The sequence below is a fragment of the Lepisosteus oculatus genome, chromosome 2, assembly GCF_040954835.1.
Source record: "Lepisosteus oculatus isolate fLepOcu1 chromosome 2, fLepOcu1.hap2, whole genome shotgun sequence".
In the NCBI taxonomy this organism is placed as follows: Eukaryota; Metazoa; Chordata; class Actinopteri; order Semionotiformes; family Lepisosteidae; genus Lepisosteus; species Lepisosteus oculatus.
The window spans coordinates 19,281,631-19,425,809 of NC_090697.1; the positions used below are offsets into that span (position 1 = coordinate 19,281,631).

General features: G+C 35.6%; 3 protein-coding genes across 9 annotated transcripts; 1 reads left to right on the forward strand and 2 right to left on the reverse strand.

Moving 5' to 3' along the window:
* Positions 1–2,267: 2,267 nt before the first annotated feature.
* On the reverse strand, positions 2,268–72,601 carry vta1 (vesicle (multivesicular body) trafficking 1). Of its 3 annotated transcripts, XM_015339138.2 has the most exons (9): positions 72,390–72,453; positions 60,362–60,423; positions 39,563–39,657; positions 27,849–27,976; positions 18,608–18,683; positions 15,937–16,048; positions 8,716–8,898; positions 6,289–6,366; positions 2,268–3,334 (listed from the first exon to the last, which is right to left on the reverse strand). In XM_015339138.2, exons 2-9 carry the CDS (start codon positions 60,363–60,365, stop codon positions 3,189–3,191), a joined length of 822 nt encoding a protein of 273 aa, XP_015194624.1. In that variant the 5' UTR covers positions 60,366–60,423; positions 72,390–72,453; the 3' UTR covers positions 2,268–3,188. The 3 variants fall into 3 exon arrangements, with proteins under 3 accessions (XP_015194624.1, XP_006643024.1, XP_069054378.1); XM_006642961.3 differs by lacking the exon at positions 60,362–60,423 and having other exon boundaries at positions 72,390–72,601; XM_069198277.1 differs by lacking the exons at positions 60,362–60,423; positions 72,390–72,453 and adding an exon at positions 67,542–67,560.
* A 1,844-nt stretch (positions 72,602–74,445) lies between these two features.
* On the reverse strand, positions 74,446–79,835 carry gje1a (gap junction protein epsilon 1a). Of its 5 annotated transcripts, XM_015339123.2 has the most exons (5): positions 79,774–79,824; positions 79,404–79,487; positions 78,678–78,843; positions 77,939–78,121; positions 74,446–76,858 (listed from the first exon to the last, which is right to left on the reverse strand). In XM_015339123.2, exons 3-5 carry the CDS (start codon positions 78,714–78,716, stop codon positions 76,463–76,465), a joined length of 618 nt encoding a protein of 205 aa, XP_015194609.1. In that variant the 5' UTR covers positions 78,717–78,843; positions 79,404–79,487; positions 79,774–79,824; the 3' UTR covers positions 74,446–76,462. The 5 variants fall into 5 exon arrangements, with proteins under 5 accessions (XP_015194609.1, XP_015194610.1, XP_015194612.1 ...); XM_015339124.2 differs by lacking the exons at positions 78,678–78,843; positions 79,404–79,487 and adding an exon at positions 79,538–79,630 and having other exon boundaries at positions 79,774–79,835; XM_015339126.2 differs by lacking the exons at positions 78,678–78,843; positions 79,404–79,487 and having other exon boundaries at positions 79,542–79,814.
* A 12,251-nt stretch (positions 79,836–92,086) lies between these two features.
* nmbr (neuromedin B receptor) lies at positions 92,087–114,048 on the forward strand. The gene is made up of 3 exons (XM_006642968.3): positions 92,087–93,240; positions 103,723–104,068; positions 109,845–114,048. Exons 1-3 carry the CDS (start codon positions 92,831–92,833, stop codon positions 110,235–110,237), a joined length of 1,149 nt encoding a protein of 382 aa, XP_006643031.2. The 5' UTR covers positions 92,087–92,830; the 3' UTR covers positions 110,238–114,048.
* Positions 114,049–144,179: the final 30,131 nt, after the last annotated feature.

A 144,179-nucleotide genomic window follows, 5' to 3' on the forward strand; every position in this document is an offset into this window, starting at 1 on the left:
TTTGCAGCACAACAAAGAAGTGATGCATTGTACCCAAAGAAAGGTGGGGGAATTTTTTAGGAATGACAGGTTATTTCTAGTCCTTTGCAAGCTCCACAATGTCTTTCACAAAGTAGCAATTGGAGTCGTTTGACTAATCCCAGCTTTCTCCTGGTGGGTTTCAGACAGCTGTGCGCTGTCACTAAGGGAACCTCCATTACAGCTGGATAGTGACATGAACATGTTTGAACAGGTGACATCTGGATTATAGAGCCCAACCAAGAGAGCTCACTTACTGACTGGGGCACTCAGCCTCCAGCTCTTTAAATGCATATTTGGAGTTGACATGGACAGATCTCTGTGAAATATGCAATGGTTTTATAGTGTTCTAACTTCTAGGGTAAATAGTTTTCAAACATGAGAGGTTTTATTACGTCATTTGTTTAAATACTCTTATACTTTATATCAATATAACTGTATTTATAGGATGGATGCCTTTATATAGGTGTCACCATTTCTTAAAGGTAATTTGCTCATTTCAAAGGATCTCTAAACTACTTATTAGAACAAACCACCTAATTGAGTGGTTTGTTCTAAAACAGTGGTCAGAACTAAATTGTTGGAGGGATTAAGAAATTGATGATTTAAGGTTGACCAATAACAAAAACACAACCCAAGCTTATAAAGCAATTATAAATTTACTTTCAAAATGACAAACAAGACATTTAAAGGATAATGGTGGATTTTCTATCAAATAAAAAAGGAAGTTCACAAGTCTGATACACTTATTTAAAGTGTATCAGAACTCATAAATGATGTATAAGTTCATATCAGGAAATGCCTTCAGAGTAGATTTAATCACCTTTAGTTAGCATGAAATAAATTGATAGCATTATTAAAATTAAAACGAATATACCTATATATGTAAATATACAGTAGATGATAAACATGTATAAATTGTTCTGTTACACACATAAATGGTTTGGAGCTGAAACATAAAAGCTTGGAACTTTAAATTCCTTAAAACACCTTTAATACTATTAAGCAAACATTTAAAAGCAGATACTTTGTAAGATATTTGTAATAGTACTGATGTTTAATGATTTTGAAATGCAATTTTACCCTATTTTCAAATGTTAACACTTGTCAACAAATTCTGTTTGTATTCATTTTATGGATAATTTATATGGTACTATATTTCACATTAGACTTTAATACACACCATTTGTACTTGAGCATGCTTCACTGTTTGCTTAATTTTCTACACTGGAGGGTAACGTTCCATAATTATGTTCACGCAGTTACCAGCTCTTGCATGTTACCTTCAGAGAAGAAGAGCTTTTAATTGCAAGTGCTAGTGAATTATAGTTCTCTAAGGACCTAGAAGATACATTTATGAATAATGATACTGAAATGTCAGAGAAGGTTAATTGAGTTTAACAAGATGAATATCACAAGTTTGTAAGATAACAAAACTTCATAAGTAGAATACATATCACTAATTGCTTTGTTTATTCTAGTCACTCAAAGCAATATGTACTGTATGCATGATATTTATGCAATCATATTTCTTTTCATTTTAATCAGAAAACATTAAGAACACAGTACATAAATGATTAACAAAAATATTCAATTTTATGCTGTTCATATTTATATAACCAAGCTACCTCAACATTATTTTCACTTCTATTCCACTGAGGTATTAAGTTTGAAGTTTACTTCAAACTGTCGTTAAAATTTAGTAGCATGACAGCAGAAGGAAGTTTTAACGTGTAGAAAACTTCAGCATCTTATGGGTCATGGGGGAGAGGGGTCCAAACCAAAAGATTGACCTTCATAGATGTTTATGCATACTTAATTGATAAATATTATGAAAAATAATGTATGGAAGAAACTAATCTCCACACGTTCTCACTTATCTTAAGGGCACAGTATGACCTACTGTATGCAATGGTAAAATGAACAAGAAATACAATAACACCTTTACTTAAGCAAAATGGGTAAATGGTGTTAATGAATTTGACCAGTTTTGTTTTAATCTTTATTGTGAGTATTGCCCAAGCACTGTACTAAAATAAACTATTTGGGTTTTAGCATTGTAGTTTTTAAATGATTTTACTGACATTATGCAGTTCAATATGTACACATTTAGTACTTCTTTCTATTGCCTCAGACCCTCTATGAGTAAACATATTTATTCTTGTGAAAATCACTTTACAGAGAAGATGACATATGTGCAAGAAGCAAACGCAGTTGCACATGTAAATTATACACACAAAACTTCCCAGTTCATTTCTATGTATGTTTTACTGGGCAATTTAATTGATAGATCAACTTGTTTAGACTTCCAATAACAAACAATAATACATTTTCTTATGTTAGCAGTATGCAATGGTGTCAGCTGAAGATAAAATCAGCAAATTCAGTTCATTTACAGTATAACCTTAAGCTATGGAACATTACAACTCAGTAAGTAGAAAGAGCTGGAACTTTGGTGCTACTTTATGATAAGAAATTGTGAAAGCCTGCTATGGATTAAGCATAAACCCTTTTTCTTAAGAGTCACCACAGCTTTCTAGATGTACAGTGACAATCAAGCCAGAAATGTCACTCAATGATCAAGAAATAAAATGCTCTTCATTGACAGTTATTGAAATAACACATTTTCATCTTTTAAGTCTCAAAAATCATTTTATTAACAAACTAAAATGGCAAACCTTTCACTACAAAAAAAAAACTGCACAGTGCATGTCCTTAAGAAATGACATTCATTCTGCCTAAATATGTTGACTCTAACTGAAACATTTTAGTCTATTTTTAATGGAGTTAATTCAGATACCTTACTCTTACTTGCTTACTAATATAAAGGGCCTAGCAAATACAAGCATGCCAGCTGAGATTCATTTCTCTGCTGCTGTAAAAAGTTTGATAAATCATAACTTTGTTACCTGTGTGTTTCACTGTTTTACATGAAGTAATTAACATCAAAAGCTTAAATGATTCAGTTCAAGACAGTTCATTATTTCAGTAATAGGTTGTCAATAAAAGCTACAGCAGGAATCCAGTAGAGACACACATTTCATTGTTGTTTATAGTGAATTTGAGGGCTTCAACAGAATTGCTTTCTTCAGATACAGCTGAGGGTGGAGTAATAGCCTCTTGGTTCTTTTGGCCAGATAACTGATACACTGACACTGAAGACAAAGGTTTCATTCTTTTCCTGTAGTAAGTAACTTGAGGGCTTTTTGCAGATTCTGGACTGCTGTGCCGACGTCTTCATACTGCAGAGCACTGCCAGCATATTTGCAGTATTTCTGAGCCCTGGTGTAATCTTCTGGTGTGAGCCGAACTTCACCTGTTGGAACACAAATTAGAAAGTCTGCTTTTTTCTCAGAAAGCTATGTTTCTTACTAGTGATTTTCTCTAAATGTGTGATTTCAGCATAATGCATTTAGACTAAAGTGTTGAACACATAGGAAGTTGTCTGAAACCAAACAATGAGAAAAATGTGCAAATTATAGAATGTTCAGTAATGAAAAGGCATTCTGCAGAGAGAAATACAGGGAAAAGGAGTTAGAGGAATAAATCGCAAAACCTGGACAACAGTCAGTCAATAAATGGATCATTCTAAGCCAAAGTCAAAAACCGATGGTCAACACGGGCTTTAAAATGCTGATGATGCAGCCTTCAAGAAACAGTAACAAAAAATAAGTATAAGCTATATCTCTTTCAATCTGAATGTTTAAATCTACTTATGTCAGCAAAGACTACTGTGTAATACAAGTGAAATTCTGCTGTCAGGGCTATGCACTTGTACAGCTACAATAATGAAGATTTTGTAGGTATCTTTAAATATTCAGGGAAAACAGACAGGTAAAACATGTTCCAATTAAGCAAAATAATTGACTCCATTGTGTCACTAAGGGCTCAGTGGGAATAAAGAACAGAATACTGTGGCTTTCCAGGACCAGTGTAGGATAATTGGCAAACTAGTTCATATAAAACACTTTTTTGTAATCTTAATCTATAAAAATAAATGATATATATGGTAGTATCACAGTGAAGACTGCGTGCCACTTAAGAAAAATATAATCAATATTACAGTCTACTTGTAATAAGTTTAAGCTATTTTAAAATCTGCATTCAAGCAAATTTTAAACAGACAAGGAGCATCCATCCTAGGCGTCATGGTATCTTTTGCTGGTATAAGATACACTACTCAGTGGCTTGGAATAACTTTTTTTTCTCCTCAAAATAGAAAATAACAGAGGTCAAATCAAAACATGTCACCCTTCATTTTAATTCCACTGCAGGGAGACGTTTTAATGTGGCTTTGCTAGAAATGTAGCTTTCTGTACACGTTTCAAAATACATAGTACTTTCAATGATGTAAAAGATCGTGGGGATTGATCCCCTAACATGCAAATAAATTATTAACTCTAGTTCTCTAGTTTAAATAAACAGCTATAACTGATATACAGCACTGCATGCAGACAAGGCAAGGCATTTTCTTGAGGTTCCCCACAACAAACTCCTATTTACCACCAGTCAGCCAAATTGTAGGTTTAGCAGAAGTGGTGGTAAACTCAATACTCACTCATTTGCAAAAGTACAAGTACCACATACATTACATACCCATTGTGCCACTAGCAATATGCAATACAGTGCACAGAACAGATTGTACAGTACATTAAAGTACACTTTACAAGTCATTTACCTATGGCATGTATTTACAGTAATCAGGACTATATGAAGACGACAGACCACTTGGTTAGAGATTATAACAAATATCAGATCAGAGCAGACTGACTGCCAAGACCGCAGGACTTAAGGTCAGAGAGAGAATAGTAAGGACTGGGCTGATTTCATTAGGTCTGCCTTCACAAGATCATCATACACAACAAGCACAGTCACTAAACCTGTCTCAAGTCATTACAATCTGAGGTCAAAAAATCACGCTAGAGCTTGTTAATGTCAAGGGTCACTCACTGCTGGACAGTAAAGGTATTATACTAGGGTAAGTTAAGCAAAATATTTTTTGTAAAATTACTCAATCAATATGGTTTACAGATCGGGAAGACTTGCAATAAATGTCTTTGTATGACTGCATCCTGCCATTGCTTAAGAAAGGTTACACGCGCCTTACTGAAAATTATGTTGGCTGGTTCCTGAGGCATTCCTGCACTGCCACTTACTGTAAATCGACAATATATCATCATCACAAAAGCCTCAAACTCAGAGAACGTCCTTTACCAGGCCAAACAGATAAAAAATGTGATGGTAAAAGGTTCAGACTACAGATTAGGTAATTAACAGTTTAAAACCAAGCTCATTAATGTGCTGCATTGTAGCCATTGTTATGTGGTGGCACGTGTTGTCATGTTGCGGGATAAGCTAATTTATAGTCTGGAAAGCTCTCTGAAGAAGTTGTGATTACCGAATACAATACAAATACATGGGTGCCTGACCAGCAAGATACTCTGTGTATAAGGTTGAACAGCTTGTTGCTTGTGAAAAGGCACAAATATGCCTCATCAATCATCAATTTTATCTTTACAGCTACAGCCCAGCAAATGAGACTGAGGTCACAGATCAGGAGGAGAACATAGTAGCATATGTGCAGTGTGGAAATGTTCCAAACTTTGGTGGGAGACATTCAATCAAAATTAAATCAACTTTTTTAATTTTTAAAAAGATACAACCGTAAATGCCCATCAACATCTTCAGGACACAACAGATTTATAGCTACAGTATCTTGTTTGGCTAATACAGTGCTTGTTATAAGAAAGGGAATAGCCACTCCTACACATTTCTCTGTATTTTATATGCTTATGTTTACATAATTAATTTTAAGAGGACTTAACATTAAAGGCCTGAAACTCAGTTGCATCACAACTTACCAATATTTTCAACCCCTTTCAATAAAGTCCCATTTTGTTGTATTAAAAAGATACACATTTTTAAATATTTTTAACCAAATGAATGCTCAAACTAAGAACTGAGATTTCAGTGAAGTGAAGTTGATTTGTAAAAATATGTACACATTTTCGTTCCAATAATTCCATTTACTAGTATTGATAAGCAGGAGAAGTAAAAAAATTAGCTGCGGTGTGCCAACTCCTCCTCGAATTACAATGAAGTACAGAGTCATTTCAGTCCAATAACAGCAACTTTCTAACTTGTATTACACAGAATGTGACAAACTGAGTTTCAACTCGTATAGAGAGAAATTAAATTCTACAGAGATGTCAAGTTCTAGCTGCAGACTGAAGAAGAGCTGTTTGCCACCTTTGCAGTCCCTGACCTTACCTTGCTGGTTGGTGTTCAGCAGTGAGGGGTCAACTGCAGGAATGCTCCTAGGAACAGGCACAGGTTTAACAGCCTCTCCTGTGGACAAGGGGAACAGACCAGACACTCGTTTGCCACCAGGAAAAACACAACTTTTTAAGAATCACCAAAACACTATTCATATGAGTATTTTTAGAAAGGATGTGTTTATAGAACAAAAAAACCCTGAATTAAGACTTTATTCCAGTAATAACATCTTTAGCTATAGTACAATACAGATGTTGCCATCATTAACAATAAATCTGATATAAAGGGTATACAGTACCTGGAAGCACATGCATTTAAACATGAAGGGAACGTGATTTCTAAAAACTGAAATGTTATGATTTTTAGATTTTAAAAAAGTTCTCAGTGTTATTCTGAATTTAATTAGAAAGGGCTACTCCTGGGGTCAATTGCAGCAGATTAGTCATTTCCGAAGTGGCTGAAAGGGAGTTACGCTAATTAAGTAGCGCACACAACGGGAAGCATACTCTGCTAAAGGTATGACCTCAATCTTTTCTCAGTTCTTAAAAGGTGCAGAAATGAAAACAGGAAATCTCATAAGGAAAAATGCTGTTCTGAACAGAACCGGCCCAGAACACACTGCTCACATTATAAAAATAAGGATTAATTTTAATTTTTGTATAGAAAATGAGAATGTACATAGCAGGTACCATGGTTTGTAATACAACCCAAACTTCTAACCCAACCTAAACGTCTATGTATTTCAGTTTAATATTAGTTCAGTATTTTGATTAAACTTACTTACTTTAAGAAGATAATTAAAAAATGTGTTGACTGTGTGGACCACTTCATAAATACTAGAATAGCTATACCATTTAAAGTACAAAAATGACATTTATCATAATGCTGTGACTACACAATGTAGCTACTGCATTATTTAAAAAACTAAAATAATTAAACAAACTATTTAAAAATGACTGAAGATACAAGCAAGTAAAATTCATCTTCACAGGTGTTTAAGCAATGCTCTGGACCCACCCATCTCTTGAAATTTCTTTAAAAAAAGTGAAATAAGAATAAACCTTTTAAAGTAACACATTCTATAAAAAAATCAATAAGCCAGCAATTAAACAAATATCTTTAGAAGATAGTGTAGACAACATAGCATATGCGCACTACAAATGGGAATTTGACAGCAGTATTTTGCAAACCATACTTATATTTAGGACAAAATACTCCAAAGCAAAATAAATTTGCCTTTTGATTGCTGACCTATAACAGAATTGTGAATAATTGTGCAGTAACAGAACACCTGTATGGATACACCTGTATACATACAAATGTCTAGAAACCATTCAGTTCTGCCAGATAATGTGCCACCAGAACTCACAGTCCAAAGAAGAGGAAGGGTTCACTCTTCAACCTGAATAATACTTAAAGTTTCTGAATTCAAAGTGGATATATTCTAACAACACAATATTTAGAAATGCATTTACCTCGGCAATCACATAGGGAAATTTGCTAATACTCCAAATACAATGGAATGCGAAAGGAAAAATGATTAAGCCAGTTTCCCATGCATGTAAAATAAGCCAAAGTACACAAGTTGTAATCACAAGGTCTTTACCCTGTTGGTATTTGTCTTATTTGGTTAGTACAGGCCAATTTCAAAAAGCTGCTTTGGCCCGCTTTGTTACTTCTAAACTGAATAATCTGCTATCACACTTGCTGGACTGTGAGAAGAAAACTCAACAATATGAACACATTTAAATACACATTGAATACATTTGAAGGAAGGAGTCTGACTTGCTTTTGTACGGGTTTGCATTTTAATTTGTTCTTTGTCAGTTCTGTTTTAAAAAAAAATAGAAATGTGGTAAAAGCAAGCCTACAGCTTGAGCAGCAGCAACTTCTATAACTTAGATAAATACATATATTTAAATGATATATAACGCCCTCACACAAGAAGCATTACTTTTATTTTTGTCATGCCATATTCTTGCAATGCTATGCTTTACAAAGAGATACCAACTTCCCCATGACTAACACATAAATATATTCCAGTAAATTCAATTGTATGCCAGTATCCTCAAAGGAAAAAGAAAGGTTGCTTGGCACATTTCCTTTTTAAACATATTAAAAATGACAAAGTATTCTTTCATAACAGACCAGAGGAAAAAAGAAAAAGAGAACTACATTAACCAATATTTATTTTTATGGTTTGTTTTAAAAGCTATGCAAAATCTAATTTAATCTTTGTGGTAAATGAACAAAATCTCATATATAATAAAATATAACTGGGTTACTGTAGTGTACAGTCATCCCTCTGTTTTACAGAAGACCTTTAACACCAGGCCACAGTGAGATGGAATGATCAAGGCGGCTCTAATTATTTGAACACAGTACACACGCCAGGGGCCGGAAGGTGCTTTCATGCTGTACCTGTAGTGGGAGGCACCTCTGCAGGGGTGTTGGCCGGGGCGTGGGCCCCTGGTGGAATATGGATGTTGCTGAAGTTGGAGGGTGGCACACCACCTGTATCGGCTGTGGGGAAGCTTGGCTGGGAAGGCTGCGGAGGTTGCAGAGGCTGAAATGATGCCCCGGCGTCAGTGTCATATTCATCATCTGTGGGGAAAAACAACAGAAACTCAAAAGGGTTATCAACACAACAGATGACTTTGCTGTACAGTATGTCTAGTTATACATGTAAACATACGAACATGAGGCTCCAAATTAGAAGGGGCCATTTGGCCAAACTAGTCCATTTAGCTGCCAGTACCTAATTGATCTAAAGCTCTTATCCAGCTGTTTTGTTAAACAAAAAAGCCAGGGTATCAGCTTCAACAACATGGCTGGATAACTACCTTCTTCTTTGCAGTTTCACATGGTTTCTACTTGTGCCCTCTTGTTCTTTCTTGTCAATTCTGAAGACATCATTAGGGTTAATTTTGTGAAATCCTTTGAGGATTTTTAATAACTGAACACAGTCCCATCATAATCTTCTCTACTAAAGACTAAAAACGTTTCTACTAAAGTTCTATATAGTTTCTATCAAAGACTAAAGGCTCTATCCTTTAGCCAGATCTCAATCCAGAATAAGAAGATTAAGAAAAATAATATTTTTATTTTACCTGATAAACCAGTTGAGAACAAGTTCTCATTTACACTGATGACCTGGTTAAGAGGCTTATACCACCATTTCACAAAAAAAAAACAGTGAAAGAAATATGAGAACATTCAGTAAATTTAATTAACATGACAAGATGAAAAATAAGAGGATAACAAGTACCAAATATGAGGCAGAAAAGATTTAATCACGTCTCCAAATGCCCCAGAATACACAGGGGGATCATTTTAGTTTACACTACAAGTTTTAGTTTACACTCTGGTAGATGTTTTTGGAATATACAGTTTGATAAAAAATACTACATTTTAAATTGCAATTAAAGATCTGTAAATTAGTTTAAACCAGTGAAGCATGGTCATGTATGCAGAGAAAGCTGAACATTCAAACAATATAATTCACGATAATATGTAAAACAAGGTGCCCAAATATAAAGCATGACAAAATAGTGAAGGACAAAGCCTCCTAAGAACAACTTTAAAGACCATTCTATAAACATCACTGTAGTCTAACATTGGAAGTGTGGACATTTCAAAGTTCACACCCACTGCTCGAGTTATGTAAATGTCTTCTTCTGCTTGTCTTGTACAGTATGTAACCCAAATATTATGCAAGTCAGAAGCAACCCTTTCTTAGCCACTGCATGAACACATAGAGAGAATTACCATTCATGATATTTATAAATAAAAACATTTTACCTAAGGAGAACATTGAATATCGAATCCATTTAAAAAACATGCAGTACAGTCAATACATTCAGCACTGGAAAGGAAGTAAATTACCTTAGAATTAATGTATAAATACTGTATTGTACTTTTTTTCACCATATACTGAACTGTAGTTAACTGTAATTACACACAAAATAAAATAAACAGTAAAACTGTATGGTATGGTATGTTGTGCCAAACCAGTTATTTCATTTTGCATTGTGAATTCAAAAAGTAAATATTGGGGACATAAGAACTAGTGGGAGAACAAATACAACTTCAATTTAAAATGCTGAATCCATAGGCCTCCAGGCAGAATTGGGAATTCTTAATTCCACCTCAGCCAATCTTTTCTCTGTTCCAGCAAATTTTCTGTACCAGCTGTTGGTCTCATCCTGCCCTCCACAGAGAGGCTTTTACCAGATGAATCAATGAAGAGCCCCTGGGGTATTTAAAGATGTGGATCAGCATTTCCTGACATAGTAATGAGATACTCCTAAGAGCATTAATGCTGCTGTCAGGTGATTTGTATGCATAGAACAGATAATCAACAAATACACCTCAGTTTGTACAATCCTTTTTCTTTTCAATTTTCAAAGCTGCTTACAAGGCAACTAATACGTAATCTTGACATGATGACAGCAGAAAAGAGAAATGTGTTGTGTAAAATAATCTACACATTAACACCTAGATCTACAGTAAGTCACACGGTTGCCGGCCCACCCAAAAGAGAACAATAAACAAGAGCTTGAGTGGGGAGCTGCTTCTGTGTGTGCAGCTTGGAAAGGAAAAAGAAAATGTTAATTTCACACTGAAAAGCAGAAAGAAGAAAAAAGTTCTAGCTGTTCAGTCTTCACTCGTGAAGATGGCTCAGCAGCTGAAACATTGTGTTGCTTCTGTTTTGTTAGTGTGGAATTAACCTTGTTCATCTTCAGTAACAGCATCTGAGTTCATTGTAAATCTTGAAAATGGTCTGTAGACGAGTACAGGACTGCTTCTGTAAGCATTGGAAAACTATGGCAATATAAAAAACATATCGCAGAAGCAGACTGCCTGATACCACAGCACTATGCTTTCTTGACTTAAAAAAAAATGCAATTTGCGTGTATCCAACAAAAGTTGTCAAGTGTATTTTCCCAGGGTCTGTTTGTATTACTCAAAATTAATAAAAATACTGCATTTCAGAATAAAAATAACAATACTTTCCAAAACTGAAGATACATCTTTCTTCTTTAATTCTATTGCTTTCGTAATTCCCAGAGGAATTAAAACTTTTTTTAACATATAATTTTAAAATGGGTGCAAACTTACACAAGACTTTGACGGACAAATGGGAAATAGGCAACATAATCTAAAGGCATATGACTGCTGTTTGTTTGATTTAGATTTATTTTGCTCTCTTGGTTTCTCAAGGCTATTTTTCTCCTACAAATGTCTGTTTATTCAAAAAGGGCTATTTTCTGAATGAGCCATTTGAAGGTTAGATAATAACTGTGGTTTAAATTAAATATTTTTTCTAAGCCAAAAACAAACAAAATAAGTACGCATTTTGCTGAAGGCACCATGTAACTGCTTAAATATACCCAGATATAAACAGCCGTCTGGAAGCCTGGAAAATAAGTGAAGGTGCTAACATTCCCAAAACCTACAATCCAGGCAAAAGCACAATTTCAGTGCAGTGCAGAGTTCTGACAGTGAAAGAAGAGGAACATTTTCCTGTGAATCTTAGCTTATCTTCAGTCATGCATTGTTTTGTCCAGCCAAAGTTATATAGAATGTAGGACTACATTTAGGGGGTTAAGATCTTAATTCTGTACAGAAGAATACAAACACACAAACAAACCTGTCTTTTACATTTGTTTTAGAGGATATTACTCCATGAAAAGGAAACCAATTAAAAAAGCTAAACATTATTCCACAACATGCGTTTCCTGCAGAAAGCAGTAAAGAACATCCTTAATTGCATTATTTCATATGGTCCAACTGCACTATTGAAATGTTTTATAAGTACACTGCACTGTACCAGGAACGGAAAATAAACTGAAAAATTAACTAAGTCATACAGGCTTCCCAAATAAGAAACATAAGCAGCCCCATAATGTTCACAACTGATACTAAGGACTAGAATTAACTGGTAACAGGTATATGATGTCAGAATGTACAGAGGTGCCAGAGTTACTACTGGTTTGCTGTTCTCAATATCATGACTGAAAATTTACCTCTAAGTCACAATAAGGGAAGGGCTTTAAGGGTCAAAGAAGAGATAGTAATATCAGACCCAGTCAGAAGAGCACAGAAAAATAATACACAGAAGACTCTGTTAGATTAGATTAAATAATAAATGTCAATACGTATTATTTCCATTTCCTCAAATATTTTCAAAATTCATGGGGAATTACATTACTACTGAACAATTAAGTAGTTAGAAATTCCTAACTAAAAGAAAGGCTAAAATATTTTCTTTATTTTATCACAATTTGTTAACTGTTTTTAACCTTTTAGCTGGTAACACTATGCGGATATCAAGAAATATAAAAGTTACTTTTCAAAATGTCTATAAAAATCAATGAAGTAAGAGTGGACCTATTAGAGTTGACCTTATGAGAAAGAGTGGACCTGGAACCACCAACAGGTCAAAAATTTTAAGTTGATTTTAAATATATCCATAATAGAGTCTATATCTAAGACAAATGTTCAGTATGAATGATTAATGTGATGTCTAATTATGAACAAACCTAATTCTATAAAACTTCCCAAAGGACAAATTGCAAAATTAAAAGTTAAACTATTTAAAATTAATTTCTGCTAAGACATACTATAATTTTAGTACGGAAGAGTTGGAAAAAATCAGATTTTTAAATTACAACATGCCTGTATGACAAGTTCTTTATTTTACTTATGAAGGATTCATGCATGCTTATGAAATATGCAGGCTACCAATGGGACTTATTTTAATTGAGTGTTCTGATGTTATTCATTGAGACACCTGTTCAATTATGATCTTGGAAAACACTTAATTATTGCACAAGGGCCTTGTTTTTCCATTAAGAAGTAATGTGAAAATAATACAGTAGGTAAAACAGATTCTTTTCCCTTGGGATAGAATCTTGGGCAAGTGTGTTGCAGTCTGCATTAATTACATTTCCATCCTCATGAGAAAATAGATAAGAAAATCCTAGGAAGAAATAATGTTCTTTAATTTTATATTGAGCAAGATTCTGTTTATGACCAGGCATGAACATTTAATCCGTAAACATTAGCAAAATTGACTCTAAGGAAGGAAATACGTAGCCTAAGGGCAAGTAAAGACAGGAACTATTTTAAATATGTTAATGTGTTTTGTTTGGTCTGCAGCATGTATATAATGGCAGAATTATTATTATATTTAGATTCTTAATTATGACTCAGGACTATCATTCTAAAAGGCCACTGGTACCTCCAAAACAAGTGAATTCTTTCATGTGCAGTCCAAACGTAAATTGTCTCTTACTATTTGTAATTGACTAGACATTTTTGAAGAAAAGATGGCTAGCAAGTAAAGAACAAATTGTCCCTCTTGGTAACGCTTTATTTCAGCCTCTACCTTCAGCACCTTTGGTAATTAAAACCCTGTGCTTGATAATCTTAAAACGTTGAGATTTCTTATGTGAACAGGAAAATTATGGCTTGCATTATCATTCACAGTTTGTTATAACCATATTCCAGCAGCACAGATGATGCCTTAGGAAAATGTTAATCAAAAAGGTTGCCTGGAATTGGTTCTCTTCTGTTTAAACTGGTTTTTTTTCCCCTCCATTCCTTTCTCCTTGCTCATTATCTTCCTCCACTTGCAAATGGAAAAGTCAAGCAAATACTGTATGTATCTAAAACAATGGCGCTTTTATTGTGGGATCTAACAAAGCAGGAATTATTGCAAATCTTTCAGCAACATCCTTCAAAGCAGGTTGACTGGCACAGCATGGCACATGAAAGATATTAAGACTAAAAAAATTTCTCAGTGATTGTTTAGATATTCACCATAAGCCGAGGCTTAGTAGATAAAGGCCTGTTCAAGCTGCTTGTTCTGTTTTTTTCCCATAGTTTTAAACTCCTTATATACTAAAGGTTTAGAGAACACTCTAGTAATTGTTAATTTTCACCATTAATGCTTTATAAATGTGTGTGTAATATGATGTAAACATTACATTTAACATTATTTCACATGATTCTGGAATAAAATTAAAACGTTCTAAGTGTATGATGGAAAACAATTTTTCCTGTTGGTTTTTACTATCTAAATATTTAATATCTCAATTATATATACTCAATCTAATATATTCTGCACTCTTCCTTAAAATACTCTAACCTCCTAATACTTAGGTATTCCCCTACATCCCATTACAACAGGTAGTAACCCTGGTTTATCTGTGTAGTATAATTCAAGTAAATGTAAAAAATAATTCATTGTAGAAGTGATATAATGTAAAAGGTCAAGGTAGACTGATTTCTGTTATAATGCAGTATAATTGGACATAATGAGAATGTACCAAGATAATAGTTAATGTGTCTGTATCAAATAAAAGTATGATTTATTGCTTTTCATTAAATAAAATAAGTAGAAACAGATGTGGTTCTTCTGTACCACTACTTAACCAGACTGCGGTTTTGTTTTCTTTTCTCCCGACACTTACCCACCATTCAAAGTAAGCTCCCTTTTCTGAACATCCCCCTCTGCTGTGCATGTTTGACAGATGTAAGGAAACAATGCGAGATAAGATCCTGATGTGCAGACATAGTGGGGGAGAGACCATGATATCAGTTTTATCTTGGCTTTGTTAGACATCATTGAGAATTACTTAACATGATGTCACTCCTTGGAGTGTGAAGCCCAGATCCTTCTCAAGAGACCTCCTAAACATAACATAAAATTAATAAAAGCGCAAGACCCAAATATACAGTATTTGTACATAAAATTTGAATTGCAAATGCCAATATAATTCTGTTCAAATGATATGGACTAACAACTTGATAGAAGTTACCTTCCAAGCCAAACAGCAAAACAAATATGTCCCCCCGGCACTGTCCTGTGTTTATGTTCAGTGTGGAATCACAAACTAAAGCAATCCCACCAGACAGTGTAGAACATGACTTCATCTCTGACATGAACAGGTCAGACCAAACACAGCACACCCAGCAGATGTTGAGTGGAGAGACGTTTTATGGGTCTGGCTGACTATGAAAACCACGATCAGGTTCACATCATAGACTACTATATGCTGGAATGTTCCTCACCAGGTCTGTGTTAAAACCACTGCTTATTTTTAACTGACTTTCAAACCCCCGATGATCTATATAATGATAATTGCCAATAGTCTGAGCTGTTGCCAATCTCCATCTAATTTCTAATTAAAATCATTAAATATTTAAGTATTTAAAATAAAAAAAGTTTGTTGCCCTAATAAGAATTACTTCAGATGAAAAAATCTTTTATTATAATTGAAAAGTAACAAACCATATTTCACAGCTATATCACTTACTTACAGAGGCAAAAAATGCAGAATTAAACTCCACCCGTAATATTTAACAGATAAGAAGTCTTAAAGAATGGTAAGTTAAAAATCAGTTTAACTGCACTGAGAGCCATTAGGGTTCTTGTCTATGTTTCTGTACAAACTTTAAACTTGATAAGGCTCTTGAGAACACAATGTGGCTAACCTTTACAAACACGAGTATGCCAGTATACCCATTAAGGAAATAGTCTTCAATGCGCCTTCAGAAATGCTCAAGAAAATTTATTTTGTTAACAGGAGCCACGGTTTGTTTGTACCACTGATTGTTAATATCAGCCCTCACCATATGCTTCCCCTTCCATTCCAATAGGCCCAGCCTGGGGCGTCTCGCCATTCTTCAAACAGTTGTGGATGTAAGTTGCCTTCCACCTAGCATACTTCCTGTGCTGGATGTTCTGCAATGAAGAAAAAAGGAGAGTGTAATGAATGAATGAGTTAATTAATAAATAATAGTAAGAAGAAAAAATATAACCTTTATGACCTTTTTTGGGGGGGAAGGGAGGCATGCTGGGCTTCAGTTGTGACATTTTCAAATTTATCAGAACCATCACCTTATTTCTAATTAGATGTAAAAACAAAAGACCATTTAAAGGCTCCTATCTCACAGTTCAGCATGTTTTTCTTAGAGAATGGTCCAGAAGTAGCTGCTACAGCATGGTTGCAACAGGGGTTTGCACTGCATGAGGACCACAATGTATTCATCAGCTGGGCAGACTATTAAGCAGACTCTTGTAACATTTACAGTATTTAAGTGACACAGTTAAAAGTAAAGAAAAGAGACAATGTCCATTTGGGCAGTTGGCATAGATTATATTGGATACTTAATAGACATATACTAATATACACTGTGGGATTGGTTTTACTGTAGTCTCAGTTGATACATATCTTAAAGAAAATATGCCTATTTAATTCTTGTTCTGATTTGGCAATCTCCATACTATTGTTGCAGAAGGGGAATCCTCAAGCATTTAGGGATAAAACTTGACATGTTTTATGATGTCAAATTACTAACAGGACTCTTAAAACCCTGTGAGTTATTAACTCATAAAATGAGTTGCAACTTACAGAAGAAGAAAAGTCATATGGTTTGTTTATATTTTTGGTATAAACTTCCCTCAAACCTTTAATATGATAAGAAGGCAAACTGCCTAAATGAGATGTAAATAAGATTAGCATAGTGGTTTTGTTTTCACCTGCAGCTGTGAATTCAAAGTGACCAGTAGAGAATACACTATTCAAGGGACTGTGCAGAGATTCACTTCAAACTGCTGTGATGAACGTTGGAAAACCAAAACATTAGTTTTCCCGAAGATAAGGCACAGTGAAAAAAATCCATTCTACTTGGAACCTTAGAATCCAAAATGATTAAAACTGTGACAAAGGTCTGTTGACAGCTATGATTACAGCTTTGATATCACTTTAAATGTATGCATGCTGAAAGCTCATATTGTATCTGGCACTATACTTTAATTACAGGACAGCTAATTCCTGAATAAAAGTTAAGCTTTATTATGTCTACTGTTCAAAGTTCTCTTTCTGTACGTAACCAAATCCCTTTCTATTCATCATGGAAATCTATCAAACAGTAACATAATCTGGGAGATTCTGAAGGCTCATTGTTTGGGCTAATGTTACAGTATGAAGGAGCAGTGTTAAAAAACATCACCCAATGTGCTTTCTACGGTAGGGAAATGCCTGCCCCTAAGGGAGAGAAGAAAACTCAATGAAACATTGTACGTCTTCTGACACAGGTCACTTCTTTCTTTAAAAGGATGTCTGAGGCAACAGCACACAAATGTAGATGTTTAAATCTGAATGTTAGGGCAACAGCAATTAAAGACAGCTGAAATGCCTCTATTTACAGACTGTTTCCACTCAGCAAACCATAAAATTATTTAACATGTTCTCTGAATTGGTATGCAAAATAAAAATAAGCAAGTAGGCAAATATCTTCACAATTACTACTTAAATAGTAGCTTAGTCAAGTATCTTTACTTTCATTTACTGTATATTTTACTTTTTAACCTTATCATATCCTCTGTGCCACTGCTATTTCTGCTTGGACTGTTTATAACAATTCCAGATAAAACTGCCTCTGAATAGACTTTCCAGAGCTGATGGGAAAGGAAAAAAATGTGATAAAGAATGAAAAGAGTATAAATGAAATTAGGCCATTTGGCTCATCCAGCTTGTTTGCTTTTTTAGCTGGATCCCATCCAACTGTTTCTCAAAAGGGTATTAGCTTTAACAAAATGGCTGGGTTGTTTGTTCCATACTCCCACAACCCTTTGTGTACGAGGTGCTTCCTGTTGTCCTCTAAATGCACTTCCCTGTAGTTTTCACTTGTCTTAGCTGGTTCATGCTTCATTGACAATTCTGGAGATGTCTAATGGGTTGAATCTGTCAATACCTAAAGAATTTTTAATCATGCACCCTCACAGTCATCAATATTCAAAACTAAAAGTTTGTTAGCCTGTCAGTAAAGGACATTCCAGGATGTGAGTTTCCACTGGAAATCCCAAAGTAGCAATATTTGCAGTACCGTCACCAAAACTGTACAACTGAGGTACAGTTGTACAATTTGAGGTCTTCTGAGGTACAAATTGAGGTCTTACTAATGCATGGTACATTTGTACCATAACATTCCTTAATGTAAGCATATATTTCAGCATTTCTTAAAATTGTATTGCAAATATAACACACTGTCTAGAAGATGATATGTTAACATAAACAGGTATTTTTCAATGTTTTTTAAGACTGGAATATAAGAATTCATTTTATATAAGGAGCTTTATCAAAGGTCTTATGAAAATCCTAATATACCATATCATATTGACTGTTTGTATCCATTACCACTGTGCTTGCTCTAAAACATCTAACTGGTTGAAAGATAAATGCTTAAACTAAGTGTACCACCTGCATTAAATGCACAAGATTTTAGCCGCTTGGCTTACCTCTTCTGAAAGCTCACCAAACACTGAAAGAACATCAAACAAGAGACTTGCAGTGTAGAATGACTTTATCATATTCCTGTTAAAAAGTAAAAACAACAGCATAAATCCATGAAAGTATACACTACCTCTTGTGCTTGCCATTTAAGAAGACAATGATCCTATAGGCATGAAATCATTCATAACAGTTTAAGTGGTATGTATTTTGTCTATATTGCAGACCGGACTGAAAACATGATGTTAGATTGTACGACATAAATGTTGAAATAAAATGTAAATCAACCATTACAAATCGCAGATTCATTTAGAGTGAAACAACATAAAACAAAAGAAGGACAAAACACAAACCAAATGTACAGAAGTTGGATTCTTGTACAGACAGCAATGCCATAACTCCTAATTTTTGTACTTGTGTGTGGGATACGACAGATTGACAGGGAGCACGAAAAGAAGCCATGAAAAGAGTTCATAAATGTTAACTATACATCCCCAAAATGATATAATAGTGAATTTAACACTTGATCATAAAGTTCTGTGCTTCTGAAAATCAGTGCTTTTGCAAGAAGCAATGAAAACATTTCCTGTAGACTAAAGTCTGTATAACAAGGACTAAAACATTAATTATGTCCACATATAAATAAAATATTTCTATATTTGCTTTCATTCCCCAAAGTGCTTTATCACACAATGGAAAAATATCCAGTTCTAGATTTGTTTTTATCAGGCAGGAGGCGGGTGGTCAAAGTACATCAGAAGATCGCACAGCCACTTTTTTTAAACTTAGGTGCCCCCCAAGGCTGCTGTCTGTCACCACTTCTATAATCCTTGTATACAAATAACTATGTATCTACTACATGATCTGTGAAATTAATCAAGTTTGCTGACGATACTGGCAGGGCTAATAACAACAGACAAATCTCTGTGCAGGCAGGTGGTCACTGCTTTGGTGAGCTGTTGCAGTCAAAACAATCTCCTGCTCAAATAACTAAACCCAAAGAGGTAACATTTGACTTCAGATGTGACAGAATGACAACCTCCTGGGATTGATTATCAGACAGTGAAGAGGGCAGATACCTTTAAGTTTCATGGCACAATCTTCTCTACCTTGAAATGGGAGGTCAATAAAAAAGCCCATCTTTCAGTCTTCAGCCTCAGTGTTTTCCCTTTTTGTGTTGCTAGATCATGTCATTGGTGCCTGTATGCCTGTACTGACCTGCAATGGTGCTAGAGTTTGTCAACCATTCCAAAAAATGGAAGTTCTGAATAAATTTTACCTATAATGTGATCAGATCTTCATGAGTCATAAAAATAAAGAAACCCAATAAAATAAACAATACACAAAAGGATACACTTTTTCATTCATTTATTGATCAAAAAGACATTGATCTCTAGGATTATCAGTTCAGTGTTACGGGAATAATTAGAATAAGGAGTTTCAATCAATGGGATGACAATCAGGTGTGGGTTTAGGTGGCCCTGCCCTATTTAAAAAACATAAACCCGAGTCTTCACTACCAAAGTCTGGTCTTCACCACACAGGCTTGTGAACGCATGCCATGCCTTGATCAAAGATTTCCGAGGACCTCAGAAAAAGAGTTGTCGATGCTCATCAGGCTGAAAAAAGGTTACAAAACAATTTCTGAAGTCTTTGGGCTTCACCAATCCACTGTCAGGCAGATGGTGTACAAATGGAGAAAATTCAACACCATTGTTACTCTCCCCAGGAGTGGTCATCCAACAAAAATCACTCCAAGAGCAAAGCGTATAATATTCTGGGAGATCACAAAGAACCCCAGTGTAACATCTAAGGATCTGCAGGCCTCTTTTGCACTGGCAAACACTGAACAAGAAAAGTGTGCATGGGAGGATAGCAAGGTAGAAGCCACTACTCTCCAAGAAGCCAGTTTAAAGTTTGCTAAAGACCACCTGGAAGAGCCAGAAGACTACTGGAAGAATGTTCTGTAGACGGAGTCGGAGTTCTGTAGAATGAGTCGAAAATAGAACTTTATAGCTTAAATGAGAAACTTTATGTTTGGCAAAAACCAAACACCGCATTCCAACATAAGAACCTCATCCCAACATGGTCAAACACGGTGGTGGCAGTATCATGGTTTCCTGCCATGGGACCAGGACGGCTTGCCATCACTGAGGGAACTATGAATTCTGGATTGTACCAGCAAATTCTACAGGAGAATGTCATGGTATCCGTCTGTGAACTGAGGCTCAAGAGAAGGTGGGTCTTGCTTGCAGCAAAACAGTGACCCTAAACACACAAGTCAGTCTACCAAAGAATGGTTGAAGCAGAAAAAAGTTTGTGTTTTGGAATGGGCGAGTCAAAGTCCAGACCGTAATCCAATAGAAATGTTGTGGCAGGACCTAAAGCGGGGAGTTCATGTTAGAAAGCCCACCAACACTTTTTCTGACAAAGACATTTAATGTTGGATCATTTTGATCAATAAATGAATGAAAATGTATATCATTTTGTGAGTTATTTGTTTAATTGGGTTCTCTTTATCTATTTTTATGACTTAGATGAAGAACATTAGGTCAAATTTATGCAGAAATTAAGAAAATTCTAAAGGGTTCACAAATTTCTAGCACCACTGTACTGTAAATATCTTCTACCAGGTAGAACTGGTAATTTGTAATCTGGTAATTGTACCAGAAAATACACCATTCATATAAATTAGGAAGCCAAGGTCCATTTTTACAGGGCAACTGTTGAGAGCGTGTTAACTTTTTCTGTTATGTTCTGGTTTGGGAACTTTCCCTCTTAAGAGAGAAAACAGCTGCATTGATTGGTCCAACAACTTCTTGATTTAAATGGCGGAAACTCTAAAGATGATCAGTGACCATTCTCACCCAGCTTTTTCCTTGTATGAATTTATTCCCTTGGGAAGAAGGTTAAGATGTATCAAATCTAAAACAGAGCAGTTCCGGAAGAGCACTAATCCCGAGGCTCTTCAGTCTTTTTAATCAACACTGTTATAAAAGTATTGTTAATTTTGCACAAGGGAGAATTCTGTACTTGGCTAAATGGATGTCTATCTTCAATGTACTCTAGCACTGTATTGTTTTTTGTCTATGATATATGCCATTTATACCTTTTCTTCTCTTTTTTTGTATTTCTGTCATTTTTAGCGCACCACAACAAATTATTAACAACCTGAAAGGTTGGCTTACCAATAAAATTTTACTTTGACTTTAATACTTCAAACCTTTAAAGTTGTTGTTACTTGTGACATAGTGCCATATTTCCTTTGTATTTGTACATTTTAATTTTAAAAAGCTAAAAACGTCTTAAACAATTCTGTGTATCTGTCATGGGTGGCATAATGTTGCAGCAGTTAGAATTGCTGCCTTGCAGCGCTGGGGCCCCGAGTTCAAATCCACACCTGGGGTACAATCTCCATGGACTTTTATATATTCTTTATCCGTGTTCACGTGGGTTTCCTCTGGGTGCTCCAAATTCCTCCCAGGGGCCAAAGAAATACTGGTAGGTTCATTGGTTTCTGGGGAAATTGGCCCTGGTGTGAGTGTTTGTGTCTGTGTGTGCCCTGAGGTGGACTGGCGCTATGCCCAGGGCGTCCTCTGCCATGCTCCCACTGCTTACTGTGACAGGCTTGCAGGATTGACTCTCCCAAGACCCTGTACTGAATAAAGTGGTTGGAAAATGGACGGAAGGATAGTCATCGGTCCTTTCCATGTAAGTCTATGTACAGTATGTATGCACATATTCTGGAAACACCTGTGCATTTTGGCTTCGCCATTGTTGAGGTCTATATTCAGAAACAGTACGAGACTATATACAATCCATAACCAAACACGTGCCATAAAGCTGTCTGACAGCCCATTCACATATACAAGACTATACTGGGTATAGTCACACTAAACAAAGTTTGGAATCTTAATTTTCTTTATAAAACTGGTTTCTGCATATTTTAACTGAATACATTCACAGATGTACTATAAAGGGCTAGATTTATTTGGCACTACAAAACAGACTTCATAATTATTACCCTAGGAGTTATTTGAATATTTCCCTCTCCCATATGTTTGAGCTATACTGAAAGTCTTCCTCTCAATTTAGCAAAAAAAAAACCCTGCAGCACGTGTGAATGTACTCTGAAGCTGTGTTACCACTTGGCACAATTTGGTCTATAAAAGTTATTTTGTTGGTGTGTCCTATGAGGATCAATAAGGCCTTTGTGCAGTTGTTATGGGGAATGGAATCAGTTATCCTGTGCCAGCAGTTCCATTACTTCTTACCAGAACACACCCATGTTTGAAAATAAACCTAAAATTCAGTATCACAAATTTTGAATGAAATTTTGATGTCACTGCCTATTTGCATTTAAAGTGAAATTAACATTAATAAATCACACTGGTACACTTATCATCTGTCTGCCAACACCCCCCAAAATGTTTTGATGCCAAGACCAGGGATATTTAAAATGCACTAAAATGCATGAAAACTAAACATGCAGACATATTTGTCATTTTTTAATAGTCTTAAAATAGTTATTGGTAGTTCTGTAGAACCATGTTTGACAATGCAGCATTTCAAATCAAGAGTCATTGAGAAGTTAACTTGCCTTTGAGTTAGTGGTTAAGTTGTAGAAATGTCACACAGAACACTGGAGAAGCTTATAAAATAATGTAACATGGGTCCAATAATGCAGATTATTCTCTAATGAGAATTTAAAGTCTCTATACCTATATCAGGCAGGGTGAAAATCTAACTCGTTTTCATTGGTTTTTATGTGGGGCAGTTAATTTGGTGCTGTAATGTCTTGTCACTGTACCCTTTGTGTTTTCTCCCCATTCATCAATTTAGACCCAAGATACTCCGGGGTCAGCATCTTTAAAAAGTTCACAGTTAGCCTATGGCTATTTACATACATTATGGTCATGACTCTGAGAAATGACCCTCATTAGACCTAAGCCAGTACTCTTATTCTGACACACTCCCTCTTACAATGCGTCTCTTGTTTTCCAGTGATTAACAAGTTCTTAATCCAGCTCCCCATTCACAGGTCAATTAGGGACCTTTATCTTACTATGTCAAGCAGAATATCTAAGAAGCATCCTACTGCAGTTTTAGGGGAGGATTCATTTGGGAATTGCCTTTGAATCTTAAAAGGATTTGGGCTTTCATCAGCTAGATCATCTTCTGTTGCTATCACAACTTACACAATGAAAAGTTCTGAACAGCCACAACCTATTATCTTACATTCCTTTCTCTTACAATTATTACCATACCCTGTATTTCTATATTGCTTTTCATCCCGAAGCATCCCAAAATATTTTCAACTGGACCAACTGTCTTCTCCAAGTCAGCTGACAAAAGGCAGTATGTCACTCTATTACTTTCTAGGTAATGTACTCTCTCTTACAAAGGGAACTCACTTCATCCACCACTGTAACGCAGCACCTACTTGAACAACCTTCAGTTGCATGCCAATACGATGGAGCTCTCAATGGTTGGCTTTTAAACATAAAACTTTTTTGAAGATTGGCTTTTCATTTTGGAAACTGTTATAGGCTGCCATTTGCCAGTGTCAGAAACCTAGAAATTCACTTGGCCATAATTATGAAATGCCTGCTTAAAATTGTGGAATCCTTTTTCTGTCACCTAGGAAAAAGTTAGAAACCTAAAATGGAAAATTAGTAGACTTTCTCAATGGTAGGCAATGTGTTGCTGTTATAAATACCCTTTTCGTAAAAAAAAAAACTCTTTTGGAAAGGTTTGAAAAATGTAGCCATCAGCCTCAGTCTTCAGCTTCAGTGTTTTCCCTTTTTTGATGCTAGTTCATGTCATTGCTGCCTGTATGCCTGTACTTACTGTACCTACATTAAATATCTTCTACCAGGTATATGCCTATTCTTGAATATTTACAATATTTTTAGGTTTCCTTTCACTGCTTCTATGGTGTTCGCCAATATACCTATTTTGGTATAATTTGCTAACTTGCCATTTTTACCAACTGTACCAGAAAATACAACATCATTCATTTAATTTCAGTCATTTTATAAATCACCTTTTCCCTGGTATTTACATTTCATATTTTTCTTAACTGATTTGTTAAACCATTTGTGATTTGTTTTTTTTGCACCTTTAAGATAAATTGGTTCTGTGATTCAAGAAGAATTTGTTTAAACTGTTGTTGCACATTCCAGTGATTTCATATCTATCCTACAGTATCTATGACCACAGTTCTGTAATGTGTCTCTTACCTATGCCTCACTCTGTCTTGATTGCTTGAACAGATCACATCTATACAAGCATTTCCTCTTGTAGATGCTCTGTCAGACTGGGTAAGGAAACTATCATTAACCATATTTAAAATTTCATTTTTTTTTCTACCAATATTCTTATAGATCTTTCCCCATCTGTATTGGAAAAGTTGAAGTCTCCCATAACTACCTCTTTATTTATATACACTGTACATCACTATTATACATACTATATTACTTTATTATAATATCTGAATTGGGTCACCTGTAGCATACTGCTAATACCACATCATTTGAATGTTGTTTTGTAAATCAGAGCAACATGTTGATTTCTTGTGCCTGAATATTCTCTTTGCTGTATATTTCTCTAATTCCACCTCTTCCAATTTATCTATCACTTTCAATTATATTGTAAGTGTCTGCTAAACAGTAGTATCTATATTTTGTATGTTTTACCCCATAGTCTTGGCATTCAGGTAAAACTAATTATTTTGTTTTTTGTTTTTTTCCTGGGGTTCTCTTTTAGGAACTGTTCTCTGTGGATCTCCCTTGAAGATGTTCTTTCTTCCTCTTCCATTTTAGCTAAAATGTTTTTTAGCCCTCGTCAATGGGTCCCAATTTTATTTAGATATATTTAATCACACCTCCTCAGTAGGCCTTTGCCATAGAAAGGTTTGCAGTGATCATGGTGTGCTGAAGAAGATGTCAGCTTTCAAGTGCTCAGCTGTGTTTACAAATTAAACATTTCCAAGTGTTCATCTTTGAACGGTGAACAATTCCTGAAAAAACACTGATGTAGTCCTGTTCTTTAGTTTATCGCCAAGGCTTCTGAGTTTGTTATATATTACTGTTTATGTCAATGTCACTGCTTCCAGCATGAAGAACAACTGAGCTTGAGAGGAGTCTGTCTACTTTTTCGGGGAATATTAGCAATCTTAGATCAAATGAGACAGCATACTATAGTCGATTTGGGGTCCCTGACACACCTTTCACTTTCACAAATACTGAAAAACCAATCTTGTGGAATACATGCCACTTCTTCTTCAAGCTTCTCAAGGTATTCACTGGGAGTTCCTAATATTTTTTCTACGGTGAATGTATAAAATATACTCCTTGCCGGGCTTATATACACTGTCTGCCAATGCATCAATCCATTTATTAACCACATTATCCAATTCTGGGTCAAGGGAGAGCTGGAGTCTCATCTGGCAAGCAACTGGCGCAAGACAGGAGTCCATTGCAGACCACACACAGACACAAATGCACATAATCATACTAAGGCCAAATTTTCACAGAAGAAAATTAGCCTACCGGTACATCTTTGGACTGTGGAAAAAATCGGAGCAACTGGAGGAAGCCCACACAAACACGGGAAGAACATACAAATTCTATGCAGAGAGCACCCCAGGAATTTAACCTGTGGCCCAAGTTGTACGATGCAGCATTGCTAACCTCTGTGCCACCTTGCCACAACTGTCTGCCAATCATGGTCTCATTTACCTTCAAAATTTATCTAAACTATCAAGTCTCTCAAAAATACATATCCTAATCCCTTCTCTGAAATGCTGGCCACACTGCAGCTCCTCTGACACTCTCCTGCTTACAACTGCTTAACCTAAATAATGCCACAGGTTCACGTATGATCTCCGATTAATAAGAAATGCTTCTAATGGTCTTTGTAAGAATCAATATGATTGTTGTATTTAATCTAATTTGACTATTCCTTAAGTGTTCCTGAAAATATTTTATATACAGTGTGCTACAAACATATTCAGCTCCTTGCACAGGTTTCACATATTGTTGCATTAAAGCTAGCATTCATGACGCTTTGAAATACCAATTAAATGTGCTTCGTTCTGAATCGTAGAATATGGTACAGTGCAAACCTGGAGATTTTGTCTATCTTGTGATGCAAATTGTAGGTTCACACGTTTCTTTCGTAATCCAAAATAGTGTTGCAGTTCCATTTTAATATTGGTTATATACACAACCTGTTCCACGTGCAAAGAAAAATGCAAAAAGAAGCAAACAGATTATGAACATGATAGAAAAATACAAGAGTCATAATTGTATAAATATACACAGGTGTACAAAATTACATTCAGGGGCCACAGACTTGTTTAGTGGCCTCCATGTGCAATAACATCTCATGATTTCAGAATAAATCCTGTCTTTGCGAGATTCATTGGCTGGGTACTGAATGTCAAGCAAAGACTCAATCTAAAGACGGAGGATCTTTCATAGCAAGTCAAGAATAAAGTCACTTGAAAAAGTGCAAATCAGGAAAAGGGTACAAAAAGTATAGAAGTCATTGTATATTCCTGTGAGCACAGTCAGCACAACCTTAAAAACAGTGATAGTACCAAACTGGGTCAAATCTGGTACTTACTAGAAAAAAAACACTTGTTTTAATTGTTGCTAAAGATGTTTCCACTAAATACTGAGTTCAGGGATCTGAATTTTTAAGCAATCAACATTATGTATGAATCATTTTGTAATTTATTCAAAATAAAATATCGTAGGAAGGGTATAAAATACTTTTGCACGGCACTGAATTACAAGTGAACAGTTTTTTTTTAAAAGGACTAAAGCAACCAGCATTAAAATACAACTCACTTACACACATAAGTCATTCAATAATATTGTGATATAGTATATATCACTTTATACTTTACATTATACTCATCATCATCGGCAGACTCCATAGCGAAGCGGAGCGGTTTCTACAATGCATTGCCAGCCGTCCCTATCAGTCTTCATTATACTTATACTTTATACTAGTATGAACTTTAAAAAAAAAGTATTTAATCCGTAGTTTTATAGATAGTATAACAGTTTTGAAATGGGACAGTATGCCCACTTAAGTTCAAGCAAAGCAGCACCTTGGTCATCCAGTAAAGTCTACAGTGATAGACCTGACATTACTTTTCAGGTGAGGTTAAATCTTCAAAGTAAAACATTCAACATATTTTCCAAAATCTTATTAAAAGAAAATGCATAGCCTTACTTGTGAAACCGCCCTGATCGATCTTCATTGTCTGCATAGAGGAACATTTTTATAGCATAGTTTTCAATGTGGGCGTTTCCAACAATCTCCTGAGAAATGGACTCACTGTCACTTAACTCCTTTTTCATCTGAAACAACAAAGAAACACAGAATTTAGAGGTCCTACAAAAAGTACATAATACAAGAAGTGGATAAGAATGGAAACACCGATGTATAGGAACGTTGGGCCACTATGTGTGGCCAGTACGGTTATTATGAGCCATGTCATAAAATCAACCAGTGTCTGGAATTCTGTAAGAGGGATCAAACATACACGAGAAAGTTGATTAACTCATAAGCAGTTAATAGAGGTGTTATCCCAGAATATCTAAAACAAGCTGGTTTAGGCAAGAAGGGATAAGATGACCATTCAGTAGACACGAAGTATACTACTTAGGAAATTATGAGAGAAATTATGTGCCCAAAACATTACAGAACTACCGGAACCCTTCGCTGTTGGTTTGGTGGAAAGATTTCCTTAGAATGGCACCTGTGCACATGTCCGTTTCTTAAGACAACAGTAAAGGAGCATTCATCTGATCATTTCACAATTCTTAACTGCTCTTTGTACCACCGGACAAGCAAATGTGCATTACAAGTGTGATGAACTGTTTGTGCGTTCAAACCTGTCTGTGGCAACCAGCTTCAAGGCTGTGGACGGTTTCTGATGAAACTGTCTACTTTTGCATTCAAAATTTGTGAATTCAAATATTCTGTATTTCTGTGTTGTCAAAAATGTGTTTGGCTTAAGACTTGTTCCTTCTTAAAGGGTCTTTGGCCATGATTAAAAAAGGTTTTTTAAAATACTAGTAGAGAAATGCGATATTTCAATAGTGCAGTGCCATGCTACAGAAGTCCACTGGTTTATTATTATGTACTTAATACAGGTATTACAGAATTCCCGAATTCACATAATCATTGTTGAAGCTGCTTTTGCTAAGGAACAATATAAATATGGGAAAAAAACACAGAATAATCAGAAAAAACAGTGATTAAATATCTTAATACTTTACTGGAATAAGACGCTTTGATTTATACTGTAGCTGTATCAGCAGGGTGTGGTGTATTAGCAGGGGGGTAGATCTACAGCCAATTCAGACCAGACGGATGAACTCAACTGTGTGACCCTCACGAGAGAAGTGTAGAGAGAGACAGAACATGAGAAGAGCTGAAAAGCTGTATTGAAAAGGGGCTACCACACAACCTCAGAAACTTAAAGCTAACCTGGATTGGGTTCCCTGTTTGTTGGTTTTATTTAACATTATTTTTAGCTTCTTTCGCTGTTTGTTATGAAGCTATAGAACAGCAAAGAAGACTTTCCTATTTTCCCCTATTATTATATACCAAAAATCCTGGTTTCTCTCTCTCCAATAACAGTAAATAAAACACTCTGTGGGCCATGTTCATTGTCTTCCCCGCCTCCATGTTGGTGTGTCATCGGTGGACATAGTGACTGACACTGTCACAATAGGTGATGTCATTTTTTATGACTTCAAAGCAAAACTCCTATTTTTTAACCACCCTTTGTCTGAACAGCTTTCCTAGCAACAAATAAATTATTAATTATTTTTTCCCTCATGTTGTGAGTTCCTGTCCAAATACAGTCGGCCAACAAATCTGTTATTTTAAATCCATTTATTTTAAAATAACAAATATGCAGCATTGCTTCGCTCCAAAATAATTACAAAATAAAATACGGTAAGATGTAACCAGCAGCCATATCATCCTGTAACTCACAACTGGCAACCCACTGAAGCTCAGCAGGTGTGAGACTGGTCAGTACCTGGACTGGAGACCAACTGGGAAAAACTAAGGTTGTTGCTGGAAGACTCTCTGTGGTCATTAAAAATTCCAGGGTGTTTCTCTAAACATATAGTGGTGTCACCCTGGCATCCTGCCCAAATTTCCCATTGGCCTTTACCCATCAAGGCCTCTTAATAATCTATGAATTATCTTCATCACTCTGCTCTCCTCCCCACTGACAGCTGATGTGTGGTGAGCGTACTGTGCGTACTATGGCACAGCACTATTACACATAACTGTAAAGTTTTTTTTATTATTAATAGGTAAATCTGGAAGTTCTCTGATGATAACTGGAACATGAATATGAGGCTTTTTTGTACTTCACAATGCACAATCCACAGTTGATCCGGTTAAATTAAAGATCACATCACAGTGTTATGTCACTTTATAGCTGGTTTCTAGGAGCTATATGTTTCTAGGTGAGGGACAATAATAAATTACTGACTAGAACAATCTGATTATTGCACTTCATAACCTTGAAAATAAATTATTATATTTACAGAGAATATATTACTTCTATTACTCATTTACAGTATCAATACACTATTAAATATAATCATCAGATGATTTAACCACTTTTCAAAACGTTGTATTCTGGGGAATTCTTGGAGTTATTAAAACAATTCAGAAATGTAAGCATCTGCATGTCATCTCAGAGTTTCAGTAGTAATTATGATTAATAATTCTTTACATTTAAATGTTGCATTGTATCCAAAAGCAGTGTACATATACAGTCTGATCCACTTCATCTACCACTAAAATACCCACACATCTGGGTGATGCACAGTAGCCCCAGTATACAACGGATCCAGTGGAAACCTTGGTTTAAGATCTCTGGTCCATCAACACCACCTATAACAGCAGCCTAGTTTTCCTTGGAGTTCCCCCATCCCTGTACTGACTAGGACTGAACTTACTTCCTTCCCCTCAAAGTATTAAACCACATCATAGAACAGACATAACCAATCTTGTTATACTGTTTTCGACAATTATTTTATTTTACATTTGCTCAACTACTAAACAGATGATCACATTCTATGATGCCATTTAGTCCCCAGGAGAACAGCAAGGGAGTTTCATCTCCCAAACTACAAGTGATGTTTAGAAATCGTGTAAACTTTCTGTTTGAATACAACATTTTGAAAAGCAGTTAAATCATATTAAACCATTTGGATATTTTGAGAAGCAAATGTGTTTAATATTACATTGATATCTGTATATGAATCCTGTGGAATCATTTAGAGTGAATATTTTGTATCTGTTATCATCATACAAAGACTATCAAGGAAATACTCAATAACTGATGCTTTGGAGTTTCTATTTAATATCAATCTGCATAAAAGAAAAACCTTAAATCATTACCATTACAACACATCATCTATGTAACAATTACGACAAGGAAATGTTTATTCCTACCCAAAACAATCAAGTTTAAATCCATATAAAAAGCACCTTTTCGTGTCAAAAACGTATAATTTTAAAACATTTACACACAGATTTTATTTTCTACCATGAATATCTTAGGTGCAGAGATTAAACGAAAATAAGAGACGTTTAACAGTAGATACTTGAAATTATGTTAAGCTTTCAAAACAATCACAGGTCAAAATATTAAGGCACAGTGGATGGTTAACTTATTCATGCATTCTTATGCAAATGCAATATTCCACAATTTCACTTTAAATGGAAGAATCCTTAACAAGAAAATAAAAAGATCAAAACAGATCTGTGTCATAAAAAGCATGATTGTGCCTTTAAAAACATTTGCAGTATATTCTCTCAAAGACATGCATGCAAGAGCTTTGGATTCTCAATTCAGTGAATCAGAAGGTGCTGAGAGAAAGCTTATTGTACCATATCTAAAGAAGACTATTGAGAAAGAAACCCTTTTATGGGAGACTGTGTGGTCTGAAACCCCTAGACACGTTTTCTTCTGCTTAAGTGACCACCACCTCCTTTCATACGCTAAATTAGCGGGACTCCCATATTGTGTGTATCAATGGTTTGAAGTGGCTGGAACCCAAAAAAGTGCTTCAGTAAGCCAACTCACTGTGACAGAGTAAGACTTTCTAAGATGTTAAGAGTCTACCAGAAAGCTTCAGGTTTCCCTGTAAAATCAGTAAAGCAAATAATACTGCTTACATTTCAACAGGTGGACTCAAGACTTGTGAATAGAGTTACTGTTCACTTTTTAATGAAATTTCAGGCTCCTTAAAAAAAAAAAACATAATACATTACACAGTACATCATTTGTATTTAGCAATGGGAAAGAATGTGAAAACTTAAGAGGAAGTGTGCTGACTTCCTACAGTACAAGGGACATATCAAACATGGTAACCAGGCTCAATTACATGAATTAAAACAATCCAAAAACTTGGGACATTTATTTAAATGTGACATAAGTCACATTTATGTGAAGGAAATGGCCCTTTAAATATGAAGATTTACATATTAAAATTGTGTTTTCATAATACATTTAGTCAGTACTTCTCATTTATCATTCATATTGATAACATAGTGAACAATTGTCTGTGTAGACAGTAAAAGGTACAGTAACTACTTATGATAAACTTATTCAATAAAGATAGATAAGATAAATCTTATTCAAAGGAAGAACTCCAAATTTTAAATGAAACATTACTTACATTTTAATTGGTTCTCATGCAACATATTTAAAAGAAGGAAAGTAAACTGTTAGAATGATTTAATGGCTATAAGGTTGTTTCATACATTTTACAGATAAAAAGTGGTCTTTAGAAAAAAATACTTTAGGCCCCAGTACAATATGCAATACTAGGAAACTGTCACATGTAGTATCTTCAAAGGTTCATTGTCACTGTAACACGTTCCAAATTTAAAATGCAGTTACAGAAGACATCACCTCTTCTAGAAAACTGAATGAGCACCTTCATATGTGTGGAACATTGTTCAATAAGACCCTTAATCCAAATCACAAGAATCAACTGAGAGATGGAAAAACATGATAGACACCACCAGAAAAAACATATACAGAAATAGCAAATAAAGGGATAGAGGACAATGTGAAGAATGTGATTATTTCTTGCCTATAAGGTACTGAAACAGAAAAGAAAGAAATTGGATTATGTGTTCTGCTTTGCACTCTGGCAACTGAAAAGGCTAATTATTCCATCAAAATAAAATTATAGTTTAAGATGGAAACATCATGGCTTTTATTGTATCTTTTTACACTGAGGTACAACATATATCATCTTTGTACTGAGATGAAGCTGACATTCTAATTGTCAACAGCAATTTTTAGGTGATTACCAAGTGGGTACTAAAGAACAAGCTTAGGTTAGACCTTAGCCTGAAGCTAGCATTCTGAATACAATTGAGGCCTTTATCCACAAAATGGAAACGCCAATGATACCGATTTTGTTATTCTAACCAAACTATTTTATATTCTTGTAGTTCATTTTAGTTTCTGCCACAGTAACTACACTGCGGATAAATAAGTTGATTTTTAAATTATGCCCTTCAGCCTTATAAAAAGGTACTTCTCCGAGAAAAGTAATCCAAACAACAATAGTATCAAAGAAGATATCTATCAAGAAAGCAACCCTGTAGTGGGCACATAGGAAAATAATGTTTTAAAATGAATAAATGTAATCACAAATGGACAGAAAGCAGCTGCATCAGATTACAGAACAGTAAAACTCTGGCAGGAGGACAGGTGTTTATTTTTAAACACAATAGGGAGGGCAGTGCCAGATTGCCACAAACAGAAAGAACACTGGTTCTTTGATCAGTGGAAGGTCACACAGGTTTTCATTTTTCTTTCCAATTAATTTGCAGTGTTTATACATTGCACACTGCGAGGTTACATATACTTGACACAAAGGGTTCTCTTTCTGAAAACACTCTCCTAATGGGTTTCCTTTATGAATAACAGGTAAGCACTAACTTGCTTTTATCAGGGAGTACATGTTTTCACACCCTTTTGCTAGAAAAGCATTTACAAGAGTAACACAAGGCAGAAACACCAAACATACAATTGGGAGACTTCTCTGAAAATAAATGTTATCATGGGCAGTGATATCAGGAGACATTTTTCTAGGAGTTAATTTTAAACTTTTAAAACCATTTTTTTTCCTTTGGAAATAATAAAAAAAAACAAATACACAAATGAAAATGGAAGCCAGTCTTTTACAGACCCAGAATCACTGCGTTATTATTTCAATATCACTCAGCTTCCACCTAAAGCTTAAAAAAAATTATAACAAACTTATCTGAAGACGTTTCCACATAATATAACTACTGCGGAACCACTCTATTGGCAGCAGGGATGTTCTGTTGATATGATATATCAACCACTCATCATGGCAACCAAAACAAATTCTCAAGTCTTAATTGAATCCAAAGTATTCTTAAAATTCCCAGTATATAAATGGAAAAAAAGTATTTATTTTTCCCCTTCAATGTATGCATCATTCATGACCCCCATCTTTCCACACACTTAAACACGGAAAAAATGTGGGGCTCTGGTTAGCAAATGTGTCTGTAGGTACTTATTAATGTAAAAATGGGACCATTTGCAAACCACAGCAACCACATATTAAATGTGATTTAGAAGTCATGTTTCATTCTTCAAAGGTGAAAAATGATTTAATATTCTTTTTTAAGAGCACCTGGGTATCTGTGACAGTAAAAAGATTATGAGCAGTGGATGTACAAAATTTGAGATGTTTAATTTTTCCATATCAGAACTTCATACTGTTTTAAAATTTATTTTTTCAGGAAATAAAGGAAAAAAGGTACCCAACCTATGTTCCTCATCTATTTTCCTACGTTCTAATGGGTTGAAATAAATAGATAATAAATAGAGTGGATTATGTACAAATGCTGTACTAAATCAAAATGACTTAGACGACCAAATTTTTGCAATGAAAATGATTAACTGAAACAGAATAAAAAATCTTCTATGTAATCCAAGGTGTAAACAAATTCATAGGCAATTTAACATAACTGAATGGAACTGCCCAAAATAAATTGTATATTGTATTTAACACCCATATTAATTTAATGATAACTACTATAAATTTCTTAACTGAACAGCAAAAAATTAAGTTTTGACTTTGATGTTCCAAGACAATTGCACGACACTGTAACTCCAGTTCATTAACTAATCATACTACAATGTACAACTGCTTAAATAGCCTTTTATGATAAAAGAAATGAAGAATAAAAAGTATTGTCCAGATAATTAAAGCACTAAACACTAAAAGATGAAAAATCTCTAAACTGCTGCAATTAAATGCACATTCCTTTTAATAATGTACTGGAGATATAAAAGTCTGTAGCACACTTAGTAACAATTGTGCTTTTTTCTGGCAATCATCAGCAATAACATTCTACATTAGTTCACTCTTTCAACACGTGACAGTGTCTTGTTCAGATGAAGGCAGATATTGAGTATGGGCAAATATGAGAGACTATGTAATTATAAACACGTTTCTGCCCTTGCATAATTGAGAATTCATATTTGTATATCACATTATACATGGATGCAGTATTACCTTATAAATGGCTACACCTTGCATCCTTTTTTTTTTAAGACAAACTAAGACAAAAAGTTTTTTTAAGACAAGACTACAACAAAATATCCAGAGCAAACACTGCATACCTATGTGTAGGTGTCATGTTATGTTTATGTGCAAAAAAAGGAACAAATGTTGTCCTGTCTCAGTCACAGTGCAACACCGTCACAGCTCTTCATCAGGAAAAGAGAGAGTGAACACACTTAGGATTACAGCAGGAGTGTCACAATACAACATGGCACACAGGGCCAACAACCTTGAGTGCTGAATCACAGAAAAGCTCTAATGATGGTATATTGGCATTACTTTAAAATGTATACAACGATTTCCACCAGTTTTACAAATACCGTAAGATCTGTGGGCTTTATTGTGTGCACATGCAATTACCATGCACAGTACTGCCCATTATTCAGATATAAAAAAAGGAAAAAATTTAGCGGATACTTTGCTAACAGAAAAATAATATTTTTAAAAAATAAACTTCTTCTGACTTAAGTAAATATTTGCACTGCGGTTTGGTTTTTGCATAGCCGGCATTCTTAGTCTGCTTTTTTAACACCTGACATAAGGCGCATTTAATGTCACAATTTGAAAATCCAGAACATCGTACTTATCAATGTCGCTTAATTCTGAAGTGTGCCTGAAAATAACGCATGATATAATTAAAGTGCATGCACTAATCAAAACATTTATGATCAATAAAAACATTTTTAAATAAAATTTGCACCTAGGTAAATTTTCAAAAAATACATTTCGGATTAACTTTTACAACTATGCTGGTGAGTTACTGTATAATTCCTAATAATTATGAATGTTTTCTAATAATTAAACAAAAGTAATGAAAGGTGCAGCGATATTTTATTGGATACGGTGGACCCATTTAAAACTAAGTGCAGTGGTCCTTTTTTCTCTCTTCAATGCAGTAAACCTTAAATTATTCAGAAACCCGGATTTGTGTTTGCAGTATTGTAGATTTTTCCCTGACTGGATGAAAAGAAAACAACATCACTAAGGTGTTTCCAGGACATAGAATGAACTTCTTGTAAAGCAGTACCATACCCTACTATTAAGAAGAAACAGTATCTCCTAGGATTTCTGTACCATACCACCTTTTAAAATAATCAAATGTCAGGACATTTAAAGTGCACGTACCTGGCAGTGTAGACAGAAAGACATTTATTGCCAGAATATCAAAAGCATAGCATTCATACAAAGATTACCAATGGTTTATTTTCTGAGCTTTGGCACCAGAGTTCTAGTGTTTGAAGCGACTCTTGATTTCTAAAGAAATATACACACAGCTTTCAAAATATAATTATCACTCTGGATTTAAAGTATAAAGTATGTTTCAATGATGCATTCCATCAATCATTCGAAATGGGATTATCGTCTTCCATAAAATGGCCCTACATATACTGTATAACATTATAGGATGAATCTGTTAAAACTGCATATTTCTAGGCCATGTAGAGACAAAACACTACAAGTAACATAAAGCTATTAAAAATGAATGTGGAAAGTTTTAAATCATTACTGGAAAGTCAGTCAGTTGCATTTTGGGTTTAGTCTCAGAATACTTAACCTTTTTTTCTGTTATGTGAAAAAGGAACATTCAAAAGGAAATTCTGCCAAGAGGTACAAATGGTGGAAATTGCTTATTATGTCTAATTATGGTAATAAAAATGTCTCTCACTAAAGGTACTCCCTTTAAATGTTGAAATCATAATCACAGCAAATGAGCATAACAATTGATATGCTTCACCTGCTATTTAAACCATAACCATTTAATCTCAAGATTTTTCCCCGATTATTTGAAATGACAAAATATTTGCAAGTACAGATAAAAGATCCAACAGTACAGTAACTCCTTTATTTGGGAATATTTTCTATTTTAATTGTCAAAACTGTTATTTTTAAACTATAGGTGAATTTAAAAAAGTATACATCTTTTGATGCGTAACAAACAGCTCATGAATGAAAAATTAAAAAGTATAATAAAGAAATCACTTTGAGGTCAAACTTTATTTCACACTTTGACATTAGAACTTGCCAAAATACTGAATTGCATCTAATTTAGGCTTAACAAACACTGATTTCCTATATAAAGCAATAGCAGATAATAGGTATCAAATATATATATTTGATCTACAAAAAGAATGCAGATCTACCATGTATCGTGCGTCAGAAATAAAATAGAAATTAAATTCTAATTTATAATGGAGGAACTCTTTCAATGCATACAGGCATAGGGTTGCTTTCTAAAGATGTGTGCAGTACATCTCTTAAATGTTTACTTGTTCAGGTGGGTAGCTGCATCAGCATGCGTAGGCTGCAAAGGAATAAGTAATAGGTTTATTCCATGCTGAAAAAAAAAGAAGAAAGAAAACACAACGTTTCGGCCGTGGAGCCTTCTTCAGGCTTTACACCTGAAGAAGGCTCCACGGCCGAAACGTTGTGTTTTCTTTCTTCTTTTTTTTTCAGCATGGAATAAACCTATTACTTGTTCCTTAAATGATTACTTTCGTGCAAAGGAAATGTAACTGGAAATAAAAATCAGTTTCTTCTTTTCATTTTTATTCTGCTGGTTCGAACTAGGGTTATGCCACTATCGGAGTATTGTATCTGTATTGGGGCAGCAGCTCATCTTCATTTATACTATAATGGATTCTGGTTCTCTGGGCTTGTGCCCTCTCCACTCCCCACCCCAGTTCAGAACCTGCAAAGTTAACTAGTCAAGTAGTTTGATGACACCAAAACAGGAGAAGCAACCATTAGAAATGGTAAATTACTGGTAGTTCCCGACTTACATAAATATGACTTCAGGCAAAAAGTTACGTGCAGCCTCAGTGTCGTTTCCCATTGCGTTTTATGTGTGCATTTGCACTGTGTATTTGCAGTTTTACCCTTTTAGCGTGAAATGCATTCTAGTGATATGAAAGGCACTAATGCTGTGAAAAGCACTATACAAGTACTTTTCAAGAACACAGTTTTAATATTAAACTACTGCATAGTACATTTTCATAATGTTGCCATTGTGTATTACAGTACTGTAAAGTTATTATTTTTGTAATAATAACAGCTGTAAGTATGAATGTACTGTATAAGAGTTTGTTCTTATGTAAATTATGGCTTATGTACAGTAACATTATACAAAACGTAACCCTTATGAAAACTGAGGTATATCTGTAACCTTTTTATTTAGATGTAATTAAAGTAAATGTTAAATACTTGTGAAATATGTGGCAGATGAGTGTTACAGTGTAACTTGCAGGTTGCAAAATCAATGGTAAATAAGAAATGGGAAACAGCTTGGAAAAGCTAACTAAAAAAGAGATTTTTATTTTGAAACTTTCATATCATAGACAATGAAGGTGAAATGATAAAATAGCAAACAACCTTAGTACATACAGTTAAAAGTGTACAATGTACAAATAAGATCCTATTTAGAATACAGTACTATGTTTGTTAGTGAAGAATATGTCTGTAGGAGTTAACATATCAAATCACTTAGTTATCACAAATCTGTTGTTACTACAAGTAGAAATAACACTGGAAGCACAGGGATTAATTCAAGGACTTCAGAGAAGGAAGGTACAGCAGGAAAATATCATTAAATACAAACAAAAGGTCAAATGTACCTGAAAACATAACTTACAAACTAAATATAAATAGAAGCACAATTTTATTTTCAAACTGTTGAAAATCTTTAAGTTCTTTCTACACTATCATCACCTGAAAAAGTGGCATGTAGCATTCTGACTACCCAAACACTTAACACTCTTTACGACTGATAAGAACATCACATTGGTTAGGGCCCAAAAACCACACAAGCTAGATGGGCTACATGAACTGCTCTTGTTTTCATGCTTTATTTATTTTGGTAAAATCTTTCTCCTTACAGTAAAACATTGTTTTCTGTACCCTGCCCTGACAAAAATCTATAAATGTGGTGTACAGACCTGTTTTGTATAGAAAGAACAAAGCAGACATTATTTAAAGCAGGTCCATGAATTACTCAAAATCGAGAAAAGCCTTTGTCCAGCTCAACTAAAACAATTTCTATTTAATCAAAACCATGCTGGGACACAAAAGGAAAGGATGCTTTTGTAGGTTGCAAGACTGAGATTAGGAAACGTTTCTTGACACAGAGTTGTGTGCTGTGAATGTGGATCATGTGGGATCCTTCAAGAGCTGCTTGATGAAACTTTGGGGTCAAAAAGACCAAGTAGATACAAAAAAGTCCATTCCATCTTTTTATAAGTCAGAATAACCAAAAGAATAGGATGTTTTTTTTTTCCCCACAAACAGCCTTACCGTCTCCAATTGATCCATTAGCTTCACTAGAAATTTACGACATTCAGGCGTTTTACTGTCAAGTTTCATTCCTGTCTGCATGGCATAGAGACGGCCTGAAAGAGAAAAATAAAAGGTTGTTGGACATTCTTTCATACACAAAATGCATAACATGCATTTATGTGATAAATTACCATCCCATCTTGCCAGAACACAAACACTCTAAGGTGATGTCTTTGTACCATATCATGTACTGTAGGCTCCCATTATCTACTTTTCAAAGTGTACATTAGGTACACAGCAAGGGTGTTTCTTCCATGTTCGAAACATTGCTCACTTAATATACTTGCTCTGCTGTCTGATGCTAAACTATTGAAAAATGATTGTATTTAATCAAGATTAGACCTCTCAGTTACCTTCTAATGTACTAAATATGCTTTAGTTTGTGAAGTATTTTGTGGCTTGTGCACCTAACTAAAAGAACTCAGCATCAGCATGTTACTCCCAGCTTTTCAAAGTGGTACCCAATGAAATTTAGAGTAGACTTTCAAATTCGCCTATTTAATTCTAAACTAGAGTGCTCTAACTCCAGAGTAAATGAAGAACTTATTTCATGATTACAGTCCAGCTTTGATATCTGAAAATTTTAAGTCTTCTTACCGTGCCAAAAAAACAGGCTCTCACATAATGGGCAACCGAGTCTAGCTATGTGTGCCACAATTTCTGTGGAAATCAATGCTCAAATCCTTTAGTGAATCTATGAATGCTGATATTTTTAAAACATACTCAGATCGTTTCAATAAAGCATTTAATTTATAACTTAATTTTAGTCTTTGGTTTACAGAGTCAGTTTGTGGTGTTTTTATATCTTTTTACTTATGTGTATTAGGATTATTTGTCAAATAACTCTCATTAGTAAAATTATATTACAACATGATTTGTCTTGTTTGTATCCATTAGTGCAGCTCCTTCTTCATTGATGTAAATTTCGACACAAGAACTACCGTGCCTAAATTCTATGTTGACTATCCCCTATATTTATAAAGCCAGACAAGTTTTATTCTGAAAAGAGAAGAAAGGAAACACAACGTTTCGGCTCACACCCGAAGAAGGCTCCACAGCCGAAATGTGTTTTCTTTCTTCTCTTTTCAGTATGGAATAAACCTTTAGCTTGTTTCTTTGCAGCCTACGCATGCTGACACAGAATAGAACAAGTTTTATTCTAACTATTATGTACAAAATAGTATTAGCTATAGACTCCATATAACCGAATACTTGGAGTAAGCAGCATTGTGAAGATGAGCCTACTCATTCCCACCTTGAGGCTTACTAGCGGTCTGTTAATTATACCTTAGTAAGAAAGCAGAAATCCGTAATAAAGGCTTTATTGATAAAATGTTATTTAGGAATAAAATCTAAGAGCATATTTCTCAAATTTCTAAACAGGGGTATTAGGAGGTTAATTAGTGGGCATTTGCAATCGTCGGTTCAGCATTGGAGATAGAATCAGATGTTTATGATCATTTTAGCAGGTTATCTGAAATTAAGCATAACAGTTACAAAGCCTTACTGTTTAGAAGTAATAAATTAGGAGCATATTACTTAGAATAAAATATATTTTAAAACAATAATAATAATAAATAACTTAACAATTAAACTAATTCTTCTTTTCACTGTAGTGTAATGGACACTTCCTGAGTGAGCATTTGAAACTGGTTTAACATTTAACTTTTTTGAATTATACAATATGAGCAGCAGAGTCTAATGAATAATTTTCACTTTAAAATAGGCCTGCTGTATAAACCTAAAAGCTGTATACTAATAATGGATTTTTTTTACTACTTTCATCGAATTCTTTCATTTAATAAAAATAAATAAAGTGAATTTAAGTACTTTTAAAATTAATTTTGAATTTGCATGTTTGAGGTTAGAATCCTACAGAGCTTGGCACTATTACCAAGACTTGGATGAAGAGGAAAAAATAAGACTTTTCCAAAGACAGAAAAAAAACAGAAAAAGTTCCATTGTACATTACATAAGTCATCATATTTAAAAAAATCGGAAAAGAAAAAAAAGAAGAGATTGAAAAACTAATTGAAAACGTCTTAGCTAAAAACACATTTTAGAAAGAATTAGTTAAAATATTTTTGTAATCCAATTTAAAACTTCTTATTCAATGATGTGAATCACCTTGTACGACATACAAATAAAATATGCAGTGAGTGTTGTGCATTTTTATGCAGGTGAATCACAATAAAAGTGCTATTTTCAAAATTTTGACCTGCACCCTGACAATTTATAAAACTATCACAACAATGAAAGATGAATATTTTCCCAAAGGACATTACGCATCATAGTTAATGACATTCAACATATTCAAACGACTATACAAACTTGTTTTTTCTTTAATCTGGATTTACCATTGTTTTTTTTCATACCTTCACCCCCATTAATCACCAAATGTTAATCATTGTGATGTTACAACCACCAACCAGTGCTGCACCACAGGAAGAACGAGGACTGTAAACACTGTCTTCCAAAATGAACACACTGACAGAGCCATCTACCATATTTTACACAGTGTTAAACGGATTATCACTAATAACAGTGATATGTTCCTTGCTTACAACAGTGCAAGCACACAGTTTACACAAGGAATGGTGGAAGTCAATAGCAAGCTGTCTATCCTTGCTGTTATATCCTTCATTCAAGAAATGGCAGGATAAAGTCCTCAAATCATATAGTTTCTAGTAACCAAAAAAGCAATTAGGGCCAAATGGACTCCTCTTATTACAATGTTCTTCTTGAGTAGAACGTAGAGCTCAACTTCCACTCTGCAAGGGTGTCGTTTTGCATTATCCCTTCTGAATCCCCCTAGAACTCCTAAAAGCTAAAAGCAATACTGACCAACGAAGCACTTTCTTGTAAGTAAAATATAAAGACAAAGACATGTTTTACTGAACTGTATTAAGCTTTAATGTCGGTATAGAATACTAAAGAAAAAATAAGCATTTTGGTGAGGTAAATAAGGTGCAATTAAGTAATGAATTGCAATTCAGAAAAATAAAATAGTCAAATTATTTAAAAATTGTTTCTGTAAAATGGGTTTCTTTTTTAAAATTGGGAAGTTGAACCATATTTTCCACTTAATTTTAACATATTTAGTTCACGTTTTACAGGGTACTATTGCATGCCAGTACCAGTTTGGGCATTTTGTTAAATAAACAGGACTTCTATTTACAGTCAAACGTGTAAATGTTTTAAGGGCTCCAGTAGTAACACTTTATGAGCTTTACTGTAGTTTAGAACATGTTTCTGTTAAAAGAGTAATGGACAATTTTTTTCCTTGCGTTCTAAATTATGGGAAATTTTGTATATACTGTACTCTACAACACATGTGAAAAGTGTTTTAAAAGCTATGATGTGTTGATGGGGTATGTTTTTCCCTAAGGTTCTGAATTCAGTCAGAACATTTGTACCACTAAATGGTATCTGATGATCTGCGTGAACACAAACTAATGGATGATAAACAACTTCTGATAAAAATAAAACTTTTAAGTAAATATAAAGTAAGAGAATAAGGAACATTTAAGTCAGGTTGATAAAGTAATTCAAGAGATCCTCCTTAGGAAAGGCTATGTAATCCCCTTACTTCTGTTATATGTAGAGCCTTGAGTGCAGTCTGGTACCATGCAGATTCTGAACTTAAAACTCACTTTCAGTTTAAGACCACTGAAATCCCAGCCCAGCAGTATTAGGCTACACTGTCTTGAAAGAATTAAAACAAAAAAACGTATACCCAGATGGGAATGTTTAAGGTATTACAAACAAAAGAGGAGCATAAAAGTTAATAAACTGTCCTATATGTCAATACATTTAAAAAAGTTTTTCTAGCAATTCCAAGTGAAACTATAACACTTGAACTCGCCACAGAATACTTTGCACTGAAAACTGATTTCAACAAGTGCTTCCTTGTGATATCAAATAAACTACATGGCTTTCCATCATTCCTGTCTTCTAAATTTTGGAATTGAAAATGGCACAGTAGGATACAATATATTTAAAAAAGGAAAGACCAAAGATTTAATCAAATTCAATGCTAATAAAATGTCAGCAGCTATCTTTTATAAGGTTAACTTTTAAGATAATACACATACTTCTATATAAAAATGAGAACTTAAGTACTGCACAAAGACAAAACCTTTTATTTGGAATGTCAATAATTTCATTGGTGGCTTCTTTGTCCAGTTTGCTACGTTTAATTCTAAACTCCACACAATCAGACTCAGTTCAATGTAAAGAATCTATTAGCTACAAACCAAACACATAATTGCATGGCATATTATGGGTGCTGTTTCTGTTATTACACTGCAATGTAATACAGTACAGGGTACAATTAATTAAAACAGATCCCAGATTTGTATGACAAGTATACAGTGTCATCATACTGAAACTGAACACAAAATGGGATGGCTTGTGCTATGTTTTTTTTTTTATATGGAAAAGTCTAACAAGCTGGAAGCAATCCACTGAAGAGTGATATTAAATACTAACTAAAACCCTGAGGCAGTGCCTTACACAGTAGCTGTTCCTTTTTGTAATCAGTATATTAAGCTCTAAAATCTAAAATTGGAAACCACAACATTACAAATGTTTCTAAACTAATCATCAAACAAATTTTCAAAACCTTAAGCAAACCTAATCCAGCTGAAACCATATTTCTTCCAGAGCTCAAATCACAACATATAGACCAACAACCATGAGATTTTTTCCTGACATTTGACGTTGCCCCTATTACAACAGATTAGACTATGCATTGTACAATGTCGTCCTTTGTCGTGCCACGACGCCCATACTGCTAAAGCTCAGATTTTCCTCATTTGAAACAATGCAACAGTGTGGTCATTCAGAATGCAAGACCATGAAAATTAAAGTCACAGTCCTCTCCTACAATTCAGCAAATCCTTTTAGCTTAAAGGCATTGCTTTTTTTTTGGACAGGGCTGGGGGTCACTATGGCATCATTCTTCTTACTATGAGAAAGTAATATGTTGTCTTGGTAACAGTCTCACAGGAATATCCTACCAATACTTTGGTAACACACTAACTTCCAGCTGCTGTTCAGCAATGTTTACTGTCTGCATCTGGTTACTTTCTGTAATCTGTTTTCTTCGCCATCTTAAAGGGGAACAGCAATGCTAATTTAATATTTTGGGGTTAGAAAAAATCGGCATTGAGGAATGCATTTTAAACTACAATGAAAGTAAAATGTACACAGTAATGTGCAAAACCTCCAAATTACGTCCCACAAAATTGACTACGTTTCCAGTTTTGCACAGAGCCATATTCAGTGATTTAGAATGAAGCAACCCAACTTCCTGTGACGTGAAGTGGCCCTATTACATTACAAACAAGCAAGCTTGTGAATACGTCACTTTAAATCCAATAGAATCAAACCTATATTACTCTCGACTTCAAGGCAGTTTTGCTTGTTAACACTGCACGCAGATCATGTTTCTGCAGTGAAATGTCTGCTACACAACCTTTACTTATTCGCTCGTACATTAAATTACATTAGTCATTACAGTAACAAGTGAGCAGGAAGGACCGCTTCAGATTGCAATTCACGCAAACTCTTGCCCTAGGTGATACCAGGGGTTTGTGACAAGATGGCGACTCTACAGTTCTTTCACAAACTACATGACTTTGTGCTTAAATCACAATTTGTAAAATTTTGAGATTGTGTCAATTAATTTATTTTGTTGTACTATTTAAGGCAATGACATCATTTACATTTGCTTTAAGTGAAGATGTTTCACATGCTGTAAAAAAAGGCACTTTCTACCCAGTTTCAGCTAAATATTTTTTTCAATTTCCCACCATACTATATGTCTCAAAGTTGGACAAAATGAGAATAATTAGGAAAATACACCATCTAAATGTCCTTTTGACTTTTTTTGCATAATCTATCCCATGAGAGCAACCTTAAGACTGCAACAGTGTGCTTAACACTAACCCACTAGGAAAAAAAAACACAGGCCATGTGTTGAGCAAATAATAACAACACATGACTTTGACAGATGCAGAGATTGCTGGTCCAATGATCCGTCTATTAACTTAATGTTATTGCAACCTTCAACAGCAGACTGTCTCCGATGTTTGACTACTATTAGGTTAATCTCACCAATAAAAAGCAATCTGTAGACTCTCATGCTGTACAGTGGATGCTTGCTATACCTAAAAAAAGAATACCAAAAATAAATGTGCATCCAGAATTGTATATGCTTTCATCATAGGAGAGTTTTGTCCTTGCAAAATGTATTATTTGCCCACAAGATAGAAGGATGAGTATATCTAACCCTTTATCAAATCCCTGGCAAATGTCTAATTTCAAGAGGAATAAAAGTGCAAATTCCCAGTCTCGGGACATGACCGAGTGTTTTCACCAACATCTGCAGTAGGAACAGAATTGTATATTCAGGAATGTCAGCCCGCGCATTGTGCCTTCCTCACTACAAGGATGTTATTATGTAGCAGCAGTTTAATTTGAAGACTGGATTTAATCCAGGAATCAAGAGGGAAAACAATGTCAAAGAGTTGCTTTTCCATACATTTACAACATTGTAGTGAGCGGCACAAGAGTTGTTTATTATAAGCACATTTTAAGTGGAGTTTAAATATTATATAATGATATCTTCAGAGAAAAATAAATTGTATCGTGCAATGTATCAGTTCTAAATTGTATCATACCTTCATTACCTACTAAATGAATGTGGATGGACAGTGCCTTGTAAAAGTATTAATTTACAGTTTTCACATTTTATTGTTTTAAAGCTTCCAGTTATGACACTTAACATGGCAACCTACTCCACATAAAGCAAGAAACAAAACAGAGAAAGTTAATATAATATTTGATAGTAAATATAACATTTAATATTATTTGTTGTGGCAAAGCTAAAGTAATTGTAGGCAGCTACATTAATTTAACAAGCCTCACAAAACACAAGTTTATTGGACACTGTGCAGGTTCGCATGATTTCAGCATAAATCTACCCTAAGGCCTTCAGTCATGCATAGAATTGCAAGCAAGGATTCAACCCTGAAGACCAACAAGATTTTAAAATAACTCAAACACTCAAGGAAATGTGTATAAAGGTAAAGATCGGGGAATGAGAAAATTTCAAAGAACCTTAATATTTCTTTGTGCAAAATGAAACTGATCATTAAGAAGCGAAAGGCACTCAGACACTGCCTACATTAACCTCTCCCTCCACACTGAACATCAGGGCAAGAGGGAAATCGTTCCAGGGTGTCCCCAAGAAATTAACTGCGACATAGAAAGAGTTAAAGAAAATGTGACTCCCCCCCCCCCCATTCGCTGACATGAGAAAAAGTGTCCCTTGGTCAACATCACCCCAGTCACTACACAAAGGGGGCTTGTATGAAACTGGAAACAAAACGCTCAATTCCCACATGGAACAAAAATCCACCTTTTAGCAGGACAATGATCCAAATCAGAAGGCCAGAAAATACACTGGAGTGGCTGGCTTGAGAATAAAAATGTGAGCGTCCTTGAGCAGCACAAAGTCCTGACTTGAAACGTATTGAGGACCTGTGTAAAGACTTGAAAACCGCTGTCCATACATGATCCCCTTAAGCAACTCTGCCACAGAGCATGGACAAGAACTGCGCCGAGCCAGTGTGCAAAGTTGCCATACACTTACACAAAATTAACTGTGGCTGTACTCTGGTTCAAATTGCTTCCACCAAAAACAGCTCATGAGTCAGTCGACTTAACTTATTTCATTGTTTTTCTCTTCAGTTTCTGCTGGCGTGTACTGTAATGTCTTAATCTTATTAGTCTTCAGTTTGTATATTCAGGATTAAATAAAATATTAAGTTAAAAATTAGTGCATGTGTCATTTTGTAATTTTGCAAAAGAGGACATCACATGAAGGGTCTGAATACATTTGCTAACTGTATATATATGCTCATACAATGAATGTGGACCTGAAGAAAATGATTCTTCAGGCACAACATTTTGATGAACAATGTCTACACACATATTTTTTGCAGCAGTTAAAGAGCTTGCCTTTCATTTGGATACATATCTGTCCAAACGTCGATGCATTTTCTATCAAAGCTTGTGAAAATCCTTTACCCAGTTCATGTCTAAAGTGAAGAGCTTTGAAGTCTACAAGAGAAATTACATTTCTGAGTAGACATTTTACAGTTATCAAAGGGGATTGGACTTGTTATCTATATTCCTGAGACTATGTAGTCTTACAGTAAGAAAGGATTCAAAATAATAGTAATGCTGCCCCCATGTGGTGAATTTAAACACTTTCACTTGGCAAAAAGGCATTTCGGGTAGTCACGTTTTCCCTGTTGCTTTAAGGGTATGAAAGAAATCTGAAATATCTTAACCACCAATTTTTAAAAACAGGTGTACCACAAGATACAATGACACACTGTATGTTTAATGTTCGAAAAGCATATAATGATTTTTTGCCTTTCTCCAATAAGCAGCACAAAGTGTAATATGAAAACGATTAGCATGAGCAAGTACTCTCGAGCTTTTGAAGGTGACGCATGACCCAGAGAAAACATGAGGAAATGACACGGAAGTACAATACTGAATATAGATGGCATTTCTTTAACTGAAGGGTTGGGAAACTAGAGAACATGCCCACTCATGTTGTTGAAGCCAACACCCTGGCTTATTCCAAGAAATGGCTGGATGGCATACTTGAATCAATCAGCTACTAACAAATGATAACTACCAAATGCACTCAATGAGCAGAATGGCCCACACGTTTTTAAAATAATTAAGCAAACATGTTAGAAACACTATATACAGTGCCTTGCGAAAGTATTCGGCCCCCTTGAACTTTTCAACCTTTTGCCACATTTCAGGCTTCAAACATAAAGATATACATTTTTTATTTTATGTGAAGAATCACCAACAAGTGGGACACAATTGTGAAGTGGAACGAAATCTATTGGATTTTTGAAACTTTTTTAACTAATAAAAAAAATGAAAAGTGGGGCGTGCAAAATTATTCGGCCCCTTTACTTTCAGTGCAGCAAACTCACTCCAGAAGTTCAGCGAGGATCTCTGAATGATCCAATGTTGTCCTAAATGACTGATGGTGATAAATAGAATCCACCTGTGTGTAATCAAGTCTCTGTATAAATGCACCTGCTCTGTGATAGTCTCAAGGTTCTGTTGAAAGCGCAGAGAGCATCATGAAGACCAAGGAACACACCAGGCAGGTCCGTAATACTGTTGTGGAGAAGTTTAAAGCCGGATTTGGATACAAAAAGATTTCCCAAGCTTCAAACATCCCAAGGAGCACTGTGCAAGCGATCATCTTGAAATGGAAGGAGTATCAGACCACTGCAAATCTACCAAGACCTGGCCGTCCCTCTAAACTTTCAGCTCAGACAAGGAGAAGACTGATCAGAGATGCAGCCAAGAGGCCCATGATCACTCTGGATGAACTGCAGAGAACTACAGCTGAGGTGGGAGAGTCTGTCCATAGGACAACAATCAGTCTTACATTGCACAAATCTGGCTTTTATGGAAGAGTGGCAAGAAGAAAGCCATTTCTCAAAGATATTCATAAAAAGTCTCGTCTAAAGTTTGCCACAAGCCACCTGGGAGACACCCCAAACATGTGGAAGAAGGTGCTCTGGTCAGATGAAACCAAAATCGAACTTTTTGGCCACAATGCAAAACGATATGTTTGGCGTAAAAGCAACACAGCTCATCACCCTCAACACACCATCCCCACTGTCAAACATGGTGGTGGCAGCATCATGGTTTGGGCCTGCTTTTCTTCAGCAGGGACAGGGAAGATGGTTAAAATTGAGGGGAAGATGGATGCAGCCAAATACAGGACCATTCTGGATGAAAACCTGTTGGAGTCTGCAAAAGACCTGAAACTGGGACGGAGATTTATCTTCCAACAAGACAATGATCCCAAACATACAGCAAAATCTACAAAGGAATGGTTCACAAATAAACGTATCCAGGTGTTTGAATGGCCAAGTCAAAGTCCAGACCTGAATCCAATCGAGAATCTGTGGAAAGAGCTGAAAACTGCTGTTCACAAACGCTCTCCATCCAACCTCACTGAGCTCGAGCTGTTTTGCAAGGAAGAATGGGCAAGAATTTCAGTCTCTCGATGTGCAAAACTGATAGAGACATACTCCAAGCGACTTGCAGCTGTAATCGCAGCAAAAGGTGGCTCTACAAAGTATTAACGCAAGGGGGCCGAATAATTTTGCACGCCCCACTTTTCATTTTTTTATTAGTTAAAAAAGTTTCAAAAATCCAATAGATTTCGTTCCACTTCACAATTGTGTCCCACTTGTTGGTGATTCTTCACATAAAATAAAAAATTTATATCTTTATGTTTGAAACCTGAAATGTGGCAAAAGGTTGAAAAGTTCAAGGGGGCCGAATACTTTCGCAAGGCACTGTAATCTTTCAGTGAAAATAAGGTACAGAGTCATACAGAAAGAAACAGGTGATTATTGCAAACTGAGTATAGACCAGCTTTGTCAGAAAAGCAAAACAATACTTTTTCATGCAAGTTCTTAATTTTTCAACTGTGAGTGTTAAGTAGGTATCCAACTAGATCAGTAGGTATAGTATCGGAACCTTAATTATCATTCATTGGCTTTATGTCAAAATGTTAATGAACATCTTGACTGAATTCATAGTTCACAAAACATATATGATTACCAGAAGTCTATCTTTCGCTGTATATAACAGATGGCAAAATACCTTTGTGCGTGTTTTTAACTGTATTGTTGACAACATAAGAACATTTACAAATAAGAGGGGCCCTTGTAGCCTGTTTACTGGAAAGTAACTAAACAATCCAGGAAATATCAGCTTCAACCACCTGACTGGGTAGCCTGCTCCAGACACCCACAGTGCACTGTATTGACAATTCATCCAGTTCATAGTTCTAAATGCACTGCCAAGTAAGTATTTCACCGTGGTTACTGATTACTACAGTAAATATGAAATGGACACTATAAATTGCTGAATGAATAAGTAAACATAACTTTTCATTCCTGAAGCAATCTCATCTTTTGGGGAGCACCCAGTTATGCAATGTGCTTAGAGAAGACCACTCAGTCATGAAGAACAATACTAAAGGAGTGTCATTTGCTCACTGACTTCAAACATCTTTTCAGATCACAGTACAGAGACTATTTTAATAGAAGCTAACAACAGAAATAATAATAGAAAAAAAACTTGGTTTGCGATAAATTTGAGAGGGTTAGGTACTGGCAAATGTTAACTTTAATCCTAAAACAACGTTACAGGTAGGGATGTTGAGATTTAAAGGTTTCACTATTAATCACGATTAAAACCGTCACGGTTTCCAATCTGTGAGAATTTTAGAAGCTAAGGTAAAATTCTATTTTAGGAGCCTCGCGTTCCTCGTTGTCTTGAAAAATTCCTCTCGTGGCTGAGTGTGCCAGGCTCACCTCAGCTGGCTAGTCCAACAACACCTTAGTTTGGGTGGGTAGCTGTGTCAGCATGCGTAGTCTGCAAAGGAACAAGTAAAAGGTTTATTCCATGCTGAAAAGAGAAGAGAAACAACGTTTCAGCTGTGAAGCCTTTTTCAGGTGAAGAAGGCTTCACAGCCTAAATGTGTTTTCTCTCTTGTCTTTTCAGCATGGAACTAACACCTTAGCCTACAGAGAGCAGACATGCTGTGAAAATGGCAGAGGGATACGACATCACAGCTTTATATCCACCAAAAAAGTTCCTTAAACCGGCAGTCTGGGAGCATTTTGGATATCTAAAAAGTAATCAGTAGTAAAAGACGACAGATATCCAATTTGCAAACCGTGCCGGAAAAAAAGTGTCTGCCAAATGTTCAAACACGTCTAATCTGCTTCAGAATCTCTGGATCACCATCCATCCCTCTATACCCTCTAGTAAAGGTTAACAAATTAAGTTAGGGCTTGCCCTGGCTGGAGCAGTTCACAGCAGAGCAGTCCCCTTGTGCATGTTTAACGTTCCTTTCGTTTTCATTCGAGTTGATTTTGCGGGGAAACCTCTATCACATTTTTCCTGTAATTTGTGCCCGCCACCAATCCATCCACTGGCCCTGACGTTCAAGTAAATACACTTTTTATTGACAACGAGTGACAAAGTTCCAAGCAAGGTGAGGGACGGGCTGAGACTGACCTCTTTGAATACTTCCATTAGCCCTCTATAAATTATTCTAAATATTTAATTTTTTTTTATTTATTCAAAAGGTAGATATTGTATTATTTTGGTTTCTAAAGGCAGCCACAGTGAATTCTTTAATGTGCCTACTTTCCCCCCCATCATATTTGTTTTTAATATAAAGTAGGCTTACATGTTTTATTTGCATGACCAAAAGAATGTTCTGAAAAAAAAAAACTATAAAATGTTTAATTATGCCATGCTTTTTGTCTTTTTTCCCCTCCATAGTGTCTCATAATAAATTACCTGAAAATAAATTCTGAGACCGTGAAATTTCCTGAGACTACAATCGTACCATCAAAATCTCACACCATGACATCCCTAGCTACAGGTGCCCCTTTTCCTAATGAAATCAAACTAAAGAGGAAAAAAGCACTGACCCAACATCACAGCTGTTACAATATGTCGTGGTTGTCTGTATAATATAGCAGCTTTGCCATTTACTCCAAGTAAAATAATACTTCTTCCCTTCTGAGTGGATAAGGTTACCATTTCAGCCTCTCAGAAAATCATTACAACACAACACAGAGTATAACAACCCTCATCATATACTCATCACTTCCCTACAAAGCTCTCTACATAGAAACATGGCATGATCAAGATATAAACTATTTCAATGAACTGTTGGCAATGACAATTTTTAAACTAAAGGTTAAGAAATCTGCCAGTCTAAAATGTTTTTTACGGCTCTATAAACTACAAATAATCTGTGCACGTCCTGCTGCACTCAAATCACCAAAGAACTAATCTACTGTATTTTATTTCTTGATTTTATACAACAATCTGTGGCTCCTTGTCTTTCAGTTACCCACTAAAAAAATCAATACCTACACCTTGAAAAGTCTAGTTCTTACACACATATTACTTATCTATGCACATGGAAGTCAAACTGGAAATTTGCTCTCTCCAGCACATTTTGCAAAGAATCTTCATAGCCGGTACAGTATATCCCAATCACTTCAAGTGAGTGTCTTTTGTCATTCATCTGTTACTCTGACAGCTCTCACTAGGTAAAAGATATTAGAGTGACTTTTATTATCCATGCTTTCTAAGAGCCTCAAAGTATCAATGTGCAGCTGTATGATTCACACTGTGTACCTTCACTACTCATTTGCCTGGCAATGGAAATGTACTTAGTGTTCTTCTGAAACAACTGGGATTCATTGAAGTAGGAAACATGTGATGCAAGGAAAAGTGTCTGCTAGATCTGAACAAGAGGTGATTGAATGATAGTGCCTTTGCAAAAGCCATTCATGTAAAACCTTTGCAAGGCTGCTACAACAGCGAGCTATTACAAGAGCTTTTTTGATCTCAGCATTCTAAGGTGAGCCGGGTGTTGAAAGCATTTAAAAAGGCATCTAAATTCAATTCATAAAGTCTTAGTCTAAATGTGAAAAGGGTACACGTGACTACTTTTCTCAGAGCATTATTTGTTCTGATCTTTTTTATTTATTTATTTTCAGAAAGTAGCAACAGAAAATAGCAACATAACAGATAAATAATCCAATTCCTCCCTTCCCCAATGCCTCACCCGAAGATCAAATCATACTTGACACTGTGTAAAGGAAATACCAAATTAAACTAAATATTATAATCTCTGAGGAAAGATTACGTTTTCGTCCAGCTCTTACCATGAAATGGGGACATCAGCATCACTCCAACCTGTGACCATGACAATTGAAGTGACCAAAATCATAAAGTTTGAATGTTGTAACAAGATAATCCACCAGAGGATTTTCCATGATGGAATTTATGGGATTTAACACGTGGCTGCTCCCCTGCCACAAAAATGTATAGATCACTGCGTGCAATTTACTTTAATAAATTGGGTTAAGTGTGTTGAGGCACTGAATGGAAAACATTCATTTAATTGCTTCTCTTCTACTATTTTTATTGAAAATGAATGAATTTGACCTGCATGGGAGAACAATCATATTTATTATATAAATATGGTCCTGGAATCAATGGAAATACTGCAGCCAGGCATTTATATGTCTTCCATAAGTTTTAATTATGGTGTTAAATTCAGTTAACAGTTGTGCGTAAGGAAGGGCAGTTGTTAGAACCAAGCTCTTGAAAGTGCTTTGGCATGAATACAGGTAAAATCATGTTTGTGTGTAAAGTAGCAAAAAGCAGCAGGGCAAACGTAAACAAGCTGATTCTACATCTTCAAAAACTATATTAAAATTGTCAAAAAAGAAAAGGGTGATATCAGGCACTATTACCAGGGTAATTTGAAATGCTAGGCTGCGGATGTTTAATGCTGAAAGGGAAGACTGAAAAGGGTCTAATTAAATGGCCAGCTACAGCAGAAAGAGCACACCCCTGACAGATGGACCTAGTGACTGTGAACTATCTGCAAGATTTTCAAAAAGCATTCCAAATGTTCAAATAAGGCATGTCACGAAACACACAAAGCTTTAATTCACAAGTGGCCTGTTGTAGGACGTCTCCCTTGCTTGCTTTCACTGGTGTCTTCTTAACATTGCTGAAGCCATAAACACTCCTCTCAAATGTAGAGAACTCCAGGTGCCTAAGATGAATTTCATAAATGGATTTGCATATATATCATATTTTAATTAACTCATTTCTTTATCCAGTTCTAACACCAACCAGAGATCGCGCCACTCTCACGCACTCCACTTTCCACTTGTACACAGAGCTACAGTATCAACGGCAGAAAGAATGACATGAATGAAACAGAGAACATTATCTGTTCTCAACTGGGTTCTAATATATCTCTGCTTAAACAATTCAGGAATACAAGTTTCAAGTCTGATCAACACATTTGTGTTCTCCCGAATTGACTTCTGTAATGCTCCACTCGCTGGGGTATCTAAAGCCACATTGAACTAACTCCAGTATATCCAAAATTAATCAGCCAGAATCCCAACCAGGTCTAGAGCAAGTGATCACATTACTCCTATCTTGGAGTCCTTACACTGGCTTCCCGTCAAGTTTTGCGTCAACTTCAAAATCTTCATCCTCACCTATAAGATTCTGCATGGCCTGGCACCTCAGTACCTGTCTGAGCTATTATCGGCCTACGCCCTACCTCACAACCTTCGCTCCTCTAATTCTGGTCTCCTAACTGTCCCCCAAGCCTGTCTACACTCTATAGTTGACAGGGCCTTCTCCTGTTATGCCCGTAAGCTCTGGAACTCTCTGCCCATGGATATCAGAGAGTCACCTTCTCTAAACTCCTTCAAATCCAGACTTAAAACCCTCTTCTTTAGAAGAGCCTTTACTTAACTGGTTCCGTTCTTTACCCCTCTGCTCTTACTGTATTTAGAACCACCATCTACACATTCTCATTGTGTTTATCCCGTCTATTTTTTTATTGTTGTTGCTGTTGTCTTTCTGTAAAGTGCTTTAATAAGCCACCTTTAAAGGTGCTATATGAAATAAAGTTTATTATTTTTTATTATTACTTCTACAGCAGACTCAACCAAGTTTTCCACCTCTATATAAGACCCTCAGCTCTGCTGGAATTATTTGAGAATAACCCACTGAGTTTGAGGCAATGACCATCAACTTGTATTGGCTTGAATTTCCGTACGCCTCGGTAAGATGGGCTTGTCTGTCTGCTCAGTAGATCAACATAGACATCCGCACGTGGATCTGCCAGATCCAGTTGGAGAATTGCCACAAATGTGGTGAAGCTGCCAATCTCAAATTTGAGATAACACAGGAGATCCAGCAAATATCCTTTACCATTACCTACTGAAGATATCCTCTTCCAGCCCCTTGTGCAGGTCAATCAGTCAGATGTTGCAACAACATCACCTGTCCTCAAGGTCATTCAAAGTGCCCTAAAAATAATGTATTTTAGCCTAGCGCAGTTCTGCATTCCGTATGTCGACACGGGCTATTACCGACTTGAGTGGGGAATTCCTGTTCGTGAAAGCAAAGGACTGTGCTTTCCTGATACAAGACTTCATTGATCAAGAACAGCATTAGCAATACCATGCCAGAGATTGTCGTTCTAGGCAGCTAGAGCTCAAACACCAGTGTAAGCTGCTCATAAATAGATGCCTGTTTGAACCACTTACATTCTGGTGAGGAATGAGGGGAAGCTGTCTCTTTCTTCTTGTACGTCACTTAGAGCTGGAGGTTAACAAAGGAACATAAAATTATACAGGATGGTGGGTTGAAAATAAGTTATGATGGGTGAAAGAGGAGCCTAGGGCTAGGCAATCATCTTCTAGTGTGCATCACATGATCCGACCTCTCAAAGCATTATTAAAGAACAAATTGAAAAATTGAAAGAGCTGTCCCCGAAGCTCACAGGTTGTTGGATTTTTATTGCAGGTACTGTGGTGTATATGCAGAATCAATCCATTAATGGAAATTCATATTTTAAAATACTGGCATCACAAGATTATTAGTAGATATAAGGCACTCTATTAAAGGCATAAATAAAAATGTAAATCAACATTCCCCCTATACAGGCTTTTAATAGGTCTGTAAATCTTACTGCTTTACATAATACAGGCGGTGCAAAAAATTATAAGTGTAATACCGCATATTGGAAATTCATTAAATTAAAGAAAAACTTTTTTTAATTTCCCAGGTAAAAACAGATGCACTGAAAAAAAACCTTCTATCTTCAAAACCACGCTTGCAGCATATCTGTAATGTAGTTCCCAAAATAAAGGCATTAGTCAATCTAAATTCATGAACTCACATTTGCATAATGTACTTGCAACATTGGTGAAAAAATCCCCACTACTTAAATAATTTTAATCTTGCTCTTTTTAATTAAATCACATCATTGATGCATTTTAGAACAAATCGTTGTAATGCATGTTTTCATAATTGTAAGTATCTTTTAACTATTGAATGTTACAAATTTGCTACAAAGTCTTTGAAGGCTTTACAGTGAACGTACTATACAATAAACTTCTGCACAGAAACTGTGCCCAAAACATCACATAAGCAAACTAATCAGAATTTCATACCGTGGCTCTAGGGTAAAAATGCACCTGAATTGCCAAAATATTAACACCTATTCCCAATTAATACATTAATTAGATACAAAATGGGTATCATTTTTTTCCAATGGGGATATTATTCTTCATACAGTAACTGCAGTGGCACATATTATAGTAAAGTGTAATGTATTTTTTCTGCTTGTTTTGGAATTACCATTGCAATATCTGTCAATTTCTAGCAACAACATTATATAGCACCTGCAAAACTAGCATCTCAATGCACTTTACAGTAGATGTAAAAGTAAAAAAAAAAGAAAAACTAATAAGAACAGCAAATTACAGAATGGGCCTATAAGAATATAAAAAACACAAGTGGTAAGCCACAGAAGATATTAGAAAGAGGAGCAGATACAGACACTAATCAAATAAAAGCCTTTCTGAAAAGAAATGTTTTGACACTAGATTTAAATGCACTCAGGGTAGGTCTCTTTCATTTATCTTTGGGGATAGAAATCCAGTTTTGGAGCACAGCATGAGAAGACCTTCTACATGTAATGTAGAAGACCAGAATCGGATGAACAAAAGTTGAGAGGTGGAGAGCAGACAGAAAATAAGTCAGATAGGTACTGAGCTCCCCAGACAAGTAGAGGCTTATAGGTGAGCATGAGGATTTTGAAGTTGACTTGAAACTTGATAGGATTCCAGTGCGAGGACTCCAAGACAGGTGTAATGTGATCATTTACATGCAACCTGGTCAGGATTCTGGCTGCCTAATTTTTTACATATTGGAGCTTGTTCAGTATGGATTTAGATACCTCAGAGAGTAGGGCGTTGCAGTAATCAATTCTAGAGAAGACAAATATGTAGACCAGCTTTCCCGCTACAGTCAAAAATGGCATTGGATGCAGTCTGGTGATATTTCTGAGAAGGAAGAATCATGTTTTTATGATATTCTGCATATGAGGGTCGAATGTCAAGACAGAAACATACTGTATATCACCCTTAGATTCTTCAGTTTAGATTGAAATTAAGGCACAGTGCCTTCCAAAAAGAGGATTACTGCATTGGTTTTACATAGGTGGTGGAAGGTACCAAATAGCATGACCTTAGAAAGTGTTGTAGTAAGTAGGGGTGGCATTGGTGTAACCTATCTGAAGATATGTTTAAAAAAAGGCTTAGTACAGGTATTTTATGTTCTAGAACTACTGCAGAAAGGCACAGATAAGTAGAGACTCACCTTTCTACACAAGACAGTCCAATTCTGATAATTTAGCCCTTTTAATACGTCTGAACTGTCTACAAGCTTATTGTGCGTCAAAAGCATATAACTTTCTAATCTAATTAAATCTTAAATCTTTCTATGTCAAATCAAAACTTAACTTTCATTTTTTTATTTTAAATTTCCCAGATAGGTTTGGCATTTTGGGATATGCTTACAGGGTAAATATAAGTCATGGGTGGTGACCTGTTCAAGACTTAAAGCTTATCAAAGTTAAAGCCATTCTGGATCACACTTACCTCTACAAGGTTATAAAATCCTCTATACCAGCAGTTTTATAACTATAGTTTGCGTACCCCAAGGGGCGTGCATGCTGAGCTCTAGGGGTGTTTGAAAAAAATCTGTAACAGCTGTAAAATTAAATAAATATTTCTTCTCCACACAGAATATCAGAGTCGGCTTCTGGAGCATAGGCATATTTCTCAGAGGTGGTTTACTGTTGAAGTACTCTTGTTTTGTCACAATGGATGTTCCACATAAGGAAAAACACAGCTGCCTGAAGCCCTTTAATTTATGTCACCACCTAGAGACTAAATCCACCAACTAAAAAGACAAACCAGTTGCACAGTTGCATTTTTCATAGGTCAACTGGAAGAGTTTTGAAAAAACAACTGATGCAGTTCAACACAGGTATTGGATCTTGCAAAAGACAGGTTAAGATGTATGATTGGTGAAAAGATTGCCAAAAAGTTGGATATGATCCCTCTTTCAGACAATACTGCGTCACAGTGAATCAGCAACATGAAAACACCCTTTTCCAATAAGCCAGTCGCACAAAAAAAGTTCATTGTACTCACTGCAAATTCTTGAGCCTTACAGATACTGCAAATATGGTATTTCTTTAGGTATATGTTCATTACTTATCTGGTATGTGAGGATTTTTTGTTTTGTAAGCCCCTCCCTCCGGTACTATGGGGAAGATATTTTAAATTAAATCGACTTTCACAAAAACCAGCATAATTGACTGGGTGCTGTGTGGGAATTTGTACTGATGGGGCTCTGTCAATGGCAGGAAAACAGGCAGTTGTAGCTCAAATCAAGAAGGTTGCTCCATTAGCTTCCTGGGTACACTGCAGTCTTTATAGAGAGGCTGTAAATATGCCAAGAGAACTGCTGTCTGTACTGAATGATTCCCTCAAACTTAATTAAAGCTTGCCCACTGAATTCAAGGATTTGTACAGCACTGTGCATGTGATACTTCTGACATGGAAGTGCACTGGATGCCAGACATGCCAAAGGTGCCTCTACCTGACTCAAGGGAGGTAAATCCTTATACAATCAATTATTTTCTGTTTTAAATTTAAATTAATTTAGAAGGATCTATAGAATATTGTTTTTATTGTGACTTTATAGAGTATTTTGTTTCAATCAATAGGAAAAAAAAAATCAAATTCAATACATTTCAATTCCATGCTGTAACACAATAAAAGGTGAAAAACTATGTGGGTGAACCCTTTTGATAGCCACCATATTTATTGTTTAGCTAAATATACCTATCCTGTAGAACAATAAGGGTTTAATTCCATTTACCAAATTGTAGACCTAATGACATGTCTTTGGTGGAACTGCCTCATAACCCGCTGCAAAACACACATTCCTTTAAACCATGACAAAAGAAAAATACAAAACCTGCACATATCATTTTTACTGACATAAAATATTCATTATGGCCACAGACTGGTATTAAATTTTGTATCACAGTAATTTCAAACACTTAATTTTATGTTAAGCTTAGAAACCTTTTACAGTTTTGTATATTAGCCTTTAAAGGCCTTTCAAAGAACTACATTTTCAATACATTATGTAGGACAGCTTTTACGTTTTCTCAAACAAACTCATAGTTGTTGGAGAGTTTATAATACAGATGTCCAGTTTATTATTATTAAAAGTGCATAATGCAGTGAGAGACATTCCTTAATTCTTGACATATAGACCATTCACAATTTGTTTAACTGAGTTGGTACATTATGTTCAGCTTTTTCACAATACTATAATTGTGTTCACATTTAATGTTTGATATTTTCCTAGCTCAGGATTTAACAGGAGATGCTGCCAGGTCATCTGTTAGGGACAGACTATTGAATTTCCCAAACTGTTGCACGGACTATTCTGGCACAGTTTTTGTCAGTATGCAGATCTGATTAAGAGCTCCTGGTGTTCAGGAGCCAAAAATCATATATCCACAACTCTGGTTTTCAAGAGCTTTGGATAAGAAAATTTTATCTGGCAAGGGAACAACCTATATAAAAATGACAGTCTGCTCTTATGAATTAAAAAGTAGGAAACTTACAAAATCTAAACTCTTACATTACAATTTTAGAAAATCATAAAATAAATTATACATACACATTTCCAAATCTAGCTGAACACCACTGAAAGGACCAACTTCTCTCTCATCTCATAGAGAACTGTAAAAGACATGCAGGTATATCATGTAGGTTTAACATTTTTACATACTTATTTTGACCCAGCACTTTTTTAACAAGCAAGATTTCTTGCTCTCCCCTTTAGGCAATAAGAGGTGATGTGCCTGTTGAAAAGGATGTGTACAATTACTCTTTTAACAAAGTAGCCTATTTATAATATATATATGTACATATATAATATCATAAATCATATATTACATATAAGTGCAATATAATAAAATATATGATATTACATTAGCCTTTACAAAGTTACTACCATGTGGACTATCTGGGTGGAATGATTTTAACTCCCTTCTCCCAGGCTTGGTTCATACTAGATCCAATATTCATTATCTCTCAGTAATAAGTGCTAGACCTATTGCATTTGCAACTGTCAAAGAAAGTCTTCAATGCTCTGTTTCAACACCTAATTTACTTCAACTTGATACCATTGCAGTGGTTATGCATCAGGCCACATATAGTCAAAGCACTGACGTGGGATGCATTAAGATTAGCGATAAAACATTTTTAAAACACAAAATAAGTGAGGTTTGAACATTGAAAAAATATAGCAAATCATGACAAGTGTCAAGATCCAACCCCTTAAATGTAATTAATGCACAAATTCTACAGAAACAAAAGACTCAAAGAATGATTTTAGGTACAGTACATCCATTCATTTTCTAACTGCTTCTTCCAAGTCAGGGTTGCAGGAAAGGCAAAGCCCATCCCAGCAAACAAGTGGTGCAAGGCAGGATACACCCTGGACAGGACGCCAGTCCACTGCAGGGCAGATTATAGCCACATGAACATTAAAAATTATTTAAATCTTTCTGTACTGCTTTATAAAGTGCAATTCCTTTACAGGTTTTAAAATTAACTGAAGCATGTTAACACTGATTACTCCTAGATTTAGGTTTTACGTCTCCAATTTGATCTGATGTCTTAAAATCTCTCACTCAAGCTGTCTCCTGCTATTTCCTTTTTGTCACACAAGGTGCAAGTCCTCCCTGTTACAGTTATCGACTGTAAAGATGTCAATACAATGCAAAACCGGAGACAAATACCTGCTTACAGAGAGGTATTGCATGTGACACTGAAGCCTCATCAAAGTGTCCGTTTTGAATAACAGATGATGCTTCAAAATAGTGTGCCAGCATTCTAAAACCCCTTAAAACCCCAAAAGCAAAACCCCTACTTTGCTTGATTTTTGCAGAGCTCAACACCTATCCGAATATTTATGTGGGTGCTTTTTTAATACACCTCCCCTCCACAAAAGTTATTGAGCTTTAAGCACGGTAAAATAAAGACAAAATATTATTTCAAGAGGATTTATGACAGATTTAGGTTATGAACTCAAATGTGTTTATCACAAATTTGTAAGGCTTATCCTTAAAGTCATTACATAAATACATTTTATTATTCATATTCTCTAGTCTACAGGGTAGGGATGACTTGAGCTGAAAAAGTTGTCATTAACCTATTATATGGCAACTTGCCAAAAGTGAGTTAGGCATTCTTAGTATTTTTGTCTTAAAACCCCAATTTGTTATAAATCGTACTAGGGGCTACACATGATTTAGTTTGACCTTGAAAGATCAAAACAAAGATAATCTTATTAATAAACAAATATTAATTTTTCAATTTTGATTAGGGGAAATTCCAGAATCTGTAATTCATCTGTATTTTAATTACTTGGGTTAATGGGCCACTTTAATTAATTAAAATGAATATGTTACAGTTGTATTTCAATGCTTTTACTAAGAGAGCACACTCAATTACAAAGAAAAGTTGGTGAATTTGTGACAAGTTCATTCACAACATTCATCTGTAACTCTACATTCAAATCAGTATGATTAATGAAAATGACTTTCCATTGTTACATTTTTTTGTAATGAGCAAATTTTAAGCGTTAACTCAGAAATCACCAAATACAAAGCTAAAGAGATGTCAAGTGACAAAACATATTTTGATCCATTTCTGCTGGATGGGGTAGATAAAGATAAATACATGCAAACGCTACCAAATAATTGTTTAGTTCAAAACAAAAGCACTAGGGTTCGCAAAAGTGACAGCCTACTATCTGCTCCAGGTGAAAGCCTCACAATTCAGACAACATCACAATGTACATGAAGTCATTGGTGAATTGCAGAAAGTTTATATGCTTTTGATGTTAATTAAAGCTTTCCAGACAATAAAATACCATGTAGTATAGCTTTTACTGTACTGTACTATAGCTAGGTTAAAATGCCCTTTGTAAGTTTCACACTGAAGGGACTGATGAACTGATGCATGGTACTTGTATACAGGCCAACTGGCAAAAACCCAGCATCACCTGGCTAAACAAATGTATTAACACAAACACAATGTATAAACAAAATCCAACTGAAATACTTTTTCACAGTGAAGATGATTTGAGAGCCAGCTATGGCATGTAATCGCATAGCTCTCAATTCTAATGTACTGGTACTAAATGTCACAGTCGCACTCCTTGGTTTGAAAATATCACATTCGTATCAAGTCTAGGTTGATTAAAAAATGAAGTAAAATATTGAAATTGTTGTAGACTCGAGATTCTATTAATTAACCAGTTTTTGTTTGTCCATGAATAAAAGAAACCATCAATATAAACAATATGCCATCTCGCTTGCCAATTAATATTCAAAGTGAAAAAATCTTGCCTCAATAAGTGCAAAATAATAAATAGCACCTTAATAGCAAAAAGAACACAATGATGGCTTAAAGCATACAGAAAATAGCAAATAGCAGTGTATTTCCAGTAAGAAGCTCTTCCTCAGGCAGTATAATGGGTAGCCTACATATTTGATTAATCCTATACAACCAGACTACTTGTTGTGGACAAATAATGTCTTGTTCCTGCAGGAAACCCAGTGATGGATCTCGGATCAGTCAAAAACCAATGAAAAACATATGGCAGTTCCCACTAAAAGGATAACATACTGGAACATAATTTACTTTTTTCATATTATTTAATATTGTAAGAAATGTGATATGTAAACTGTTTACATACCACCTTTGTATTAGCCAAAATTAAACTAAATGACACTGAATTCAGTATATTTCTAAAAACTGACACAAATATGATATGTTTATTTTCAAGCTGAGTATTTTATATACTATTGTATATAAAACACCTTCAGTACATTGGATATTTATATTCGATAGATTAAGAATTAAAATGCGCTAGTTTTATTAAGGTTGCAAATTTGTTTCTCTGTATTTTTCCCCCAAGGTTGGCCATAGCCTGGAACATTTATATTATACAACTGTTTATTGTGATTATGGCATCACACGAAACTGTTTAATCTCCCAAACCAACTTCTACTGTTGTGTTAAGCAGAATTTAATAATCATACAACTAAGAGTTTTATTCTGTTGAATTATATGAATAGATTTGGTATGCTAATGGATATAGTACTGACACATTCCAGGTTTGTGATATCTGTGCAATAATTGGCACAAGCAAAACAGATTGTGAGCAACCACAGAAAACACTGACTCATTACAACCTTTGGTGTGAGCAGGCAGTTTAGGTAAAAATGGTCCATTCAAAACTACAGAGCAGGACACCATAGCAAGCTGTAAAGCATAAACTACTCATCACTCCTGGCAATGCACAGTGCAAGTTCAGCGGTGCAAAGGCCTATGAGGAGTGGAGAAATGTGGTACGGAGAGAAGAATTATCCTTCACCATGTTCTTGCCAAACGGGTGTATGGTGTTACCATCCTTCAGAACTCTACAGCTCTGAATGCTTGGGTCCAATAATGAAGGGTTCTGGTAGCTCCGTAATATGCTAAGAGGTGCATCTTCCTGCCATGGTATGGGTGGCTCTCATGCACTTTGAAGGCAAAGTCAATGCTACTATGCACTCAATGGTACTAAGTGATCAGTATTCTTATGGAGTACATATGGTAACCCAATGTTTGGACGACCAGGACACTGACGTTATCCATACACCATACATCTTGACCTTCTCAGTCACCAGATTTGAACCCAATCGAACATTTCTGGGATATTCTAAAATGAAAACTGAGAGTGATTTACACGTGCATTAACCCTAACCCAGCCTTGAACTGATTTACTTTCTCGTGGAAGAATGATGCCACATCTCTCTTGAAGAATTCTGGATGTTGTCAGACTCAATGTCAACGTTTAGACAATACATGCAGGCTGTACTGGCAGCAGGTGACAGCCCAGTGGCCTATTAAGTGACTTTACACTAGTGTTTTTTTAGCCTCTGCCTGTATATCTAATTTGGTTACTTCTTTGAACTGACTACTTGTGAATTTCAGAATAAACATAAAAATACTACTGGGGGCCTTTAAGCAGATGAAAGTGATTTATATCAATTAACTGTTTACTCCCTATAACTTGGTCTTATTTTATTTCCTACAATGGCACTTTGAACTCTGGGAGTCCATGATTCTGCTGCTGATTTTTTGTTGCTCCAAAGGTTTAGATCTTGCAAGTCAGTCAGCACTTCAACATCCCCTTGCATTTAGCCATTACTACTTTTTAATGGCCCAATCTAAGGTATTAAATTGTGCATACACTGTTTTGTCACTCCCACGATGACATATCAAGAAAGGCATTATACAAAATATTGTGTTACACAAACAATACAGTTAAGTACTGAGTATGAAACTATAAACTGTGAAAAACACATCAATGACTATAATGAAACAGCAAAGAAAACAGGATGAGTGAAATGAACAGGGAACAACTGATATGGTTTTGTAATCTTATATGCACTTTTTGAAGAAACAATGAAGTAGAACTAGATTTGTGTTAGTCAAACTGCCACAGTTATTTCCCCTATGCAATAAATGTCACATAATTAACTGCAATAATGCCCCCCCCAATTACAGATTGCATGTAGGTTATGCACTAATTATACACTAATGCATTGAGAAAGTTTGGTTCATTGATTTACAAATCCAATCCAATTTTAGGTTGTATTTGAGGTAGGATAGCCTTTTGTAGGTGTAAAAGTGTAACAAATAGACAAGTATGTTTGTAGTTTTCCATCTAAACTGAAATACAAACTGAACTGTCGAGGGAAGAGTCCTAGCACTCTCCATCTGTTCAGACAATTGCCACCAACTAAACCTTCAGCAGCGACAGTTTGTTTTCCTTTGATCAATGTTCAAGTACATTTTCTTGCTGCAATTATTTCATTGCAAATACATATTTTTGCTTAATTTTCAAAGTTCCATATGTGACTGTTAAAAAGTAATTTTAACTGAAAAATACAGTAAACATTACTATGGGAATCCGAATTAGCTGCAAATTTGTTCTGCATACACTATTGTCATTGGAATATAATATAAAAATATCTTCCAGTTATTTAAACTGCACTGTTTAAATCTGCTTTAAAATATCTAATATAACGTCTGCCAAAAATTAGGCTTTTAATATGCAGATTGATTTAACTGCACAACATAATTAAATATTTATGCAGCCAAAAAAGAAGTGATTGTGAGCTATTAAATTTTAACATCATAAGTATGTCTAAAAGTTTTAAAAAATCCAGTTTCTGAGACCTTATTACCATTAATCTAACACAAATGTTGTATGACAAACTCAATATTAGTCACAATCCATATTTAAAAAACAGTACACTGTATGGTGCTGTATACAAATGTTACTTCATGTTACTGCAAAGGAATGTTACATGGTTTTCTTATATTTTTCTGTAGTCACTGCAGTAATTACAGATATACTAAACTATGAACACAGAACTAATGCATTTTCTATTTGTCTGGACCAAGGTATGTAATAAAAACAATATTTACAAGACCGACATTACCATGCCAATAAATGAGCATCATCTGTAACTTCAGCAGAAAAGGGGTTAATCAGTCAGTATGCACAAGCACGTTCACATAGTAGCATTGGAGTCTTCTACTGTGGCTGCCTTTGTAACCTAGAGAATGCACCGTCTTTCTACACAATCTTAGAGGCTTTGAAATCTGTTCAGGCATATATATAATCTCATTTCTGAAGCTTGGCTGCATTTATGAAACTTTTCTGGTTAAATAACTTTGTTTGCAGTTTGATATTTCTTGTCTTTAAAATGTTCCAATCACGGCAGCCTAAAGAGATTTATGGAAAATCCCTTTAAGCGAGACAGATAAGGAAAATAAATTATTATTTATACATTTTCAAACCTCAGAGCCTAGCAATACTGTATATATGGATACAAATGATTCCTCCTTTTTAATAACATGAACTACATATACGGCTGAAGAATTCTGTTATACAACTCTAAACTATAAAACTACTTTTTATATGCAATTTAGCTCAAGATTGTGCGAGAGGGAAAAAACTATATACTCAATGACATCAAAATGCTACAGTTAGAAAGAATCACAGAATTACAGGTTCTACACTCAATGAGTTTTATTCTCTGCTGTTCTTACATTTCTGTTTAAGTGCTTCTTGATATAAATATATTCATGAATATGAACAAAATCATTATCTTAAAGTTTAATTAAGATATACTAAAAGATACTTAAAATATACAGCGGGTGATTGGCACATTACTTATGAAACAGGATGTTTTAACAGGACTTTTTCAACTTAGGTAACCTTAGACAATCTCTTAACAAAGCTCATACTCAAAAAACTAGCATTATACTATTCTGATTTAAAATTTGATCTACCATTTACTTCTCGGTACTCAGAAGATTGAAGACAAAAGACTGATGACTGTTTACTCAAATTGTTTATCAATGCTAACAAACATTTTAAAAGGTAAATGAACCTTTGGTTATAGTCTAAAAACCGTTATCAACTTACTATAATATAGAAGTGAACTGAAGAACTATATCTTATTAATATGAACATGTTTGCTTTGTGTGTTAGGGTCAAAGGGTCCATGTACATCTGTTGATATATTATATTAAATACCTTTAAATGTCATATTCATAAATGGTTTAAACACATTTAGTTTATAAAAATGTGCATTCTTGATCATAATTTTTCACAATTTCTTAATGTAAGTAAGAAATAGTCAACATGAGTCGGTCTTCTGAAACATGGTCTTCCTGAAAAGGAGCACATTCAATGATCAAGCAAAAAGAAAAAAAGCAAATACCTCCTTTTTAGAGTCCATGTAGTAATGTGTAGTGACCGGTTACATCTGCAATCTATTGTCATCCATCTTCATAACTGAACATGTACTGTATATTGTTCTAAACAGCTCTATTATTAGGTTGATTGCATCTACTATTGAGGTCACAATGTCACATGCTATGACATGTTTTGGTCTTTCAGGAAGAGCAAGTTGCTCACCTCCATGTTAACAGGTGTGTGCTTACATTTATAATTCATGTAAAACTGCCCTTCAGAATGTACAGTGGATATCAAAAGTCTACACACCCTTATTGACGTTTCAGCTTTTGTTGATGTAAAGCCTGAAATCAAGACAAATCATGGCAGACTTATTTTCACCTTTAATAAGACTATAATAAGATTATCACTTTATTTAACCAACAATATTTAAGTGAAAAACAAATGGATCTTTTAAGAAAAAATAATTAAAAGAAAAAAACTTTCAATTCCTTGGTTGCATAAGTGTCCACCGAAAACAATCTAATCACAATAAACCATCTGGAGATCATGAAAACTAAGAAAAGATATTAAAGATTCCTTAGGTATTTAGCCTACAATGCTCCCTCACAGTTCCCTGGGCTTTTAATTGTTTTAATTAAACAGGGAAATAGCAAAAAGTGTATAGTTTACCAGTCCAAGACATTTCAGGTTTTACATACTGTAGGGTTTTATCTCAGATGGTATCTTAGTATCTGGGATAAGATATTCTGTATCTGAGTATCTGCCTTATATTTTTCAGTCTTGTAGCTTTAATTTTGACTACATTTAATACACATACAACTATCTAGTGCAGTGTACTGCTCTAGTACAGTGTACACAACAGTCAGACATGAACAGTAATATTATGCAGTGAAAAATAGTACAGTCTAACATTTTACTTTACAATTTAAAATAGTTCACAAAACATGTGACTCCCATATGTTAACAAGCCTTAAAGACAGCACCGATAAAATTGCACGAGAGAGTAATCTAATGGAAAAAAGGCAAGCTATTATTCACTATTAATACATTCCTATGATTATCTGCTCAGTTGATTTTTCAACTGAGATCAGTGCATAATTTTTCCCTTGCTGAGCAAACTTAAATCATTACTGTAGATCTGAGAATCATAACTGCACAGTGGTGCCAACATTTTTTAAAAATAACTATCCATAAATAGAAAGTGTAAATAGGACATATGCATTATTTGGTCCTTTCTAATCAGTGGTGTGAATATATATATATATTACATATATCTATTCATGTATAATACTTACGTTCTGGTAGTAAGTCATTTTTAAATTAAATATTTACTTTTCTTAAATGTAAAACATGAAGAGAAGACTGTTAATAGTAGTGGGTAATGAACAGTGTGTAAAATGTACTAATCACACCCATAGATACATCTGGCCAACACAACTATCTTTGGTAATTTTATATTTATTGAGCCTATTTAAATGGTATTGAATTTAAATGTCTCTAAAGTTGCATTGCAACATTTTTGCTTATTTAGAGCTTTAGCTGATTAGTAATTGGTGGCTAGTGGTCATATTTAATGAGGTTGCTCACACCTGAAGGCTTCACAGCTGAAATGTTGTGTTTTCTCTCTTCTCTTTTCAGCATGGAATAAACCTATTACTTGTTCCTTTGCAGACTACACATGTTGACACAGCTACCCACCTGAACGTATTTAATGACAGTTAAGTATAGATGCTAATTTTTTTAAGTTACTGGACATGCTCATCTCATTCTCATTAACAAAGCATTTTTCTACCCATATTGCACCTTAGCACAAAAATAAAACATTTCTTTCTATCAATGAAACCTTGTTAACAGTAGGATTAGGGTCCTTTACATTTTGCTACGGGCATTACAATTATTTGTGCCATCTTCAAAGAACAGTGATACAGAATCTCCACGAATACAGCGTACCAAAACCGTTTTCATTTTTCTTAGCATTTCTTAGATAAGTCTGTAACTTATCATTACACACCTTGTATTCCTTTGTGGCAAGTCATAATGTTCATACTTTAAGACCATTTTCTGGCACAATGAAATCTGTCTAATTTTTTGCAAATTATTTTAAAGTAACTGTTTCATCTACAAATTATTTGCAGCACATTTTGGTTAGTTGGATTTCTTTCCACACAGTATCAATTTTAAGGGATTGATTTAATTTTAAATTTAGAGTATACTGTCAACTATGTCAAGCTGCCTGCTGCTTAAGCAATCCCAGCTCTCAAAGATAATATTTCTCTAGTTTTATTTAACCAGTTATTGCTCAACCCTTAAATGTGGGCTGAGGAGTAAAATGCATTAATTACAGGCTCTATCCTACACAACTACTACACTGTAGTGCAAGGTAGATGATACCATATAGCCTGAAGTTAAAAAAGTGAATATTTCTGCAGTCAGTTTTCATTGTGGTAAATGCCACACAAAGGTGATAGTTTTAGCACAGTTTAACAAGTTTTAAACCAGGCTGGGACAATAACTGCCTCCCCAAATGTCTGCAGAAGCAGTCTGAAATTCAGCCTTTATTAAGAAAAGAGAATTGCTATTTCAGAACAAAGGAGAGAAAATATATATATAGAATTAATGCTCAGACCTAGTACTGTGGAGAAGCACAGTATATAAAGCTTTTCTAAAACATCACAGAGGGTCATTTCAGTGAATGTGTTTCTTTTTCTAACGTAATTATTTTTTTTGTGATTTGGATTAGTCGTGTTTCTTCATATTCTAGCTGAAAGGCAAAATGTACATGGCTGAATCCGTCTATTCTTAACAGATTTGAATATGGATTTGCAATTGTGTGCAGATTTCAGGTTGATTTAATTGGTCAGCTGACTGGCAGACCTGAATTCGCATGCCATCTTGAATGATGCATTATATTTCTTTTACAAGATTTACAAGAAATGGCTGAAACTCCTATACTTTATAGGATGATCGTGTAACTACATTTATTCTCTGAGCCAGTAACTTAAAACACTAAGGCATTAACTGTAAAACTACCAAACTAAACAAGGTGTTTTTTTTTCACTTTTTAAATAGAAATGTCAGATAAAGAGGTAGCCATACACTTTTTTAATGCCATACCATTAAATTAAATGTTGCATATTTACCATCACATCTGCTGTAATCACAACTCACATATATGTTCAATTGAGTTTACAATACAGTTTGGAGTAGCAACAAATTTAAGATAATTACTTGACTCTGATTTAAAAGCCACTTTAAAGGTGGAGTGAAAGCAGGCAATATAATTATGTTATAAAAGGTGTGACTTAAGCTTTTGTCACTAACAGACAGGCTACAGTAAAGTGAAAAAATGTAGTTTACAGTCTTTATAAAAGTGCTTTCATGATAACTCATCATACGTATGAACAAAAAAAACAAAAACAGTGCTAAATACACAAAAAAATCATTGAAAAACAAGAAAAACAAGGCAGTTTTAACTGTCCAATAAGGACAGTTTCCCGATTCTTTGAGAAGGGCAATTCACAACCACAGAGTTTAGTCAAATAACATTATATCACTCGTAGCATAGCTTGCTGAAACATAGTCTTGTATTAGTGGACCAATACTCATAGCTAGACATAGCTAGTATAAGACATGTGGACAGTAACATAAGAGGATTCAAGTCATTACAGGTCTTGAAAGTCAAAGGTAAGATTTTAACATTGATTCAAAACTACACTGGAAGCCAAAGCAAAGATTCTAATCATTAAAAAAATAACATGAGACTTGAAACTAGTCAGGCTGCTGAGGCTGTTGAGATCTGAACATGATGCAGTTTGTCCACAATTTTCTTGGAAACCTCAGCAGAAAAGGCATAAATCAAGCAAGAATCATTATATAAAAAATAAAGACATGAGCCAGCTTCCAGGCATTGGCAGAGCAGGACAGAGCTGGACCATGTCTCCAAGGTTAAAGAAGGAGATCCTGGTGATATTCCACCTCGGGGTTCAAATCTCAAGTGAGGATTTTCAGTTCAGCACAAAACACAGAACTCCCCCTGACTAATAGATGTACTCAATCTGTTACACATTTAGTGCACCAGAGAACCTAGAAATATATTCTTACTCACAGTTATAAATAGTATTAAATCCAAAGTTTAATGTGAGTTATGCAACTGGCAGGCACTAAAACAGCTATGGCAGTTTAGTTTGCAATGGGATGTGAGTGTCTTGCACAAAGATAAAAAATCATGTTACACCATCCCATGTATCCTCTATACATTATGATAATTAAACTTTGCTGTCGGAGTTAAAAATTGATGTCTTATAATACTTACGTCTAACTGGCCTTACAGTCTTACAGTCTCTTTTGTGTAACACTTCATTTCAAGACACACAAATATTGCAAAACAAGAACACTTTGGTGCTTATATTATATATTTTAACATAAGAAAGTAACATTTTACGTTAAACAATATTATACATTAAACATTTTAACAAGGAATTATGAAGCAAACACATCTTCTAACTATTCTAGCCAGTCCAAAATGATAAATGTTGACTGTTACGCGAAAAGTGCAGTTAGTTTTCTAGTGACAGAACAAAAGCTAGAAAATCGAAACGCTCCAAAACTATTTTAATACCTTTAGATTAAGCAAGACATTTCTCAAAGGCGGCGAACAATAAAAATCATAAAGTTACCTATGATTTGCCAAGTCATACAATACGAATACCTACTGGTCTCAATTTTATTTTTCAAACGTAATACTACCAACTATAGGCATTATTTGTTCGTTTAGGTAAAATGACGTCTAAGAAACAAAATAATATGTAATGTCATACGTCTATTGTGTAGCTGTTGCAACATGATTAGGTAGTTGAAAATACAGACTTACAGTAATACGCCACAACTGGGTCCCTTTTCTCGTGCTCCTGGGCAGTTCGTAAGTGATGTTGAATGGACTTTAACTGGGGTGGCAGAGCCATCTTTAAAAAATAAACTAATTAATTACTGTTTTAATGAATAAACTATGATTTCTTTCCCACAGTCCGACAAGCAACTCCAAAATGTAAACTCAATATTCAAAGACTCTTCCGCTTCCTGCATCGTGTGTTTCCACGTTGAAGTAAGATTGTCGACATCTGCTGGTGAGGAGGTCTCATGGTAAAATGAAACTAATCTCTCTTCGGCACAGACTTCTATAACCCTCTATGTAAAAAGAGCTTCCTGTTCTCAGTTCAATTCCCCTTTAACTTATGTCGTCTGGTTGTATCGTCTTCACTTGTCATTTTGTTTTTGACGGACTTTCGACTTTGTCTTATTAACTATATGAAATAATTAAAAGATTAGTGACTTACCAGTTTTACAATGCACTCTTTAATTTAGCCTTATTTAGCTTTATGCAAGACTTCTCTGGCAGCACTTAAGTGGATCCAGGAACAACAGCAGAAAGCAGTTCTTTGCACAAAATGTAGTTGATCTGGATTAAGCTGACTGCATCAGATCATTCAAAATATAGATGGACGAGATCCTCAGATCAGTTACTAGAAATCTGTTGTACTGTACTTTGTTATGTTCTTAAGGTTACTACAGCCATATATGGAATTCCAATATCTGTCAGTGACGGAAATATTACTTATCTTTAATAGATCATCTTTCAATAACAGCAGTTGAATATCTGGCAGACTGACAGCTCTACAAAGATTTGAGTAGGGAGCTGTGTCAGCATGCATTGGCTGCAAAGGAACAAGTTAATGTTAATTCAATGCTGAAAAGTAAATGAAAAGAAATTGCTGTAGTTATTTGTCAATGCAGGTAGCAGTACCTCATTTCAGGACTCACATTCCTGAAAACATTAGAAGCCAAGATTATCCTTTAACTTTGATCACACCTTCCCTCTTCAATCAATGAAAGACTCATTTCTTATTAAAGCTTCACCATCCAATTTTCAGGTTTTCACATCTCTCCTCCAGAATTCCCTTCTTTTTGGACATTCTGCATCACCCGTGCGCCTATTTTCACCTGCTTTGTTCTCCTGTGCTTTGTATCTCTGTTACACTCTTCTCTCAACCTCACACTTGGAGAAGGCTCAACATCTGAAATGTTGTGTATCTTTGTGTATCTACTTTTCAGTGTGGAATTTATCTTTATCTGTAATTCTACACAATGTGGTTTTTCTGTATAATACAATCCATGACTTTCCTTGGCGCTTACCCTGATTAATTTAATGAGTCCTTATTATGTCTTCCTCTCTTATAACTGTCAAAAAGGTGTTGGCAAAGTAAAACAGAGAAAGCCTCATTTCAATTTAACCATATTGCACATGTATGAATTCAGGGTGACTTCCAGTGGATTCTGTTCTGAAACTGACACTAATTTCTCATTCCAAGTGATCTCCACGTATCTTTACAAAAGACCTTGTATTGTATTTTATATTGGACAAGATATAAAAGAAGATATGTTGTTTCTATTTCTCATTGAAGGTACACTGTAGTCCATGTTGTAATCAAATACAGTTAGGGATACCTCTGTTATAAACAATATTCAAAAGAACAGTATAATGCATATATTAAAGTGCCTTCATTCAATAGTTTCATAATCTGTAAAGTCTTAAGTGGATATCAACCAGATTTGTGGTTAGTCCACAATTCAACATGTATTACGCAAGCATCACTTAAAAATAAAATATTTCACAAATTTTAATGACAATTCCTCAATCATTCACATCTTAGCAAGGAGTAAACCAATGATTTTCGATCATTCATGTAGTGTAGCTCTCTTTTATTAAGTTTCCTAATGAATCCTAATGATATTCCACTTCAGAGATAAATTATTAGAATGGATATTATTAACACCAGTTTCCAGTCAGTAATTATTCTCCATCCAGATTCTCACAGAAACCCTGGAAACTTTGATACAGCAGTTAGAACATTAAAAGACCTGCACAAAACATTAGCATAGCATTGTAAGAAATAGTTTTATTTTTGTAATATTCAGACATCTAAAGACATTTGAAAAATTAATGTTACTGAAGAGCAGGATGAAGAAACTATTCGCTGGTAGGGTTTAGCTTTTAATAACTACATTACACAAATCAGCTGAACCAACAAGGTGATCATGGGGTTTGCCACTTTTTATTTTTGACCGCATGAGCAACCAAATTACACAAAACAATATAATTTAGGGGATTATTATTACTATGACATGGATAACTGAATGACATCCATTTTAATGACCAGTATTCTACGTCCAAGGACTCACCTGACAATGTATTTCAGCTAAAAAACTCAGACTAACAGTAGCACTAGTACAACAAAAATCCAAACACATTATTAATTAATAATTTACAATAAATTATTTTAGAAGAAATTACCCTAATCATGTAACATATCTGCTAATGTCAACAGGTTACTCCATGACTTGCTGCAATACTTAATTTTGAAATTATAAAGGGATAGACATTAACATGCTGGCATTGATATCCAGTACATGGAATCCTATATTGTACCTGAGATGATACATTTACCTGCAAACAAAACAAAAGTTGGATGGATGTTTGATAATAGCTTACAGATGCCAAGAAACAAAATAAAAGAGGTAAGCATTGTTGTATAAAATGTGACTCAGGGATTGAATCAAAACACACTTTGGTTACTATAGACTCTGGGAAGGATAAGGAAAAAGGTTCATAGAACAGTCAAAACTCCAAGTCACACTTTGAGCAGCCCTTCTTAGATAGGTCTTAACCCAAGACACTAGGGGTATATTACAAGGTAAAACACAATTTAAAATATGTTGCTTTCCCTCTGTAATCTATCTCTGATAGCATGGCTATCTTCTGTATTTAACTGCTTTGGAAAAGTAAAAAAGATGTTCCACAGGATTTTGAAAACTATCTAGGCTTTTATTCTCAAAGACAGAGCTTGAAATGACCAATCACGAAGCATACTGATAGCTACACAGTATAATTTGCGAGCTATGCAGATACTGACTGTCTATAAGATCTTTTTAATAATTTACATTTTGTTTTTGGCTGTCTAACAAATAACCATCTTTTTTTCCTCGCTCAACATCAACCAAAAATACTGCAAATCAGTAGGCTATGAAAACGTTATACCACCAAAGACCACCAAAGACATAGCTTTTTGTATTTTTTAAAATACAGAATATATTAAAGTCATAAAAATCGATCAGGATATCCTCAGTTCTTTAGGCTTTTTAAGCCTTTCCTTTTATTTCCAAAATAGTGTATTTTCTTCACTTGTAAATCTACTTGTACTACTTGTAAGCCTTCAAGGTATTCCCAACGCATGAATTGTGAAAATTATGTTAAAGTATATATTTTTAATGGACCTGCTCTTAAATGCAAATGCTTTATTTCGCATTTTCTGATCTTGAAATACATAACCTTATTGAAGTAATGACATTGTTATTTATATGAAGCACACGAAATAGTGATGGGATCTGTTATTATACTGTACATGGTCTTGCTTTTAAAACAAAGACCTGGGAAACAATCAGTGCTATTCCGTTCTATAAAACCCATTTTACTTATGGAAAAGACACAGGTGTAGGATTGACAGTTCTCTCTAATAAAATTTATAATTTCATGTAAAATCATGTCCACCTCTGACCTTTTAAGCTTGCAATTTTTCTTAATTTAAAAAATAAAATAAAAACATAATGTTTGAAAAACTAAAACCTACCAACACTTTACAATAAAAAACTTATGTTTTCAGAAAAAAAGAAAACTACACTGGGTTCTTTTGAAAATCGCGATTGCAGCAATGAACACATGAAATGCCTTTCTATGTCAACTCCCAACTGAAAAAAAGCAGAGGTACTGTACAGTATGTAGCTCGAGGCCTTTGTTTCCATGTAAAAGCCTGGATTAGACTTGATAAAAAGCACAAAAAGAGTATTTATACTGTACTCCGACCTGTAGCTCCGTAGCAAATAAAATTCAGGTCACTGACTGGCAAAATAACCCAGTCTTCTACAGAGGATCTCAAAAATCTCTGCAACACAGAGCACCACCGTGATGACAGTAAAGGTGTACATGGCACTGAGGAAGATGGTCTTTTCAAAGTGTTCAGGCACCATACACTTGGTAACGTTAAACTTTTTCTCCAGAGCACTGGCATCACACATGTAAAGAGGGTGCACCTCAAAGCCAAAAAGGTGGCTCTGAAGCCAAAATGCTATGACCTCCAGAATAATTCTTAGCAGGACAGAAATGATGTAAAAAACAGTGTAGATGGGTTGTTGAAGAATTTCTTCCTGGTCGATATTTTTACAGGCAGCATAAAGATGGAAAATAGCTCCAGGAACCAAAACAGTCACCAGCTGTAAAGCCCAGAAAACCTGAAAAAAAGAAAGAATTTCTGCTTACATCTTTGGAGAATTACTTAGAAGAACAAGAACATGTTAATTAACATTGCCTAACACAGCTCAACTTGAAATTGTAGACATCCAATATTTTCTTTGTAGTTGTTTGCTTCAGTGTAAAACTACTCAAAACATACAGACATAGGAAATTATAAATTATTAAAAAAACAGAATAAATAAAATCTTCAATGTTATATTTCTAAATATGAAAAATCTGTATTTTTTCCAGCATCATAAATCATAACATGAATACAATCATATAACATGCTCAATAATCTAATGTATATTCAGTATATAACCTTGGATACACTTAACATTATACAGGGTACAGATCTATGTTAAATAAAATGGTAAAACAGACATATTTAAATTAAACTTAAAGTTAAAACTTAACAAACCTGAATTTTCTGTATACAATCTTTTTATGTACAATACATTGCAGGTATTTATACTACTTAGCACCTTATCTAATCACAACACATCAGAAACGAGCCAAATTGTTTTATAAATTCTTGTGCATACAAAGCTCTGTCTCGTGAAGTGTTATAATTGGACATGTAGCTAATTAATATTCATACCCATAAATCCATTGTGAATGCAACTGTAGTTCCCACTATTAATTGAAAGGATGATCATTCCAAGGTAATACAGCTGTACGAACAAATACAGATACGTATACCCTCTATGCAAAAGGTTTTAAGGAATGCTGAGCAAGGTACTCAGCCACACAGTATTTTCTGAAGCTGATACCCTGGTATCTTACAAGAAATGGCTCGATGACATCCTTGGATCAACTAACTGCTAACCACCAAATGGACTAGATGGACAAAATAGTCTCTGCTAGCTTGTAAAATTTCTTATGTACATGTGGACAGATGGTGGCAGAGGACTGAGTAATGTTACCTTAATGAATATTAAAATTGTATTTTTGCAGAATCTGCCAATGTTTTATAGAAATCACAATTATTTACCAATATTATTACACATTCTCCTTGCTTGCGTATTATTGTGCAATGTGTTGCCTTTGACTGTATTGAAGCACGGTACCTGATTTACCTGAGGTGTTATTGGCCTGAACTGGTTATAACAGTAGAGGTTTAACTCTCTCTTGTCTGGATCACAGCTGAAGTGCAAGGCTTCATTGCCATAAACTGCAAAGCCCAGGACCCCAAGAAAGAACATGCGCACAGATCCAAAGAACAGTGTGTGAAACTGACCAATCACTGTTGGAGGCCTGAGCTAAAACAGAAAGAGAAATTAAGTAAGCTTTCAAGGCAGATAAAAAGAACAGCAAAACAATGCTTCCTAATAACTGCAGTCATGAGGCACCCATTCTTTTACCGAAAAACCTTTAATAAAACTTGACAAGCTTTTTTTCCAGCATATACCTCCTGAAATGTTTAGTGGTATAATTACTTGGATATTAAGAAGCAATCTTGATGCAATAAAATTAAGATGTTGTGCTTGAAATATTGTGTAAACCAGTATTTTTGCTATGTTCTACTATTACGACATTGCTACTAAATGAGTAAATTTAAAAGACCTCCAAGGTCTAAAAGCCACAATTCAAACATTGCCTTTAAAATACTACAAATTAATATCTCAGCAATACAATCCTGACAAGTCCCATGAATTAAGGGGCTATTTGCCACCTTTCAAAAACCAATGGCTCAAAAACTCAGTTCATTCTCTGCATATTTCTTACACTGCTTTTGGAGATTCATCCATCTCTGTACACTTCTTATGGTCAACACAATCAACCCTTTTTTCCTTTTTAGTATAATTGCATACTCACACATCCTTCATAAAAGTTCTTGATGTAGTTTAAAGACATGACTTGACAGCTGTTCTCCTATTACAATTGTATTGAAGCGCGTGTCCTTCATTGCCAATCTGCTGGCATCAGGCAAACTCCAGTTCTAATTCTGTAGCTCCTAATGACCTTTTGCTGTAGAAAGCCCCTGTCAATGCATATTTCTCTTTATCAGGGGTGCCTTAATTGATTTACTCACTCAGTACAAAAAGACAACAAAAAAGCAAAAACAAAAGCACAGGACATGTGATTTGCCCATAATCCCTATTGAACTGTGTCAGCGAAAAAACATCTCTCGTACAACACAATGGAAAGCGAGAAAACACGCAACAAATACAATCCCACCACTTAAATTTTCATATTATACAAAACACGTGCAGTACAAGTACGTTAAAACACGTTTTTAAAATACCTAAATATTAGATAACACTTTAGTTTTCAAAAGTATGTTTAAAGCATAACGAGTTGACTAGGTTTCTTCATTTTAACACTGACGCCTATTAAATATTCTTTAAAATAGTCGTTTTTAAATATAAACTGCAAGGAAGCCAACATATTCAACCACATTAAAAAATGGAATATAGATAATTGAACCAAAACGTATTTACATTTTTAACAGACTGTATCATCATTGACTGTTATCAAAACGCGTTTGAAAATAAGAACTGTCAAAAGTCACCCCTCCCTCTGAGGAAAATATTTACACACCCTGCAATGCAAGTACTTGTGGAAGCTCATTCACGAAGTTGTCGCTGTATTCTCCGCCCCTGGAATCCACGAGCCACTGATACACTGCAAAAAAACATCCATTTAAAACTTGTATTAAAATTAAGTCCACACACCAACCGTAATCCAGGCGGAGAGTTGTTTGTGCCCCCCATTTAATCACAGGCTGGTGCCGTCCTCATACCACACTTGAACTCCGGTGGAGAGACCTGGTGGGAGAGCACCATGATGGATGCGCTTCTTTTACTTAACTCGTAACGGTATTCAAGAGAAAAGAATAAACCAACAAGCAGGGCATGAGCCGGATCTGGCATTATATGTTTGGAGAGTTATAAACATTAGCACTCATTACCTAAAAAAAGTTAACAAGTGCCGCAAGCGTCCAGTCGGAGGGTCACGTGGTCCACCCAACTCAAACGCCTCGCCTCCTACTGGGCTGATCAAAACACTAAAGCTGCGGCGGTGTTACACGGGCCATGGGTGTACACTTTGTAAAAGAAAACACTATATACATTCTCTTGTAAATGTATTCTGAATCTTGTCCCAGACACATATAAACATTGTATAATAGACTGTGTTCGTTCAGAACCCTTCTAAGTTGCCTGTGCGTTTTCGCTTTTCCACTTCAAGGTCATTTTCCCTCATACAGTAGATTTCCTCTTGTATACTTGTATACAGTACTTATACACTACAAGTGTGTCCATTTTCTGTATGCATGGATTTACGTTGTACTGTACTGTATGTCAAACCTATTTGGACACATTTACATAAATAAACTGATTGAAATAGACTGGTTGAAATTTTAACTACACGAAGATATATTACAATTCTTAAAGGAAACACAGCAGGGAAGTTTGTTAAATATCTCCCACAAAAAAAAAATTGAAGTGCTTGATATGTAAAATCATTATATCACATATGGAATAGCGTTGTGCTTTGATGGGAAAAAAGTAATATTAAACAATTCTTCTTTGTTATGTTAAGGGTTATAAACATGGAACAGGCTTCCTAGTCATGTTGTTAAAGTAGATGCTCTGTTTTCTTACAAGAACTGTCTGGATGAGATCTTCTGACCGATAAGCTACTAACTACCAAGAAGGCTCTCATTTTAAACTTACAGCATGTTCTTATGTTTTAATTAATCTAACTTATTCCTCTTTCTATCCTAATCTATTTTTATTTGCATTGCTCTTTTTCTCCCAATTGTCTTTTCTTATGAATGAAATGTATAAATATTAAGTATATTCATTATTCTAATTTAACAGGAGTATTACACACATGCAGCAGTGTTTGAATGTTTGGATTGTGGCTGTTAGTAGCTGTTAGAGATATGGACACTACACCAAAGGGCTGTGGATTTAAATCCACTGTAGGACACTGCTGTTATACCCTTGAGCAATGTACAATACTATCCTTACATTGCTCCAGTAAATGCCCTGCTGTATAAATGGCATTCCAGATTGTCATTCACAAAGAAATCCAGGAATATTGAAATCAGAAAAAGTAACAGAAAAAACATGGGGAATAAAGTCATAAGGAGAACTTAGGGGAAAAAAACAAAGGAACAGGTAATTCTACCACACTAGCATACAGTTATGATATTGTTGGAACTGCAGATCCTTCTAAACAAAAGTGATGGAAATGAATGCAGTCACACTGTTCCAAAGAGGCAAGGATAGTGTAGCACTATAATAAACTCTATGTGGGTCATGCTCATAATAAAACATTCTAAATCCATAGTGTTAGATACAGTATACAGTATGGCATATACAGTAGATGGTTGTAAAGGCAGGATTGAGGATGACAGTGGGTAAAAAAACAGCAACAACACAGTAGCACTCTATTTTCTTTTTCACAGTTTTTACAGTTTATCAGAAAAGGTATATTTATTCATCTCATTTTTTTTTCATCTCATTAAAAAAATATTTAAGAATAGAAAGAGGTCATTAATGAGAAGAAGCCATTCTGCCTATCTTTCCCAACTGGTAGTTAACACCTACTGTACTCCAGTACAATAATTTCTCGAAGAAGCCAGGATGTCGGCTTCAATAACATAACTAGTGTCACGGTTTACTCCCACACTCCATCATGGGCTTGTAATAGGACCCTATGGGAGTGGTAGAGTCAGAGTAAAAGGAAATGTACTTACTGTAGGTGCAAACAAGCAGGGATTTATTCATGCAGAAACAGGGACGGTTCGTGAGACAGGGAACAGGAGGAGAGACACAGGTATCCAATCCAAAAAGGGAGTCCATAGAAGAGTCAGGGCATAGTACAGGGGTCCAATCCGAGTAATCCATCCAGCAACAACGTGAGGTTAAAATCCCCAGGAAGGGGAAACAAAGACACGACAATGGCTCGGGATGCGGGAGATGTTGGGGATGAGGCCTATGCCCTCAGGCCATGGTGCTAGGCAGGCCTCAGGACATCCATATGCTAATACTTAAGCCTGGCCATTGGAGGTGCTAGGATTAAATAGAGAAACAAACGAGACACACTGGGAGGACATTAACAATCACAAGGAGCTAGGAAGAAGAGAGTAGTGGAGTGCCCTCTAGGGGGGATGTCGACCATGACAGCTAGTGCATTTAAAACTAAGAACCGGAGGCACTCATTCACAAAAAGGCTGTGGGATAATGTAACAGGCTACCAATCTATGTTGCTGAAGCTGCCACACTTGAATTGCAAGATTGTATGCATGCATCTGTTGGCTACTAGCAATTAAACAGGCTACAGTATGTGGGCTGAATGGCCTCCTCTTGCTTAAAACATTACATAACAAAATAAATACAATTGAAGGATTCTCAGTAAAGCAAGAAACAAGTAAGAATATTTGAAGAATGAATCAAATATGGAAGTATCATTGTTATACATATTATCTTTAGATATTGTAGCAAATTGTGGTTCTTGGGGGTTTCTCCCCTCAGGATCAAACCCAGGTTTCCTGCATTGCTCAGCTGAGGTATTGCCGGCTGAGCTAGAGAAGACCTTCACTAACCTGGGCAGCCAACATCCCTGTTATACAAAGGGGAGTAGAGGGTAGTGCCATCGCCGTGCTGCAACTGGCCCACACAACCTGTTTGTCAACCGTTCATTACAGTATTTTAAATTAATTATATAAATCTATTGTTATGAGCATATTCAAAATCAGCATTTAATTGAATGGCTTAAAATCTCCTCTCCTTTAATAGGCTCTGAATGCTTACAAAAATCAAATACCACGTTTTATACTGGAGTTAGAAAACCTCAGGGAACGCTATGAGCTACACAGCTTAACCTCAATAAAGAGTCTTTCAATTATTCTGACAGCTAGCTTTTTACACGTTTGCAATACTAAAAGTGTTCTTTCACAAAATGTGTTAGAAGCTTCAAAAAGTATTGATGAATGTTTGCATGAAGTAGTCAAGTCTCATTACTATCAGTACTTCAGTTTCAGTTTCTCACAGTGAAGATCATTGATGTTTTTATGATGAATATATCTGTAGTCAACCAAAATCAATTACACCATCATAAACTTGGGCTTGACTAAGATTTCTTAGTTATTTAATAGTCTTTTCACTGGGAAGGAAGTTAGGAAAAAGAGCATGTGTCACAATTAACTTGAAAATTCTTAAGCAGTAAAGGCAATTGTCAGCATTTTTCAACAGTGAACATTTTTAAAAGGTCTGTAAAGTGCCAACATCACAAATTGTATAATTTAACTAATTTATCAATTGAGAAAACTTTATTATATTTGCAAATTACTAATTGTTGCTGACACTCAGTTCCTTCCAGTAATAGGTACTGTATTTAGGTGGGACAGAATTTGTTGCAATTAGAAAATGCATACTTAGTTTATGTAATTTTTACTCCTGATTTCCTAGCTCACTTTCATCAGTCCTTAGAAAAGATAGAAAAAATATTTGGGTGACAAATAGTCTCAACATTTTTATATATAACTATGGTTATTCATAATTCTGAAAACTTTGCCTTCAATTGCAGCTTTTGACAGAAACTGATGACAAAGTTCCCTTGAATAGCTTGTCAAAGCACTGATCTTTAAAAACAGCTCTCCTGTTGACCAGGCACTATCTATTATTCTCCTTGAAAAAAAAATGGATTCCTGTTCACTGTTGTTCAAATTATATATATATAAATAACTGAATTCTCTAGATGTTGTATTCATGCTAGCACTGGAAATAGCTTCTTCTTTTATCTTCAGATTACTTCAAATGAAGAAGTCATTAAGGACTAGCCGTTTTTTTACCTTTTTCATATTTCTCTGTATTTACTTATTCTAAACAAATATATAAAGAGAGAGAGGATTTAGAGTTGTTGTTTTTATATGCAAAGTGCTAAAAATAAAGTTCATTACGATTGCATATTCAGCAGTTTTAAATGTACATGCTCCTCTCTACTACCGTTGCATATTTAGTTTTCACCTTCAAGACAAATATTCTGATTAAAAATGAAAACTCTTATTCTATATTTAATTATCCATCTTTCTAGTGGTAAGTGAGAATGATTTAATTGCACCTCATTTGTAATTAGTGTGTTCCATATTAGTATGATGAAATGTTAATGACAAAATCCCTGGTGGGAAACTTCAAGACAAAATACCCCACCAGTCAGGTTTGATGAAAGACTATTTTAAATTCATCAGACCCATATCAGGCTGCATATCATAGACTGAACTTGTTTGCATGGGATACGAATTGTCTTCACTAGGTCATATGTAGCTATACTACACTATAATAGAGATGTGACCCTTGGGACACAATAAGAGACATTCAGAAATTCATTACCTTTAGATAGTTTGAACATTTTTAAATTTGATGCTGTACTTCATGCATTTGTTAAAATTAATTAGATTTGTGACTTCTTTGGTATTGTAAGAGTGTCATTATAAATATGGGGCCTGTGAAAATCAATATACTGATTTAATATATATGATTTAATGTATTGACATAATTGAATTTTAACGTTTATTTTAAAACTTTATTTTAATACTGTAAACATACCTGTCTCTGTGGGAATTTATTTCTCATAAGTACTGAAAATTGTATTAATTAGCTTGCTTTTATCAGGGGGAGGAGTTCATGTTTTTCAAGATTTAAAAAAAAGTGCATTGTGATTTCAATTTATCAGACCTGTTTAAATTTTTAAAATTCCCTTTGGTGTACAATCTTGCCCTTTAGGTTTTGTCAGTTTCATGAATATTTTGTGACCAATGGAGTTTTTTAAACTAGCCCATGTGATAAACATTGTTTGTTTCATTAAAAGGTCGTTTATGCTGTTGTGTGCTACCCTCTCAGGAGAATGAATGCTTTTACTAAGAGATTTTTCATAGGTGTCATTGTACCTGAGTCAACCCCCCCAGTGTTTCAGTTGCAAGTTACAACAATTCTAGAGCAGAGCAGTGACATGGCCGGGAAATGTGTGTGGTTTGGCAACAGATGCAAACTACAGTTTAATATTATTATCAAACTCTATACAAAGATGAAATATTATGAGATATAATGAGTTCTTTCTGGCACATACTGTAGGGGTAAAATATTCTGGTTATCGAACTCCCAGTAACTCTTGCACAGTAGAAACTGTAGCTGTACGCCAACACTGCAAATGAGTGAGGGCTATGTGCAGTTGGGGGTATTGCACACTTTCTTGGCAACTAGTTCCTTTCTGAAAAAGTTCAGGTGCGTAGCGGCTTTAGCATGCGTATGCTGCTAAGGAACAAGTAAAGGTTTATTCCATCCTGAAAGAAAAAGAAAATAGAAAGGAAATGAAAACAGACACAACATTTTGGCTTCTTAAAGTGTGACACCTTCTTCAGTTAACCTAGTGCAGGAGTTACTAGGCGACCTGAAGAAGGTGTCACACCTGAAGGAGGCTCCACAGATTTCTTTTCTTTGCTTTTCAGTGTGGAATAAACCCTGACCTTTTCCTTAGTTCCTTTCTGTCCATCATTTAGGCTGGATCGACAGATGCATGTCTGCACTGTGAGAGGGGGGAGATTGTTATTGTTTTCTGTACTGTGTGAGATTAAAGCCTCTCTTCTGTTTCTGAGAGGCCTGTCTTTATCTTGGGGTGAAGAACCAAAAGAGCAAGACAGAAAGAATGTAGACTGCTGATTTTAATTTGGGACTAGTTGGCCATCTTAAAGAGAAAGAACAGAAGATTTGAGGGTTCAGGATTCATACTGGAGATACTGTGGTATAAAGTACTGGTTATCTTTACAGGTCAGATTTCAGATTTGAATTCACTTCCTATAGACTGGTTCATCAGTTGGTTTTATTTCAGAGTTTCTGTGATTGCTAGATGTGTTGTGTGTGCTGAAAAATGGAAAACTGCTAATAAATATTATAGTTTTAATGTTCTTATTTTGTCTATTCATAATTCTCTTGACAAGGAAGCTACAGTATTGTAGTGTTATGCAGAGAAATTATGCTACAGTTGTCTGCTACTGTATGTACAATGTTTAAAAGTCAATGACTGATTTTTAAAATGTTTTTTCTGTGATATGTAATATTTATCTAATTTGATATGGTTGTATTTCATGGTGTATGTTGCATCAGGTATCAGATAAAGAAATGCCTCCTCTTCTCGGTTTTACATACAGTACACTTTCATATAGTTGCCACACAGAGACGATTACGAGGAAGCCTGGTACAAGTATTCAAAGATCTCAAGGGCACTGACAATGGCAACAGTTGTAACCTGCATTTAAAAATGGGAACAGAAGGCATTACTTTACCCATTGTGAATGGGCTGGCTTCTTTCAAGACAGGACTGCATTGGATTAATGGTTCCATTAAGTATTAACAAATGGGCTAGATGGGCCTCCTTTTATCTGTAGCTTTTCTCATGTGTTTATGTTTTTTTTAAATGATTGGTTTGTAAAAGTCAATTAAAACACTTAAAGGTCTGTGGCCCATTAAGAAATATATATTCATATTATATACTGTACACTTGTTTCCTACCTCTTGTTCTCCTAATACAGAACATCAGGAGTACAGCTTTCTAACTATCTTTTGGCAATTTGTCATCTTCAAATTCTTTTCTAAGTCTTCAAATTTCGCTTGTAGAATCCATGATCAATCCTTCTGTTTTCTCTGTTTGTTCTATCTTGTTCTGTTTACCTTGATTGTTCTGTTTATTCTGTAATATTAAGTATATTAATTTGAATTATAAATTTTTAATTATTGTTTTAACTGACTGTATACAACATTAGCTGCAATGCCACATTGCACAATGTATCCCCGTGCCAGTTTGTAAATAGTTTCCAAGCCATACCAATAAACAAACATTTAATATGTTTTAACATGATATTTAATAATCAGAATGCTCAAGTGAAGGATCATTTTACTGAGTCATGGTGTAGTAATATAATCCAATGAGGTGTCAGTGGTAAAAGGGAAGATGAGCTATTTAATAGCTTTAAAAAAATACATAATAACCTCATAATTTCACTTTGTTAACCTTATGCATCTGCATGCTGGTTAAATGTTCCACATGATTCTTTAGATTTTTACGTTCTTATCATTTCACCCACCTCCCTTGTGAGATAAATGACCAGCAGATGTCACCAAATAAGCACAGAGCCAAGCAATTAAAACAAAAGCATTTTCCTTTGTTAGTTTTATAAGGCTTATTTTTAGCACTGAGTGATATGAAATATAGAGAGTAGGGAATCCAAAAGCTATTGATTAAAGATATTTAACTGTGTTCAATATGTTTATTGAGTTCACTGCAGTGTACTAGCTAATAATGAAAAACTGGTTTTCTGTTCTTTAGAATGACTATGAGAGACTTGAGTGATGAAGTCTGGAGTAATAATTTAAATTTTACTAAAATAATATGGACTTGTGCTATGAAAAATCAGAATCAGGTAACATACTTGCTGAATTTGAATAATTAAATTGCCTGCTGAATGGAGGTAATCTTTTCTCTATAAAGACAAAAAACATACAGACAATTCTAAACACAAAAATATAATAATACAGTGTATTATTTAAGATGAAGGGTACTAGCTGAAAAACCTAAACAATGTAATGTTTCAATCTCAAGAAAATAAATCTAATAAAGCTGAAGGTTATAGAGGGTAAATGAGAATTTAAGCTGAAGATGAGTAATAGATTCAGACACTTTTGAGTTGGCTGCATTGACAGAGACAAACAAATGAGCTGGGAGACCTGCAAGAAAGTATAGTAAAACTAACAGGAATGATCACTGATAACAATATGGAACGTGAAGGAAGTAAATAAGGAGCAGGGTATGGTTAGGTTAATAGGCTAAAAATGACTTTTCATAATATGAAAAGTTATAAGACAATAGATAAGCAGTTATGAAAAGAATGAAAACTGAAAGACCTGTTTGTTCAGCGATACAATTAACATGGAAGAACATCAAATTGACTCAATACATATACTGTAGAAGAAACAAGATGATTTAATAACAGAGGAAAAGATTCTGTTAAAGACACAAGTGGAGCACTTGACCAAGATGATGATCATGATAGACTTATTCTGTTTATCTTGATTGTTCTGTTTGTTCTATAATATTCAGTATGTTATTTTGAATTCTAACTTTTTACTCAAATTTACTGTATTTTTGTCATGTTGATCTGTACATGACTTTAACTGATTGTATAAAACATTTGCTGCAATGTCACATTGCACAATCCATCAAATATCCATCAATTATTTAATTAATCAATTAACTGTTTTATCCAGTTTTAGCCCCACAACCCTAATCCTAAGAGCACACAGAGGAATCCCATGGGAAGAACATAAAAACTCCACACAGCAACTGTAGCATCCCAGGAATTTAACCAAAGGCTCCAGGCGGTGATGTTAGCCAGTGTGCAACCCCATACCAAACATCTGTAGCAATTGAAAAATGGGGTGTTGATGCATCAGAGACCTGAACAGCATCAGCAAGACCACAAATTGAAGAACAATTTAATTAAATAGAGTCAAAGCAGCACTATTTTTTAGTTAAATTCCAGCAGAGGTTATAAAAGCAAACTTTATAACAAAGCCAGATATACTACATGATCTACTCAGAAGCACCTGGAAAAGAGTAAAAAATGCAGGAGAGAGAGCTGATTTTCAACAGGTACAGGTACAAAAGAGAAGTGACATTTCAGTGTTTGTGGGAACATGACAGGAATTATGCTTCTGTCTTTACAAAGCAAACTTCTGTATAGGATCAAACTGGATTGATTGCAAGCAGCATAGGACAAAAAAGCTTGAAACTTAATAACTGCTCTTTTGGAGTTAAGGATGTGTAAAGATCATTTAGCAACATTACAAATCACTGTGGAGCTGACACCAGAATGGCAAACATTACTCCATGATTTTTCTAAACTTTTATAAGGCTTTATATCATTTTGTGATACTTTGTGAAATCTATTAGACTACTAAATAATAATAATTCCTTCCACTTATATACAGTATAGTACTGCTTTTCTGGACACTCCACTCAAAGCATTTTACAGTAATAGGGACTCCTCTCTGCCTCCACAAATGTGCATCACCCATCTGGATGATGCGATGGCAGCCATAGTGCGCCAGAATGTTCACCACACATGAGCTAACAGTGGGGAGGAGAACAGAGTGATGAAGCCAATTCATAGAGGGGGATTTTTAGGAGGCCATGATTGGTAAAGGCCAATGGGAAATTTGGCCAAGACACTGGGGTAACACCCCTTCTCTTTTCGAGAAACACCCTGGGATATTAATGACCACAGAGAGTAAGGACCTTAGTTTTACTTCTCATTCGAAGGACAGTGACTTTTTACAGTATACCGTCACTATACTGGGGCATTAGGACCCACACAGACTTTGGGGTGAGTTCCCCCTACTGGCCCCACTAACACCTCTTCCAGAAGCAACCTTAGCTTTCCCAGGAGGTCTCCTATCCAGGTACTGGCCAGGCTCAACCCTGCTTAGCTTCAGAGGGGGCACATTTAATGTTTTAACCATAATCAAGCACATGTACTGTACATCACTCTAGGTTCAGTGAATATATGACTGAATAGATGACTTCCCTTTGTTACTCCCCTTCATTACAATTGGTAGGGTAACAAGAAAGACAATCTAAGGAAGAACAGTATTCATTCATGAGCTTACATTGCAACTATAAGATTTAGTATGTGAAGGCAGCACCTGCTTATTGTTGGCTACACCAATTTGGACAAAGTACAATCTGGATCTGCTTGATGCAAATGGAGCAAAAGGCAAATGGGGATGAAAATAAATGAAAGCAAATGGATTATAAACACCCTAAGGTGTGAAATTATGAAGACACAATAATGTTGATACGTGTTTATTACAATGTTGAAATTTTTTAATGAAATATTAATCTCCTTTTACCTAAAAGTTTTTAAAAATTATTTAAATGGGAAATGCAACACTATTTTTATATTTTGGGATTAGAAAGAATCAGCATTGATGAGTGCATTTCAAACCACAATAAAAGTCAAATGTACACAGTACCTCCAATTTACTTCACAAAATAGATTAAATTTCCAGGTATGCGCAGTGCCATATTCTGCGATTCAGAATGAGGCAACAAAACTATGTTCCAATTTCTTTGTAAACAAAACCAGCTTGCAAACACACCACTTTTAATCCAATAGAAATATTGCTCTCGATTTCTAGACAGTTTTGTTGACAAATACTACTTTCTTGTTAGCTCTGCATACAGATCAGTTTGGAACATTTCTACAGTGAAATGTCTGCTGCACAACCTGTACTTATTCGCTTGTACATTGCATTACATTAGTCATTACAGTGACTAGTGAGCAGGAAGGGCTGGTTTACCTTGCACATTATGTGGACTCTTGCTCTCGCCCATTGCGACGCCAGGGGTTTGCGACATGTTGACTTACAGCACTTTGACAAAGTTCACAATTTTGTGCTTAATTAAAAATTTGTTAGCTTTTTCTTTACCATCAATACATTTATTTTTACTGAGATTTAATAATGATCCCAAGTTCCCTTTTAAAAATCACGAGGCTTAAAGAAATAAGTACTTTTTTCCCTCATGTTTTATTTAAAGCTTAAAATTCAGAAGTATTTAAAGAAAGCCCTATGTGTATTTTAGAAAATCAAATCTTTGGTAGACAGTTATAAAAACCCAAAACCCACACGCCTGAACTGCAAAGTACTGTAATATGAATAGTCAAATGTCTGTAAATGACATTCCTTCCCTTTCTTGCTGGTCCCTGGACGTAATGCCTCTGGTGTTGTGTGATGTCCAGGATCGGTATAGAAGGAAATCCTCAAAATCACTAAAGCTTTTTAATTACTTAGAGATCTGACTACTCTTTGTCTTGCAAAGCCAGCTTTGTTAATACTGTATATAACTTCCTATTATTTTTCGACTATAAGCAATTTTATTTTAATTAATACTGTCATCTTCTGCATCAGTCCCATCAATTTACTGAAGTTGCACATTTTACATTTTAAATAATTCAGATGATAATACTGTCCCTCATGGAACACAAGCTTCTGTTGCTTTAATCTATATTGGTTCCTAGAATAAGCAACATCAATACAGCAATTACTTTGTGAAAGAAATTTACATAATTGTATTAGAAGGTACTTTTAAAATCCCTCCATTGTTTCTACAACTTGAATCAAATGAAAGGTTGCTTAAGCCTTATAGTTTCGATATTGGCAATTTCAACATTGTATGTACTAAAATACTTTAGGTACTAAGATATAGAAGTACAGAGTGAATGAGTCTAAACTCTTTAATTATTCTGACTGGGAACAATTCTTCAGTTTTGATATAACTCATATCAATCCACGATTGAAATGGAAAACAATGTATTTAACCATCAGCATTTTACGTTCTACATAATTATTAGCATTTTCTAAGCCACAAAAAGATTTAGAACAAAAAAAAAATGATAATCTACATGGAGAAGCAACACTCCCAATTACAAAAAAATACTAGCTTTTGCCACTACATTTGGAGCTCATACTGTATGTGAACTGTAGTTGCATTGCCCAGCTTATGACAGACTAAATGATGCCCTGGGGTAAAATTTAATATACACCTGGCCAATTCAAGATACAAACATATACATACAGTATATAAACCAGATACTTTTCACGCTTAGAAATCTTTGTCATTATATTCAATGGTTGCATACATTTACCAACAGCTTCATTTTTTCTATGTACAGTACTGTATAATTTTGGGAGTTTAATTAGAAAATATGAATGTTAGCCTTGTAGTTCTTTCTCTTCAGTCAGAACACAACATATTTTACACTTATATAATTTAATTTAAATTATATTATTTTTTAACAAGGTGCACTAAGGTAGCTAATGAAAACAATTCAACTTGAGAAATCATCTAGTGTATGTACTCTAAAACCCCAAGAAATTAATATCAGACTTCATTAGAAATATCCAATAGCGATTAGTAAATGTAAAAGAGAATTGTTAACCAAATTTTGTGTTGCTACTTTATCTGCTCATTTTTGTGTAGAAAAAAGGTAGTAACGGCTGTTCATATCTGTCTTTAAATGACGTGGATACTGGATTCCTTTTCCCTATTTTCCTTGACATGCAGTATTGATGGGTTTAACACTTTCTCCGGCGACTCGGAGCAGCATAAATGAGCTCTTTACGCAGAAGGCTTCATATCGAGGAGAGTCAGAGCACGGAGCAACACAGATCTTCGAAGCATAGAAAGAAAACTTGTGCAAGCAGCATACACAATAAGGCATTAGAAGTGAAACATATAGTTCATCATATTCTTGCTACGAATGCTTTTTGGAAAGTTTTATGGACATTTAACAATTCAATAGCCTAACCACTGTGAAGACAGTCAACACTCAACGCTTCTTCTAGTTCCTCAAAAGAAAACCTTAACTTCAATCAATGAAAAGGGATCCCATCGGATGACAGCTTTTAGATAAATACACCAAAGCCTTGTTTTTGCGAAGGGAGATCTTTTTGGAAGATAAGCAAGAGAGACCCTGAAGGGATGCCCTGTTTGTGATAACTATTTTTACCACCACCGTAACGCAGTAGTTACGTAGTAAAAAGTACGAAAAGACATCCGAAGGAAAGAAAGTGATGATAATGACCAAGTGAAAGATGTAACGATTTGCAGTACACAACAACTGTATGCTGCGAAACATCTGTGGGTGTTTCAATTGGAAAGCGGTTTATCGACTATCGGAGACCATTACCAGTAACACCTTAATATTCAGCACTTTCTTACAAGAACAGCTCCTTCGCATTGACAGCAGCATTTAACTTATTCACCATAAACAACGATTCGCTGTAAGAACTGAACTGCAAGTTGTGCAAGTATACACACTTGGATATAAAGGCTAGGAGATACTGTTTATTCTCACTATTCGTTCTAGTATTTCCTTTAAAATAGGTCGCAGTTACTTTAACATGACCATGGAGGAGCTCTTAAATAACTTGTCGTTTTCTGGCAATTCCTCCTTCCCTTTAAACTTCACAGAAGAAACGGTGCCGGATGGCCGGGGAACTGTTGATTTTATTATACGGTGCGTTATACCCTCTGTCTACATTCTCATCATTACCGTGGGATTACTGGGTAACATAACCTTGGTAAAGATCTTCATCACCAACAGCGCGATGAGAAGCGTGCCCAATATTTTTATTTCCAGTTTGGCTGCTGGAGACCTTCTGCTTTTGGTAACTTGTGTACCAATAGACGCGTTCAGATACTTTTTCGATGAGTGGATCTTCGGGACCATGGCGTGCAAGTTGATCCCCGTGATTCAACTCACTTCAGTGGGAGTCTCCGTTTTTACTCTTACCGCTCTAAGCGCTGATAGGTAAGTTAGGCACCTATTATTTATTGAATTTATATGTCTTTTCTAATGATGCGAAACAAATATTTTCATTGTATTTGATTCTAATAAGCTCAGAATCCAATAAACAAATGAACGAAAAGATTTCAGAATTGCCTTATTGCTATCTGTTGGTCTACTGTATGCAGACATTTTCTTGAGCCTTAATTATTAAACATCTCTTCTAAAATGCATGATATTCATGTTATAAGCTGCATGTCCAGTTCGATGGACTTGTTGAAGATTCAATCACATTTCAGCTAAAAGATTTAGATTTTAATATGATCTGTATCTATATTGTTTTGTTTTCTCGTTATAAACATCCTAACCAACAAAAGATCATTGTAAGATCGATTTAAATGAAACGTAATGCTGTACATTTATATACTATTCAAAATCACGGTCTCGTGCAATATGACACATATTTGAAAACTTATGGTCTCTAGAGATTCGTCTGTACTATCAATACTATCAGCTTTTCTGAAAACGCAGTAACCTAACACATGTTGAGACAGCAGGAGGATTTACTGGAAATTACGTTAGTTCTGCCAACGTTCTATCGTATTTTTCAATAGTAGCCTACATTCAGAATCAACTTGTCAAAAGTTGAATCTGACTCCTACTGCCATGAGGAAAATATAAAATATATAAATATTGTGGTGATTGATAGCCATTAAATTGTAAGGGCATGAATGTCAGAATACTATATTTTTATTTGCAATTTATTCAAATTGTTTTAATATCGACATTCGAGTTTAATTTTTATTCATATCACAAACATTTAATCCTTGGGATATTTGTTTGTTTCATAAACAATTATCATAAGTCTTTTTGAAAGGTAGTTCCCCGCAAGAGTAAAGACAGTCTCAATTATGACAACGTTATGACAAAATATTTTTTATTGTCCTAAGAAAGGTTACAAACTGGACCATTTATCCTGGTTCTTGTATGAATTACATTCGTGGAAGCAATTATGTAGTATGAAAACATCCTATCTACCACAGTAGCTTCAAGAGAACTGATGACACTCTCAGAAAATATTCACTAAAGGCTTTTTTTAAAGATAATAGTCTTTTAATGACTAACCTAGAACTACATCTACAGAAAACGAATTAAGACATTAAACATGTACAGTATATGTATAAACCAATCACAATATGAAGCACTTTTATATGTAAGAACATATTTCACATATGATTTCTATCAAGAAGTGTGTGGTATATTCACTAGTTTTAACTTCTAACAAAATATTAAATTCTAAAAGAGTATAGTTTCACTTTTTAGACAACTACAATTTCCAATATTGGAATATAGTTCCAATATGTGTTATAAGAACCAACAATTTACTCAAAGCCTCAACTAGTGTTTTATACTCATACACCAGCTTTAACTGGCTCATTATTTAAAAATCTTTAATTCACATTGACCAGAATTCCCCAAACCTAGTAGCTAATCCATCACATTTACTATCCATTTTCAGACCTTTTGTCTTGGTCAGGGTTGTAGTCACTTTAACCAAATCAAATCTAATTGCCAGATGTTCCTCATCGTTAATATTATTTGTTCCTGTCTATACATCCATAAAGGGTACTTTTTTATAATAGTTATCTTATGTTATAATAGTTATCTTAATGCCTAAGAATTCTGAAAAAGATCACAACAGAATCAAGTTTCTGTATAATGAAGGGAAAATATTGAATAGAGCATGACACTGGAAATTCTAAGCCTTTGTAAAGCATTTTAATTTCAGGAAAAAATTAAATATAATTAATTTAATAGTATGATTTAAAATGATGTGATGGAAATGTGGATAGGGGTTTTGCTGAAGACAAGCTGTGTACAGTAGGAGTGAGCAACTCAGTGGGACAGAGGTTACAGCCCTTCTTTGATCTATGAATATGCTATATTTTTATTTGGCAAAGTATTAAAACCTAGAAAATCAACCTAGTATTAGAGTGAATTAAGTATTGTTTAATGTTTTGGAATGAATTTCAGGAGTAACTCTGCACATTTTAGGGCTTGGGACATTCATCCCTGTGGTGATTAGTCAAGCAAATAGAAATAATTTGAATTTTGCTTGTTTAAAAATATTTCTAAACAGGAAAAAAAACACATTAACCCGTATTTTTCCTGAGAATTTACCACTTAATATAGAATAACTATTATCCTTTAACCTGCAGCGAGTAGGCTTAGTTTCTTTGCATTTATTCTGATGGATTAGCTTCCATAATTGTGATTCATTAATATGAAGGTTTATTGCACCCACCAAAAAACTAGTATGGTAGACACTATAAATGAGAGAATACTGGGAATAACTGAATGTACTGTATATTTTAATATTAAATTAATTACTATGCATGACAATCTTATTCTTTAATGATTTTTGAAACCTCTGTCTGAGGAAAGATTGTAAGGATTGTTGCCCTGTATAATTAAAGTGAATTACGCATTGATTTCCCATTCCTCCCTATCATGGGATAGATTGGTGTCTGTAAAGTGCTCTGAACAAGTGCTGAAATGAATAATATACATCATGACTCTCTTGCCTATCCTAAACAATCTTATTAGACTAAAATACATCATTATCATGTTCCCTTCATACACTGCTTGCCATTAAATCAATCCAAATATAAGAATTAATGCTGGGGTGCTTGTATAGAATATATAGCGTGTGTATACGAAGCAACTGCAAAACTACTGTCACTGTTTATCTGTTTTGCTGCATGCAGTGCAGTCCTTTGCTACAGTCTTATGGACTTTCAGAGAAAAAAGAAGCAGGATTTATTAGTTGGTAGTGTTACTGTAGGGTAAAGGTCGACATGCCTGCAAGTCTTTTTTATGGCAATGCTATTGAAATTAAATGGAAGCAAAACTTCAAGAACTTTAGACCAAAGAGCAACATGTGTTTTATGCAGAGCAAATGTTTAATCAATTACTTTAAAATCACATTCCTTTTCACAATTTCCATGCTTTAATTTCATAATTGTTTAAAATTATATGACTATATCTTTTTCTTCTCAGTCCTTTTAGTCCTGTTATTTATGCATAATCAAGGATAGGTACAGTACAAAGATGCAGTACAGATTAATATAAAATGCTAATAAAATAAATTTTAAAAATGATCAAATGCTTTATCAGCATTGAAGCTGAGATAATGAAAACTTTATTTTTATTCACTGAACTGCAAATGAAAAGTAGAAGTGTCTCTTGTTTTACACAAAGTGTAATGGATGTCTGTTATAAAATGCTCAACCATGGTGTTGAAGCAGGTTCCCTGAAAGTGTGCCACTAGCAGTTGGACAAGATGCTTAGATCACTTAGCTAACCAGGCAAGCAAGCCTTTTACTGTAGCCTCCTGAAATGTCCGTCAAACTATATAATAGAATGGATCCAAAATAACAGAGCTAATGATAATGAGTAGATAAGAGCTCCGAAGACCTGATTCTTAGTTCTCTATAATATTGCAAAAGGTTAGCACCCAGATAAACTCCAGTACATTGAAATGTAAATAGGCTATGTTTAGAATGCAGTAATGGTGTTTCTCTCATTCACCAATTATCATGAAGCCACTTGTTCCTGGTAAGGGTCACATTTTCCTTGAACCAGATGCAGAGGGCAAGACTGCACCCTGGGCAACATACCTGTTCATAGCAGTGCTGTGACAGTTTACAATTATTAATTATTAACCTAGCTCTGGGAGATGGGAGGGAACGTCCATACTGAAGGTGCTCCATGCCAGAACTGATCCCAGGAGCCAGTAGCTATGAGATAGCAGAAATGATCATTAGAGTGCCTCCCCTTTCTTTTATCAAGACAAACACAGTATTTTCCTTTAAATATTTTCTTGATTCTCCCTTTCAGTTTGCCCTACCCACATGGCAGAATGTCACTCAAAAGCAAGTACAGTATGTACTGTATTATGTGGCAGAAATATATTATTTCTGGATAGCTTGAATTTAGTCAATAAGTCAAATTACATGAATCAGTGAAAGTATCTGATAGCAGCATTTTTGCTGTTGTCAGATACTGACTAGATTTGGCTGAATCTAGTCAGATTTCAGAAGCTAAGCAAGGCTCGGACTGGTCAGTACTGGGATGGCAAACATTTAGGGTACTGTTGTCAATAGTGCTGATAGACAACTAAGTAGAATTCTGCCTCCCAGTATTAGATGAACACAGTGGTGTTGGAGGAGCTTTTCTTCAAATGAGATGATAAAGTAAAGTCTAACTTCCTGGTCATTGTGGATCATGTGGCACTATTCATGAAAGTGAGGATGTTAACCCTGATACATAATGGCTGCTATGCATCACAAAGGTGGTTACTGGGCTTCAGAAGAGGTAAAGGTGGATTCTGTCCTGTTAATAAAGTGCTTTGGGGGCCCTTGCAGTAAAAATTGTAATATAAATGCAAATATTTTCATGTGCCTAGACTGTCTTGTCTAGTTTATGAAAATGATGTCCTTCCTAGAAACATTCAGAAGATTATGATTAAATCCCTTATAAATGAAGTCAAATGTGCATTGCAAAGACACCTGCATTTGTGTTGAAGCTACATATTTCTGATGTTTGAAAAAACAATAAACCATACACAGATTGAAAATAATTTAAATAAAACTAACATAGAAGCTTAAATTTGGAACGGACACCCCAACTGCTTTCTGTTTGCAATCTGTGCCTTAAAGTCCTTTTTCAGAAACACAGTTAGTGTTTTACTGTAATTCGTTAGTTTGTTTCATGGGCAGTTGCTTATTTCAGTTATGAATTTCTTCAATGATACTTCATTCATGAGTCGATGAGATATAACATAATGGATAATCTTTCATTAGTATTTACTTTTCATTAGTATTTTTATCAGTATTTAAAATAACTCATTTAAATGCATCATGTACCTTACTTTCATGTTTAAATAGCTACAGTACGTGTGTTTATGTGGTCTCTTGTCTGTAGCTGGGTAAGAGATTGCATACTTTATAAGCTTGCAATTTGCTTTTCCTTCTCATCAAATATTGTGCATGACTAGACATAATATGGAAATTAGTAGTTCACTGAACTCTCAAAACTGACAAAATTAGGAGATATACGACTGGAACACTCAAGAAAAACACACAAAAACCTTTTCAGGAGTTGTGAATGTATAGTTAAAGTTTAGCCTAAGTAGCATGTGGTACAAAACTGTACCACATTATACAAAATGATATGAGACAAATCTCTGAGCTCCACACTAATTACAGTTACATAAATTAACATTTTTCTACAGAAAATTCTCATTATCAACAAATGTGTAGAATATATAGCTATTTCCTGACTATTTGTTATTGTTATTTTTAAAGGTGCTTATCTTAACAAAATCCAAATCACAAGTGAGCTGCCTGATTAATTAAACTTTTATGTTAAGTAAATAAAACAAAACTTAACACATTTAACAAAACTGATTTTTAATATGGCTTGTCTGTTCTAAACTATTTGAATTCTAAGAGACGTGACAAGGTATGGTTTGATTTAAAGGAACAAGTAAAGGTTGATGACCTTCTGAATCATACCAGCCTAGAATTTTTTTCAAAAGTTAGAATGTAAAATAAATCCTAAATCTCCCACACAACAGCATTTTCAATACAATAATTAATAAAGTTTCAATTGGGTAGAAATAGAAATCTCTACTTAAGAACACTACTTAAAGAGCAATTTTGATGATTGCAGATAAAAGTTGTGGTTTAATCTACTGTAGATCAAGATGTTAAAAGTTAGAAGCTTTGAGGATTTTGTGTCTTCTAATTAAAGTAAAGATTGGATTATCAAAACACATCATTGTACTCTGGATTAATGTGTGTTCTGCTTTTGCTAACTTTATGTAGGTTCCAATTTTTAAAAAACAACCATCGATCTTTCTCATAAGTCTATAATCCTCGGGATTCTAGTGGCTAATAGCTGAGATGGTGGTATAAATAGCATGGTCTCACACCAGGAACTCATTCTACAGTTCAGTTTAGGGTGATTTTTGCAGCTTAACCTAGTTTAGACAAGCCTGAAGAAGTGTAATTAGTAATGGTAATGGTAATTAGTCATGGAGCTGGTTGCTACTAAAGACACAGGTAAGAGATCCATGACCCTTACCTTGTAGGCCACAGCTGTAGATGTTCCTCTTTTCTGCTAGGAGCCACAGGGAGAAGCACAGTTCTTCTTGCTGAAGAAGTGTACTTTGGGTTGCTACAGGGACTCTTTTAAAATCAGTCTCTTGCTGATGTTTACACCACGCTGAAACCCATCCAGAGAAACCATGCTTTCAGCAGTTGAAGGAGGAATTGAAGGAGTTGAAGGAGGAGAGGATTGCAGCTGTTCTCTAATCCATGTAAGAGGAAAGTAAGCAGATAGATTTCCTCCAGGTCACAGCAGAGGCAGAACTGAGACAGCATTAGAGTGTCAAGGAAAGGGACTATTCCTAGTAAAGTCCCATCTGGCTGAATTGGATGACAGAAGCCACTGACTAATCTAACATATGCATTATTGGCCAGTCAGAAGATACTGAGGGAAATGGCCCTATTAAAGCTTCTACTGATATGGTTACCTTTGCTGGTCATCACCAGGCTCATTGAAGTTTTGAGAGCACATATAATTTATGACAGTTCTGGTGATTTATGACAGTTCTTGGGCAAGAAGAGAGAGACCATGTACCTTTATCTTCAAACACCTTTGCTATACTGCCAGAATATCTTCCTATATTATTCAACTGTTATAGAACTGAAGGGAAAGAACTAGCTTCTCTCTGAAGCTGAAATCCCTACACTTGATTGCAGTACAGACTTTCCTGCTTTACCTAGCTAAGCAAAAGATCTTCCTCAGCTGGGCTAGTACAATTTGTTCGACACAGTAGATAAGGTAGAGAGATTCATCTTGAAGCTGAAGAAAAGTGGTGCCTAGTTTACTGACTCCTACAGCTTTAATGTTAAACACTGGAGTAAGACATTTGTTTTTCTTTTTGGTAGTATGTTTTTGGGCATAATATCTTTTGTCACAATGATGGCTTGCAGATATTCCGATTAAATGAAATTGTTCTTCTGTTTTGAAGTTTGGATGAAGATTGGACTTTACTGTCTTTTTGTTTTCAATCTTGCAAAGAGGATCTGGCATGGTGTGTGTTTTTTGTCCCCTCACCTAGCTACTGTTGTTCTGTGCTTGTTCATTTGTCTGTGCTTAGTATTTCAAAATTCAGGAGCCTTTCTATGATGTTAATCTTTACTTTTATTTACTTGTTATGATTGTTTTTTTTCATTTAGACACCAATACTTCATACCGTACATGTTGGCACAGTGCTGCCTCACAGTGCTGGGGTCCTCGGTTCATTTGTGGACCTGAGGTGCTATCTACATGGGGTTTGTACAGTGTAGGGACAAAGCCTATTATTTCACTTAGAATTTAGTGTTGTTAAAGATTTTGGATAAACTTTGTGTGCCTTGACAAAGCATCCTGGTGCCCCTCCCTAAATGCACAAGAATGCGCCTAAAGAGGCCCTTTTAAAAGAGACATCATAAACCCGTATCATGCTGTATGTTTCATGATATATAGCGCTCCAACTAGTCTCCAGGCTGGTTCATTCCCATAGGTCATAGTCACTATCCATCAACTAAAGGAAGATACACCAAATTGGGCTCTGTAGGGTGGGTACCAGAACCAAACCTGATGGCTACTTGGCCAGTCACCAAAAGGTGGTGTTGCCCCATATAAACTGGAACACAAGTCCCTTTTCTCTGGTTAACTCACTCGAAAATCTCTCACTACACTGGCCAACTAACGTTTACGATCACATGACTAAAAGCAGTTCAAATCAGGACTTAAACTTTATTCCAAGAAGCCAGGCCAAGAGAGTGGGTCAGCACAATACAGAATTCTGCCCAAGATATTCTACCTGAAACACAAGAAATCTTTTGAACAAAGCTATAGCATGGAATTAACCGAGTTCGCCTTTTGTCTACCTTGTAAACCTCAATAAGACAAAATGTGCACAGACTGTTTTTACAGACCAAAGGCAGCAGGATGCTTATTTGGCTGAGCCGCCTGAGTCCAACACTAAGAGAATCTCTCTCCCTCTTACTACATAGCTGCTACAGAAACCCTGCAAGCTTTTACCAGTGTGAAGTTGAAACTTAGTCAATTAAGGTGAACTGGACAACGGATCTTTGAGTATAAAATTTTGTTAATTACATAATTCTTGAGAGTTGAACAATTATTCCGATGCATGTTAGATGTTAAGTTTATGTTAGTAGATGTAGATTTAACTATATGAGACAAAATGAGACAACACCTACAAACTAGACTGTAACACAGTATAGCCCGATGTGTATTTTCACTCTGAAGTTATTAACTCTGATCTTTGCAATCCCTAAGTGAACGATCACCATTTGTGTTTACAGCAGATTGTTTCACAGATATATACTGATGGAAAAAAGAAATGCAACACCTCCTCCTCCACACTCTGGCCCTCCCTTCTGCGTGGAACAGGCTGAAGAGTAACTCATCCGTGAAGAGGACCTGATGCCACTGCTGATGGCTCCATCACAGCCTCTGTCTGGCCCAAGCCAGTCTGGTGTGACATCTAGGAGGTGTGAGCAGAGGGGCTCTTGACAGGTCACCTCGCTCTAAGGCCAGCACCACGCAAACTCACTGTCTTGTCACTGACGTGAGAATTGTGTATGCTGGCAGTTTCAGCAGCAGTATTGGTGGCAGATCTGAAATGATCTCTCAGATAGACCAGTCTGATGTGTTGGTCCCACTCTGGTGTGGTCACTCGAGGACCAACATATCTTGGATGGTAATCTGTCCTGCCGATCTGCTGAAACCTTCTCTGCATTTGGGACACAGTGGAGCGGCTTACTACATAGTGTCTGGCAATGCTAGCACATGACATGCCTGCCTGCAGCATGCCAGTGGCCCTCTCCCTTGCTTCTGGTGACATTTGAGGCATCATGGAATGCACAGAAAACTAAGTGTGGCCTTTTTCTTGCAGTGACCTAAGTTTTGAATTAAGGCCTTTTTAAAGGTGACCTGATCAAGCATTGTTCCACCTGAACCACGCTGAGTAAAAATGCACCTAACGAGCTTTCATGTGATTAGCAAGTTGCAGTGCCACACTGCACAAGCTGTATTGCTGATCAGAGAGCTTAAAACAAATTGACATTTTTTTGTGAAAGTATATAAGTTATAACTATAGTGTTCTCATTGCAGAACATGTTACGTTTCTTTTTTCCATCAGTATATATTCTATTATGTTGTTGTTTGTTATGCATGTTTTGGTTATATCAACAAATTGTACAGTATATTGGATATTTAGAATCTGTGTGTGAGATTATAAAGTATTATTTATGATCGATTCCTATCTTCAAATACTCTCATAATTTACTGTTACAATTTTTTATTGTTACTGGAAATTAAAACCTCCAATCTCCTATAACAGTGTGCTCTACCCATGTTCACGTGGGTTTCCTCTGTGTGCTCCAGTTTCCTCCCACTATCCAAAAACATACCAGTAGAATAGATTAATTGGCTACAGGGAGAATTTGTTCCTAGGTGTGCGTGTGTCTTTGTTTCTGCCCTGTGATGAACTGGCATCTTATTCAAGGTGTATCCTGCCTTGCTCCCCTTGCTTGCTGGGATAGGTTCCGGCTCCCTCGTGATCCTGAATTGGAAGAAGCGGTTAGAAAATACTAGATATACAGTACTTCATATTGGTATTTTTTGTTTCTACATCTTAGCTCCAGTACATAACCTTTACAATAACATTTCCAGTGGACTTATCCAATCTTGATCAGATAAACTTTTCATTTGATTTGCTTTCAGGAATCAAGCAAGTTAGATACTAAAGCCATACATCTCTTTACTACTTCAGAGTTAAACCTTAAAATATGTCTCTGAGCGTATAAACATTTCTGAGAGATAAACAGTCCTGAAATTAACCACCATTGTTCATGGAAGGTTACTAAATGCTTTATTAGGTACTGATGTACAAGTTATGCTTTTAACTGAACATACAGTATAGCAAAAACATAACTGTAGTTTTTTTCACTTAGAAACCACAATCCTGTAGTTTGAAAAAGAACAAAATATTTTTTCTTTATTTTTTTTGTGCTGCCATTTTTGCATATTAGGTAAGTTTTTGTGCATTTATTTATTATGCCTTTTATTTTCTCCTTTGTCTTGTTCTGTTTTAAACATGTAATATTTTTTTAAGGTGTAAACTTAACAATTACTTTCACAAAAGCAAAGGCAAAATCAGGCTTTTAATGTGGGACTTAAATATTATTTACATTACATGAGTAAATTTTACCTTGTTGCAGTAGCTTTGAGCTTTAGCATTTTACCTTTGAGATAGGACATCTCACTGAAAATCAAATTCTCTTTGTTCACCGTTGAACACACAGCTTGGGACAATGGTATATAAACAACATGTTTCATAGAACCTTTCTTCCTTTTTTTCAGGTATAAAGCAATAGTTAACCCCATGGACATCCAAACATCGAGTGCAGTGCTCTGGACCTGTTTGAAGGCCATCACCATATGGATCATATCTGTGCTGCTGGCTGTACCAGAAGCCATCTTCTCCCAAGTGGTGCATATTAAAGACAAGAATATCACCTTCACAGCCTGCGTCCCCTATCCTCTCTCCGATGAAATGCACCCCAAAATCCACTCTATTATGATTTTTATGGTTTATTTCCTTATCCCTCTTGCCATTATCAGTATCTACTATTACCACATTGCAAGGACATTGATCAAGAGTGCACATGACATGCCAGGAGAATTCAGTGAGCACTCTAAAAGACAGGTAATGGAGTTTCTTTGTCTATTTAGCTATTTTTAGTTCATCATTTTGAATAGCTGCTACTGAGAATACATTATCAACCACAATGAAACACTCACTTGGTGTTTAAAAATATTTGAAACATTTGCAATTTGCATTTTCAAGCAGTGCCTTAAATTCTGTTGAAACCCTTGAATGGCATTGACATCCTTTTGAAGGAAGTTGTATAATATGCATACTGATATCTTGAATTGGTACTTATAGAAAACCTTTTTAGAGGGTTAAAAAGGCAAGTGTGTTACTGTACATCTTACCGGTATTTTCACGATGGCCAACCATTTGAAGCTAGTAAAGCAGCTACATGTATGTAGGTTAAACTCGGTCAAGATTACATCAGGTTGGATCCTGGAGTATGGGTGGGAGCAAAAACATCAGAATCCATTTTCATGTCTGTGTTACAGAGGCACAACAACAGAGAAAGTTTGTAAGTATAATTGTGTTCAATGGATATTTTATCCCCGTGCAGATCTTTTCCTCAATTCAAAATAGCTTTGTACAGAATCCCAGACAATGTATCCCTGGATGACGAAATGCTATCCTAACATTTAAAACCCACTTTAAATTGGTTCTGTCTCACAAGTCCTGTATTTTTGGAAATTACCTTTATTTCAGTTAAAATATGGTGTATTTTCTAAAATATATATGTGTATAAAATCCAGAAATTACACATTGCATGTTGTCATTTTCAATAATATCTTATTATTTCTGTGAAAAAGTATATCATTCAAACTGGTGTAAAACTATTGAGCAGTAGGAAACATAAATATATGTTAGCTAACAGAAAATGTGTTTTTCTCCCTCTGTGAGCTAACATGCATTGCACTTGAACACTTTCTTTGTTCTGTGATCTTTAGTTGTCTGCTGTTAAGTATAGCCTTATAGCTGATGGAAACACCATGCTAGAGAAGTACAGGCTGTGAAGAGAATAGTAGTAAGTACTGTATATGAGAGAAGTGTATAATCACATAAAAAGCATTTTTTTTGTTTTACTGCATATGCACATTTAATTGAGTGATCTTAAGAGAAAAATGCTTTATGAAGTTGTACAAAGAACACATTTGATGAAAAATATACAAAGACATAAAATAAGTTAGCAACACAATAAGATTCAAATGGTAAACAATTAAAGCACAAATTTTCTGGTAAGGTTTTTAAGTTGTTTTTGTTTTTAAGAGTTTATTATGCTTGCAGGTAATTGCAATGGCATATTTGAAAACAGTCTGAAATACTGAGTACAGTATATATGATATGTTTGTCTCCGTGCTGGGCTTGAATTATTAAATTCAGGTCAATGTGAACTGAAAAGGAGACTTACAATGTTTTCTAATGTGTGTAAAGTGTAAAGGTTGTAATAGTGAAGTATTACAACCTTTGTGAAACAAATTGATTAGTCTATGCCTGGGGGAAACAGAATTCAGTTTTGATTTCTGGGTAAAGGTCACTGGTTCTATATATTAATGCAAAGAATTATTCTTTTGAGAGGAAGGATGATAAACGTCCTTAACATATAACAATAGTACAAAATTGTTGTAACAACATCAAAAAAATAACATTTATTTTTAATTAGATAAAGAAACACAATATTTTAATTATGTTCAGTTCTACATACTGTAGTTATAGAATCGTTTTTGTAAAAAGCAATGTAGTAATGCAATGGTTAAGTATAGTTTTGCTATAGTTACATAGAAATAAGATCACTTTATTGGCCATATACAATGTCTTGTATTAAGAATTTGTCTCCTCACATACCTCAACTTGCTCTCCATGAGACACAGAGAGAAGCTTGGGGTCAGGGCACAGGGTCAGCCATTTACTGTATACAGCACCCCTAGAGCAGTTGGGGTTAAGGGCCTAACTCAGGGGCCTAACAGAGTAGAATTCCTCTACCAGCTGCAGGATTTGAACCAGCAACCTTCCAGCCACAGGCACAGAGCCACCACACCACCCCGTATATGTGTATTCATCTATGTAAGTAATGAAGTCAGCACACAGAATATAAATTTATTCTAACATGATTTGTCTAAATAGATATATGAAATGTGAATATGTACAGTGTCATTAATAGATCAGAATCTGATATCAAACTACAAAGTTATCTATAATATATACAGTATAATGTACTGTACTGTATATACAGTACATTACACAGAATGATTATTTATTTTCTTTATGTTACTGACAAATTTAGACCTGATAAATTACAGCTACAGTGCTGCTGTTCCTTTTGAAAACAATGCAGTGTATTTTGATTTAGATAGATAAGACTGTTGATTTCTAAAGGAAATTGAGGTGTTACAGCAGCTCAGCCCAAGACAAGCAAAAACAGACATGAGAATATACTAAAAATAAAATAAGTACAGCAATACAAAGTAAAATAAAATAGTTATTTTATTAAAGTCACTGTAAAACAATAAAATATGTGCAAAATGTGCATAGGTATATACAGATTGAGTGTCCAAAAAGTACAATAGTGCAACATGCTGTCCATACTGTAGATGAGCAGATGAAGGGCTAACAGTCCTAGCCTAGGGCAGTGTTATACACCCTGACAGCCGCCGGGAGGAAAGACCTGTGGAAATGTTCCCTTGAACACTGTAGCTGGAGCAGTCTGTTACTAAAAGTGCTCCGCTGCCTCCTAACAGTCTCATGTAGTGGATGAGAGGTGTTGTTCATGATGGCTGTGAGCTTGGTTAGCATTCTCCTCTCAGCCACCACCTCCAGGGGGTCGAGGCTCAGCCCCAACACAGAGCCAGCCTTCTTGATGAGTTTATTGAGCCTATTTGCATCTCTTGTCATGATGCTGTGGCCCCAGCACACAACAGCGTAGAAGATGGCCGCTGCCACCGCTGATTCATAAAAAATGTGTAGCAGTGTTCCACACACACCAAAGGACCTGAGTCTCCTAAGAAAATAGAGTCGGCTACGACTTTTCTTGTACAGGGCGTTAGTGTGAACAGTCCACTTCAGCTTATCATCCAGGTGTACCCCTAAGTACTTGTAGGACTGCACCACCTCTATGTCCTCACCCTGGATAGAAACAGGGTTCAGTTGAGACTTATTCCTCCAAAAGTGACCATTTCATTAGAAATTATTCACATAGATAAACCTGGTAACAAAAAGACAAACATAAAGCTTATTATTTGCACAGTAAAGGTTCTTTTAAGCACACAATAAATGAAACAGATTTCTTGGCTAATGAAAATTTCATATTTTATTTTTAAGGAAGTGTCAATGAATAATGAACCTTAGTGAATTTGATATAGTGTACGTGAGTTAAAATATTCTAGACAAATTTAACTTTCATTTTGTATATAAAATGTGCAGTTAAAACTTGAATTTTCAATGAACTAATTTAGAATTTGCTTCACCTTATTCTTTCTCCATATTGTGGAGATGTGTAGCCTTGGCCTTTTCTCAGATTACATAATGCATGGCAGGATGCAACATTAATGTCACCCTTGGCATATTGTAGTTTATGAAATGGTCTCCAAGTCTTCTTGTAAAAGTATCCAACACTTCAATAATACTCAAAAAGGAAAACGCATAATTAAACATTAGAGAACCCACCTGCTCATTGCTCATCTGGAGTAAAACAAAAAAAAAGTCTTAATGTAACTAAAGACAGCATAATGCTTATTCTTTTAAATGTAATTGAAAAGTTTTTTAGAAGTCTGTTTTTCAAGCTTGTGTGTAGAAATGAGTCTTTTTAAGTTTTCTGTGGCTATGCAGTGTTAAAAACACGACCCTTGCATTGATTTTATTATTTATTTAAAATTTAAATTTTGGTCTCTTTTCTTCCACAGATTCTTCAATGAAAGTAAAATTGTAAATATCAGCCAACAGAAGAGAAAAATCTATTTTTATGTTTATATACCTGTATACACTGCTCAAAAATGTTCAAGGTTAATATTAAGAGGTGCCCTATTTATTCAATCTAAACTGAAAAATTTCATTTGTGTCCTGGATTAGTACTGTATGTATTGGCTGTTACAGCCATATCATCAGCCCATCATCACCTGTGTCTTTCTGTAGATTTGAACATTCTGAAGTTGAACACTGCATAAATTATTCTACTATGCTGACAAGCCATGATGACTGAATATTTATGGGCTTTGCAGCATGTTAGCAAAAGATGTCTTTCACATACCCCATTAGCACAAATTTCAAAGCATTGGTTTTAATGTACTTATGTTTTTTTTAACTTAATTTTATTTTAAATCTTACCAATCAGAGTTAATAAACGGCCAAACTCTGCTTGTTTAAATTAGAAGCCAATCACACATGTGCTCCTCTCAGGCCAGCACAAATGTGCTATTGAAAAAAGAAATATGAATTCATCCTTCAGAAGACCAACTGCTTCACATTACTTCCAGCAATATTTTCAGTATTGTACAACATTAAAACATTATACTGAATGAACAGGAAAACTGTGTAGTATGGACAAACTTAAAACTAAAACAACTGAGGTTAATATACTTACAAATATCTCTGGTATTTATTTATTTGAGATACAGTTTACATCTTAATCCAGAGATAAAAGCTGAGCTTTTCTTGAGGCAGAATGTACATAAGAGTTTCACAAAAAAGATGCACATCTAGCCATGATAATATTGGAACACGAGTCAATGCCTCACACACAATTCAACAACAAAAAAAAACATTAACACTTACCATGGGATTACTAGATTAAATAGCACTCATATATAAATTTGGATTATTATAAAGTCAATGAAGTGTAAAAAACAAGCATGAATTATAGTGATGCAGGCAGGCTTCTTTTAATGGAATCTAAAGAAACATTTGTCAAAACCCAAAAAATGCTCTGAATACATTAACACACTGAAAAAAAACTAAATTTCACAGTGCAATTCTCAAAAGTCCAGTTTGATTTTTCTAGAACAAAACAACTAACTATAGGCAGCTCTGTGGTATTAAGACAAAAGCTCTCAGGTTAAAGCTTAAATAGAATAAACCTAACCATACGGAGAAAAACAAACCTGTACAGCAATATGTACTTATTATGCACTTATTCATTTCTTGAACAATTATCCACACTGCACTGACAGACAATCCATAGCATTTGCTCTTTTGCCTCTACAGGCATACTATTGTATAATACAGTAATTATTTTCAGATAGGAAGAAAATAAGATAAGCACATCTAGAAAAACTCCAGCTAAATTGAAAGATGTTAAATAGAACTTTGATTTGCTGTGGTTTAAATGCTTCTTAGTACTGTATATTCAAACTGTTGTGTAAACAAGCTAAAATCATTTACTAATTTCTGTACTCTGTGCTTGATGTTGTCATTTCTGGTTTTTGCTATCTGCCATATAGAAACGCAAGATAACAAGAGCATCACAAAATATTATATTAGTAAAGCAATAGCAAGCTAAAGGTTAAGTAGGGGAATATAGTATACAATGTTGTACAAGCTAAATCTTTCAATTCTTCAGCAATTGACTTGTTTCTTGTGCAATATAAATTGACTGCCTGTGCTCTTCCTGATTGTTTATCACACATTTTCAGATGGTTTTCCTCCAGTAGAAGATAATTTGAAAGGAAAATATTTGAGGAGAAACAACAACAGAAAATAATTTATAAAACATTTAATAGAGATGTGCCGAAAGTCCTGAGGGACATAGTAGTAGACAGGGGATGAAGCCCAGGTTATATAATTCATGTGTTGATTGATAAACAATAAACAAAAAATCTCTTTTCTCCCCTTTTTTATTTCTAAGATGGAAACAAGAAAGCGTCTTGCCAAAATTGTCCTGGTGTTCGTGGGTCTTTTTGCCCTGTGCTGGTTCCCCAATCACGTTCTCTACATGTACCGCTCCTTCAACTACAGAGAGATCGATTCCTCCGTGGCCCACCTGATTATCACACTGTTGGCTCGAGTGCTGAGCTTCTGCAACTCCTGTGTCAACCCTTTCGCTCTCTACCTGCTCAGTGAGAGCTTCCGGAGACACTTCAACAGCCATCTGTGCTGCAGGAGGAAGAGGTATCGGGAGCGAGCCACGAGCTACTTACAGAGCACTTCTGCCATCAGAATGACTTCAATTAAGAAAAACACCCCCACCACCACGACTCTCCTGAACGGACACAGTCTCAAACGGGAAGTATCGCTGTGAATGGCAGGTGGGGGATGTGAATCCCAGAGTTTGTAGGCACCAGCTATTAAGTTTTGAAGGCTGGTTATGCTCATGGTCGTACAATGTTTTTTTTTTCAGAAAGATAAAGCATCATGGTACACTTTTAAGAAGAAAATGTTCTTTTTATTCTTTTTTTTTGGACAAAGGATTGTAGAAATCTGACTCTGGCCTGGGGTCATTACTCCTGACCTGGCTTGAGAGAATTGTAAACACCTGCTGTTGTATGCGACATCTCAGAAATAGCTGCGAGGTGGGATAACATCATCAAGAATAGCCACTAGGCCATAAGGGGAATGTCCATTCAAAAACTCCCATTCATGGTAATAGCAAACAGTGAACATGGCGGGACTTGGACTATAAAACCCTCTGTAACACTGTTGCAGTTCAGGGCGCTGTGGAAATACACCTTGTGTGTGTCTCCTTCAGTGTTCTATGGAAATGGCCATTTTCTTTACAATTAAACTAATCTCAAACCTTCACTGGACTGTGCTGTGAATCCTTGCATCCCTATAGGATAATGTCAATTTTAATTTTAATGGCTTGAAAACTTTACATACTTTTAAGTAACTGTGAAGCAGCACCATAAACTAAATGGAGATTTGCGTAATCAGAGAGAAAGTGAAGAAAAATGGAAAAGAGAGGAAAATCAATGTTCAATTAAGTCAAATGCAATTGGATACATTAAGACCTGTGGGGCTATGGTGAAAAATATAAAATGTTTATAGAGAATGAAAAGGAAAGGGAAAATCATGAAGAAAGTTTAGCTTGTAAAGAAAAGAAAGTGATTTCACATTGAAAATTCTCTGTTGGATTTTTTTAAGTATAAGAATAAAGAACCTAGAAATTAGCCTTAACAGAAACTTAGAGCACCATTTGTTTTTTCCACATCATCAGTCAAAGCAACACTCCACCACATGTTGGTTAGCATTCATATCACTCTGCAGCCTCTTATGTTCCCTGCCTCCTCTTTTTGTGTGGGAGAGCCAATGGAATATATTGAATTGAATGCCTTGTGCTTCCCGATATTTGTACTGCATTACATATCACCAGCAACAGCCAGCAATAGCCAGCAGCCATATCACCCTGCAACTCACAACTGGCAACCCACTGAAGATAAGCAGGACTGAGCCTGGTCAGTACCTGGATGGGAGACCTCCTGGAAAAAACTAAGGTTGCTGCTGGAAGAGGTGTTAGTGGGGCCAGTAGGGGGTGCTCACCCTGTGGTCCATGTGGGTCCTAATGCCCCAGTATGGTGATGGGGACACTATACTGTAAACAGGCGCCGTCCTTCGGATGAGATGTAAAAATGACTTTTGTGGTCATTAAAAATCCCAGGGCGCTTCTTGAAAAGAGTAGGGGGTGTAACCCCAGTGTCCTGGCCAAATTTCCAATTGGCCCTTACCAATCATGGCCTCCTAATAATCCCCCTCTATGAATTGGCTACATTATATTACTCTCCTCCCCACTGATAGCTGATGTGTGGTGAGCGTTCTGGCACACTATGTCTGCCGTCACATCATCCAGGTGGATGCTGCACATTGGTGGTGGTGGAGGGGAGTCCCCATTACCTGTAAAGTGCTTCGAGTGGAGTGTCCAGAAAAGTGCTATATAAGTGTAAGCAATTATTATTATTATTAACATACAGTAGTGCACTGTAAGTGTTTTCACACTGTATGCAAAGTTCATTTATTTAACCCATTGATTTAGTAAAACTAGGAAAAATACAAATCTTACTCTGAAAAAAAAACAGTTTGGAAAAACAAAGTAAATCATATTTTTATCACATTCTGTAGTTTAAAAGACACTACACTTAACAATTGTCTCTTTTGGGATGAGAAAAGATCATTTAGAGAATACTAAGGCAACAGAGACCTCCTTATATCTACGAAGATGTCCAAATCCTTCTTACTGTATGTCAAGATTAGTCCATTTCTGGCTTTTCATAATTGATGGTAAATAAACAGTAATTTTCATAATTACCGTGTTTGTGCTGAACTTAATTTGACATTTTTATTATACAAATTAAGTTTGCATCATTTAACAATGCTCTAGGGTACTGAGATACTTTAAGCTAAGAGGAATAAAATATTTTAAAGATTTTTTTAACAGAGCAAAAACCACAACTGGCAAATATTATGTTACAAATACTCTAATAGTATGTCATAAATGAATGTACATTAACAGAGCATTCTTATCACATGAAAGCATACTGTATATTTTTACATGCATTGCTGGATGAAGTGTTCTGCCATTGTGAATTAAAATAAGTGGGCTGGAGTGAGGTCATTTCATGTTCATTATCAATGCTAAAAAACAGAGATTGGGCATAAAATCAAGAAAATACATTAAAGAGAAAAGAAGAGGGTCATATAATCTTTTATTTGCAATAATTGTATCCTTGAGATATTGTTTCATGGAGAAAATTAACTACAGTTTATTTTGATACATTTAAGTAAATCCTAAACTCAACAGATGTTTAAATTTAATGCTAAAATGTTACCATAAGAATTATACGTAAGAATGATTTCTGGTTATGCGTTCTTATGAATATTATGCATTTTGTACCAGTTGTACGTTGTGGTGCTTATAAGAGGTAGTGCAGTGTTGTTGGAAAGTCTAACACAGCTGTTTATTTTTGCACTGAGCATGCAGAAAAGTGCTCTGTCCTTTAAAATAGCGAAGTCATAGAGAAGGTTCTCCAATATATGGTCTCTATATCTATAAATTTACAGAGATTTTCTCAAAATTGAGCGTTTTCAATCATGTCGTAATACATGAATTTAAAATAAATATAGGTGGATAAATGAGTAGGGTCATTACACAGACAATAGGACGCTAGTCTAATTGAGGCTCTTAATTGATGAATTGATGCATTTTGAACATTTCTTTCTTTAAGTTGTTAGACATAAGACTTGAGTGCTCTCCTGGCTTTAGGCTAATGTTTTAGGGTGAAATCTGTAATAGGTCAAGGTGATGGTTATACAGTAAATGGAAATGATTTTCTCCCAGGTACATCCTTGTAAAAACAGACTAAGCATATTTGTACTCTTAAACTATTTGAAATTTTGGACTAACACAACACAGCTCTCGACTGCCTAAAGGCTTCAACAGATTGTAATTCGTTCTTTTTGAGATTCATGTACTGCACTCGAAAGTGCCTCAGAATTTCCTGCAGTTGTTTGCCAAATGCTCAGGATTTGTAATCTGAACTACTCCCCTACTCCCAGACAAAAAAAAAAAGAATCAAACTGAGGAAGGCCAAGTCAAGAAAGGAACTGAATGCTTTGTGATTCTCTTTGAAAGATTTAGGGCATCTGTTAGGCAGATAAATAAAACTAATGAAATCTGTTTCTTAACTCTATTATCTGGTTGTGAATGTCTATTTTTCTGTACTGTGAAGTGCCTTGAGTTTGACTCTTTTTGTCCCCTCAATATTCCTGTCAATGTACATGTTACTTAATTTCTCTCTGTTCTGCATATAATATCTAGAATAATATTTTTCACCTAATTTCTGTAAAAGTTTCTGGCAAGAAATGCAGTTTCTAACTTCCTCCTGGTTATCAATTTTGTGATTAATTTGGAAATACACAATATCACTCTTATTTATTGTATATTCCTCATGTATTGGATGTGATTTTTATAATATGTAACCAGGGGAATTATGTATAGTAAGTTATCATTAAACCTGTCTTAAAACTGCGCCTTTATATGATATATTTGTATTAACATCTTGAATGGAAATTGCACATGTCTGCAATTTGATGCTTTATTTCTTTCACATAGTAAAATGTCAATTTCTTCCTCTGGATCTTGAAATGAAGAAAGTGTACTGTACAGTGGTGTATTACATTGGATTTATACTGTTATTCTTTTTTTTCAGAAAAGTAAAATGTTAATATTGTTGCTTTTAGCATTCTACAGAATTTAAATAGTTTGCTTCTTAAAGTAGGAAAGTAATTTCTGCTTATGACTTTTATTTGATGTTAATTTCACTGTCTAGATATGAAGAAATGCTTTAATATATCACAGTGATTAAAAAGTTTAAAGAAAAACTGTGTTTGGGGTGTCTAGATGAACTGTTAATACATCCAAACATGGCCTATGCTATAATACAAAAACAGCCATTAAATGTATTTGTCTCAATTACACAATTGCCCTAGATTAATATGGAAATTAAGTGTTGTTATTATATTACAAACGTTAGCCTGCAGGACAGATTTCAATCACTACATCTTTTAACTAATGTGTGCCTGCTTTGTGACTAGTTATGATTTAATTTAATTTAAAAGTTTTTGCACAGGCAGCTTTCTATGTTAGCATGTATAATCTAAGGATATGTTGTTCATGTTCAGGGTGTTTATTGGACTATCTTGTTATGTAAAAAAAATAAAGAAAGAAAATGAACATTAATTGACTTTGTTATAGTCCTTGAGTACAGTATGTCCAGGTATCTTGAGTCAAAATAACGAGCAGTGCGTAAAACTCATACATCTATTTTCTTTGCCATATTTCTTACCTCAAAGCTGAATTTTGTAGACAAATTAGAAATATCAGAAAGTTTTTTTTTGTGTATTTTTTAGTATAGAAGACACTGAGCTTCAGGAGATTACTTATGAGAAAGACTTGGTTTTTGTGTTCACACATCATTTTTCACATAATGTAGGAGTCCAGTAATCAAACAGAATGTTAGTATTTATAGTCAAAGGTACAGAGATTAAACCAGGGAGGTTAAGTAAGACTTATTTTAGAATATTGTGTACAATGTTGGTCACTTAGAAAAGAAGAATAAATAAAAGATACTACTGCTCCATAAACAGTTCAGAGAAGAGAAACCAGACACATTTCTGGACTTTAAGGAAGGTTCCACAGTAACAAATGGAAAGACCTGAACACCTTCAGACTTATGCAGAGATTCACTGATACTGATTCAAATATTCAAAACCCTCGAAGTTATTGTCCATTTCATGTTAATTAGCATTAACAGTAAAACACCTACTAGAGGAAATGAACTTCATGTTTGCGTATTTAAACTTGACAACATGAGGTACTTCTTTACACAAAGGTACAAATGGGGTACAAAAATCTCCCCATTAACTGTTCACACTGCTATTCTGGTTTCCTTTAAGAGCAGGCAAAATTTTTCCTTCAATCAATTACCTGAAGCAAAAGGTAGGGGTGAATGGCATCTTGTTTGTAAGTGTTATTACAATTTGTCAGACATACTGCAAATCAAATATTGATTTATAAAAAGGACATTTTAGAGGCAATAAAGAAAATATAAATAGAAGAGAGAACTATTGTCTAAATTGTATTGTAAAAGCATACCTCATTCTGTAGGTTGCTACTGTAGGTTGCTGGGTCTGCATGCGTAGGCTGCAAAGGAACAAGTAAAGGTTTATTCCATGTTGAAAAGAGAAGAAAGAAAACAGTGTTTCAGCTGTGGAGTCTTCTTCATGTAAAGTCCAGAAGAAGGCTCCACAGCCGAAACATTGTGTTTTTTTTCTTCTCTTTTCAGAATGGAATAAACGTTTACTTGTTCCTTTAATATACAGTGTTTTAAAGTCTGCCAGGAACGTTAAATCAATACCATTAAGACTGGATTTGCAAACACCTCAGTTGTACAGATATTATGTTATTTAAAGCTGCGCACTAAAAGGATATTAGTAACATTAACATTGAGAATCAACTATTTAGTATGAGAATAAAACACATACTTATGAAAGATATACCATATTGTTAATAATACTGATGACATAGTCAGTGACTATCACTGCTAGTCAACCATGAAACAAAATGTTGCTCTTTGAAATCTGTGCAAATATTTAATTTTGTATGACACATCATTGGTATTCTAACTACAAGAGCAACAATGAAGAACAGAAACAGTTGAAACAACAAGATGCCATTTTTCCTACCATATGTTTTAAAATCAATTATTTTAATTCATATATCTTAGACACTGTCCATTATTTTGGAAAGATATTTTAAAATTGTAAATTGTACTGTATATACATAAAAACAATCTGGTCTATGTTTTAGGCAGATAACTAAGAGGTAACTAAGCAAACTAAGAGTATTAGCTATCAAAGCCCAAGCACTAAGGATTACAAAAATGCCTTAAGGCACAATAATGAGAAAAAGACCAAGAGTATATGCAAAACATTACTGTGCAAATAATCCCTTTTCTTGTTTTGAAGGAAAGGTTGTGTTGTGCATCTTAATTGTAGTATTATAAATGCAAACAGTACAGGCACTAACAATGGCAAATGTACTATTTCAAACTACATACTAAGCTTGCTTGCTAGTTCTACTGATTATTCATTTTGCAAAGTGTTTTTCACATTCAAGTGTCTTCACAACAGTGTTAAGCAGAACATGTGTGTTTTCAGAAGCTGCTATCTGCCATTATCAGCCACTATCTGCTGAGTGGTGAGGGTGATGAAGTGCATTTTTTCCTTCATATAGAAGGATAAGACCTGGATCCCATGGTATGCAAAATGTTAAATACTGTAAATGGAACCTATTAGTCTTCAGATTTTTATTATACAAACACAAGATCATAAGAAAAGTTACAATGAGAGGAGGACATTGCCACATCTGGCTCATTTGGTTGCTGACCTATACAAGAGTCTCATTCAATCGTTTCTTGAAAGTACCAACCGTATAACTTGAACTTTATTGCCATATGTAACTGGTACATGTACTAGTACAATGGAATTCTTACAGAAAGTCACTCGATTGTTAATAAACGTGTAAAACACAAAGTGTAGACAGTGCATCAAGACAATATACTGTACAAACAAACAGTAGACAATGTACAAGTAAACAGTTCAAATGTAAACAATGCAGACATGTCAACAGTGACTGCAGATGTGCAATAAATAAAATTACAATGAGGTAGATGGTGTAGGTGTGGTCCAAGGGGCATGGCCAAATGTGTTCGCCAATTGGACTGCTTGTGAGTAAAAGCTATTAAATCTAGTGGTAAGTATCCATATGCTCTTGTATCTCTTGCATGAGGGCAGTGGTCTGAAGAGCTCATGCCCGGGGTGGTGACTGTCCTCTGTGATGGCCAGAATTCTACCATGGCAGCGGTCCACATAGAGCTGTTAATTCTCGGTGAGACCACAGCCGATGATCTTCTGGGCCATACTGACCATTCTCCCCAGTGCCTTTCTCTCTCGAAAAGAGTTGTTGCCGTACCACACGGTGAGCCTGTTGGTGAGGACGCTCTCGATGGTGCAGTGGCAGAAGTTTACCAACACAGATACTGGCATTCCGTATCGCTTGAGGCACCTCAGGAAATAAAGGCGCTGCTGAGCCTTCTTCAAGATTATGTCTGTTATCACAGTCCAGTTAAGGTCATTAGAAATGTGAATTCCAGAAAACCTAAAGCTGGTGACTGTTTCCACTTCCGTTTCATCAATACTAAGTGGGCTGTGAGAGTGTGGCCTGTGTCTCCGAAAGTCCACTATTAGTTTTTTTTTATTTTACTCACGTTCAAATCCAGGTTATTGCTATGACATCAGCTCAGCAGCTTTATGACTTCATCCCTTTAAGTGGACTTGTCATCATCGCTGATTAGTCCTATTATAGTGGTGTCATCCACAAATTTAATAATTTGGTTGTTAATGTGTCATGCTATACAGTCGTGAGTGAATAGGGAGTACAACTTTGGACAGCAGCAGCCTTGTGTGGTGCCAGTGATCAGGGTGAGTGGTGTTGATGTTTTATTACCTGTACCTATCCTATTACCAGACATATTTTTTACCATAGTTGGAAACTGCATAATTCACATATCTTGTCATTTTTAAGTGGTCCTTTTGTTAGATTTTTAAAGACAGGTCAAAGACTTTATTTGAACTATCTTCAAAATCTACTTTGAACAAACTCCAGTATGTCAAAAATTCAGCAGACAGAAACCTGACCAGGTCTAGTGCATGTGATCACATTACTCCTATCCTGGAGTCCTTGCACTGGCTTCCTGCCAAATTCTGTGTGGACTTTAAAATCCTCATGCTCACCTACAAGGCTCTGCATGGCTTGGCACCTCAGTACCTGTCTGAACTATTATCGCTCTTCTCTCCACCTCGCAACCTACGATCCTCTAATTCTGGTCTCCTATCTGTCCCCAAAGCCCGTCTACACTCTATAGGTGACAGGGCCTTCTCCTGTTGTGCCCCCAAGCTCTGGAACTCTCTGCCCAAGGATATCAGAGAGTCACAGAGTCACCTTCTCTAAACTCTTTCAAATCCAGATTCAAAACCTTCTTCTTTAGAAAACCCTTTACTTAACTGGTTCCATTCTTCATCCCTCTTCATCCCTCTCCCTCTGCCACCATCCACGGTCTCCCCTGTATACTGTAATTGTGTTTTATCTTGTGTATTCTTTTGATTTATTGTTTTTGTCATTCTATAAAGCGCTTTGAGAAGCCACCTTTAAAGGCGCTATATAAAATAAAATGGTTATAAAATAAACCATTCTGCAGCATGAATGTCTTCAAGTTCTAAACAAGAAATGTAATCTTAAAGAATTTTTAGAAACAAAACTATCTGTGCAAGAGCTTTGAACATGAATATGAACACTCAAACTTTAGTAATCACTACTGTAATTTAACTTTGAAAGTAACAGGGGTATAGATAAAACAATAGGAGATACGTTGGTTGCAGAATTCTTTATCTTGATGGTAATAAAACAAAAATCTGTTAATTCATTGCTTTTACATTTTATGACATATTTCCCAGTGCATCTTGTTCCTCATCACCACACATTTATGCCTATAGGTCAATTTTACAGGTGTTAGTGGAAAGGCAAAATCCTCATAGTAATTTGAATTCTGTTCTAAATGGCTAGCTTCCATAATTTACATTAAACATATTTTCCATCTGAAATATTATTTCAATGCAATGAAGAAATTTGAATACATAAACAAAAAATAAAAACTGTTGGTAAAATACTAACCTCTATTTGGGATCCAGTATAAATTAATGTTAAAAAGATGCACTGGATGTTTTGCAAACATGGAGATCTAGACAGATTTGTTCACATTAAGTCTAATAAGGGAAATAAGTTTCCTTGAAACATAATGAGTGCACGTTCTTGATCTCTTTGTCACTTGTGACACTGAATCACACGATTCTTCAAGGGTGGAGTGGTGGCTCTGTGGCTAAGGATCTGCGCCTGTAGCTGGAAGGTTGCTAATTCAAATCCTGCAGCCAGCAGAGGAATCCTACTCTTTTGGGCCCCTGAGCAAGGCCCTTAACAACCAGCTTTTCCAGGGGTGCCGTATAAATGGCGGACCCTGAGCTCTGACCCCATCCTTCTCACTCCCCATCTGTGAGCCTGTTTGTCTCATGGGGAGCAAGTTGGGGAATGTGAAAAGACAAATTCCTAATGGAAGAAATTGTATATGGCTAATAAAGTGATCTTATCTTATCTATTCTCTTGTCAACACTAGCTGATCAGGGAATGTATTTCTGTGCTCACACTCTAGTGCCTTGCTGATAATACATATCAGGTCTGCAGGTGAGGTTTTCCCTGTTCTGTACTCTCTCTCCACTGGTGTGTCTCAAGGTTTTATGATGGGTCTCCTATTTTTATTCTGTGCACCTGCTCCTTGGGTCCTATTATTGTTACCCTTTGCCACAGCTTTTCTGATTATTTATATACAGATAATATTCAAATCTTCCTCGCTTTTCCTCCAACTGATACCGATGTCTTCCCCTATATGCCATTTCCTCCTGGACATATTTCCTTCATCTTAAACCTTACTGTATAAAGCCTAAAACCTTTATTTTCCCTCTCTCTTCTTCCCTATCGATGTATCTCTCAATCTTTCTTCCTATTGGCTTCTCCACCTGAATTCACTCCACTGCCAATAACCTCAGTGTCAGATTTGACCTCCTCCCCCCTTCTACTACTCCTGACACATTTCTGATGCTTCCTTTTCAGTAATATTTATTCAATATATCTCTTCCAGATCAACTATTCTAAACAACTATTAATGTAGAGCACGACATTCTCCTTCTGTAACGGAACAGTTCATTCTGGACCCTATGCGAGGACACAATCCAGAATTGTGAGGAAACACTGGGGAAAAAGTCATGCAGGAATACGGGGATGAAAACAGGGGGGGCATCTCCATGCAGAGCTGGTGATCCAGGGAGGTGTGGCCGATGCAAACAACCCAAAGAATAAGTCCAAGGGAGAATCCAAAAAACAAACAAAAATCCATGGCCGGATAATCCATCCAAAACAAGGGATTAAAAACAGGTGCCGGGTCGGAACAGGAACAGGAGCAGGAAGCTAAAAGCATAACGGAGCCACACGTAACCAGGTCCTGGGCTCGCACGATGTGGAAATCAGATGCAGAGCCACGACTGGTGACTGCGTCTGGCTTTTAAAGGGAAACAGGAAGGAGACTGGAACAAGGAGAAGGTGCGGGGAATAGGGCAAACAAGGAAGAGCCGGAGCGCCCTTAAGGAGGAGGGACTACAATCGTATAAATATAAAATATATTTTCCTTGCTTTTCACATTACACCCCTGCACCTCCATTCATATCCCATTGCTGTGTCAGATTGAAAACCCTAGTTCTTGCCTACAACTTTCTCAGCTACTATGAGTCTGTTGATCTTCCATCTATTATGTATCCCCTACAAATACTTTATGTTATATTCTGCCACTTCCAATCTGTCATCCTCCACTCTTTCCAGAATGAATTCCTGACAAATCGGAACTTTTCAATCCCTGTCCACCTCTCAGAGCTCATCTGTTTCGATGACACATGTGATCTCTCAGCTCTCAACGACAATCTATTCCCACACAAATGCCATTCTAATGACAGTACTGATGAATAACTACACACAAAATGATTATTTATAATCTATTATGTATAGCTTCACAACATCTGAAACAGATTAAAAAACTATTTATCTCTTCAATAACCATTCCAGTGAAAATAGTGAAATAAATCCTTTTCATATCTTCCATCTGTAGAAGAATAAACTGTCAGTATGAGCATTGCACAAATGCATGATTCTGCAATAATTATAACTACAAAAAGTGCCAAATCAGAAATGATAATCCTATGCCCAGAGAAGTTCAGATAGAGTTCGTGGAAATGCTCAGTGGACCCCCCAGGTAGGGTAAAGATCAGCATTAAAACACTACTTACAGAATGTTAAATCTCAGGGTTGGATTTGGGGCCCAAGTCAAGACAAGAGGTTTCATGATCCTAGCTTAGGGTAAAAAAAGTGAGGGTTTTTGAGTAACCTTTAACCTCTTTAAGATGTGCTTAATGTTATAATTCAAATTCCACATTTAACCATTTTATAATTCTCAATTTATATATAGTAAGATAATGAATTTACATGAGAATTATACATTTTTTAAGGAATTAATAAAGCTGTGGTCTACTTACATATACAGATTTTCTTCCATTCAAAGGTATTGTAAATTTCTGTCAGATATGTATGATTGGATTACAGGATTCATCCTTTGTTACTCATGAAAGATAAATGAATCTATTTAAATTTACTTTCAAGAAATGTCTTTCTTGTCATATTCAAGATTGCTTCTTTTATTTCAGTTTAAAATTAGATGCAATCATCTTTGCATTGATTGAACATAATTGGCCTCTGTGTGGAAGATCTTTTCTTCAGGCATTATGGCTTGTATAAGGTATAAGACATATTGTAGGTCATTTAGTAATGCAGACTTTACAGTAATTCAAATTACTACTCAAAATTTTTATTTTAATCTCTCCTGTATTTTGTTTTTTACATTTAATTGTTCTTAAATACAATTTTTGTAAAGCCACTGTCTATAATATAATTTCATAATTAGAGCCTAAAATAAAATTAATCTGTTATCTAATTACTATTTATACACAGTTACTTATAATTCTCTATATAATAATAATAATAATAATAATAATAATAATAATAATAATAATAATAATAATAATAATAATAATAATAATAATGACTTACACTTATATACTGTAGCTCTTTTCTGGACACTCCACTCAAAGTGCTTTACAGGTAACGGGGACTCCCCTCCACCACCACCAATGTGCAGCATCCACCATCCACACTATATAAAAATAGTTTATTAATGTTATAAATTATTGTGACATATCTCATTTAGAGTTGTGATAGAAATATTAAAGATTATTTAAATACATTGTATTTAATTAAATTATTTGTCACTTGTATGCATACAGTATGATTAGCGCAAGAATGGGCTAATAAACATTTAATACAGTACCAATCTGGCAAACACACGCTGCTGTGGTAAGAATTCAACGTACCATCTGGCAGTTTAACAGACTAGTGCAATCGTGTATAAGATTATTTGAAAAAATAAAAATGCAATGATGCTCTGCACATTGTGACACCGTGGTCCCTACGTATATGTAGTATACATGTACTGTATACATAGTACATTTCTAATGGCTGCATCTGTACATGAGAAGAGTTAAAAATGAAAAGAGGCCATTTGACCCATTGATCATGGTTGCTAGGTAGAAGCTAACTGACCCAAGGATTCCATTGAGACAATTTTGGCTGGGTACTGTATCTTCTTGTATGCTCCCTCAACCCTTTGGATAAAGAAATACTGCCTGTTTGTAGTTTTAAATACACTTCCAAATAGTTTTGGCTTGTATTCTCTGGTTCATTTTTCACTGTTTATTCTGAAGAAATACAATGCTTTGACTTTTCGTGGTAAGTGTCTTTGAGGATTTGAGGATTCTAAAAATGTGTAAATGGTTCGCTTTAATGCTGAAGACTAAAAAGGTTCAGCTCTTTTAAGCCATCAGTGTAGAGAACACAGTGTAGCCATCAATATTCTCTTGAGCTGTGTAATGTACCTGGTTGCTTTTCTGTAGATTGATTCCAGAATAGCGGTGTCTGTTCTATAATGTACTGTATAATTGTATACAGTACTCTAAATGAAGCCTTACTAGTGCATTAAACAATTTAAACAATAACATCATAATTATATTTTATATCCAGGTTTTAGTGAAACTTCATTTAGCTTCAAATTGTATGACACGCTTTCAATCTGCAGAACATTTGTTTGACTATTCTAGTTCCTTTAGCCATTTTTGTACATCAGTGCAGGAATCTTTCTGGTTTCTATAACTGTCAGATCTAATATGACATCATAACACCATGACTACATATTAACAGGACATCTATGAGTCACTTTTCAAAATTGCTTCATGTCACCTAGTAAATTGATGTATGAGTATTTTTTTTCCATTCTTGGATCATTTTGACCTTTCTTTGTCTTACTTTTGAAGCATTTGTACCTTTTGATGTATACATTGCAAGCAATATTCATGTTCATAGCTAAAGTAATATGTAAAATAAATCACCATATCCCATCTGTATCACTGTATCCCATCTTAGTAGGCAAATGTGTTAGAGAACAGGAAATTAACTCTGATTATCCTTCTTGTATTTTCTAAAGGTACACATGATGATTAGAAAAACTATGAAGTTCTCTTCAAATGAGCTGGCAACATGACATACCCAGCATTCCTCAAAAAACGTTCTTTTTTTTTCTTAAAAATCTGCCCATTAATAGGTTTATTAAAACATTTAACTTAAAAAATTCAAATTAATTTCAATGTTTTGTCAGCTGTCTCACTACATTCATTTTAATCTCTATTTTATGCTGATTAACCAAGGTCACATTGCAATCGTGCATTTCTCACAGAGGCAAAACATCTACAAACATCATGAGACGCTCTGCTCTCATTTGAAACATGGATTCAAATAATTAATTTGTGTCTTTTAATTCCTCAATATTGTTTAATTCTTTTTTGAGAATGTAAGTCTTTGCTATTATAAAATTGAATTTTCAGAATTCAAAAGTATTGCTTTGTGCATTTAATTTATTCTAAGGATTAGAGCAGCAGAGTTCTGAGCATGATGCAACCTGTTTAGAAAACCTTGATTCACAAGAAAGGGCCCCATTACAATAATCAATTTTTGAAATGACAAAACCATGCATTAGCTTTCTTGCATCACCTTTGGAGAGGTGAATGGCTTTAAGCATCAATCCATCCAGTTTTCTAAATCACTTTATCCAGTACAGAGTCATGGAAGCCTAACCTGGCAACCAATGGGAACAAGGTGGGATACAACCTGGATAAGATAAGATCACTTTATAAGCCATTTACAATTTCTTGTATTCAGAATTTGTCTTTTCGCATACCCCAGCTTGCTCTCCATGAGACACGCAGACAGGAAGAGAAGCTTGGGGTCAGAGCGCAGATTCAGCCATTCACACGGTGCCCCATGGCAGCACATCGCAGTGAACAAACAAACAGACGCATGCACATGTTTATACCAGGGCCGATTTCCCACAAGCCAATTAACCTACCAGTATGTCTTTGGACTTTGGAAAGAATCCAGAGCACAGGGAGGAAAACCATGAGAATATGGGAAGAACATCCAAACTCCTCACAGACAACACCCAAGAATTGAACGAATTGAACCCAGGGTCAACCTGGCTTGAGCAAAGTTACAAAAATGAAAACAAAATGGCATCTTCTGAACATGATCTTGAAAAAGGTTCAGATTACCTGACATGAGTAATTGGAGTGAACTCAGGACTATCAGTAGACAACCCAATAAGCATTACGTTTTAGAATTCAGATGCAAAATGTTATTTGCATCATATTCTAACATTATTTAAAAAGCGTGCTAAGACAAACAGTGCTTAATAAACATGTTTCATGCAAACGAATTTGAGTGTCCTCAACATAGAAATAAAAGCTCATGCATTTCCTTTGAAGATATGATGACCAAGAACAAAGCCCTGTGGGATGACAGATGTGACCAATGTTTTCGAGGACAATGTTTGATTTAAAACAGTGATGTAAATCAAAGCAGCTCTATTAAAATTTACAAAACTCTCTAATATATTCAGCAGGATAATATTAGTAATGGTGTTAAATTCAGCCCTGAGATCCAGGAGTACAAGGTTAAACAAAAGGCCAGATTCAGTAGTCATCAGAAGTTCATTATAACCTTAAAAAAGGTTATACATTTTCTGGCTCAAGACCAAAATGACACGGTCAGCTTGTTTGCAGAAAAGTAACTGTCGCAACAGCCCATTCTAGAACTAGAAACCCTTGAAAATGTTAAATTACACTAAGATATATAACACAGGGTTAATACAGTAAACACAAATTTAGGAGTTGATGAAGAATTCCAGATGATTTTTTGTATTAATGGGACAGGGAAGTGGAAAATGTGAACACAACAGGGCAGTGGGAATACAATCCATGGACTAGGGTTGATTTAGTTTCAGACAGCTGTGGAGTACACAGACTCTGCAAGGTGAGCTACTCTAAGGCTGACAAGAAGTGGAGCCACAGGACTGACGTTATATAGGAATTTTTGTAATTTAGCATTAGTTCCAAAAATCAGTTGCAATGGAATGTACAACATGAAAAATATAACTATATACATACATGTTTGTAAAGCACAATATTCAAACCTTCCCTCCTTTGTTATAAAAAACACAACAAAAACAAACTGAAGTGATTTTTTTGTCTTTAATAATCAAATAATCGCTCACTGAAACACTTCCTACTCGGTAATAGAGAGGAACAATAATCAGTTTATTGAGTATCTTCTTAAATCTGTGGTCAATCCCCCTTTTCTGGAGTTTCATGAAGAATGCCAATAAAAGGCAATCAATTAAATTAATGCTAAAATAAACTCTTTTAGAAGAAAACAACTTAAAGATACTCTTATGATACAATATAAAGTAATTGTTGCTCAGAAAGATTAGTTCAAAACAAACTTACTTTAATCTAAACATGACACTCTTCATTTCAACAGAATAAGATCATATAAAAGCAAAAAAACATGAATTCCTTGATGAAATTGCAAGGAAAACACACTATGCCACAGTGGTCCAACTTTCTCAAATCTACCTCATTTCTTCTGTTTAAAGCTTTGAGTTTAATATTCCTGAGTTTCCTGAGTTTTTTATCCAATGCAAGGAAAGAACAATCATGTGAAATCTGACAATGGAAGCAATTTTAAGCATATACAAGCCATAATTAGAAAACAACATCCACAGATCCAATGAAATGTGCTATTTAAAGATACATTTAAAGAAAGAAGTATATAATGACTTTTCTTTGTATTTAAAAAATATGTTTATGGCATCTTCCAGGAACTATTTTCCCAGTCTTCAGCACATGCAATTTAAGAGTCCTCAAAATTAATTTGACTTCAGATTAAATCATTAGTAGTTGGACACCATTTACCCACAACAGGGCAAAAACCTGGCTGAGAAAGTTTATTGTAGACAAATGTAGGGTATGCATGCAGGTATTAAACACATACTGTAATTTATAAGTAAAGTATAGGAAATGCTGAGCATGATGATGCAACTCATGTAGAAGACTTAGTCATGAAATTTGGCCCATCTAGCCCTTTTGGTAATTAGTAGTTAATTGATCCAAGGAATTCATCCAGGCATGTCTTGAAAGAATCTAGGATATTGATTTGAACGCAGGTGAGAAGCTTTTTTTCCATACTTCAATAATCCCATGAGTAAAGAATTGCCTCCTGTTTTTGGATTTAACCGCACTTCTTCTGGTTTCTACTTGTGCCCTCGGGATCTCGTTTTAGTGTTCATTCTGAAGGAATCTCCTGGGTTGAGTTTCTCAATATTTTTCTAGGTGTCAGGGTCTCTCAGTTTTCTCTGTCTGAAATAAAACTAAAATGTTCATCTCTTTTAGCCTGTCAGTGTAACACATTAACTTAAACCCCAGAATGTACTGTATCTAGTCACTCTTTTTTGGACTCATTCCAGACCAGCTACCTTTTCTATAATGTGGCAACTAAAGTTATAATATTCTAAATGAAATCTTACTAGTGCATTATCACTATCTTAATACCCTAGGGGAAGGACAGGTGTGCGAGTGTACACATGTGGCTGTCCCATGTTTCCCCCTGTGGGTCTGTGATCTCAGGTTCCCACCCTGACCTGCCTGGCCCCTGTCAATTGTGACCTCCACCTTCCATCTATATTATGATTGCTTTGTTTTGCTGGCTGGGCAGAGTAGTTTTTTTAAGGATAGTGCAGCTATGCCATTTTATTTACGAAAAAAACACTTCTATTTGCCTTGCAATGCATGGGCAGAGTGATGGCACTGTACTGTAGCTAAGGACCTGCACCCATACCTGGAAGGTTGCTGGTTCAAATCCCATGGCTGGTAGAGGAATCCTACTCTGTTGGGCCCATAACCTCAACAGCTCCAGGGGTGCTGTATACTGTAAATGGCTGACCCTGCACTATGACCCCAAGCTCCTCTCTCCCTGTCTGTGAGCTGTGTGTCTCATGAGAGCAAGTTGGGGTATGTGAAAAATAAATCTTGGAAGAAATTGTATATGGCTAATAAAGTGATCTTATTATGTGTTTATTGCACATGCTATAATATTTTGTTCTTTAAGTGCTTCCCTACATTGTCTATAAGATGTAAATCTAGGACCCATGTTTTCATTATCTATTACAGCCAGTTTTTATTCTGTTGTTTAAAAGATAAGTTTAGGATATGAGCTTTCCTTATTCCTAACCTTTACCATTACCTTCTTGTTTTATTTTAGGTTAAGTAATTGTTTTGCACAACTTTCTTTTTTTTTAAAGAATAATGAACGTTTCTCATTGTATTTCCAAGGAGCTTGGGCCTCCTTTTTCTGCGGTTTGTCTGAGCTTGACAGTTCCGCCACCCTTCTTCATTCTTGTTTTAGAATGACTTCCATGTCGTTAGAATTAAACTCCTAATAGGCAATAAGACAGGGGACAACAGATAGTTCTCCTCTGTGATTTCGCTTTCTCCCTGCCCTGTCTTTGTTTCTCTTATTTTTGTCAGAGACAGGTTTTGTACTCGGCTCTTTTTTTCTCTCTCTGAGATGAGACTAACTCAGCTGCTCTATCTTCCATTTTCTCTCATTCATTCTTCATTGCTCTCTCAGAGAAATGCCTCCCACTCAAATGCCCTTTACTTGAATCTCTCTCTAGTTACATTAACTTTTCTGTGTAGGACTTGATACAGAATGCAGCTGTTCTATTGTGATGCATATCCGTGGCCAGTGAGGGAGAGCAGTTCACCTGATAGTGAGGACTGACAGTAATTATGTGAAACTATGACATACAGTACTTCTCTTTTCTCACAAGGAATTCCTGGGTGATCATTAAAAGACTGAAATCTTCAGCAACAACTCATGTTGTAATCACCATACCTGGCTTTCACAACTGCATGTGAGATGGGTGTGACATTTGTGTCATATGCCTGAGATCAGAGCACAGTACTAATGTACTTAACTGGCATGGACCTGGCATATGAAATGTAGAAAAATGCAGAGTGTTACATTCAGGTAGGAAAAATATGAAATTCCAATGTAAAATGTGAATCATTGAACTTAAAGAAACTACTTGTTTGAAGATTTAAGAGTTTATGTATATTCATCATTCTAATTTTCTATACACTGTGGCAGAAACTAATGTATAAAAATGCAAACATAACATGCAGAAAGCTACAGTATATTTATATATTGTAACACAATGGGGGTTCAGGTGGGCGCCCTTGCCGCATTAGGTCGGCCCCGCACCGTCGGGGGCTTGAACCTGGGACTCCCACGTCACTCAACAGGGACCCAGCCCGGTGAGCTAAAGAGAGATCTCTCCTCACCCTAGTAGCTGTAGTCCTGCTATCACAGGGAAGGGTGGTGACATCACCGCTCTTACATAGTACCTGTTGGCCATATGCGTTACAATATTTTAAATAGATACAAACTATAGCTTACTGATAAAATTGTACAAATTAAATCAAGATGAGACCGCCAAGGAATAGGTAATGGTTCATTCCATGCATACATACTGTACATACAGTAGATGGAAGAAGAAATAAGACTCATCAGAAAATGATAAGGCACTCATTTAGAACTGGGGAGAGCTCCTTCTCAGTAATATTTGTGTTGCTTTGTAATGAGTGGGTTCATCACTTCCAGAGCAGTTAATGGAACATTACCTGTGAGAATCCTCTGCCTCACAACTTACCCTTATCTTCCCTGCCAATGGAAAATGAGTATAAAATTATTATAAATTTTAAAACACTGAGGCTGATAAAACTGGAATTTCCTGTGCACCTGTATTTCCTGGTATCTACACATAAATTATGTCTGCTGGGAGAAGTGAGCTGTGATAAGCTGCTCTACCCAAGCATATTTGGACACTCATGAGTGGTTTTATGGAGAAGAATTGTCAGTGAACCCAGAACTTAGGCATCCCTTGTTGTCCCCACCACTTGATCTAGACAAATTTAAAGAAATGTCCCTGTTCTCTAAATTTTCCACTTTGCTCATTGCCTAATTCAAGGCTTTAAAGCTCTATGCAAGTGGCAGAAGCCGTGGGGGTCACCGACTTCCCACCAAATGGACGCAGTGGTTGTAGTCTGGGCATTCCTGACCCCCACTGCAAAAGGCAAAAGTTACTTTTCTATCTATAACACAGATTTTACTTGCTAGTTGCTTTGAAGTATACACAGGTGGTTCCCGTGTCCTTTCAGTTCAAGATGGCTGTCTTTGACTTTCTGATGTAGGCTCTAGATTGTCACTAAGCTCTCATGTGACATTCCTCACACAAGTCATCTGATCTCTCCATGTAAATCTTATCTTAACATTTTGGATTTGATCCTCATCACTGCACCTCTACTGTGCCCTGTGTGGGCCTTGATGCTGTCATGTAGATTGGACTCAGGCAATATCCTGCACTAACTACAGTAGCTGTTTGTTTGTTACAGCTGTAAGGTCCTGGGTCAGGCCCAGCCTGAAGCCCTTTTATGTAATGTTAACATGCTGTAATTGCTTAATCTATCCTCCCATTGGCAGAGACACAGCTTTGGTTAGGTAGCGGTGTGAAGCAATGGTTAGAGTTCTGGACTTGCAACTGGAAGGCTTTGGGCTCATGTCTGAGATGAGACACTGCTGTTATATCTTTTAGCAAGGTATTTCAAGCCCAAAATTGATCCAGTAACAATACCCAGCTCTGTAAATGGGTGCCAGTGCAAGTCATTTTGGATAAGCACATCAGCCAAATAAATTATAAAATAATAGTGACTAATCCTGTCTTTCAGGGAATGTGGGTTACAGTATTAATTAAAAACAATTCAAAGCAATTTTGTTTTGTATTTTTAGATAATTAAGGAACTAATTAGCACAGCTACTACAATATAAAGTTACATGTAACTCTGTGTAATAGTTTTGACATTACCTAACGTTATGTTTTGTTTGTAGAAAACATATTTTAAATCAGTGATAGCACATGTTGTTTTGATAATATACAAATGAATAGTATAACATAAAATATCTGTATATTTGGGTGTAAATTATATGTACATTTTAGTGTATTACAAGTTAGCGTGATGAAAAGCAGAAAGGCTTATTTTGAAATCAAGTTATTAATGGTTTTGTCATGTTGTGACAGAGGGATCTCCATCTACGTCCGCGGACAGTAGGGTAGACAAAACACATTATCCCACTTAAATTACATTATACTTCCATTTTCCAGTCAGCTAGCTGTCGAGGGTACACACTTGGGGCTCAGCTTACAGTTTCTCATTTCATATACGCAAAAACATAACCACATTTTACTTAGAAATCAATTCCGGTTATTCGTAGAGAATCAAACACACATATTCAAAGAAAACAATGTTTTATTTTTATTTGTACCTATCGGCGTGAGAGAGCAGTCTGCCCGTTCGTCTATCTTCTTTTTTCCGAGTTGTGGTCACTGTGCGTCCTGGGCAGCCTGACTTCTGGGTATGGTAGCCTCGTGCATCCAAACCCGAACCCTCTTTTCAGCTTGGCTTTTTAGTGTCAATGTGGAGTGGTGCATGCATACATCTTCCTGTATAGGAAGTACCATTTTGTACAGATACAGTTAAAATGAGTAAAATGTTTTGTTCACGATTCTTTGTTTTATTTGTACATTCTGTATAGTCTATTGTTAAAAGATTATGATTGGATTGTTATGCGGGGGAAATGATAAGTTTAATGACATGATAATGAGATGATAAGATTCATATAATGTGAGAATGGTACGGTCCAAGGGGGCAGGGCTATACTGTGCCTATTTAGGAGGCCTCTTCGGTAGGCCAGATGTTTTGGTGTTGGCGGATGGAGTCTAAGTGTGGTCGGATGTCTGGCTTATAACTCTTGGAGGAATGGTTTGTGTGTGTTTTGCTTTATCTATAGTTGTTTGTGGGGAGCATTGTCCAAGTAAACCACAACTTTTGCACCTACAGTAAGTGTTATCTAACTTTTCCTTAGCCACTTGCCTTTCAACAGTATGCCTGGTGCAGGGATTCTGTCAGTTTGAAGCCATTCAATAACTAAGACAGTCTAAAGAGTTAATGATATTGCTTGACTAAACAATACATTCATATTTGAATGCAACAGGTTAGTAAACAATCAAATAGCTGAACTAGTCACAATCATCCCTTCCTAATCAATTTAATAGGCAAAGCATATATATAACTAATTTCATAAGCTAATATTTTTAGAAAAAAATGTTTGCTTTAAATTAACTAAGCTCATATTTTTGCATGATGAAAATCCACTTTTAGTGGAACAGTTTTCTGTTGTTCAACACCCAGCATTAATAAGAAAACATGCCGAAAGGCCGTTTGGCTCATATTGGTTGTTTGGGTTTTAGTATGCAAGTACATGAGGATCTCATCTGACCCTTTTCATTTCTTCAAAGTAGAGGTATCAGTCATGACAACATGTGTGGTCTAGCCTCTCACTATTTGTGTTTCCTGTTCTCAGTTTTAAATGTAAATTGTTTCCATTTGTGTCTTCTACTGTTTTACTGTTGTTTCTGAAGAAGCCATTGGGCTGATGTAGTCAATGTCTTTCAAGATTTTGAGTACATGGATCAGGTTGCCTTTTCAGGTAAAGAATATAATGATTCCTACTTTGATCCTGTCAGAGCAGCCTATTCCTTTCATCCTGGAATCACACATCTAGCCCGTCCTCTTTCGTCTGGTTCCAAAACAGCAATAGTTGGTAACATGGTGATCATAATTGTACAACATATTCTAATGGTCATTCCTTTGAACCCGGGCATGTACTGAATTTAATGACATAATGCTGCAATCATTACTGATGGTTGTGAAAATGGTAGTTTTTTTTAGATAAATCAATACTTTATCTGAACCAGATTGCAGAAAGCAAACAAATCCTCATTATTCTGAGGCATATTACTGTAATTGATAGAAGCAAATACAATACCTTAAGCACTAAGGATGTTTATTGATTCATTTTTCAATATCCACTGTACAACAATTGCTTTATTATACACATGTAAAACTAGTCTTCAAAATGTGAAAACACAAAAACCCTGTTATTGTTATTACTATGTGGGCAGGGTCTTGTGATTTATGGTGTCATTAAATTTCCAAGAGTTTATTGCTGCTTTTCACACTACATTTATCAATTAACAATCAATTTATCAAGGGCAGAAATTGCTTTCTTTTTTCAAAGATTTGTTTATTTAGGCACTTCCTTTTGTTTTCTATAAAATAGTAAAACATATCTGAAAAATACATCACAAGTATACTACTATATAACACTGTTAATATATTTTGGACTTGCAATCTCTTAAAACTCATACTTTTATTAAAGGTCTTACATGTACAGTATGTCATCTTTCCCACAAATAGCTTGTTAATAAGCAAATTAAAGCTGACCAATATCCACTGTTCAAAAATTGCTTTATTATACACATACAAAATAGTTTTCAAACAGCTGAACAAACACACAGATCCTGTTAGTGTTATGTTAAAAATCATGTTCAGAATTTACAAGGAAGGACCATATATTCGACATAATTGACAGCTAGGTAATTGTTTAAACATACATCAAAGTTATAAACTAACAAAAACTTTAATTAGGTAAGATTAAAGCAATTATCCATCCATCTTGTAACTGCTTTACCCAATAGTGTTGCAGGGAGACAGAGCCTATCCTGGGAAGCAACAGGTGCTAGGCAGGATACACCAAGGCCAGTCCAATACAGGGCACACAAGACACAAACACACATCTGACATCACTTGAAATTGTAACAATTTCACCAAGTTATTATCACGAGAATTATATTGCTCATGCTGGTATTATGCTGTGTTGTGCCCTGTTAATGGGTTGACAGAATGAAATCCAAGCACAGGGTTTATAAAAGTATACATTTTATTGAACTGACATGACACGGGTAAATACATCACATTGATTACCGTTTGTCATCAACAGGAGGTCAACTGTGAAGGCTATTCAAATTTGTGACTAGTAATGGTAGCAGTACATGTTTAGCAGAGATCAGTAGCACTGAGCCTGTTCCAGAAGGTGACTTCACACCCTTGAAACAATGATAGTGATGAATTTGACAGAGGGGAGGACCTAGTTTTAAGGGGTAGTGGAGTTGAGTCTGCTAGCAGCGGCCATCAAAACCCTGGTCCCTGGTCTCTGAGACCTAGGTGATACACATTGTTTCAGTTAATTCCACAAATGTTCAATGTACTGTAGCTCAAATCTGGCAATTGGTAAATCCCTAATGTTCCATTCTTATCTAGCAAGAAAGCCATCACTGTACAAGTAGCTTAAAGATGTGTTTTGTTTCTGGAGTGTTGTCATATCAAGACCCTGCATTAAGGGCAACAAGTGACGTCCACAGACTTAATCAATGTGTTCCCTGCATTCACAATGCTATTTATCTCTACATGTAGGGTTCTGTAGTGACGTGACTAGACAGTTTTGCTGGAAGCAATCATTGCCTTTCTCACCAGGTTAGAAACTGCCGACTGTGATCAGCTCAGGTGGTAAGGGACTGTGGCCTGACCTAATCCAGCTTCCAACAACTAATGCTAAGAACATATTTTACTCTTGGCAAGCAGGGCATATTGTTTTCTTTCTAGTTTCTCCAGTAGTAACATTCGATATGTAAAATCATCTCATTACTTGTTAATGCCAAATTGGTTTTCACAAATAAGGTTATTTAGTGCTTTTGAAATACTTATGTTTCTCAAGTCACTTAAGTGACAGCCAGTCATAAATTCTCAATTAATAAAAATAGCACCAAAACATAAAGTATTCTTTACTTTTCTAAAACACACACAGATATAGTGAAAAGTGATTTTGACAGTCGGTATACGAACAAGATTTGAACAAAGTGGGGAAAACTGAGAAACACAACTTCCCTGCTATATTTTGAATGAGAGTGCTAGGACATGTGTAAAATAAAAAGTGGAGGATAACAGATTGATTTCAAAACACGTCACAAAAACACCCTGATATAACGCTGATTACATATTATCTTTTCCTCATAGTGCAGTTTCTAATCTACCATACCAGTTCTGTAGTAGGAGAAATGATCCTTTCCTCTAGGTCCAGCTTAATTATATGCATAGCTTTCTATATTTATCTATGAGGTAGCTGATCTGATTGTGGTTTATGGAAATATATAGAGTAATGACTATAGAATATATACTGTACCTATTCCCAAAACAGCAGCATGCAGTTCTTCTGAATTGAATGGATTTGATATTAGACTGTTTAGCTTGCCAGGTGCAACCTATGTGGACCTGCCATGTGTCTGATATCAGATACAAACAATCCTACATCTAGCTCTGCTGTTTGTGTTATGGGTTTGCCACAAGAAAATGTAGCAAATGAAAGTCCTTCAACCTACTTGTATTAGGTTTAATATTCTTGATTATTGACATGAAAGTTGGTGATAAGTGGTTATTAAAATTTAGAAATTCCAAAATTGTGGAGTAGCCATTGAAACAAAAGGCAATTAAATTAAGTATTCTCTGAAAAACAGAGCCCAATCTGGACCCTGAGTGGTGGCCATTGTTGTTTAAATTACAGTATTGAGGAGATTGATCCCACCTCTTTCATACAGTTCAAAGGTGTTAATTATTTTTGCTTTTCATTGATTAGTAATTTTTCAATCTGAGTATATTATTTACTGATTTGGTCTTGCACTTCCAAATAGGCACAGCTAACCAACTGTTTTTACATCAAAATGTATATCAGCCGTCCCTAAGACTATTTTACACAAACCACTATTACCCTGTGTTTTTCTGGAAGAATGCTGGGTTATTGTAAACCAAATGTGTTTAGAATTCCTGGATATAATGTTCAACAATGATTGTTTCATTACTCTTATTTAAACATAATTTTGTTTAGTTGCAAAAAATGCTTCACAGAAGCAGTGGTCAGAAGTTCACCCTTTTGGCTTGAATAGAAGCTTGGAGACAGTTCTGCCTCACAGTTACTTCACAAGCCTCTCACTAGGTATCACATACTGGTAGATGCAAGCCTGCAGCACTTTCCATGTCCTAATAAACCACCAAATGTCATCTACAATTCTTTACACATATTGAGGGCAAGGCAGCTGCGGATTGCAGAAGACAGATTCAAGTCTCAGGATAGTGCTTTATCACAGCCTCAGGCTCTCGCTAGGTGATAAGATGAATCAATAATCCTGTGGGAACAATTCATCTGTTTTAAAAATTCGCAGCTGGAAGGCTGTCTGACTGTTCATAAACTTTATTTGTAACATAAAGTAAAGCAAGATGCAAAAAATAAATACTTTCTCAAGAAAAAAAATGAACAATCTTTAGAGTCCTGACAACTGTAAGGGACAGAAAAACCAAAGTTTCCCCTTTGTGTAGCCAGACAGATTATTATTTTTATTAATTTACCCTTGACATCAGAGCAAATACAAATCTCAAATTTTACTCTGTTCTTAGGCATTTATATCATGAACCCAGTGGTGTTAAAAATAAGAAATGAAGAGATTACCGAATGAATAGAAAAAACAAGTCCTGACACCAGCTTGCTATGCGAGAAAAGGAAGAAGAATGCCATCACTAAATCACGAATTACCTAACATTACTTGGCATGTGTGTCAATTATATGGCACAATGTTGATTGATAATAGCTAAATAGTCAGGCACAAGCTTATACTGTACAGAGAACAATTTAGTGAAAGTTTAACATGGCCTGTGGAGCATTTGGCTGTCACCAGAAAAGACTTGGTTTCAAATCCTGTTCAATGCTGAGGGACAATCTTTATTCAATGATAGAAGTTGTATAATGTTTAGACCTTTATTAATTTTAAACTGTCTATTACAGCATATTAAATATTGAACTTATTAAAAAGTAGGCATGTTTTATTAAAGCAAGATTGCTCAGTTGGAGATATAAAAAAAACATTTGTTATTATACTGTAGCTTGTGAACGTGATGTGCCTCTTTCAGGTTTACATCTGAATTAAGAAAATCTCTATTTTGTCTTAATCCAAATTTCAGCAGCCGGTAATCAGCCAGCAATTTAACTTTAAATGTAAAACTTTAAACTGGATATTGTACTGTACAGTACTGTGCATTCCAAAGACTTACTGGGAGGTTGTTTCTGGCTCTGGCATGAATGTGTGTATCTTAATTAATTATTAGTGACGGTTTTGTGATTAAGGATTTCTTCACAGAAAACTAAGGAGGTAAGAAGGGTTATTTTTTACATTTGCCAATAACTTGAGAACAGCTTATCAATATGTTGAAATGTACCATGACAGTGAAGACAGACGTGTTACACCTCTAAGTGAGCCAGAGACAGTTATTTACTATGTTGTAACGAAGTTGTGTGGCTCTGCAGGAATTATTCTGTAAACTGAAGAGTTTATTCTGTAAACTGAAGAGGAAGCGCTTTTTGTATCACCTTATATTTGTAAAAACGTTCCAATTTAAACACAATACAAAATCTAGTATTAATATTAATAATGAATGGCCATTGACGAGCTGTAAACTGAAGAGTTAAAGAGAAGATGCGTCGAGTCTTCTTTTCAGCATGGAATTTAACCTTTAGAGTGATCATTTGGGCTATATTTTTTACATAGCCAGATGTGTAAGAATAGTTTATTATAACTTGTTGCGAATGCGATGTGCCTCTTTCAGGTTTGCATCCACATCAAGAACATATATATTTTGTCTAAGTATAAATTTCAGAAATGAGAAATGTAACTTTAAATTTGGAGAAGGAAAAAATATTTCATGCATATAGTAGTGGCTTTGAAACCATCCAGTCTCATACTGTACATACAGTACAGTATATTTATACAATATACGAACAGACTGCTGTTCATTAGTGTGTGCGCCACTGTTTCGGTATGTCTGTGGATCTGACTTAATGTAAGACATGTGTGTGGAACAACGAGTGGTGAGACCCAGTTTGGGGGGGGGGGGGGGGTATTTTGATTATACTATGAATGAGTACTGGGTACTGAAGCTTTGTCTCAGCTTTTCAGTCACCTGTGTGGTGGAAGTCTTCATGGGGTAGACGTCCATCAACTTTGAGTGGGTTTCGGTGATCACTAGAACCATCGGTCTAAGGAATGGTCCTGCGTAGTCCACAGGAATCCCAGACCATGGCTGTTCAGGCCATTCCCAGGGGTGTAGTGGTGCATTCGATGGCACTTAACTATTTTTCTGAAATTTGCTGCAACTATTAACTTCTGTCTCTATATCCTGATCCATCTGTGGCCATCACAAGAAAGATCGAGCTAAGCCTTTCATCTTGGACATCCCTGGATGTGACTGATACAACATTTTTATAAGAATAGACTGTCCCTATGGAGGGATGACTACTCTTGCTCTCCTCAGGATGCATCCATCACGCACACTCAGAGCCAGCCGTCATGAGTAGTATATGGTGTGAGTTGGGGATCCGTTACACAAAGCCATACTTGTAAGATTTTTTCGTGCATTTGCAACAGCGTGACTTCCTTTGCTGTCCACTTCTTGATTTGTGCCACGTTTACTAGTGCACCATCAATCATGTCCAACATTTGGACTTGGCCTTGTAACTCTTCATCCTCAACTTTTTCTGGAACTGGAAGTCTACCAAGTGCATCTGCATTGCTGTGGTATTTGCCTGGTTTGTAAACAATTCTGTACTCGTATGCACTTACTAGAACTGCCCATCATTGGATCCTGGGTGAAACCATTTGAGGAACTGGTTCCATCTCATTAAAGAAATTAGAGGTTTGTGGTCTGTGAAAAATGGTGAATGTTCGACCATATAGGTACTTGTGGAATCTTTGAATTCCAAAAATAACTGGTAGTCCTTCTTTATCCAGCTTCGAGTATCCTTTCTCAGCAGGTGTCAGTGTTCTGGACATAAATCCAAGTGGTTTCTCAGTTCTATCTTCCATTTTGTGTGACAACACTGCACCAACCCCATATGGTGAGGCATCGCATGATAGAATCAACTCTCTTTCTGCAGAGTAATGAACACTTTTGCTGACTGGAGTATTTCTTTAGATTTCTTGAAAGTTTTTTCTTGTCTTAAGGTCCACTTCCACTCAGCATCCTTTCTAAGCAGCTTGTGCAATGGTGCCAGCAGCGTGGAGGGATTTGGAAGAAAGCGATTGCAATAGAGTAACCCTAGGTAAGCCTTGAGCTCTAACATTTGTGGGTGATGGGGCCTCCACAATAGTTTTAACTTTCGTTTCTAGAGGATGCAGCCCCTTGGCGTCTAATTTGTCCTAAATCCTGAACTTCCTTCTCCAGCAGGGTGCATTTGCTTCTTTTTACATGCAATCCTGCTTCCTTCAGCCTACTGAGCACTTCATCCAGGTTCTTAAGATGCTCTTTTGCATTCGCTCCTGTTACAAGAATATCGTCCAAATATATTGTAACCTTTGGTATGCACTGCAACAAGCCTTCCATCATTCTTTGGAATATCACAGGTGCTGAGGATACCCCAAAAAGCAGTCGGTTATAAGTGAACATTCCCTTGTGCGTGTGTATTGTCAGGTATTTCTTGGATCCTTCATCCTTAAGTATTTGTTGATATGCATGACTGATGTCCAACTTTGGAAAATTGGTGATCCCTGACAACACTGCAAATAAGTCCTCCACTCTTGGTCTCGGGTACTGCTCTAGCCAAGAGACTCTATTGACAGTCTGTTTATAATTGAGCTTCAGCTTCATCTGGCTTCAGAATGGATACTATGGGTGCAGCCCACTCTGAATGTTTAACAGGAGAAATTCTTTCTTTCAGTAGCCTGTACAATAGCTTCTGCTTTGGTGTGCATTACAAACGGAACTGATCTGGGGCAGTAAAATCTTGGAATAGCGTTGGATGCGACATGAATGGTAGCTTTAACCCGTCTTAAATTCCCAATTTGTCTTTAAATACTTCCTCGTTCTTCACTAGAACTTGTTGTAAGGTAAACCTCTCAGCTTTCACATGTTTAATTTCTCCCCAGTTCAGCTTTATTTCTTGTAACCAGCTTCTTCCTAGAAAGTGGGTAGCTGCGTCATCATGCACAGGCTGAAAAGGAACATGGAATAGGTTTGTTCCACAACATTTCGGCCGTGGAGCCTTCTTCATACACCTGAAGAAGGCTCCACGGCTGAAACGTTATGTTTTCTTTCTTCTCTTTTCAGCGTGGAATAAACCTATTACTTGTTCCTTTCTTCCTAGCAGGCTTGGACCTGAACCTTCTACTGCAAAGTGGTAGTAGTTTCAGTTGCTCATTGTATTGTAGTTTCAGTTGCTCGTTGTATTGCACTTTCGCTTTGGCTACTCACAACACCTTAACGCTCTCCCCAGTGTATGTTTTCAATCTGAGGGATGTGCTTTAATTTGGGCCTTTCAGCCCTTTTCCAGTTTTCTTCTAAATCTGTCTGATTCATTAATGTGATGCTGCAATCCATATCTAGTTCAAACGTTATGTTTTCCATTAATGTTCAGATCTACCATTTTTGGTTTCACTTTTGCATATCCGTCTTGCACGTTGTACATGGGGGGGGGGATTTGCACTGTGCTCTCTGCTTTGTCTGTATCTGCAGTTACGTGCTGTGAGGAGTTTCCAGAACTTTCATAGCACGCTATTCTTTTGCCTGTGCTCTGTTTTTCCTTGCCAATTGTTTCTGCTTATTTCATCATGCCTTCTCTACGTGGATATTTTCCTGTGCAGCAGTAGCATTCATTATTCAGGGATGCAGTTCTGCTCTCATGCTTCTTTTGGTATACTGCTGGTGGGACGCTCCGTCCCCTTATACTGTTGCTGGCTGTGTGGTAGCTTTTACTCCCAAATCCTGCACATTTGTTAATTGCTTCCATGACCTGCGCCATCTGTAGTGCATTTTCAAACGTTAAATTAGTCTCTGACAATAGCCTCCTTTGAGTCTGGTCATCATTTATTCCACGCACCAGCCTGTCCCTGAGCATTTGTGAGTGAACTGCCGAAGTTGCAATCCTTTATGGAGCCCTGCCACATATTAAGCTACGGTTTATTTCGGCCTCCTTGTGTGCGAGTCAAATTTAAATCTTTGCATAATTTTACTCGGTTAAAATGATCTTTAAGTAGTGTAACTAGATTTTTATATGATCTGTTTCCTGGCTTATCGGGACTTATCAGACTGTACGTCTGTACCATGCTGATGAAGACTGCTCTTTTCGCATCAACATTTTCTATTACGTTGGCAATAAAGAAGTGCTCCAGCATCTCGTAGTACTCCTCCCATGTTATATGTTGTATCTTTGCATGAAGTAAAAAATGACAGGGAGGCAGGTGTGGAATAATGAACTATGTATTAAAGTAAGTTTGTTTGTACAGTACGCTAGCATTCTCCAACTATCCCCCCCAGTTCTTTCCCATTTTCTCTTTCTGGCATCAACACTATAATGTCTGGGTGACTCCTACAACCTAGGAAAATGGGTAGAGCCACCTGGTGGGCAATTACATATAATTACAATATTACTTTACACATTCATATATCACTTTATTACACATCATCTAAGGTTTTGAAATGGAAAAAAATCAAACCTTTGTTTGGATGAGAGAAATGTATATCTTTTGAGAAGTAGTGTATTGATTCCTAAGCATCTGATTTTGACAAACCTAAAAGAGCTGATTTTGTTTGAAGAATTTAAGGTCTGCTTCTCTCACGGTTTTATGCAAAATGATTTTTTTGCAACTCTGAGATCCTGACTGATTTGACTTTATTTGCGTCATTAAGCTGAAACCGAAAAAGAAGGCGTTCTATAGTTAATCTTTCTGGAATTTGATTTCTTATATTTGTTTATTGTTAGACTTACTATAAAACCACTAATATCAGCACATGTGCTGCTGCTATTCATTGCCTTTCATTAATTTAAAATGTGCTACACTCTGCCACAGACATCTCTTTGAACTTTTAACACCTTTATCACTTTGTCTGTCTGGGGGGATGGGGATCCCCATGAGAACATGATGGAATACCCTGATACAACCAGATAAATACATGTATCTTTATTGTTAACGGCACTCAAACTTATTGGTAGCAAATTATTAAAAAATTAAGAAGTTTTCATATTTTGGAAACGTCATGATTGTTACACAAGGAAGTGAACTGTGACAATTTGTTAGTTATGACCAGGAGAAAAACTTATTTGTGGCTGCTGCAGTTGCACCTTCCAAATTGCTTTGTCAATCTGTCCGTGGTGGTGGGGGGGAGCATCTCCTTGTATATTTAACATAAAAACATCAACGTAAATGTCATTTTTTTAGTTTAATTTCTCATCACACTTCAACCGTGCATCACAAGTTGTAAATCTCTCCAAAGCTTTCTCAGTCAAGAACATAGAGTTCAAGATGGGAGCTGCGTCAGCATGCGTAGGCTGCAAAGGAACAACTGAAGGTTTATTCCATGCTGAAATGTTTCAGGTGTGAAGCGACAATCAGGACTGGCTGTTTTGTGATAAAGGATGGATGATACTGATAGAATGAATGCTGCATATGTGAGTAGCAAAGATGACAAATGGAAAAATGAAACATGCTGAATTACAATTTTAAATCGATTGGAGATGGAAGAATGAAAAGAATACAGATAATAAGAATAAGTACCATGGTATGTACTGTAGCTCTTGGACTGCAAAAAAATATGTAATTGTTTCATCCTGCAATTTTCACATCCTACCAAGCAGAATTGCTCCCTTGAAAGCAACAATCATATGAAAATCAAATAGTGTTGCAAAACTGAAACCATAATTTAGACTGTCATTTTAAATGTTTCTAAATAAAGCTGCTCTCTTTAAAGTCACAGAACACTTTCAAGCTTGAAATGACAGCAATACTAAAGCCTCACTACTGGGTTTTTAATAGAACAAGTCTCATAAAAGTGTACTGGTCCATTAATATACATTTCCAAGCAATGCGTTTATGATAATGTATTATAGTACAAGCAGAAAATAAAGTAATTTGCCTACTTTAATGTATGTATTCATCAATCTGTATTTATAACAAAAATAATGTAAACATTTAATTAAATAATTACCAGCTCCATGCACATATTAAAATATACCACTGACGTGGTTGAATTGAAAAGGGTTTGAAAACAGAAAAATCCTTTGCATTTTTAACTGTTTTATTTTTTATTTATTGCCTATGGGAAGATAACCCAATGATAAAACCATTGAAAATGCTACTGGAAACACATTCTCTTTAATAATGTACCTTACTAAAGCAAATTTTCAATCAGCTAAAAAATGTTGTAAAAATAATATTAAAGTGAGAGTGTAATTCAGGCCATAGTAGGGCTTCGGTTGCAAAAACCATTAAACGTTATCTCCAGTTAAACATCCAGTTGCATGTACAATGACAAAATTGAGAGATTCTACCTAGTTGAGCATGTTTTACTCCAACATTTTATGTGACTCAGTTTGGAATTCCACTAGTGAATGGTGTAATATACAATACAAGCAGCCAAAAGTCTCTGGGGAAAAAAATGTTTGAGATAGACACAGATTAACACTAAATTTACATGGGACCCCAAATCCAGCACGGAGCGTAAAAAATGTCTAAGCAATGTGGGAATGCTAAACCTAACCCTAGCTGGGGTTTCAACAGAGCAATTCTGAAATGCATCTCTGAAGTCTTCCAGTCATCAGATTTGAAAGTTTTCCTCAAACCACAAAATATGGGTCTACAACAATCAAAACTATTGAAAAACAGCTCTCAGAAATGTAACACCTTCAATAATGTACCTTGTTTTGGAGAAATGTCAATCAGCTGAAAAATGCTATAAAAGTGATAATTACGAGCATGCTTTTCAGGCCAGAGTATCGTTTGGATTACAAGAACCATTAAATGTCTCTAGCTATACATTTATTAGCACATTAAATGACAAAATTAAGAGAGTTTGTCAAGTAGAACACTCTGAGAACCTTTGGTCTGTCTCACTTTTGGAATGGAACTACTGAATGGTGCAATATACAAAATAAGCAGTGAACATTTCCTGAAAACAAATTGTCAGATAAGAGCAAAGAATCACTCATCCTAAAGTTCACTTGGGACCCAAAATCCAGCACTGAGTGCAAAAAATGTGTAAGTAGAGAGGGAATGTTAACCCTAACACTAGCTGGGGTTTCAACAGAGCACTTCTACAATATGTCTCCGAAGCCCTCCAGTCATCAGATTTGAAATTGTTCCTCAAATCACAAAATATGGGTCTACAACAATCAAAACTATTGGAAAATGCTCTTGGAAGGGCTTCCCCTTCAATAATGTACCTTCTTTGGGTAAATTTTCAATCTGGTGAAAAATGTTGTAAAAGTGATATTAACGTGAGAGTGCAATTCGGGCCACAATAGGGCTTCGGTAACAAGAACCATTAAATGTTATCTCCAGTTAAACATCCAGTTGCATGTAAAATGACAAAAGTAAGAGATTCTATCTAGTTGAGCATGTTTTCTTCCAACATTTCATGTGACTCAGTTTGGAATTCCACTAGTGAATGATGCAATGTACTGTACAAACTGTAAAATCAATTAACTGTA

Coding starts and splice junctions, on each gene's coding strand:
- vta1 (XM_006642961.3), bottom strand. CDS start 72,480: ATGGCTCTGCCACCCCAGTTAAAGTCCATTCAACATCACTTACGAACT. Junction 8,899..15,936: donor AATGGAAGGGGAAGCATATG/GTGAGGGCTGAT, acceptor TTTTCCCCACAG/ATGATGAATATGACACTGAC. Junction 6,367..8,715: donor AGAGGTGCCTCCCACTACAG/GTACAGCATGAA, acceptor CCTTGTCCACAG/GAGAGGCTGTTAAACCTGTG.
- gje1a (XM_015339124.2), bottom strand. CDS start 79,576: ATGGGGGGCACAAACAACTCTCCGCCTGGATTACGGTTG. Junction 78,122..79,537: donor CTCCGCCTGGATTACGGTTG/GTGTGTGGACTT, acceptor TTTCTGTTTTAG/CTCAGGCCTCCAACAGTGAT. Junction 76,859..77,938: donor TCAGGCCAATAACACCTCAG/GTAAATCAGGTA, acceptor TCTTTTTTTCAG/GTTTTCTGGGCTTTACAGCT.
- nmbr (XM_006642968.3), top strand. CDS start 92,831: ATGACCATGGAGGAGCTCTTAAATAACTTGTCGTTTTCTGGCAATTCC. Junction 93,241..103,722: donor ACCGCTCTAAGCGCTGATAG/GTAAGTTAGGCA, acceptor CCTTTTTTTCAG/GTATAAAGCAATAGTTAACC. Junction 104,069..109,844: donor GTGAGCACTCTAAAAGACAG/GTAATGGAGTTT, acceptor TTTATTTCTAAG/ATGGAAACAAGAAAGCGTCT.